A 131,840-nucleotide genomic window follows, 5' to 3' on the forward strand; every position below is an offset into this window, starting at 1 on the left:
ACAGCGTTCTGGGACAGGGGGGCGGGTGCACCCTTGCCAGGCCACCCTGGCCACATCTAAATCTAGATCTTGAGTGGATGACATAGCCGACTCCGTGTCCAAGCTTGTTCTTTGGAGAGGACTCATTGGTTCGGTCTTGATGTTGACGCAATCTAAATTGTGCTTGGTGCTGGACTTGGGACACAAGAGGCGCTCTGAAGTGAGTGTGATATCCGAATGTTGCCGCTAAAGCCAAAAGCGTGAGTCAATATAGTATCGATGGTGCATTTTAGCTCACCATTCGATTTGTGGATGCAGTGACCTACATTTCAATCCCACTCGTTTCAAAGTAAAAATAAGTAGAGGGCGAGTAGAGAAGGATCTGCACAATCGAAGCAAGGACACTTGATGTTGCTTGCCACTGACGGTGTGACGCAGAGATGCCTCACAAACAACAAACAGGCCATTCTGAAACTTTCAAAGTGGTTCCTTTCACGTTGCCTGCGAGGACATCACGCTGCTTTCACGGTAGGCCAAACATTAATGCGTTATATGTCAATTGCTACGGGATACACACACTGATACATTCTTATGGGTTTTTTTTTTTTTCTCCCTCCCTTTTGATTTCACAGCTCGGCTGTGCATGTTACAGTCAGCTGTGCCCTTTAGCATGACTTGTGCTTTTCTGCCTCCACAATGGGTCACTGTGTCTCTGCCTCTGGTTTCACCGATGCGTCATTGTGTGCTTATGCATAGTCCAGTGACATACACTGTTGGTAGGTGTGCACACACACACACACACACACACACAGATGCTCATTCAGACAGAATGTATAATACGAATGCAAAGACCTACACCTGCACACACACACACACACACACACACACAGACACACAGTGCGCTGCTCTTAAAAGCCCTGCCACACATTTAGATCTTCTGTGAATGTTGTTCACAAAATACCAATTTCACAAAGTTAGACAAAGATACAACTGTAATGTAACGCCATCTATGACTTGTACTTCTTACCACACACACACACACACACACACACACTGCTTCAGCCCGACACTGACAGTGTTAATTGCACAAATAAAGCCATAGCTGAAAAACCCCTTGCAAAGACAGTCCGGTTCTGTTCACTCCCCTTGCGAGGCAACAACCAGCCTTTTAAATCTTGTCCTTGCCGTCACAGAAACTAGCAATCATGAACATCGCACCCGCCACACAATCTGTATTTCACAAGTAGTCGAGTCTTACCCCCTAAACAGCAGCGTAACAGCAACCATCCAGGCTAAAGATCAGTCCCTTCACTGAGATAACTGTAAACTGCTGCTGGATGCTGCAGACTGCTACTGGCTGTCAAGCAGAGAGACTCCCATGGTGCAGCGTATACTACGCTATGACCTCCTCCTCCTCCTCCTCCTTCTCTTGTTGGTAAACACAGCAGCCTGGAGCAGCAGCAGTCCTGCCATGTGACTTTACACCACCCCCCCCCAGGTTTATTACATTTGTGAGAGCCGTCCACTGATTACAACCCCCGCCTTAATCTGAACCACCTCTACATGCTTAAATCCTAACTTGCACACTTTGAGAGCAGGAACGCAAAAAAAAAACAAAAAAAAAACTGAATGATAAAAATTGAAATGAGAGCTAGAATACAAAAAAAAAGCCCCAAAAAGCCCCACAGAGCTGAACTGCAGAGATGGTGATAATTCTGTGTGGGTTCATCACTGCCAGCAACACATGACGCATAGCAGTATAATCCAATATATATTGATTAATGCAGCTTTAATATCTGCCTCTACCTGCATTTCTAGGAAGGTTGGCAGAGATTGAAGATTGAAAATTAAAATTCTGTACAACTTTATTATCCATGTCGAAGCACAGGTACAAATTAAAAGCCAATGTCCCTTTGTGCTTTTAGCGAAATACAAAAAAAAATTAAGGCCCACAGAACAGGTAGTGCATTGAGAAGGAATGGGATGTCCAGAGACAGGTTGGAGTCATGTGTAGTGCTGCTGCAGACAGATGTTACATCAACCTTGGGTCCAGACAGCTGGTCGGACGGCTTAAGCAGATGGCCCCTGAGTTTATGACTGTGTGTGTGTGTGTGTGTGTGTGTGTGTGTGTGAGTGTGTGTGTGTGTGAGAGAGAGAGAGAGAGAGTTCACAGCCACACATATGTCCTGTATCATCAGTGAGCGCATTACCTCCACAGCCTGGTTAGTGGGTCCGGTTGATCCCACCTACTGTACCTCATTAGCTTCTAATCATTGGAGGCGAGTAAGAATCAAGTGATGCGTCCGTCTCTTTCTTCTCCCCCGTCACCAGCTCAGCAAACCATTTTCAATACGCGCTCATATAAGATGAACGCATTAGCAGCACGGCCCCGGGGGGGCTGCGTTGTGTTGTTCACCTAATACGCTAATATGCATCCCTCTGGCGGGACACAAGCAGCCAGATACACCCCATAGATGTGTTAAGACGACTGGATATGAGCACTTACAGTCCTGTCCAGCACAGACGCTTGAGACCATGCGTGTTACTATGACTTTACTGATGCAGCTCTTTTAGAAATATTATTGGACCTACCATGGCGGATCAAATTGTCATAAATAAGTATTACAAACAGTTTTTTTTAAATCACATAATCCCGCAATACTAAATGTGGCCACTACATCAGAATTGCCTCACAGCCTAGCGTTGTTCCTAGGGGTTTGGTACACCTGCTGTTTGTTTTTTGTTTTTGTTTTTTTTGTATTTTTAGGGTTAAAATATGAATGAATGAATCACTACATAATAGAGATGAAAGATTATTTTAATTAATCCATTAGTCAATTGACGGACAAAATGCTTAATGCTAAACATTTGCAAATCAGAGGATTTCCCGCTGTTCTCCGTTTTCAAACGGTCGTAAACTAATTCTCTTTAGGTTTTGGACTGCTGGTCGGACTGACGCGACCAATTTCAAAGGCGCCGCCTTGGACTGTACGTCTCTTCACTTTTTATGTGAGGGGGGGCTACTTCCTAACTCGAAGTTCTAACGAAATATATTTCCGCAATCTCTTTGCAAAACAGATATACGCCCGATGAGATACTCATCATCTACTTGCACCCAGCAAAACAAAGATCAGTTTCCCTTAGGACTCCGTCGCCGTAGGATTTTGATCTATTCTACACTCACTCGTCCCTCTGAAGGGCAATGAGCGACAGGCTGATATATACACCGATGTACAATTACCTCCTCTTCATCCGAGGTCACTTGTTTTTACGGAACACTCCACATAACGTTCACATTTATAATGCACTCATTTAAAACACAAACCTCAGCACCGGATGGACAGGACGAGTGGACTGCCTCGCATTATTACCAAAGCAATGAAAAGACTTGTTAAAAAGATAAGAAAAAATTGCAACTAAAATTCATAAAACACACGTTTCTTTTTTTATTTACTGCTTAAATAAAGCTGCCATGATAAACAACTCCTGCTCCAGCCTATTCAATTCAAGAACCCCGGGGCTATGAAAGCAAGCAGGAATCTCTCCATTTGGTTAGATGAGATGATGGTCTGTCTATAAGGGGTCAATATGGGAAGTGGTGGCCTCATGTAGTGGGGGAGCTGCCATTATGGGATGTATTTGAGCCCATTTACAATGCCTTAAAAAAAGAAATTCTTAGTTACTGATCATCTCCAGATGTTTGAATGTGACTTTCTTACTTTACAGCCCCTTGGCTTCCATTTATTTCAGCGTGATATGCTTCAACTTGTAAATACTTGAAAAACCGTCAGAGTTAGGTAATCCGTCACAGTGCACATTGTCTGCTTCTGTTGTTGGTGAAGTTACAACTGTGTGTTAATGCAGTGCAGACTCTCCAGTTCACACCTTTAACTGCAGGCAGCAAGTCCTCTGAACTAAACAACAAAGTAGGTAATTCACTACTGCCTTCCAAAACCACCTGTATGAGTGTCTTCTGGTGCGACAGCCTTTTCGGCAGAACCTTTTTAGTGCCTTTCGAAACCGTTAAAAGTGACTGTTACAACTGGTTTCTGATGTGTCATCTCAATGGTTAAGGGTTGATTAATCTGGGCAGACACTGTACGAATTAAGCGCGATTTTAACCGTGAATTGGTCGCCCCCGACCTAAACTGGATTCAGTCAGACATTCTGCCAGATCGGTTCCCGTTTGACGTGCGTTTTGACGTCACAGCTTCCCCATTAACCACCTGAGCGATCGACGATCTGACCTGATCTGTTTTTTTCTGGATTTCTGGCATGTCGGAAATTTTCAGTTTGAGCAGTTCCAAAGAGGCTGCCATCAAAAGGTGCATCATAAACTGTACTGCTGCTTGTTTTTAATATTTTTGGAGTAGTATTTTATGAGTTGTTGCAACTGCTGTGATATAAAACTTTGCTGTAGAACCGATAGATCAGAGCTCCATAGTTTTTCTTCTTACTTTCCTTTCATAGTAGAGTTGCACAAAGCAATGTTGCCCCTCTCTTTGTCAACACTGTTGAGGACGGGCGCGCCTGGTTTAAATAAACCTTATTGGAACGGTCATTGGACAGCATAAAAGTTGCAGGTTCTAGCCACGCAGAAAGGCAGATTAAAACGTTTAGTGCGAGGTATCATAGCCTTTAGGCAACTACTTGGTTAGGGTTCGGAGAAAGATCTTGGTCAAGGTCAAACAACTCTATAGTCAGACGTATCCAAAGCAAACATTTTTAAAATTCAGTTCAGGTATGACTAAGGTTTTGGCGAACGATAGTTCTGTGACAGGACGTGAACTCCCATCTACCACCCCAACCTCCCCTCACTTTCCACCACGCTTCATAAAAAGGACACTACTACTTCCTGCATTGGCAATGGACACACTGTAACGTGCGTACTGGGCTGGGTTAAAAGAACCCCCCCCCCCCCCCCCACCCCAACTGCCTCCCGGGAATTTTGCTGCATTGAAACAATATATGGTACACATCTGATACCATTATTAGAGACAACAATCATTATTTACTTGAATGCAAGAGGTCCGTGTCAAGAAAATGTAAATGGGTGGCTCAGTATTTTTTCATAACTTCATGGAGGGCAATAGGTGTCAGCCACAGTTAGCCCATAACACCGACCGGTTAGCAGTGACATTAACCTACCTTTTCCACTTTCCACTTTTTAACATGACATGTTTTATGTTTTTAACATGACAGGCCTAGTTTGTGGAGAAAGATAAAGTGTGGGAAATTGTCTTCCTGCAGCAGCCAGTGGGGGTTATTCATTAAGCCCAGAGGTAACTGCGCTCCGGACAAACTGTAGCCAGGTAAAGGTTAGAAATCAATAAATTGAATTTAAAGTTTATAAATGGATAGGGGCAGGGGCAGATTACCATCAGTCTATTTGGGGTCTATTGGGTTGAAAACACAGCAGAGCAAGGTGGGACCGAGGTTTCCCTACAGTAGGTTCGCACCAAAGCTGTGTTAACCTGTAAGACCCAGTCACACTTTTATAGAGTGTAAAGTTTGTCCTGAGGCCTCAGATGAATTACATTCAAACGGATAGCGAGGGGAGCATGAATGCACTCAGCAAATGTCTTGGCAATTAGGTGATCAGTATGCTCATGTGATCTCTCCTTGTATATACCGTATATATAAATCACCCCCCCCCCCACCCTGCCCTATTCCCCAACCTACATACATGAAATACTACATGCTAACTACAACACTTACTACATAGCCAACGAAACTACACAGTTGTTGTACTGTTGAACGCTGAAAGGCAGAGACAACTTGCTTGCATCAAGCGTATGCAAATATATCAGTTTACATATCTCACGGTTATAAATAACCACCAGCAGCCATGATGCAATCACCGGTGCAAGCCCAAAACGAATGTTGCTGTAAAGGCATGGTGGTTTGTGATATGCTTATGAATACCAGACAATAATAATAATAACAAGCTAATAGTAAAGAATAGTAAGAAACAGAGGCGTGTTTGACAATGAATAGACGCTCAAATTGAGGGTGATATGAGGTAAGTAAGTGACTTTTAGGCAACAAGCTGTCATAGAATACACTATACATGCTGCCATGCACAGTGCAAGTAGTAGTTTGAGTTACTGCACCAATGACAAAGACTGTGATTGGTGTATTTATAATCGTGTGTTTTTATCAAACGCGTGCAGCTATAATCAAAAGGTACATCTCCCTTGTGTCCATGAGCAAGACACTGAGCCCTAAGCTGCTCCCGATGGAGGCCGGCACCTTGCAGGGCAGCTCGGTCGCCATCGGTGAGTGAATGGCTGAGTGAGACCTGACCCGTGAAGCGCTTTGGGAACCGCTACGGCTGAAAATCGCTATATAAAGTGAAGACCATTTACAAAGACAACCATTCCACTAAATCTTCACACCATCAATACCTATCCAATTCGGCTCAAAACGGTCACAACATGCCATTAGAGCACATTCAAATTCACATTCGCAGCTGGTGCAAGAAAGATATTTTAGGTCCTAATTTTGCAAAGCAACTCAGGTGGTCGCTATGGAGGGCAACATCGTCTTCTAATGTCATTGAAGGTTTCCATTCAAACATTTAGGCGACCACATAAGCACCCTTACCTCATCTGAGACTTTCAAAATCAGCCGAGATCTACCAGCAGACCACATGGATCCACCTTTTAAACGTGGCCATGCATAGATCCACCGTTTTTTTGCTCAAATCCACATCAAAATCCAAAATCCAGCTGGATCCACAAGGCTCCTGCTAAACCCAGCATAGCTCTCGAAAGCTCCCAGCTCTCTCTTCAGATGGCCCTCTATCATTCTAGAGCCCTTTGTCCGTCCTAGCCACATAACAGTGCTGCTGCGTATTCCAGCCAGCGCTGATCCCAGTGACTGAGTTGTTTGTCTAAATGGCCACTAGACTTCCTTCAATTCTTTCCCAACTTAGTTTTCCTGCCTGTGTTGGTTGGTTTCCCTGGGCCGAGCTAAATATAGGGACCACACAAGGTAAAGTGGAAAAAAAAAAAGAGGCAGAACAGGAAATGTATCACAATATGCTTGTGCGCACATTAGTGTTTGTTTCTGCGTGTATTCCTGTCTTAAACCCCGCCAACACTGATGATATATTTGCCCAGTAAATGCCCACCAGTGAAGTATGTGGTTGCAAGTTAGGTTAGATTTCTCGAGCATTTCTGAGAGTGATATTCTACCTAGCCTCTTCACAAGTAGTGTGTGTATGTGTGTGTGTGTGTGTGTGTGCCTACATTGTTGCTCTGTATGAGAGGGTCAACCCATCCCATCCCATATTCCCCCTCTAATGACGTACATATTGTTTTGTCTCTCTGGGCTTCTAAAAATGTCTGCCTAAACAAAAAACACTGACTGCACATCCTGCTGCCCCAGCTGGACAAAAAGAACTGAACTCCAACCTTGATTGTGTCTCACACACACACACACACATTTTTACAACAAGGTGCTGCAAGACAGCTACATATGGAGCCGAGATAATCCCAGCACCCTGACATATTTAGCGGAAAACGTCGGGCTGAAGATGGTGGAATGAAGTTTAGTCCCAATGTCAGACTTGCGAAAGACTTCCTACAGTTTTAAAAAAGGATAGGTTGACATTTTTTTCCCCCCAAGTGTATCTATGGTCACATTTAACAGTTAATACGAGGCCTCGGCAGTCTGAGTTAGCCAAACTAAGTGGATTTCTTCCAGTCATTTTAGTAAAAAAACAAATCCCTAAAGCATAAAATTGCCTTCATACAGTATACAGCCAGCAGACACTTGGGCCTTTCTCAACACGGACTAGGTCAAAATTCAGACTTGTTTCCCCGAGGGCGGGACGACGCGCCACGCTCAATTTGCAATCGGGACAGCAGCGGTTCTCAATGACATCACCGGCTCAGCTCGTCTCTGATGGTTACACCTCAACTCTACCCTGCTTACCTCACTGTAAAAAAAAAATGATCTCAGCCAATCCGAACTGCTTTACCTCTGCTCATTTAGATCTGTACACATAGGCCCGCAGACACAGCGCTGTTGTATTATCCAATACGAACTGCGCTTCACCCTCAGACTTACTAGCGTCGCAGCAAACAAATATTTGATTTCTGACCTGACCTGAGGCCAAAATGTATGTTTCCAAAAAGGGATTATATCATAAATGCTACAGAGACTTCAAAGCCAGTGGTTAAGTGCCAAAGGGCCCGCCGAGACAAGACTGTTCTCCCCAGGATGATGAGGGACCGTTGACCGGGGCGAGTCATCTTGGGAATCCGTCGGAGCAAATCTCCAAATAGGCATTATTTGGATCGTTTGCATTTTGGGATCAGATGTAACAAGTTAAAAAGGGCGATGTGACGGAAATCGCAAAGTTGCATTTAACAGAGCAAAAGTTATGACCTTTTCCGCCACCAATCATCGGGTTGGATGTTTGTACACCTAATTTGTTCAGTTAAATTCAGTAAATCTTTATTGTCGCCGGTGGGCAATTCCAGTTATCTGCCATCTAACAGCAAACATCAAGTTTACAAAGTGCAATGAGTAAAAAGTGCAGCAATAGGTCTGTTGCTTCAATGGTAAACCCACAGCGATGGGTTTTTTTTGGGGGGGGGGGGGTTATATGCTTGTCACTATCAAACAAAGACAAGCTTCATCCACAGAAAAATCCAACAGGTCACACAGTACAGTTTGGCCACCGACTGCTGGGGAAGTGCAGCGTAGGAACGCACCAAGTGTCCCACAGTGTCACCTGCTTTGTAGCAAAGACTGTGGCAAAATATGTGATGTGATAAATCCCAAACTGAAGGCTACCTCCTCCATACACCTGCTGTAATTGATAGCTGGATATATTTGAGTTTTGCAGTTCAAAGCTGACATAATGTTCTGCTCTCCCCAGACACACACACACACACACACACACCACTGTTAAAAAGGATCCACTAACCTCGCTATGATCCAGACCAACATTACTGCCAGGTGACCTCTCGTAATCACAGTCCCGTGATACCGGTGCTCACCAGGATTGCAAGTGATGCACACAAACTTACTTTAAAATGCCGCAGGTTAACTCCGTCTCTCCAACAACCACCACAAACACTCTCCCTCTCTTTTTTCACTCACACACGGTCTATAAATAGATCCTGAGTTTACTGGAAACAAAGGTTGGTGTGCAGGACAGCTCTGCAAATATCACCGAGTAGCCTTGTTGCAGATCCAGAGACAAGGGGGGAGGGAGCAGACATAGCCAGGAGACAGACAGAATCTAATCCAGATGGACAATGAACATCTTCTGCAACTGATTCGACTCACTCCCATAAGAACATAACATTGAGTACAGGCAATGGATAGATAAAGAGTTAAAGAATGCAGGTTTGCAGCAGTATACAACAATGTCACGCTACTTCCAAGACACAAAAGTCATCATTCACCTTGGCCCCAAGACATCCTTGTCAGGTAAATAAAAAAATAAAAAATAAAAAAAAAGGTACAGATTAAAAGTTTATTCTTGACCCTGGAAACAGGAGTTGACAGAACAAACTCGCCACAAGGTCAGTTTAGTAGCTGCTACGAATCTTTTAATCGCATCAACTTGATTTTCCTCAACAGATGGGAGTTTAAGCCAACATGTGTCCTTAAAGTGCTACAATTCCATGGCAACTGGGACACTCCAGAGCGGCTACTAACTGGAGCTGGTGGTGTGGCTGCCAGGGACGGCAATGTCGGTTGGTCCCACTTGACCGGACTGAAATCGCAACAACCACTGAATGGATCGCCATTATGTTTTCGTCTTTTCACAGACATTCATGGTTTCGAGGGGGATGTATCCTACTGACTTTGGTGAACCTCTCATTTTTTCCATCTAGTGCCACCAGCAGGTCAAATGTTTCACTTACCCAGTAAAATGTCTCCACAACTACTTGGCGCAACATTTTGTACAGACACTCATGGTGCCCAGAGGATGCATCCTACCGACTTTGGTGGTCCCCTGACCTTTCCTAGTGACATTTTTTTGTTGGATGGATTGCCATGAAATTTGACATGTCTCAGGACATGTCAAGGACATGACCCAATAAAACCAAACAAGACGAATGCTAATAACTTAACCCCCTAAGTTTTAATCGAGCACCATCATCAGGTCTTTGGTTTATGGCCAAATATCTACAAAGCTAATGACATTCCCATCAGCCTCAGCTCCACGTTGTGTTTAGGGCTATTAGCAAATGTAGCATGCTAATATGCAAAACTAAGATGGTGAACGTGGTAAACTTTATACCTGCTACACATCAGCACGTTAACAGTGTGATTAAGAGCATGTTCGCATGCTGACATTAGCATGTAGCTCAAAGCACCATTGTGCCTCATACAGCCTCACAGAGCTGCTCGAGGGGCTGCAGACCCCCGGGCTGCATTCAGACCAAATCCGGCGTTGCGGCGAAAACGCAGGTCCTCCCATTCATTTTGAGCGTGGGTGGTCGGTTTAGGCTGCGGCGGTGAATGCACTTCGACTATTGGAGAAACGCATCCCAACGTAGGAGCTCCAGAGCTCCCACACCGCATTAATCGCCGCAACCGCCGGATGTGGTCTGAATGCGGCCTTAGTCTTGTTTTAATATATGTTGTTTTAGGCATTTGAACGAAATGCTGTCGTTCTTCTCTTCTTGGGGGACAGTCTCGGAGGAATTGTGTTGGTAGATTTCTGTGAATGTGGCCGACACCTCATAGTGTTAGTACCTTACTTTTCACTTTCAAAGAAAAAGGCATAAATAATCATTAAACACAATTTTTTGGTTAAGCACGTTCATTTTTATTCTGGTCTACGTTATTGACATCATGATTCCAATTTGAGTGTACACATTTTGGTTTACAGTCGATGGTCGTGGGTTTATCAGAGTGGTTTGGAATTTGTTGATATAGTTTACCTAGTTTCTCTTTGTTTCTCCACATGCTGCTGTTGCTGCTGAGTTGTCCGCCCAAAAGATGAGCTGAAGGTTGAGGCAGCCTTATATGCTAAAAACAGGAAGTGGAAGAAGCCAACTTCCTGTGCTGAGCAGGGGGGAGCTCGGGACTACACATTCTTAAAAAAAATGGCAGCATGTGGATATTTCTTTTGGGTTTTGTTGGGATTTTCAGTATATACAATTACTGTTAGTTTTATTGGTACTTTGCCATTATTGGTTGTTGGGTTTATTTTGGGTTTGGAGTTATGTAACACTCCACCCCCCCCCCACCCCACCCCCCCTGTTTGTGTAGGCTAGCCTATGGGTATATTTATCCTTCTTTTTCTGTCATTTGTTAGGTCAGGTTGGTTCAGTTCAGACTTCCGGGGCATTATTGTTCTGTTGACCTCAGTTCACTGAAAGGGTCCAGATTTAGTAGTATTTTTTGATACAACTTTTCTTCGCTTATGTGTTTCAAACATTTGCAACTTTGTTTTTCCAGTGATTGAATGTTTGATTTTTTATCCTTGTGCCCCTGCCTATACTGCATGGTCCCCGACAGTGAGTCAAATTAAGAGCAGAACGAAGTGAATCGACACACGGGGAAGTATTCTGCTTGCTTGCTCGAAAGCATCTCACAGTGCGTTCAGTCAGCTTTTCCATTTGGCCAAAAGGCTTTAACCGTATGAGACATGAGCCCAGCAGCCAGATGTAGGCACAAAAAGTGCCCTCTCACATTATCAAGCGCTCTTTCAAAACAGCTGAAGGGGAATGGGCCGCAGATTTCAAACCGAACATTCAGGTTTGTGTTCTCAAACTGAGCATGCGTCCCTAAAATCTAGCACAGCCATTACAGCTTTCATTTATTTTGTGGTCACTAATGAACTAGCATACTATTAATAGCCTTGTGCATAGAGAGAGGAGTGATGATAAGCCTGGCATGTGACCTTGTGAATAGGGCATGTGTCTGCAAACACAAAACCAGCACCCTCGACCAAAAACCTACCGCGAACTGCAGGTCTAGACCCTTTCCTTTTTCCTCTTGTACGTTCATAAAGTGGCGCTTTAGCGCGGAATTTCCGCTCGAGTTGAATCCATTTGGGCAAACATCTTTTCACGCACACTCCATTGACTTAGTACGCAATCAGACCACTTTGCATTCAGTCTGAAATGTACTTTGTCTTTTCCATCTGAACACACCTTGTGGGAGCTCAAATGTGCCCAGTGTGGCTCTCTAGCTGTGAGTGACAGCTAACTGAGCCACAGTGACAGGATCCATTGTGCCTCCGTTTTAGTGTGCCTTCGGCGTTACATCAACGTCCATTCCTCTCGTTTTTTTTTAATCATTATAAATCTTGGGTCTACCTGTTGTCGAGGTTTCATGGCTGTTTTGCTGGCGTGCTTGCATTGTTTACTTTTCAGTAAATTAAGTAAATCAATTGTTGTTTTTTATTCCAAGAACAAGAACCTAGGTACTTACTATTACTGGTACTGACACACTGGGACAAAAGATGCGTCTTGTAAATCATCTTAGGTACTTCAGGTACTGTATGTAGCTTCAGGTACAAAGGCAACAAATGCAGACTGGGCAGGTGATCTTGTGAAGCTACATGTAGCCTACATTAAAAACAAACAAACAACTAAAATCCTTCCCTACCGTTGATCGTAGTGTCAAGTTGTGCAATCTTGTCCTGTGAAATTGGAAGTGAAGCAGTTCCACTCGTGTGTGAAATCTTCCCCGGAATGTTCCTCGGCGTGACCTCAAGTCGGTCGCCTGTACTTTGGCTTGTTTAAAAGCCACTGCCAATGAAAACAGACAACACTGGGCACCGCAAAGCCACACTGGCACCTTCCTCAAGGTTTTGTAAAGGTCATACAAAATACATAATACAGCGACACTCCTGTGAGGAAAAACATAACGTCTATCATTTGATGGCGTGGCTGCAGTTACCACTGCGGACAAGGTCATGTCCCAAGGAAACCTTGAAACCTCTTGTAGTGGAGTGTTTTTTTCCCACATAGAATTTTCCTACTTTTTCTCTTAATGTATGAACGCATTCACAATAGCATAATCACACCCCTGGAAGGATCTCAGTCATTTATGTCAAAAATCTACCAGTTAAACTAGATTTAAGTCATAAATGTATGAGAAAAAAAAAGTCGGAAGTGTTTTATTTTCGTCAAAAGGAACCACATCGATCCACCTTGGTGTGTTTACCGGGGACGCTACAGCGCACAATATCACCACCTGAAAGCACAACCAGAGCTACACATATTACAACCTCTATGACTTAAACTGTTTACTTTTATAGTCGTTCAGAATTAACTTCTCCCCATTCTCAACACCAGACACCCGGCCGAACGTTCAGTTTTGTAAAGAGCACGCTGGCTAGCTAATTCCTGTCTCATTTGCAGTCAGCGATGTCAGCGCCCCCATGTGGCCGTTTTTCCCGAGCCACCGTAGCTATTGTATTTCGCTGGACCTGAATGAGCGCGGGTTCCATGGAAATGCAGCCGTCGCGGCTTTCATCACATGGCAGTAGATCCAACTTTGCAAAGTGAAGCGCGGTGGTTCCTTGACAAAAAAAAACAACACTTTTTTCAAATAAATTCACGACTTTCTAATCTAATATTATACTCCCCTACACAATATCTCCTGATCTCTGCGTCAAGTTTAAACAAAAAGTTCCTTAGGTGGCGTGAAAACAGAAGTTGCATGCGTTTAGTAGCTAAATGGAGGATGTAAAGGCTTAAAGTCTGTAACCTTCGTAATGACAACCTTCGTCACATCTTGTTTGAATGGAGGAATGCAAGCACAGTGAAGAACAGAAAAAGAATAGTAAAAAACTGACAGGCCAGCCGACGTAAATATAACAATTTGTGGTTTATTACCAAGGGGTTTAATGTACACTGTGATATGAATCCATAAAAAAAAAAAAAAAGCTATTCATTCATGTACAAATTACAAATACATCAGCTGTTTTCTCCACTCCTTTGTTTAAATGTACACAAGTTTCTTTCTCTCCCATCGCTGTCCCGTAGCAGCTTTGCAACCTGGCAAGACTTTGCAGTGAAATGCAGATAAGAGAAGTATGAAAAATTAAAAAAAAAATAATAATTCAGTCATCTCAACACATACAGAGGGTGGGGGGGGGGGGATACCAGGAAACAACAACAAAAATAAGAATCGTTTAGCTCTTTGTAAGAAACGTGGAACTTGGCATTGTCTTATGTCCCCCAAGTAGTTTTACTGTACGACTGCGTTTTTACCATTCTTACAAAACAAGGACAAGATCCCATGAAAAGCTTATTCCAAAGGCTTTACATTAGCAACTTTCTTTAGTACAGCAACATGTGCATATTAATGATTTGGTGACGCTGCAGCGTAGAAACAAGCTTTTTCTTTATGGCGGACAGGGAGGGATGGTGATGGAGGAAGAGAGAGGGAGCAGGCAGCTGGCCTCTTCACAGAATTAAATATCCACAATCAGTTTGACTGGGTAGAAAATAACAACGTGATCCCCCAGCACAAGTCCATAGGGTTTGTCGGTACGTTAAATGAGCAAAATGGCCTCGTATAACACAGATAAAAACTCCACTTAAAAACAAAATAAGAAACAAACTTAGAAAAGCAACAGACAAAACATACATTTTATACAATTCTGTGTTTCTATCCCCCACATAGGCACCACGTAGTAGATTAAGTTGAATCTTCATCTCAAGTAAATTACTGTTTGTTTCATTTAGTGTGTATCTTAAACAGTGCAGAGTATATGGGCGTTGATTAAAGAATGTAATGTAAGTGTCTGTGTGTGTGTGTGCTTGTATTTCTATACTTATTTCTATAAGGACCAAATGTCCCCTCAGGGATAAAAAAAACCCCCAAAAAACGTGACTTAAAATGACTCATCAGGGGCTCCATCAAATGTTGAGCCAAGTAAAAAGTTATTATTTATTCTGACAATACATCATAAGTGCAGGGAAGTGATAGGTTAGTTACTCAGGCAGCATAATAAATACAAAGGTAGAACGTTTCTAAGGATTCGTCGAAGCAGTGGTTCCCAAGCATATATGCTAGCGGCGGGGCTCTAGGGGGTGGCAGTGTTGGTTGGTCAGTCCACCACTTTGACCCTGTGACTTTTCATCCAGCACCATCACCAGGTCAAAATCATAATTTGTCCAATACTTTAGTGCTAAACATGAATCGCAGCCGAGACTGAAGGCACTGAGTCACAAACTAATCAGCAAATTCTAGAATGCTAAGACGCTAAACTAAGAAAGTAAACCTGGGGAACACTGCACCTGCTAAACATCAGCACGTGGCTGTAGACTCATTAGCTATGTCCAAAATCACTCCCTGTTTACCAGCTGGTGCGCTACATTTACTCTCTGCCATTTTTCATCACAATAGAACATTTTGAGGGCACTATATATAATATTCATACATCCGCATAAAATGGCTTCCATTGCATACGCCCTGTGTTTTGCTAAAGATTTCCCATGGATGTATTAAAAGATCTGATACGGCTCAGCCTCGCGGCCAATTTGTCTCAATGGCCACTGCAATGACAAAATCCCCTGGGGCTCAAAAAGTACTTTCCCCATAGACCACCATTATAAAAGAGAGTCTATGAGCTTTTAATTCAACAAGGGTTTATATTTGTAAAACTGTCCCACAGCCAAAAAAAAGCTATTTTTATGTCTATGAGGAAGCTAGAAAACCTTTTTTTTTTTTTTTTTTTTGCCTCATACGCTCAGAAAACTATTGCCATTTAAATGAATGGGAACCATCTTGTCCAGTTCTTATAAAACATCCATGGTATTCCCAGAATGCAATGCATTCAGTTTTATGCGAAAATTATGATTCATAGGTGTCTAACTTCTCAACGTACAAGTCACTATAGAGTAAACTGGAGTGTGTTACGTAGGGAACGCTGAATGAGTGATTTCAGACACAGCTTTAGTCTCAATCGGCCAGGTTTGGAAGCCGACAGAATTTTAGAATAAGAGACAGTATACACAGCAGACATCTTGACTTGTCATAGCAGTAAAAGCACAGGTGTAACATCGTTGCAACAGTATTTGCAATGCAATGTGATAGCAAGGCTCAAATGACGATAAAACACCCAGCCTCGGCACATGTTATTGGCTACTTGCCCCACTCTGATTCAACAATGCATTCAATGCAATTCTTTTGATTTCTGCACGTTGTCCTCCAAACTAACTTTTTTTTAAACAAATAATTAGGACCCGTCTTCTGTCAATCACTACTCATTCAAGCTAAAGGAATGGTTCAACATTTTGGGAAAATACATTTGTTGACTTTCTTTCCAAGAGGAAGTTGCCTCCTGTCTTCCTGCTAGGATAATCACCTCCCGGCCCCACCTTTGTACACAGGAACTATTCCTTTAACCACAGAAACCAGAGAGCAAGGTACAGTGTTAACAGTGCAGTCTGTGAAGATTCATTTTAAAGAATGATACTTTTTTTGCTTTTTAAAAAAAATGAGGCCTTAACATTGGGAGTACTTTATAATATTTAGGAAGGGTTTATTTAAAAATGTTTCCACATTGGAAAACCACTAAAATGAAGAAAATATAACAAATATAATACAACAGGAATACTGAAAAACAATCCATAGTGTTGCAGAAGAGAAGTGAGTAAAAAAAGACACTGATAAACGGTAGATCCGGATTTAGATTGTTTTTTAAATTAGAGCGAGGATTAGGCTTATTCAAAGGCGTGACTTAAAGTTTAGCTTCTGGAGGTTTGATTTAGATTATAAATAGATTTATGTTGAAAACGCACCCTGATTTGGTTATATGACCCCCCAAACCTTTTCCTCCAGGTCACTGCTGAACCAAACCAGGGAGTTCAACTTTAAGGTTAGTGTTGAAGTTAGTGGACGTCCACAAGTATAGTAATACAAGCTTGTGCGTGTGGTTTTAATGTCTTTTGTCGCCCCCTAGTGTCTGTCCGTGCTCACTGTGTGTGTGTTGACGTTTGGTGCGTTGCTGCCTCCACACAGTAGTTAGGCTTGTCAGAGGCAGTGAAGCCCGGCAGACACACACACCGATAGGAGCCCACTGTGTTGATGCACTTTGCATTTTTACACAACGACATCCGATTGTTTAGTTCTGAACACTCGTTCACATCTGTGGACAGAGGAGCAAATAGCATGAAAACATGACATGATGTTTTAAAGCTGTGTTTTGTTTTTTTTCTTTGTTTTTAGTTGTGTGTGACTGCCATCCTACCAATGCAGGCCATGCGGGACAGGTCCAGGGTGTATCCATCGAAGCAGTCGCAGGTGTAACCCTCCTGGACCCGGACACACCGGCCGTTCTCGCAGCCGTTCAGTATCCCACACTCCTCTGCTTGCAAACCCTCAAATGCCCTGTACGGATCTGCAGCACAAAAAGGCAACAAAGCGTATCATTCTGAAATCAATAGGTGATCAATTTAAGATGTTAGTAGGATTAACATTGAAAAAAAACAACACATACACGTCTTTCGATCCAGTGTAACTTACACTTTGGGAAGATATCAATACACCTGCTTAGAAATGGTACTTTCTTCAGTATCAAAGTCATCCAGTGACAGTTGGCTTGAATACCCTTGCTCTACAGATGTTTCCTTTGGGGAGGAGGTGTAAATTGGGCTAGACTTCAGTCCTTCATAGGTTGGTGACACACACAGAGGTTTTCTCCGATAGCAGGTGGTGGAAGACTAAAAGGCCAGTGGAACATTGTCTTACATGTTTGTCTTTCCCAGCTAAGACAACAACAGGGTTCAAGACATTAAAAGTTAAACCCACAATAACACCGGCCCGAGGTAGACGTTTCTAATGTTGTCCTCAGTGTCTGATTTGTTTTTGTTTTTTTACCATACATATATCCAAGCAAATTTCGAGTACACCGATACAAACACATGGTTTGCACGAGTGGCTCTCAATTTCTATCGTTTCCCCACTGTGAGCCATCCGAGGTCTTCTTTCCAGCCGAGGGATTCAGCTACTGCAGGACTGGACTCAGGACTCATCCCATTTAAAGTTTCTCATAGTAACATATTGTTAGTTCTACTGTCACAAGATGGCAGCAAAGCGCCATGAAATGAGAACCGAAGTCGGCGTTCGTCATCTGAGGAGCTGAAATCTGCATATTTATGTTATAATACCCAATAATGAAGAGCTCTGCAGTCCACGGTGCTGTTTTAGAGAAGTGCTGATTCAACATTATGATCATTTCAGAAGTTGCAGTTTGTGCTGTTGTTGAATGATACTGTGTTTTACTGAGAGGTCATTTCCAATATTTTGTCTAAACCATTTATATCGATGAAGGTAGATTCCTTTTTAACTCCTCCCAGATTGCAGATCCTGCCGTCCCTGGTTTTAAATACAAATTCTTAGTAATAAATAAATAAAAGTGTACTTATACCATAGAGCCATAGAGGACAATAAGATGTCTATAATCAAATGTACCAAGTCTCATGAAATCACAGACACAGGGTTAAGGGACAAGTAATAATGTAAAATCCATTTACATTTTGTTTACTCGAGCAGACAAAATGTTCCTCTAATGGCACTCAAAGTAATACAGCACACCTTCTGGCACAGCCTGTGTGTCAAATACAGACACCCAATCAGTGGAAAAACACGTAAGAATGGGCCCAAACAGCTGTATAAAATCTTGATGTATTTTTTAAACACGCAACAACGAAGCGCTGCGCCGATCAGCTGTCTCCGGTGTTCACGGACATCTTCAACACCTCACTGGAGACGTGCCACGTGCCAGCCTGCTTCAAGGCCTCCACCATCATCCCCGTCCCCAAAAAACCAGGGCCCACAGGATTAAATGACTACAGACCCGTCGCCCTGACCTCTGTGGTCATGAAATCATTTGAACGCCTGGTCCTGTCCCACCTCAAATCCATCACAGACTCTCTGCTGGACCCCCTGCAGTTCGCCTACAGAGCCAACAGGTCTGTAGACGACGCCGTCAACCTGGCTCTACACTTCATCCTCCAGCACCTGGACTCCGCAGGATCCTATGCCAGGATCCTGTTTGTGGACTTCAGCTCTGCCTTCAACACGATCGTCCCGGCTCTTCTTCAGGACAAGCTCTCCCAGCTCAACGTGCCTGATCCCACCTGCAGGTGGATCACAGATTTCCTGTCTGACAGGAAGCAGCACGTGAAGCTGGGGAAACACGTCTCAGATTTGCGGACGATCAGCACCGGCTCCCCTCAAGGCTGCGTTCTTTCTCCTCTACTCTTCTCCCTGTACACCAACAGCTGCACCTCCAGTCACTAGTCTGTCAAGCTCCTGAAGTTCGCGGACGACACCACCCTCATCGGACTCATCTCTGGAGAGGATGAGTCTGCCTACAGGTGGGAGATTGACCACCTGGTGACCTGGTGCAACAGCAACAACCTGGAGCTTAACGCTTCAAAGACAGTGGAGATGGTTGTTGACTTTAGGAAGAGCGCAGCCCCACCCGCCCCCATCACCCTGTGTGACTCTCCAGTGGACACTGTGGAGTCCTTCCGTTTCCTGGGCTCCATCATCAGCCAGGACCTCCGGTGGGAGCTGAACATCAGCTCCCTCATCAAGAAAGCCCAACAGAGGACGTACTTCCTGAGGCAGCTGAGGAAGTTTAACCTGCCACAAAAAATGCTGGTTCACTTCTACACTGCCATCATAGAGTCCATCCTCACCTCCTCCATCACCGTCTGGTACGCTGCTGCCTCCACCAAGGACAGACGCAGACTGCAGCGTATCATCCGCTCTGCAGAGAGGGTGATCGGCTGCAACCTTCCATCTCTTCAGGACCTGTACTCCTCCAGGACCCTGAGGAGAGCAGGGAAGATCGCTGCCGACCCCTCCCACCCCGGACACCATCTGTTCGACCCCCTCCCCTCTGGCAGGAGGCTGCGGTCCAAAACCTCCCGCCACAAAAACAGTTTCTTCCCCTCTGCAGTCAACACTGACCCCCCCCCCCCCCCCCCCCCCCCCCCCCCCCCCCCAGAACACAAACACAAGTTATACGTTATATTAACGTACATCACCCCTGTCCCCACTGCGTTACATTAACGCACCCACCCCCTACTGGACACTTTATCTGGACACTTCACTTTATTCTGGTCACTGCACTGTTGTTACTTATCTTATCTTATTTTTATTTTTATTCTTATTCTTATTTTAGCTTTTATATTCTACTTATTTGTTATCAAAACAATAGCACCTTCAGACCACAGCAAATTCCTTGTAATGTATGTTACTTGGCAATAAACAGTTTCTGATTCTGATTCTGAAAAAAAAGGGTTAAAAAAAAAATCCACAATTTGGTCAAAATGACTTCCAGTGGGAATATTACGTTTTAGCTTAACTTGGAAAATTGTTGCAAACAGGTCTTAGGTCATCCTGTTTCACCAAGCTTTCATCCAAGCCCATGAAAGTCAGTCCAAATGGCAACAACAGTAACCAATCCTCTTATAGACTTACAGCCATTAAAAACAGTGTCGACTTCATTCAGCATTCTAGACAAACGGAATGATCACAAGAGCTTGTTAATCAACATCACACTATTTCATGATGAAAGCTTTCACAGTTTGAGTTGCATGAAGCAGCGATATCAATGAGCCACATGCACTCCAGGAATTGTTGGTACCTCATTCTCCACTGTGTTCTCCCTTGTTCGGCATGGTGTTAACTGCTAAATACCTTAGACCAGTGGATTTTTCAGACTTCAATGTTTCCTTTTCCCTCCTTTTCTCATCAGGCCTTGTGATCATTCAGATAAAACAACCAATGACAAGGACACAAGTAGACCTTGCTTCATTTCGTCACAAGCCAAAAAGGTTGGGAGCCACTTCCTTTGCCTACTACCTGGGTAAACTCTATATGTTTACTTTCGCCACATCACAAGCAAGAACTCATGTTCTTTGTAAATACCCGATTCAAATCAAGTTGTACGAAACACAAATACTCACGCTCCTCGTTCTCGTAAAAAGGTAGGACAGCCCGCTGCTCAGGTGATGGCGAATAGTCTGGGCTCACTTCATATTCATGGACCGGGCCGGCAATGAGGGCGTCACGGCCGTACGGCCGCCGCCCGTCACCGAGAGGAAGGTTGCACATGGACGCATAATCCTCTGAGAGACAGAGAAGACATACATCATTGAATGAGAAATGTCAGGAGCTGCCATTTGCTGTAATAATAATAATAAGAAGTAGAAGAAGAAGAAGAAGAAAAAGAAGAAGAATTAATAGGTCTGTAGCCGTAGATGGTGAAGTGTGTGAAGATACTTGTGGACAGGGTTTATTGAAATGAAATCAATTAATAAAATTGAAATTTAATTTGCCATTGTTGTGTTTTCATTTTAATATTAGCAGTAATGATGTAAATGAAATTGATTTAAAAATCTAAATCATAGTCATATATCATGTGCAACCAAATGGCACTTTGATTAAATAATTTCTTTTTGTAATATTGGCAGCATTGAGCTTCCAGAGGAAAAGAAAATACAAAAGACTAGTTTTAGTCCTTTACCTTAGCTAAACCCACAGACTATATTGTTAAATCTAATTTTAAATTACAACTTTATCTTTTTCTTTTTAAAAAAAAAAAAAGATAAAGCAAGCTGAGATGTGAGATAAAGCAAGATCTCACATCTCAGCAAGATTCATTTTGATGTTTCGTCGATTCAAAGACAAACATTGACATGGGAAATGAATGTTTTGCGTTTGCAGCGAATCATCTGGCAGTTATTTTGTGTTTGTTGCCTCACAATCATCTCTGGGCTGTGAACTGCATTTACAATTCAACTCTAACTTGACAACTTGCCCACTGAAATCGCAAATTGCTCAGCAAATACTCGACGGCCAGTTTACAGGAGTCACTTTCTATGTGCCGGTTCTGGCAAACGCTGCTCATCAAACACAACAGCATGTGAGACGCGGGCGTACATTATCTGAGCCTTCCCTTTACGCTACATATGAGAGCAGCAGTGGTGTGTACCGGTGTTTCTGAGCGGACACAGAGCACAGTCCATGCCCCAGGCCTCCCCATACAGACAGCAGCACTCTGTGTATGTGGTCTTCCTGTTGGGACCCAGCGGCCGCGTACACGACATGCTCTCTGTCACCGTCTGCCAGCAGATACCCTGGTAGTCTATCTGCTCCGACTCGTGTTGTTCTGCACACACACACACACACACACACACACACACACACACACAGCATTACTACTTAACACATAACACAATAATGTGTGTTATAAGTTATATATATTATTTATACCAAACACAAATAAATGAAGTCCATAATCGGGCTTAAGTACATAAACCGAATCAATCTTTCAACATTTCCATCGGTATTGGTTAGAAAGGTACGGAAGGCAAAAGTGGCCGTGATAGCTAGTTTTTGTTTTTTTGCAACAGATAATGATTGCAGACAAAAGAAGAAACAAACAACAAAAAGGCAATTGCTTCCCACAAAACGGTACAGTAGAAAATAATATGGCATAGCAGAAATGTTTTCTACAGACTGAAAAGGTGTAGCCAGAAGCTACAGCTTATTGCTTCTACACCACAAAGAAACATCAGAGCATTAAAACTTAATAATAGACTATCCCTTAGATACTAAAGCTGCCATTCAGATCATATATCTCTAGGTTTCTTTGTTTCATTATTTTTGAATTTATGATAAACTTACAAAGTGTACTACATATTTTCATTTCCTCACTATAGCTGTTCCATGAATTCACCCCTTTAAATGAAGTCCAATAATCTTTTACTTCAGTCCTGAGTCTTTGCGTTATCTCATTTTCAAGTTACAAGATACTTTCAGGTTGTAATTTGTTTTGATTTAATTCTTGATAGCAATTTTGTTTACAGACTTTATAGCCATCTTTGAAAGTATGGAAATGTATGTTTTCTTTGTTTTAAATGTATTTCCCCCAGTTTTACTATAGTCTTTTTTTGTATTTATTATTTATTATCACTCTTTCTTTCAATTCTAACATTATTTTAGTCACAATGACCAAATTATGTCATGTGGTCATAAAATAAACATTATGTTTTCACATACTAACACCATTGTGAAACCCACTTCGATAGAAAATGACCTACAGACATCTATTATCCGGAGGTAATGAGTCCCGATCATGAGAAAACAGTGTGTTGTGTATCTGAAGATAATGTTGTAATTAAAGTATTTTTGATTTACTATACTTAAAAAAAAAATGGCTTTGTTTTTTGTTTTTTTTACAAACTTGCTGCAGTCTATCAGAAAGGTCAACATGTTTGAGGGACATTTTTGGTTTGTACTTTTGGGCTATGTGGCTGTGCTCCCAATCAACCTCAGTTCAATCTGTGTGCATGGGAGATTAAAAAAAAAAAAAAAAAGGCCCTTCTTACCGGCTACCTCGGGAACAAAGACACAGCGGTTATTGTTGGGGTCCAGCACCATGGGATGTGTACAGAAACACATGTATGAGCCGTCTGTGTTGAAACACTGTCCGCCAACACACGCCGACTCATCTAGACACTCATTGATGTCTACAGGAAAGAAAAGCAAACAGAGAGTTTTAATGGAAAAATAGCCAAGTCAGAGGACTTTCTTCAAGTCAGCTGCACGTCCCCCCCCCCCCCCCCCCCCCCTACATTACCATGGACCAATGCACACACAAATGAACTGTTTGGCTATAAATAACTCTTTACTCGAAAACCCACTCTTACCGAACCAATTCAACCTCCAATTGCTCCTACAACTGTTTTATATTGCTGAAAACAGCATCAGCACACTAAAATAAAATATATATATAATATATGAAATATAAGCCAATGAACATTTTTTTTCCCCATTTACTTTAACAAAACCTATTAAAGTCTACTGTATGTCTGCTGAGTAAAGAAAGACTGCGGCGTTCACATGGCCGCAGATCTCCAGCTGGCTCGTCATGAAAAGTTGAATATCATAGAAAGACGCTCCGGAATGAGATTTGTTCCCATTTTCCATGAATGTAAATTTCATGAACGACTGCAAGTAATTCATTTCTCATGAATTTGCACTTATAAAGCACAAATCTGGACTCGTTTTCTGACTCTTCAGGCCAGGCATAAAACATGGTGTAAAAGAAAACAAACCTGGCCAATAACCAAACCTGTACCCTCTCTACCTGGTCCTTTCCTCTCCTGCTGCTTTGTTGCATAAAACTGTCCTCTATTTCGTCCTTTCCATTGAGATTGGATGTTAATCATCCATCCATTTACATCCTAGTTGTTCCATGCAGGGTTGTGGGACCTGATGATTAGATACATATAAATGTGAAGTTGACAATAATGAGACGTTTTGCTTTAAATTGCTCGGGGGTGAAAAGGTTTTGTAGTCTCTGTAAGTTTAATGTCCTTAATGCTTAAAATTTCTGTAGTGTTAGGCAGTAACTGCTTTTATGTTTACCAATGTTCACGCTAACTAGGCAGGTCTTCTCTTAATTTGCAGGATTTTTCCCAAGAAAGACCGTCCTGACAGGTGTTCAGAGTGAAATCACGATTGAGTTGATTGAAGACAGTCCACTTACTAGCTTTTTCCGAAGCTTTCAGCCGCATCTCACGGTCTTCGCAACCAGTTTTTTTCCAGAGCGTTTTTAGGGATTTAATGTCCACTTACTGGTTTAAAATTTGAGCATGAAACTTAATTCTTGACCATGAAAATAGTAGTTTAACAAAATAATCTGAACTCTGAGCTTAGCTTTTGTCTGGAGCAGGTGATATACCGTCAACGACGAAACTACGCTTAGTTTATTCATTGTTGATGGAAACGCACTTAAGTCGCATTTCTTTTAAGCAACATTACAAACATTTTGCTCAAAGGTCGCTCGACAATTCCATGGAAGCACGGCTATAGGCGAGAGGTCCTAAAAGTGCTCAGGAGAGTTGTATAAGACGCAGATGAAAAGCTCTGGAAAAAGCCAGTAAGTGGACCTTGAGTTTGAGAAGACTACTGTTGCTAAGGTTGAGACAGATTTTTTACGCCCACACTAAACTGGATCTAGAATGTTAATGCCTCAAGTCCTTTAATGTACATGAACCTTTTTCAGGTCCTCCGCTAACCTTGGTGTACAGCCTTCTTCAGACATGCAGAAACGCGCCGCGAGAACATTCTAGAAATTCACGCAGCTGCCACAGAAACGTTGTGCGGTTGCAGCCTGAATCCTGTTTAAAGCATTACATGTGGATGTGCATGTTCCTCCTGGTTCAGCCACCAGTCCACCCTGTGGTCGCTCTCCTGCTGCAGCTGCTGTGCTCCGGACTCTGCCCTGCCTGATGTATGTGTTGCTAATGTAACAGATCAGCACAGTGCTGCTCCGGTTTTGTCCTGGTCTGGTCATGGATGTTTAATGTGGCGTTTCTAAACCGCTGCAAGGAGAGCAGCGTGGTGTGTAAAATGCAAAGGAGGACATTTTTAACATCTTTAACACACACACAGTCGTTCTCTTTGCTGTGCATCACCCTGACCTCTGCACTCCAGGTTGGCAGGGTCGTAGTCTTGTCCGGTCTTGCAGTAACACTCGTAGCTGCCCACGGTATCCAAACAGAAGCCACCTTTACACACCTCCTGGCCAAACAGTGTGCATTCATCTGCGTCTGCAAACAGGCAGAGTCGGCATCACATGTTACATGTTCACAAAGTTCAGGGGTGAGGCACATGGTAGCAGGGTAGCAGTAACATGAATATATTTATAATTACAATCTGCATGTAGCATTCATCATCAGCTGTGCTCCAGGAAACAGACACACCATATGTATTTCCATGGAAAACAATGCCAGCAATACCACAAGGTCATAACTTTTCACACGGATCACGTTTCACGTGTTTGAATTGAAAGTGATGATCAGCGCGCTGTTTCGAGCAGCTCATCCCTTTCATTAAAGCTGAAAACAGAGTTACGTCAAGTCACATCGCGATGCTCTCAGGCTGTTTCCCAAAGCTTCTGATCAGGCAATAATGTGTAATACATTTGAAGGAAAGCATTAGATGTGGTTGAGGCTCAAAAGGCTGCAGTTTATCCCTTTGTTTTTGTGCATTATTTCTGGAGTTTTTTTCTTTTTTGACACTTGTGAATCATCATCATTTTGTGTCATCACTGACAGGTGTAGAGATGCACAATGCTCATTTTCCCCATCTATAAAATGTGATGAATTACATTTGTTCCATTGTGGGAATTTTTGAGGGCAAAGTGTACAAAATTCTAACTCGGAATTCGGACTATAGCCCGACAGACAGGCCGATACTGAACATTTGGGAGTTTGAAAAAGCCTGATAACAATATATCAGCTGATAGTAATTACTATACTACATAGTACTTTACAGTAGTTCTATGTACTGTATAGTAGTACTATAGTACTACAGTCTGTAGTATGGTAAAACCAACAATCTTGATATGGATCCCTTAGATTTCATTTTTTAAGAATTGGGACCAAGATTGTCTCTGGTGGACACATTCTGTTCTGGAGACACTGTTACTAAAACGACCTCAAACCTTGTTGGTGTTTCTTGTTACTTATTGGCCAACATAGCCTGGTACAGATACACAGTATCTGCAATAAGCTAACATCTGCCGATATATCAAACTGGACCATTAATCGGTTTAACTCTAATTTGGACAATCCTTTCTTTTCTTTTTTACACACTGGCTAAAAGCTACTAGCAAAAGCTATCAGAAAACAGTTCTACCGATCCTATAATGCACAACAAGACACTTGAAACTGCAAAAAGACACAGGGGAGCACCAATGTGATGCAAACCGGTGTAATAACTCAAGGGAACTGCAGTTCACTCACAGCAGTTTGGAACTTTTGGAACTATGTAAGGGAGAACCGCAAATCTGCACTAGCAGTGCCGTTACCAGAGGTGTTCTATAAAACACTATGTCATGTAGAAGTCACGTAGTCTTACCTTTGTAGCTGTCAGCTGTGGGTACTCCATACAACAAGTCTCCATTGGGAATAAAACCTCTTCCAGACGGACACATCTGATTGAACTGGTCTGGAAGGGGACAGACATGGAGGTATGGGGGGGTTTGGAGGTTAAGCGTCCATCGTGCACTGAGGCGTGTTTGTGTGTTTGCATACCTACAGTATTTACTGTGAGAAAACACTATTAGATACACTTCACAGCTTCCTGTCATTGTGACACTAGAATGCCTGTTTGCCAAGACATGTGTAATGAATAACCCCCAGCCAACCGTAGCGACCGAGTAGGCTACAGGAACTAGGAGTATGGCGGAGACTATGCCAGAAAAAGAAACGTCCAAGGAAAGTTTCTGATGCTCCAGATAAAAAAAAAGAAACTCGCGCTCAGAGGAAGGACTGCAGTCACAAAAATGAAAGCGATCGGCAGCAAGCGCATGCACAGGCAACCACTGGTGCAGCTTATCCTTGTTGGAGGGCGCTGAAAGAAGGGAAGGGACTGAGGGCACGTTACTGCTCTAGGGTAGGGTGGTAGGCTATGTAGCTATTACATTTACTCTGCCTAAATAATGGATTAGTATCTTGGAACTGTGGAACTGTAGGCATACGTCACAAGCAAGCGTCGACGGTTTATCAAGGTATTACAAGGTATTATCATCATACTGAAATGCAGCCCAAGGTGTGTCTGATACTGAGTGTGTTATTGTCCCTCCTCTACCTCACCTGTGCCATTGACCGGGCAGGGGTGCACCTCGCAGTTGTCACCCCAGCCGGCTCCCAGCGTGCAGCAGCACTCCTGCAGGGTGACGTGGCTGGTGAGCACGCTCTCGCACAGGTTCTCGTTGTTCAGGCGGTAGTAGCACTCCTTGCGCTCCACTGATGACACTGCGAGATGATTGGAGGAAGAGAAGGAGAGACGAATGAACATACAGCGCGGAAGCGAATAAAATGGGTGCGGCTCAGTGGCGTCAAATAGTGAGCGCGTAGGCGTCGTTTTAGGCCGCCTGAAAACCTTAAGAAATCCAACCTGATCCAAAGGTGACTGCCACGGAGAAAAAGGCCAAACTTTCAACAGCTGCATTGCACACAATAGGAGTTTTGAATGTACCAGTGGAGCCAATTCATCGCTCAACTGGTCTGAAGCTAAACAAAGTGATCCCATCGCCAGTTGCCGTTATTTTTTATTGTTATGGAAGGTCCATCTCAAATTTGGGTAATATAGTCATGCTCCGTTTTCAGGTCAGCTACAAATTGCTTGACCTGTGCGGTACAAGCTGCAGATTCAACACTCCAGCAACCTAGCTTATTAAACTAAGAACTGTGTGAAGATGAGGATGGTTGAGAATCACTAGGACCAATCTATGTGTCCCAATCTACTGTATGAAGTTTGTGCTCCTTTTACAGACTTGTGTGATGAAACCAGTCAGACACCCTGATGCCTGATGCCATGCTCTTTTACTCATTTGTGTGAAAGCCTAGGGTCGGGTCACCTGTGGGAACGGCCTCACACTTGGCAATCATGACGTTGTAGTCCTGGCCGCTGGGGCACACGCAGAGGAGGGAGCCCTCGACGTTCACACACTCGGCCTCTCCGCACACGCTGCTCAGCAGGTCGCACTCATTCACGTCTGTGGAGAAGGAACAGAAGTACATGGTTGATGAATGTTATTTTTAATTAGGCTGCTCAATGGCCTCTCAACAATCATGACTGAGCATCATCAAGCATCATGCATCGCCGCTCACTAGCGCACACGTTAGACAGGTCAGTTATATCTTTATCATTCCGTCTATTCGTGCGGGAGATGTCAGATCACAGGGGCTCTTTTCCAACTTTTCTAGCGTTTTATGTCTTATTGGTGAAATGCATTCTAATGCACTGCAAGAGCAGGCATTATAGTGTTGGATTGGTCCGGTAATGCCAACGAACTCAATTTGTTTGGATTATTCATTTCCACTCGTAACACATAAACTCAACTGCAAAAGCCACGATCTGCCTCTGGCTGCAGATTTGTGGTGTTTGGCGTTCAGACCAAAAGATGAATAATTTAACACTAAATTAAACAGATGGTGTTTTTGAATGAACATCATTCGCTTGTCGTTTTGCTTCTTAATAACTCAAAACCACGAGGAAATTCATGTAAATATGAAGGAACTATTGTTAAAACTATTGGAACTTTGGAAAATATTCGATCTGCATCTTGGGATCTGCAAGGAAATACCCACGTTGATAGGCTTTTTAAGTTGTGTTCATGCTCACGTGAGACTTATATCACCGTGACGTCAAGAGCTTTGCAAACCATCTCTGTGACAGAGAGCAGAATCACTGCTTCAACCCACAGCAAGGGGAAAAACTATCGTAGTTGGGTTCCATCTTGGAAATAGTGCAGAAGGACAAAGAGAGGACCCCCTACTGAACTGTCTTTATTTGATAAAATCAAATGATGTGAGTCAAAGCCAACTGAGCCATGTGCGGTTTTTCAGAAATGAAGGCGTGTGTCATTGAATAACTGTTGCCTTTGTCTCAATATCTCTTCCTCCAGGCCAAATAATTAGCATTTCTCCAATGGACCTTCGGAATGGAGCAAGACCGCTATCTGTCTTCCAAAGAGAGTAGGCAAAAGTTGCTCAAGTGACATAATACACTAGCTTGCGTGGGATATTTTGCAATACCCTCTCGCCATCTTAGCTGAGGGATGGGACTAACTGCAAAACGGAAGGTAAGCACTTCTACCTCTACCTTCATATAAATCTGTGAGTCATCAGCCAAATCTTTGGGCTTCAACGTATTGTTGAGTTTGCTAAACCCAATTAGAACGATGTCAAACTTTGGCAACATTGCTACAAAGCCTCCTTGGGGGGAAAATGAGGAGATAAAGGTGAAGATTCAAATCTCAGAGGCAAGAAGGGGAAACCACAGGAGAAGACAAGAGAGGATGGTGCAGTGTAAAAGCAAGGAACAGGAGAGAGGAAACCAGAGAAAGTTGGCTGATAAGAGGAGAGGAATAGATTTAGGGGAAGGAAGACAGAGAGACGACACACATTCTAAATGGTTAGTGGTACACCACCACTGTTGGTTTTCAAGGATTATGTGTGTCTGTGTGTGTGTGTGTGTGTGTGTGTGTGTGTGTGTAAGTGAGTCCATCTGTGCTAGCCACAGTACAGTGATGGTTTGGCAGTTAGGTGGAGGCAGCTGGCTGGACTGAACTTGGGTGGGACCCAGCAGCACTGCCAAAGGACAGATGGGAAGTGTGTGTAAGTGTGTATAAAGCACATACTGTATTGAGATATGTGAAGAGTGCGCTGGTAGTTCTGGTGCTGTATTTTATGAGTCTGTGTGTGTGTGTGTGTGTGTGTGTGTGTGTGTGTGAGAGAGAGAGAGTTTTTGGTGGGGTTGGTCACTGGGAGAGTGTAAGTGGGGGAAGTTTTCTATCAGGGTTAAGCAGGGGGAAGTCTGCCCTGACAGTCCTTCCTGCTGGAGGAAATTGGACTAGATGGGAGCTGCAGGGGCCCAGTTAGCCTGGGGAAACACCACCACCCATCAGATCACACTCATTCCAAACCAAACTTGAGGAAAACCGCTGATTTTCAACATTAGTTTCATGTATTCCTCTTTGGGATGGTGTGTCCGCAATACCTGGCAATGTTGCTTTCAGAAGAAGAAACAACTAAGGCCAAAGGTAACAGGGAGGCTAATACCCTAAATGTTGGGGCTTTCATTTATCTCAGCTAAAGAGAAAACCAGGCCTTTATTTGAGACATTTTTTATTATTAGACTAGAAAATTCCAAATTGTCTGAAGAAAATGCACGCGTCCACACAAGTTCAGTAATTGCTGTTAAATGTTTCAAAATCTTTACATGTTGATACTTCCACTATGTGGAAATGCTACATGAAGCTGTGCTACATGAAGTGTCGCCTTAAGTGTAAGCAGCAGGCAAAGTTACGGTACCAGTTGAAGTGAAAGCACTGTAAGGAGTTGAGGTGTTTGTTGAAGTGTAAGCATAAAGAGTACTGAATTCCCCCTGTGGCCTGTAAGCCAACCCTGAATCCAGTGGCAGGCCCGCTTTACTGAAATATTTTTTTTTTCAAACAATACTCCATTAATTCCAGGAAATTGTGAAATTAAAACACCTTTTGGTATCCACATGTGTATTTATTTTGTTTGCAGAGGAAAAAGCAAAAAAGACGAAATCCTCGCTTATTCTACGCATAAAAAAAAAAAACGGCCTGGACAATATTATTGGCACGTTTTTAGAAATTGCTTGAACTCACCTGTGGTTAGTCATAGGCGCAATCTAATAATCACTCATTCCACCAGTTTAAATGGAGCAAAGAACTCATTCTACTGTTTTGCAGCCCCTTTTGAAGGCATCGATATCTCAGGTGTTTCCATCCAACAGGGACGTGCCGCTTCATTAGTGCAAAATCAGGGGTGGAAACTGCTTTATCACCGTATTTTGCAAATGAAGATGTCGTGATAAATGCACGGCTGGCGTGGAGTGTATTGTTGTAGTTTGCTGCTTGTTTGCTAGAAATATATTGACGTAATTCCCCAGTTTTCTGTCTGTTATTTGCAAATTATTACACAGTGCAAGACCTTGACTGTAAGCATATGATTTGAAATGTATGTGGGTTCTGGAACACTTACCCACGCAGCCTTGGCCATCCTGGGACTCCTGGTAGCCCTGGTCACAGAGGCATCGGAAGGAGCCCAGTCTGTTCTCACAGAAGCCGTGAGGGCCGCACATCGTCTCATTGAGCCCACACTCATCAATATCTGGACAAACAAACAAACAAACAAACAAACAAAGCCAAGAAATGTCAAATGCTTTTTTTTCCTTCAATGATTTGTTCCATCCTCTCCTCTCTAACACTCATTACAAGCCTCCGTATTTGTGTGTTTCTCCAGCGTCTTGTTTTCCTTGTTGATGATTTCATTGTGAAACACTTTAAATTGCACTGTGGTGGATGAACATCTGCTGAACAAATACATGCCGATTTGTTTGCAGACTGAAAGACACACACACACACACACACACACACACACACACACACACACACACACACACACACAGTGATTGAAGCAGCTGGTGTAAAAAGTTACAAAAAAAAAATAAAAAAAAGACAAGCATTAACTGGTTTCATAAAGGTAGACACACACACACACACACACACACACACACACACACACACACACACACACACACACACTTGAGTCTGAGCCCCCTGCATAAATCATGAGGCACAGAGCAACAAATATCCCTCCTTGTCTAGACAGCCAGCTCAAAGGCTTCCGTCTGTTTCTTTTCCTCTAATTTTTTTTTTTCTCTTTTCTCTCTGTTTTTTCTAAGGCAGGAAAGGGCATTAAAAAAAAAAAAAAAGCTCTGGCACAGAGGCCAAGACTCTCGGCATGGTGGAGAGAATAGGAGCAGCATATATGTGAAAGAAATTGAGGATTTCGTTCATGTCTTTCTTTCTTGTTTAAAAGGCAGTGACGAAGAGCGATAGAGAGGGTGGGAATGGAGACATGGACGTGAGACATGTTCCTTGATCACCATGAACACACACTGCAGTTTATTTGGACTCAATCCCACATACACCGTCCTGCTGCCCCAAAATACTCACAAGAGCGCCAAATCCGCAGCTGAAAATAGTCCCCAACAAATACACTATTTCCTCCCGTTTGAATGACGTTTGCTAAAAACTACAGTGTAAAAACACAAAATGATGTACATTTGTAAAATAAATATGCTCATGGATGATTTTTGAATAAGATGTATTTGGAAATTTAAGAATCATGTCAGGCATATATATGTTTGTTTCAAAAGCAAGTTTGAGTGACACTTTGAGTGCGTGTTTCTTTCCTTCGAAGTCGCGTCTTACCGTCGCAGGAGGGTGTGTCCAGGTTGGCAGTGAATCCGCTCTCGCACACACACAGATAGGACCCCTCTGTGTTGAGACACTCGCCATGAGGGGAACAGAGCTCTGGTTCATCCACACACTCGTCAACATCTGGGAGGGCAGAGACAGAAATCCACTGAGGCGTATGTGTGTGTGTGTGTGTGCGTGTCCGTCCATCCAAGCAGGCCTAAATCTAAATCCCGGATGAGAGAATTGCAACCCTGCCCCAGCGCTCACCTCTGCAGCTGGTGCCGTTGACCTGTCGGTATCCCCGTGGACAGGTGCAGGTGTAGGAGCCCATGTTGTTCACACACTCCCCGACAGCCTCACAAGGCCTGGCGTCTTCTAAACACTCATCCACATCTGGAACATACAAACATCAGTCCTGTGAGAGGGTGTTTTTTTTTAAGGTTGAAACAGATATTTCGAGAAATAATGAAATTCTTTAAGAGATGGATGTCATTCCTCACATAACCAAAAAAGTACGTTCTGATTATGTTAACAAATGAAATCTTAAATAGTTAGCACCAAATTATGCAAATGTATTCATGGGTATTCATTCTAAGTACATGTGTGCAAGTGATACGTCGATTTATATTTCCTTTGAGGTCGTTATGTAACAGGAACTTTTTCATTTACCTTTATTTTGACACTTTATATGGAGGACCACAAATGTCATGGAAATGGTTATGAAGCGATCCTAATATAATAATATCTAATTGGAAAATGGAAATGCAAATGGAAAAAAAAATGCCAGATTAAAACCTCTCTTAATTCAGTGTGTAAATTATTTATTTGATCTATTCATTCATTAACCTATTGATTGTTTTATGTTGTTTCTAATTTGACCTATGGATGGGTTACTATATACATTTGTCATTTTTTGAATATTCTTATTTTTATTGTCCATTTAAATGTCAATCGATGAAATACTTTTATCAATTCATTTGTTTTTATTTGTCCAATTAGATATGAATTAATTTATATGTCAATGACCATTTCCAAGACCTTTTTTAGCATATTTTGTTGGATTCATCGCACATGAATTAAGCTACATCTCAATGATCTGTTTTTCTGTGCATGATGATGACTCTATATAAATGTCGTTGTCTTGAGTAAAACACGTTTGGTGACAATAAAGTTATCAGTTTGCACACTCTAGAACTCATAATATAACTATTATCTATATTTGCACACAAAAACAATGACGTCTGAAGACAGTAAAATCCTCTGCAGTACTGTGTGCAGTGATTTATGTCTATGACACTGTGTCCTTGGTAAATTAAAATCCATGTCTGCCATCAGCAACGAAATGGAGCCATAAAACAGACATATATCACGGACATGTTTTCCTGTTTAACATCTGCGACAAACCATGACATCAAAAGGGCAGCGATAAGAGACAAAAAGGGGGAGGGAGGTTCCTATTTACAAGTTAGTAACCAGAAAGAGTTTTAAACGTATTAGACTTAAGGGCAATAATGTCCATCCCTCTTTTATATGAAAATAATAAGATAATAATGCAAAACCAAAAAGTTTTTTCAAAAGTGTACTGGGATCAGCAGTTTGCAGAGCATGCCGAACATGTGGAGTTTATCTATTTGAATCATACATTTTGAGTTCTTTTACACCCGTAATATTAACTTAACCATTGTTTAAGTTTAAGCCCTATTGGTGCATTCAGGTGCTTCTGAGAAGCTGCAACAATGACATTTGGATTCTCATGGTATGTTTCTAAAAAGAAAAAAAATCTAACATGCAAGACAAATTATGAGCAACAATGGACACTGTGTGCAGCATAATGTAATTTCAGTAGCTTCTTCAATTAAAAAATATCGCTAACTGCTTTATCACACAATGATCATGTATATTTTACGATATGACACTTTATTTTATCCCTTTTTCGTTTATCTAAATTTTTTTTTTATCATATTCACCCTTGCTTTATTGCAAATGTCATTATTAGTTAGATTTGATCTAAAGCAATTTGTGCCGAATGCGGCACAGAAATAAAATTAAATAAAGTGTCACATTAATAATAATAAATATTGTTGTTGATCATGTTCACTGTGATGGATTACATGAAATGAAAACAAAATGATTGCCTGGAAGGTAGAAAAATGGAACTGATTCATCAATGAAAAACGCGAGGTCCTGTGTTTTAGAAAATGGTCAGTAGTAAACTATAAGCCATATGCATTTTCCCGTTTAGAACCGTTCGTTTAGGGCTGGGTTGAAACCTGTCAGTCCAATTCTGGTGCAGACTTAACAACCGGACTGGGACTGTCTGAAAAGGAGGGTCTTGGTCTGCTCCGGAGGTTCGTTGCGTGTGTTGTGAAAGCAAGCTCGAAAAGAAGTAGTTTGTACTGCACAACGATGTTGTCCGACCACATCTGAAGGCAACAGTGTTTATACCGGTCTCTCTTGGAAGACATTCATAGTGTTGCACTTGGTTGTTCATGTGAAAAAGTCACAGAGATACTTGTGTCAAGAATGGAAAAAAAGAGAGCTGAGAGAGAAGTTTAGTGGCCACTTTGGGAGGTGGTTTCTAAAGCTATTACAGGGGACGTATTATGCTCGTTTCAGCTATATATTTTTGTTCTGGGTCTCCGCTAGAGTAGCTTTGCGCGACTCACAGTTTAAAAAAAGCCGTTTGAGCTCCTGTCTCTTTAAGGCCCCCCCCTCCCTAAAAGCCCACTTTCTTCTGATTGGCCCACATCCCAACTGCTGCTAACTGTATCTGCCGTTAGCTCAGTTAGCTCGGAGCACCAGGGGAGTGTTGGTGTTTACACCGCCGGGAGGAGGCAGTGTTTGGGCCCGGGCTCCGAGAGTCAACTAGCTAAAGAGGACCGCTAGCTGCACAGCTAGCTAGCTCACGGCAGCTACAGTTAGCAGTAGTTAGCGATTCCTTTAGCAACAAGTAAAGCCATCCAGCCTAACCAACTTTCCTTCACTTGTTTTGAAAAGTACCCAATAAATAGTAGTTTATTATTATTACTAAAATTATAGTACGGGCCTTAACACGTGTATGCAGTACTGATAGGACTACATGTCCTACCATCACAATGGTCTCCAGCTGGGGACACTCTGAAGCCAAGCCCACACTGACAGATAAAGGAGCCTTCGGTGTTCTGGCAGTGGCCTCTGGTGCAGACCCGCTGATCCTGGCACTCGTCTATATCTGAAACGACACAAACAATGGAACAACTCCCACCACATAAGCACAATGCGAGGGTTCAAGCAATGGATTCCTCTCACATTACTGACCGGCACTGCAGTCGCTGAACGGCAGGCTGACAATGTGCAGGAAATTCTCTTAAATAAAACGACGAATTCATACGTCCGTTATCTGCTATAAAGACCGTTTGTATGTCCCCTCACTTTGATGTATAGTCCGAGTGCTAATTAAATGCCGGAGGGCTTAACACTTCAGGTAAACACAGGCGTAGTAACAGGAGTGGCATATTATAGTTGGTCGATATTATATCGGTCTTTAATAATTAAACTTCAATAATTAGACTTTGTTTATGTGGCAACAAAATCAACTGTAGAGTAAATGGTGAAAGTCCATCATTTGCTGATCCAAAGCCATGAGCTCCAACATGTCCCCTGGTGTCGTGTGAGGCCTGAAAGATTTAGAAACACGGAAAAACAGACTTTGCCCCTCACTGGCGGGGGGGTGAGGGGTGGGGGTGGGGGTTGTGGAAATAACGTTGGTCCTACTTTATCATTCAGCAAATATCAACTAAATGAACTGAGAATTCATGACTGACTGAACACGGTGGAGAATTCAACTGGTGGAGAATTCTCCACCGTGTTCAGTCAGTCATTCCTGTTAACAACTGTATCGCTGAGTTACCACGTGTTTGGATACGTCAGTGCCTGTAGTATCAAAAATAGAGAGAGCGGTTGAAATATTTGATAAGGGACGCGTTGGCCGCGGAGCTCGACAAATCCGGGTATTTCACCGGCTCCAAAATGGATATCGACTATCGGAAAAAAAACCATCCCTAGATAGACCCTGATGACAGTTACGAGCTAGAGTGGGAAGCACATCCTGAGGAAGACGTTGAGGCGGACATAACGTTAGATAATGACTTCACACCGGCAGTGTGTTGATCAGTGGTGGTGGGAGTATTCAGATCCTGAAAGCAGCAATACTGCAAATCCAAATAAGTAAAAGCTGTGTATTGAAAAATACAGCAAAATGTACGGTATCCATGTGAGTGTTACACTATCATATATTATATTATTGGATTATTATAACTGATACATTCATCTGGAGGCAGCATTTTGCTATTGTAGCATCTTTGGTGATGTGGCACTGTTCTGACATCCAAGCAGTAACTTTTGTGCATGTTAAACCTATTAGTGTTATCATAACTGAGAGACCTGATGGCCACACAAATAAAAACCCAAATTCTGAATAAACAACAACAAAAATGGAACACGGACTGAAAAGTTGACCGTCTTGGCAAATGGCTCCAAAAAAGAAAATGGACGCCTCCATTGCCTGAGCAAGAAAAGAAGCCCCTGCACTGTCGGTGGTGCATTTCCATTGATCCCCGTTCTTCAGTGTGAACTGGATTATTGGTTTTCCTGGTGTTATGAAAAGGCTTGGATCAAGCTTTTTCTGTATTTACCTTGGCAAACATTTCGACAGGAAATAAACCCACTTATTTAGAATGAGCAGTAAAAAAAAAAAAAAAAGAGTCAATAAAAACACAGCGTGTGTCTAAGTAGCTAAGACACACACACACACACACACACACACACACACACACGTACAGTCTAGGAGATGTGACATTTCCCTCAGTTTGGCAGTGTCATGTAAACATCTGTGAGCTGGGTTATTACCTTCTATAAAGGACTCTATTGCATGGCCTAATTATTTCCTCTCGCCGCCACCACCACTCACTGCCACCCCACTGTGGCTTGGCTTGCCCTGCATGGTGTGTGAACAGTCAAAACCTCACAGCTAACCCCCACGTCACATGGGATACGGGAGCGGCAAGCTACTGAAAGAGGAGAGATGGGCACACCTTTGGTTTCCAGGAAAACGCCGGCCCATGCTGTGTGCTTTGGAGCGGTCCGCTGGTTTTATTGCTTGATTGGTGCGGTATTTTATCCTGTGCGCGTTTCCTGGGCTGATTTCTGTACGTATTGATGGCTAGACATTACGCACCGTGAGGTTAGGATGGAATCTAACTACTACCAGAAACGGTACATTCAACTCAAAGTCCAAATAACTGGAGGATGCTCCCAGAACTGAGGTGTCAGGAATACACAGTGACGCTGACAGTACACACTGACAGTAAGGCAAAGCCGCCGACTGTGCAATCTGTATCTGTGGACGCCACGAAAATATCTGTAGTCGGATCTGTGCCAGGAGTGGGCGTGGCTTGTACCAGAAGTTGTTAGAACAACAGCAAAATAGAATAATACTGTTATGAATAACGTGTTACATGTAAGTGAATGCATCAAATAATAAAACTGTTAATGGTTTCGGTGGAAGTCAATTGTTAAAATAGAACACTAGGTTGGTGGAAAGCCAGAACGGGTCCTATTGCATGATTTTGTTAAAAAAATTGGGAAAATTGGAGGTTATCTAAAGTGTCTATGAGCTCATGAGGCCCTATTGCGATTTGTTTTGTTTTGTTTTGGGTTTTTTTGAAAGGTGGTCATGCACGCAGGATGGGGTCCAAAATAAATGAAAACAAAGTTTGTTTGAAATGAGAAACAAGAAACTCCCTTGAACCATTTTCATTTTCATGCTCTTTTGAGACTGTCCCTAACGTCAGCTCCTCTGTATGTCAAAAATCGCGCACAGTGTCAGGCTTACAATACCTGACCGAGAGTTAAAAGTAACAGCTGTGGAGCGCGGCGAATCTGTTTATCATTATATATGTGTTTACACCCCTCACGCAGTTTCTTGCATGTTAGCCCAACTTACGTTTAAGACACAGTAATGGGTAATAGCAGCATTGCAATAAGGTTCCAGACACACACACACACACACACACACACACACACACAGTCTTAGACCTACCTACACACTGGCCTCCCTGTCCCAAGAAACCATTAGGACATGAGCCACAGCTGTAGCCCCCCGGCACGTTGAAGCAGATACCAGACGGACACACTGTCCTGTTTGAACATTCATCGATATCTGTGAAAAAAAACCCAACCAAAAAACATATATATAACATATATAAAGCTGTCAAATACAATACTATGATACATAGCCAGGTCTTGATGATGGCCATCCCGCCCCCCAAATGTTACTGCAGGTTTAAGGAAGAGATACAACATCTTCATGATAGTCTCATTAAGGTTTTTGATGACTACAATCCAGACCGCATGATATGCAGCAGTATGTCTAAGCTTCCTATCAACGTATGACTGGAGTGAATCTTTTTTATCTCCAGCCGATTCGTTGCAGCTGACAAACCCGCAGCTTTGACCGAATGGTGGCAGTCAACCTTTTAAAATGAAGTACTTCGACTCTATACAATAATAGCGCCAGTGCAGACAGGTTTCACGAGTCAAATATGTATGGCAGGAAAGTCTTAACTTTGCGCCACAGCTTAACGACTCCTTTTTAGGATTCCAAAATGTGTTTAAGAACTCTTGAGGTTGTTTTCGTATTGATCTTATTAATAGATAGCTCGGCTGCACGTCCACATCCACATAAACCCCCTCAAAGAAGTCATAATCTGACCCCTCATCCTCCCGCAGCTGAGGAGAAGACATTTTATTGCAGTTCTGGGGAAATGAGCATAAGGACTGTTTGCCCTCACAGCCCTAATTCAGTATCATTTTGGTGGGTGGGGAAAGCTGCATTGAAATGGCAGGAAACCACGTAATGACAGACTGCCTCATATTTATATCCCAATAAGGGGGCTGAAGCAGGGAGGAGGGTGGTGCAGACGCTGGTAACAGTGTGGTCACTGGCCTCGTCCAAAATTCCACTGACTTCTAATTCTATTAGTATGCACTTGTTAGTGTGCAGAGCTCATGTTTGACCGAGTGTTGGCCAGCGCCAGAGGCTGTGGTTGTGCATAGCATACTTGTCCTAATGCTTGATGCTGCACTTTTTGTTTTGTGTGCACTGATATGACATTTTAACGCCCCTCTAGCATACAACCATCAAACACTCTGGTCCAGAAAGTGGTACAGTGTCTTGACAACGAGTGCCCGATTGCCAAATGTGGATCTGGAGGTTCAGGTTGTGATCCCCAGAGGATGATTCATAAGGATTTTGTTCTGTTAGGCACCACTGTAAGATCAGAATGTATTGAAAACTAATAGCCCTTTTCCCATGAAATCCACTGTGGATATTCATGGGTGAATCCAAAAACGTTCCAAGTCCAGTGGTCAAATTTGCTTGAATAACGCAAGAAACTAAACACACCTTAAACCTTTATTTTAATGACCCAAAGATATTTCCTTTAGTACCAATAACTATCTTCATTAAGCTATATTCATTTTCTCTCTCTCCAACCCAACCGGTCAAAGCAGATGACCCCCCACCTAGAGTCCTGGTTCTGCTCGAGGTTTCTGCCTCTTAAAAGGAAGTTTTTCCTTGCCACTGTCATCAAAGGTCTTGCTCATGGTGGGAACTGTTGGGTCTCTGTAATAACATTATAAAGAGTCGGTCTAGACCTGCTCTATTTGTAAAGTGTCATGAGTTGACTTTTGTTGTGATTTGGCGCTATATAAATAAAATTGAATTGCTGCTGTTGCTAGGTGACTATTTGTATCAATATGGTTCACAGGTTGACAGCAGAGATGTGCCTGGATCTGGCGATTTATCTTCTATTTCCTTATTTCTTCGGACTCAATTAAAAAGGGTTTTCACGCAAACGATAAAGAATAATATGGCAACGGAACATTTTTTTGTTCCAGCCACAACTTTCCTGGTAAGAGTGTAAACGAACAATGCAGGCGGTTGGGACACTCGTGTGATTCACTGTTGTAGGTGAGGGATATGAATTACGCTGGTGGACTTGATATCGGTTTTCATTTCCAAGCTCCAAGGTAATTGGCAAAGTGGTGGAATGAAGAAAAGTTTTCAGGCCGGAACAAAAGCTAAAGACAACCCTCAAAACAGATATTCATAGTTCCGTCACGTAACTCGTGATGACGTGTCCTCTTCAGAGGGAAGAGAAAGATGAGTATCGCTACCAAATTCTGGGCTCATTACGTCGGTTTTGTTGCACACAGCATGAGTAAAACAGAAATAAACAGCGTGCATGTATCAGAGTCGGAATAGTTGTCGGCACTTACCGCCACAGCTGGTTCCCTCTTCGTCGATGAGGAATCCCCGCGGGCACACGCACAGGAAACTGCCCTCTGTGTTCTGGCAGCGACCGCCAAAGCACAGAGATGGGCTTTCCGAACACTCATCTATATCTGGACACACACACACACACACCGGAGCACACGGCACAGGACCACGTCAGTTTACAATTGGACGGAACCCAAGACCCTTCATGTAGCTGAAGTTGCTAACACGCATGGTTGTCATTTTGTTGGACGGGTGCATTGAGTGAACCGGACGCTGCGTTCCAAGGCGGCACCCAGTTTGTTCAAATGAAAGTTGCTCACTGGGAGCGTACGCATTTCTGGGGCCTCTGGCTGAGCTGACTTCCTGTCGGCTCCCTCCCAGAGTTCCCGATTGTTACCGGACCTTATGCATCAAATTCGGATCCTACAAAAAGTCATTTCAGGGGAGACATTCTCTTTTTAATCATTTTCCACAGGGGGAGTCTTAGGGCCAGTGATGTGATCCTGCCATTCTCCAGTGGTGGAGGAAGCATTCAGATCCTTTAAGTATAATCAGGAAAATGTACTTAAAGTATTAAAAGTAAAAGTACTCAGTGTAGTAAAATGTCCCCTGTGATTGTTATACTATTATGTATTATATCATTAGATTATAATTAGTCATGTATTAATGTAAAAGCATGGATTTTACTGCTGTAGTTGGTTGAGGTGGAGCTCATTTTGACCTAATTTGTATCGGACCGCAACTCGACGATTATTGTCATTCTGGATTCATCTGCTGATTCTTTTTCTCCATTAATTGATTGATTGTTTGGTTTGTAAAAAAAAAAATCTGAAAATGGTGAGAAATGCCCGGAGTGACACCTTCACAAGGCTTGTTTGGTCCGACCAACAGTCCAGCTTGTGAAAAGAAATGTTTTGGGGGGGGTTTTTTGCCTGAAAAATTACAAAATGATTATCAGAATAGCCGCCAATTTATTTTCTGTCGACTAACTGATTAACTGATTAATTAAGCTGTACTTTTCAGCTGTACTTGTATAGACTGTTGGGTAGTTTAATTCATTAAAAAACTAGTAACCAAAGCTGTCTGATAATTGTAGTGAATTAAAAGGAGATCCAGTGCAGTAGAAGTAGGAAGTGGCATGAAAAGAAAATTTCCCATATCTGTTGTATCTGAACACAACTTGCTAGTAGGGCAGGCTATTGCCTTAGCATGATAAAGAACACTTAGCAACGGACGTGCGCACGACCTTTGACCTTTGACCTCAATAACCAGCTTTGACCACTTGACTCCCTCACCTACACAGGTGGTTTGGGCGTCGTCCAGGCGGTATCCCTCATCACAGTGGCAGGTGTAACCCTCAGCTGTGTTGTAACAAATCCCCTGGCCACAAATGTACGGGTTGATCTGGCACTCATCCACCTCTGGGCCAGAAGAGAGAGAGAGAGAGGGAGAGGGAGAGAGAGAGAGAGAGAGAGAGGGAGAGAGAGAACAAGAGAGTATTAATACAGCAGCAGTTTTAGAACTAATAATGGGTCCCACAAAATACTATAAAGAGCCATGAGGAAGCACAACATAGCCTTAATGCACCACAAGTTAACTGCTTAATATAAAAGCACCACAAGTTCCCAACATGTGCCACAGAGCAGCCTCAAGCAGTTGACTGCAGGGAGGCTGACTGCAATGCAATCAACTGAACAGAGTTGAATCAAATTCATACGATTCATCCGTTTATTGACATTTTAATAAAGCCAACCAGTTGCCCTGTTTTCCTTCATTTGAACTGGCTTCTCCACAGCGACCCAAAGAAAATCTCTCAAATGAATAGCTCATCCTGTCCTATTGATACTGTACAAGTTATGTGTCTCATTGTTTCAGCTCTTAATAAAAAACATAAAAGGTCCACTGGCCACGTTCCCCCTTGAGTTAAGCATATCTCTGGCCCAGCTGCAGCTTCAAGTAATACACGCATCCCTCCAGTCTGAAACGGGATCGCCACAATCTCACGGTTCAACCTCAACAGTGTTGACAGTCTGAGCTCTGAGGGAAATGTGTGGATGGATTCCACCGTGCTTGAGAAATCTCCATCCACTGATGAAGACCATGAGATGTGGGTGAAAGTCCCAAAAATAGCTAGTAAATGAACATTTAGATTGTTTTTTTTGCTAAGAATGAAATTCAGAATTCAGAAAAAAACGAATGAACTGTTGCGCTCAAGATCAATATCAAGTCATCCAGCACAGAGATGAGTCCGAACCGCATATGACCTAGCTTAGCACCAAGAGTGGAGACAGGAGGAAACGGCTAGCATGGCCCAGCTAGAGGAAATATGGCTCCCCAATCTTGGCAAACCCACAGCCTTGTTCAATAAGGCTTTGGGTTTGCCAAGATGAAGGCTACGTTTTTCCCTTTTAAAAGGCCCAATACTGCTAAAAATATCAGCGCTGAAAACATTCCCCACAGCAGAGGAGACAAAGGACCCACTAAGGACACCGCCAGGAGACCACCAAAGGTCAAAATCTGTGCAATGCATTTGGTAAATCTGTGCAATGCATTTGTTGGCGAGTGACCTGTCAATAATTTACTTTTAGGATTCAGGACATACCAAGGGGAAGGGGTGAAGGACAGGTCTATTAGCAACCAGCAACCTGTCAGCTGTGCTTCACCTGTTCACTAACTGGGGAATGGAAACTCTAACAACAGACAAGAATAGGCCGCGACGGATGAGGCAAAAAAAACACATACACGCACACACACAAAAAAAAAAAACAGACGAGAAAAGAATGTTTTAGTCTTACCAGCCGACTGGGTGGGAGCGATGTCCTGGCCTGCATTAGATGGGAGGATCTCCACTGGTGCAGGTGGAGAGCTCCTCTCAACAACCTCTACCCAATCAAAAAAAAAAAAAAACAACACACAGTTATAATTCCATCCAGTTGACATTTAAATACTTCTACCACCGAACACGGTACTTTGATGATTAAATCACAGTATACATTTTCACTGTTATGTAGGCAATACCCAGATTTATTTACCAATTGCGCCTTAAATACACTGACAGCTTGGCTTCTCCTGAAAGCTGCCCCGGAAACAGTAAGTGTTTTTTTTTTACCCCGTATTACTTTTTAAAACTAGAGACCTAAGGGTATAACACAGCCCCCGTTTTTAAAGTCATTCCATGCTTTCATCTCGTCACTTTATCTTTTCAATTATCCTTGCACAGTTTTGTTACCTGTGAATGCAATACCGTCTTCAGCCGGTTAACTCATCTCTTGCACAGTCTACTTTCTGCTGTGACGATCAGTTCTCACCTCGCGAGGGATTGGGGATGCCTTTTTTTTTTTTTTCTGATTGAATGTGCCGAACAAAAAGCCAGGGGCTCGCCCGAAGTAAACAGACAGATGACGACCAAACTGACGTCTCCATCTTCAGGGCTTTGCTGACAGAGCGTGGCGGGATTCATTCGATCGGCAGCAGTTTTTTTGTGGATGAAAATGCACCGGTAATGATAACGAGGTCAGAGGAGAAGGACCAGGCTCCTTCAACCTAACAGGAAGGCTACAGATATGCAAACATTTGACAAATTCAGCCCGTTAAAACCTCTAAGTGGTAAGAGCTACAACAGTGGATGACTGTCCTCGGAGCAGCTATCTGGAGCAATACGGTCAGAGATGCTGACGAGGGGGTTAGACTTTTGGCATAAACAGCATGAATACAAGGATTCAACTTGGGGTTTGTGTTAAAGAGACATGCCTGTGGTGCTGGACTAACAGTATGGGAGTGGGGGTTTTTTTTTTTCTTGGCACAGAACAGACCTTTAATACCAGCTGATCGTCATTTGAGTAGTCCATTGGCCTTATCTGTTTCCACATCTCAATCTCCGAGGGGAGCGCTTTTAGGATGAGGTTTAACAAAAGATGGGGTCATGAACATACACGGCTGAGAAATCGACAACGACGACAACTGCATGTTGTCCTGGAGACAAACGGGGATTGTGTTTAGTAGCAGGCAGGTACATCTAATGAGATGCCCGATGAGTGTTTATCACTGTGCACCATTATATAACTGCAAGCTAATAGGAAAATAAATCAGCAACCCATGAATGTTGTCTGTCCAACCCAACCGGTCAAAGCAAATGACCCCCCCCACCTATCATGTCGCCAAAGTGCTTGCTCATGGTGGGAACTGTTGGGTCTCTGTAATAACATTATAAAGAGTTCAGTCTAGACCTGCTCTATTTTATAAAGTGTCATGAGGTGACTTTTTGCTGTGATTTGGCGCTGTATAAATAAAATTGAACTGAATTGAATTGAAATTGAATACTCGGAGGAAAACGGGAATTTTGAGCCACATCTCATCTTGCATATCAGGCGTTAACATATATACGCTGGCACAAGTCGCATCCTGTCCCATAAACTGTCCCCATATTACTTCGTACGATGGTTGTTACTTTGCTACCATGCTTTTTTTTAAACCTGTGATCATATAAATATCAATCTGGCTTTATTGAACACTGAGGACCAGTTGAAATGATAAAACACTACAAGAAGATAGACAAATGGAATGAATAAATAAAGAAATGAAATGAATGAATATATATATCGCTTCCTCTAATGCTAGTGTAAAAAGATCACAGTACGGTGGCCTTTTCAGGACAACAGACTCGGCTGTGCTTTCAGCAGTCTGAGCAGCACTTTGTCATTCTTCATCCTTTCGGCGCTATATTAGCATGCATCATTTGCCTTTCTCACATTTCTGCTAAAATTATATTTGTGTTATATTTGTACATTATACTGTATCAATTACAGCACAACTGGACCTATGGTGGAAGTACAGCTGCTCTGAGCTTGACAAGCGGCGTCTGACATGTCCTAAACTGCCCACCGTACCACAGGGTTTAAAGGGGAGTGAAGCAGAAACCTGGGTAGGCTGCCTCGATCTTGACAGTGGATACACCCGGAGATAGCTGCGGCAGGATAGGTTCAACTACTGGCCTATTACTAACCACGGGAACTACCAGCTCCTTCAACGACAAGACACACACACAGTAATACAAAGGGACATGGTCAACAGAGCACCATATGCATTTCTTTCAGTCCAAGGGTAATCATTTCAGCTTTGCACGCTGCTTCTGTCATGCAATACAGGTGATGTGCTGGGAAGCAGATTAGCGTTCAGCTTGCACGGCAACTGACTGCGGTTTAAAAAAAAACAAAACAGCATAATGAGCATAAATGAACAGCTCGGCGAGCAAGCCAGGAAGCAAAGAATGCCACTTCTGCTTAAGACTTCCGTCGGGATTCTTTTGGGACAGCGTCAAGGATTTCTATCTATTTTTTGGTACATATTACACATTGAAGATGTACACACTGACTCACTCACTAGCTTAGTGCTGAACTGGCTCAAAGTCATGCAGCAACGTTGCTGACTTCATGCAAAGGTGATTCTGCAGCTCCTCAGCGGCCGAGAGGAGTGTCTCTGTGTGCATGCAAACTGGCTGCGACATTTCCGCTCTTTAAAGCGCCCAACCTACCTGGTCTGGTGCAGTTGTTGCTACTGACCACAGACAAAAAAAGAAACAAATCGTTTTTAATGTAAGTTCGGGAACATAATGTAGTGTATGTAACTATCTCGGGTAGTTAAATACAGTATCTCATGTATATATTCACAGACCCTGGTTTCCATGTTGTGAAAAGGTCATAAACATTGCAGACCACATTCATAGGTCTAAAATATAACAACACTAAGGATATATAAAAGCATGGTTTTCTGTACTGCCAAAATGCCAATGTGCACAGCTGCCAGGCGCCACATTACTATCTGGTGGTATCCAAACACTAATCTACACAGGTTTTGCGTGGTGAATTTCTGTCCAATTGTTTTCGAGGCCTGCCCTGTGTGCCTGGAAAACTCTGCTCCAGAGAAGCTTAGCAGTAATTTGGACTCATCGTCTGGCTTTGGCTACGATGTTGCAAAGTTTCTCCTTCCCTCTGTGGCTGCCAAACATGTCCTGAATAATAACAGGAGAGGGTGAAGCTCCTCTGCCTCTCTCAGCCAGGTTTATCTCCCCCGCTCGCTCCCTCTTCTGAAGGGCTGTGGGCTGGGCTGCCTTTGAAGGAGTGTGAGCCAAAGCACTTTAATCCTTCCATCCTCAAACAAACAAATGTCACGTGAGGGACGCTTCTTTCCAGATCTGGGCTCCTAATCGCATGCAAGAGGTATCACACGTCAGGGTCTCCAGTGTTGCTTTGGAACTGTAATTTGCAAAAGTGAGATAACTGTTCATCCCCCAGTGTAGTACGGCGGCCCTGAGAGCTCTTAGCAAATAGATAAAAACAGTCATGACAGACATTAGTTTTATCTTAAATGTCTTTGGGTGTTGCTGGTCAGACAAATCAAGCTATTTGAAAACATCTAATTGGACTGTCCCAATTGTGATTTCCACAATACTTCCCATTTTATAGACTGAATGATTGATGCTTTTTTTGATTCAGCAGATTGATCAATAATGAAAAGGGTCATTAGTCGGTCCTCTACTTTGTTGCCTCTTTGTGTTGAACTGAAGTACGGGAGCTCAATCTCATCTTGTATGTAGAATTTTCATGCATCAGGGGAAAGCAATTTTTTTGTACTCAAGTGTCTATGAGCATGTAGTACCTTTCATTGGGTTCTTGTTGAACTATTGACCTTATGAGTTTCAGTAACAGGAAAGTGCTCCAACTCCGTTATGTTATTTTGTTTAACTTCCTGTCTACACCCGACGTGGGGCAATGTGTCACGCTGTGTGGTCATCTGCTGCTTGTGATCATCCTGTGCCTGCATATCAGCAAATATCTGAGCAGTTTTACAAAATAACACACAGCATGAAAGACTGAAAGAGCTGGAGGCTTTTTTTTCTACAGCAGTCTGACACCCACCAGGCGCTATTTACACAGCAGTGCTAATTACATCAGCTCTCCTGAACCGATCAGGACTGGGACTTTTGACTTGTGTGCAGAAGTTCAGAGACAGAACAGGAAACGGAACAAACAAAAAAATGGGAAGGCATAAGGTCAATAAGGTCAAATGTTGCTCTGCTCTGAATTGTTTTGCTCGAATTTAAAGTGAGCTACTAAACCAAATCCCCCATCATCCCCCATCATCATATTAAAACAGGAAAGCGAACCCAGTCTTTCTATTGGCAGCTCACCGCTTGCAGCATTGATGGTGAAATCTTATTATGAGTTGGCCTCAAAGGATGTTTACGTTTTAACATTCCAGATATACCGGAAAAGTTCTAGTGCCAGTTCCAAAAGTCTAGACTGAAGACCAAAGGACACAGAGCGTTTGCAGTGTGGTACCCCAAGTAATATAATGGCCTACCTTAAATAATTAGAAAGAATACCTCTGCCAAGTGGAGCGGTAGACGTGATGAACCAATAGATGTGGTTCGGGAAACTGCCACCTTACTTTATAAATGTTTTGGGCATGACAGACTTGTGGGAGAGACCTTGGTGCACACTGGAGGGACTACATTACCCAACTGGACTAGGAATGATTGGGGATACCTGGGAGAAGCTGGAAGAAGGGACTATGTTAAAGACGTTGGGCTGTTTGGCTCACCCTGTTGCCATCGTGACCCTGGGACTAGGATAAGTATCTGGATGAATGGATAAATATAGGTCTGCCATTTTACTTCATTAAGCTGTACTCTTAACACTTGACAGTTAGCAAGCATCTAGCTCGTGCTAAGATAGTTTTCACCTGTGCTACAGACATCAAATTAAACTAAACCAACTGAACATACACTGGTGATGTTACATGCTAGAGACTCACCTGGTATAATCTCTTCTGGTCTGCCAAAAGCCTCCACTGGTCTCTCCGGTGTTGGCAGGGGTTGTGGGGGTAGCGGATCAATGGGCTCCTGGTAAACGGTGACTGGCTTATTGACAGGTGGATTTGGTAGAACAGTGTAGCCCATTCCACCAGGACAGATCTCTTTGAACTTAGCTACGTAATAAAAAAAATACAAGGGCTTGTTATACAAGTGAAAATAAGAGGTGCAAAAACATCATTCTTTTCAATTGTACATGCATGTTGATGATGTTAATTGATGAACGTTAATTGTATATCTATTACAAATACGTTTGGAGTGACAATAAAGGGTTCTGACAATCCTAGGTGTAACTAGTAAATAATGAAAAATAAAACATTTATTTCAAAAAGTCAAAAAGTACTAGAACAAAACCTCCTCTTGTGGAACACTATCACACAGTAATATTCTCTAAATGTTCTAATTTAGTGGCTCAAATTAGAGACTAAGATGAGGACACAGTCTTGTCTCCATGAGTGCACTCAACATTTTAAATAGACCTGGCAAAAAAAGCTACAGAGTGCTGTATCGTTTCCGCCTATCTATTCTTACACCAATATATTTTAGAGGTAAATGTATCTGCCTCATCTAAACAGGAGATTAAGAATGCAATGACTCAATACAATAAAACAGTCAATTCCCATGGAGAGATGATGAAGAACTGTATAACAGTCCTTAAGGTTTCCAGTCCACTTTCTGGAAAAGGCAGAACAACAGTGTCAAGCATCCTCCCTCAAACTTCAGCTGCACCACATCTGTTCACTTAAAATGATTCACACTGAACATTCGGGCAGGGCTGCCTATTGATCCCTCTGACGTATTCCATTGTTCTACAACCTCTCACGGAAACATCATGGGATGTGCGAAGTAGATTGCGACTGGGTTTTCCTAAAATAAAATCAACCTATATGCTGATGATGTTCCTCTGTTTTCGACATCAACTTCAGTATGTTCAAGCCCTTTCTGTATAAACATTTTGCATTAAGTATTGGCCGCACTGAATGGCTTTTACATTGTAGCAGCTGTAGGTATGTGTTCATTAAAGAGTAACTTGACACCCTGTTTTAGCTTGGACACGCCCCCTTCACAAATGAAAAAAAAACGCATTGGAACCCTAACACACACCACCACCACAACGCTGCCCACTACCCCCTCACACTTATGTCAGATTGCTCTGGTATTCCTCTATCTCTACCCCTGTCTAAACCGATATGTTTCAGCCATTTTCAGACATTTCAATGCCAACATATAATATCTGACATTCACACAGAATTTATAGAACTGTACATACAGTGTGTAACTCCCATTGAAGTGTTTATACTGGCTGGAATTTAAATGAGTGACATCAACTTTAGTTGTCCATGTTCACTGACGGCCAAGACTGTGGTTCAGAGCTGTCTAAACTGCTAGCTTAATGTTAACTTAGCAAGGCTTCAACAGATGCAGTCATCAGTCAGTGGAGAGCGACAGAAAAGAAAGTTTCAGGTTTCAGGGTGGGTTGGGGTCATATTGTTGCGCAAAGCTTCAGAATTGATGGGGTTGGGGTTTGGTTAGCTATGTAATATATGGGTTTGGGTCTCAGTTAAAGAGCCATGCAGGCATTAACTCAATGCTGGCTTTAAGTTTGTTTAAATGTAGGAATTGACTGGCATTTCTGCAATGCTGCTGAGAATCATTTTTGACCTGATCAATAACTTGAATGAACTACGTAGCACTTGCAGTCATAATGACCTACTTTACTGTACCATACTGGCAACTCTCTGAGAGCTGGCACGATAGGGAACCTGGAGGATCTAAAAAAACAATCATTTGCACTTCAAGTATCTCTAAAGGCATCCAAGAATGTGTTATGTAGTAATGCAGAGAGTTCAGGCTTTGACAGAGACTTATGCTTGTTCCAAGACTAAATGCCCTTGCGTAATGGAATGCTTGGCTTGTTTTCATCAACACACAATGGTACAATATTTTTTGTGTAACTGTAAACATGAGGAAGCAGCAAACCCCTTCTGTACTGAGTGTTGAAAACAATGTGCAGTTCATTCAAGCTATTGTAAACAACTGGTGTTAACACTGGTGACCATGGCTAAGATATACACTAATTTGCAAGCTATCTAACTAGCTCTATTTAGATAACCTGATGTAAGTGAGAGGATGACATTGATGATCGTGGCAAGAGAGCACACGTCTGAATTGCTTGTAGGAGAACAGCAAAATTCTGACTGACAGCAAGCAATTTCAACTGTAAGACACCACTTATTTCTCTCCAAGCACTGTAATCTGCTTCTTTAACAATGACATAATGCATCAGCACAGCCAAAGTCAAACTGTATACTATATACTCCACCTAAACCCTCATGCACATTGTCACAAAATATATTGCTGACAAAACATGAGGTTTAAAGGTGACGTGCGTGCCACAACCAAACCATTGAAAATACATTAATATGCACAGGCATCTTAGGGATACAATCAACTGCAACTGCCCAAAACTAGCGATAACTGCCGCAGTAAACACTGCACTGACACAATGAGTTGTGTGGAAATCAAATAAACAGAAAGGTAGCAAAAGTGGGTGTGATAACAGCTACTGCAAAAGGCTTTGCTAATATAAGCTAAGAACTCTAAAAGCCACTACTTAGCCAAGCTGTGAAACCCATGCAGACAGAAAATATCAGGGATAAAAGAAAGGGACACACATAGGATCTTTTTTTCCCTTCATTTTTTGGAATTTCCTGTCTTTTATTCAAGTTCACAACCCTGAAAGATGAAGTTAAATTGTTGTTGTAATAAATAGAATAAACAGAATGGTTTCAGTTTACAAGAAAGAACTAATGTAGCTCAATACCTGACTTTTTAATACCTTTTGATAATGTATTTCACTAAGAGGGCTCTCTGGATTTCTACATCCCATGTTTCAAGTATATTCTTACATATTACTGTCTTAGTTTAAGTAATGTTACACTAAAAGTTCAGCAGGTTTCAAACAGTTTTTCATGGATACTTCAGCCTGACTTTAAAAGGAGCTGTGAGTTGTCATTATGAGAGACGCCACGCCCTATAGTGAAACCCTTCTTTTTTCTGAAAGTAACTTTCTCTCTACTGTGCCTTTCTATTATTCCAATCAAATTCGCATTCAATCTAAAATAACAGTCCTTAGAGAATTGTTTGTAGAATATTTACTTACAGTCTCTGTCATTAATTACGACAGTATAAGCCCAGAGACAGCATTTCCCACATGAAGGAATCATCATACCAAAACTTATTCACATAAACAGCAATTTCATGTGGCCTTGCTTATCAATAAATGTATCTATGTCATCATTGCAGGTCACTCTATAGTCTTCTACATTAAAAAAAACCTACAAACCTCAATGTTTACAGCTGGTTTTTCTAGTTTAGGAAGTCTCAATTAGTCACAATTGAGCACTGGCAGTTTAGAGACTGGCAGGGCTACTAACCAACCAAACTCTGCCAGAGGATAACCTAAGTGATTGCTATTCATCCTGAGGGGAACAAGAATGTTTGTGCCAAATTTGACGGCAATCCATCCAATTGCTGCTGAGATATTTCAATCTGGATCAAAGTGGTGGACAGACCGACGTTGCCATCTCTGGAGGCACGAACTTCATGTTCTAGACACGTGGTAACTCAGTTCCTCTACTCTTGTGGCCTGTTAACAAGGAGGAGCAGAGTGTTGCAGGACACTGGCAGAGTTGCATAGAAGTATAAACCTTTGCTGATTTGCAAGGCCAAACTGAACTGCAAGATTATTAAATGGTGTTTGGCATGATATTCTCTTCATACAAGTGAGAAATGAAAGCTTTGGGCAGAAAGTTTTGGGTCTTTAGTTCTCACTGAGACAGGATAAATGTCTGGCATGGCTGGGGGGCCTTACCTGTTCCTGGAGGGGGGCATTTGTCGCAACGAGGGCCCCAGGCTTTGCCCACACTGCAGCAGCAGAGCTGTTTGCTCAGCTGGGCAGACACTGGGTGCAAACACTGCCTCCCTGAGCTGACCAAACGGAAGCAAGCCCCCTTCTCCTCTTGGACGGCAGGCGTGTTGGCTGAAGAGGAGCGCAGGAGGAGGACAAAGAGGAGGAGGGGGGAGGTGTAGGAAGTGGTGCACCAGATTGTAGGAGACACATAAATGGGGGAAAGAGAGGACAGAGTGGAGAAATAAAGAGGTCCCCTTCACCAAAGCAACCTTCCCTTCTCACCTGAACAAACTTCTGCCACAAACACAGCCTAAACACATTTCTAAAACAACACCAGTGCATAAAGACAAAAAAAAATAAATACACATTTTACAGTGAGAAGTCGAGCAAACCACATTTTGCGTTGGCACACATAACTACATTTAAACAATCAAAGCCAAACACAGAAACACATTCTGAAAGGCTGCGTCAGACTACAGGAGTTTTAAAAACCAAACCAATTTTGAAATTGGGCTGCATCACGCACATAAGGAGAAACTTCACAGATGTTCTTCTCTCTAATCTCAAACATGCACATACTACAAGATTTGAAAATAATGGCACATCACACATGCAGGATAACATTAAGATTACCGTGCCAGAGGGAGCAAGAGACTGACGTGGTGCAACAACTTGCAGTAGTGATGCTTTGCAGTGAGAAAAAAAACAAAAGCAGAAGGCTAAATGAGTTTGGATGAGAAAATGGTTTGAGGAGACGCGGCCAACGCGTTGGCTGTTGCTTAGCAACACCGCCAGCTGCTCCGGGACTAACATTAGCATGTAAAACTTAATGGCTATTGTGGTCCAGCTCGGAAAATACTAACGTAATCATACAGATTTTAACTCCTAAATATCTGGATCTGCAAACCCCTCACATTAGCAGATAATAGGGGCCAAGCATCTGTACCAACCAAGGTCCCAGACCGGATTTCTCCTTCGATTGTCGGTAGGGGTGAATCAGGGGATAAATTGTCCCAAAACTCCTGTAGTCTGAGACCGGCATAACACAACAAAGCACAGACAACATGTCATAGTAAAAATACAAAAATTGTTTTCATGCCAATGCTTCATGCACTATCGAAGTCAAGCGCTGGCTCAGGTGAAAGCGTGCAGAAGAGTTTGGCTCAAGCTTGTGTTTTTCAAGTCTTGTGGTGGATCTAATGTCTTCACGAAATGCCAAGTGGAAACTGTTCAAAGTGGAACACGGACAAAATAATGACCTCCAAGGGGAACCAAGAATGTTCAGTTCAAGTTTTCCTTTTTGCCAGAAACATTACCTACAGTACAATCATTCAAATTACTGGTTAAATATTTTTCGAAAAACAAATTATCAGATTTCAAAACATCTGGAATGACTGTTGTAAAAGGTTGGTCGAGGCTGAGGCTTTAATTAAGCTAAGATGTAACCAGGTAGGTAGTTTAAGTGCTGCATCAATGCTAACAAAACAGTCAGAACGGATTCTCAAGTCCCTTCATTATATAAGAAGTTAAGCAAATGGGTACACACTCAAACACACATACACAGGTTATGTGAAGTTCTCAGGCGTTGTTATAACATTTCGTACATTTTATTGAATATGTATTAACATTTATTTTACCGGTGTCATATCTATGGAGTTGGGCCTGGGGGCAGGAGCAAACAGCTGGCCTAGCCCTCTCTGAACGAAATAAAGCTATTTCATGTGTGTGTTAATGTTATCATGCTGATGTTGTAGGTAGGTAGGAATGTTAACCATGTTCACCATTCTATTTTTAACATATTAGTATGCTAACATGTGCTAATTAGCACTGGACACAGTACAACTGAGGTAGCTTATATGTTTCCGTCTGGATCAAAGTGGTGAACTGTCAACTGACTGACCGGCCAACCAGCTGTGCCATTCCTTGTGGTATTAGAGGGGTTACGTGCTGGAACTATATATCCACCCAGTACATCTGTGCAGCGTCTCCCGTCACAGTCAGTGAGCACAGGCTTTGGTCTCTGTACAAGCAAAATGGCACCAAACCTGGCAACCTCACTGTGGCAACACTGTGACTTCGAGTCAAGTCACTTGGCCAGTTGTTGTTCACCAAGAAATAGTTGAAGCACGTTAACGTCCCCTTAAAAAAAGCGATTGTAGTTTTCACATTTCTCTGTGAGCTTTATAGATGTTGGTAGGAGTATACTGGACTTTGGATACAGCCAGTCCAGCTGTTTCCAGTCCTTATGCTAAGCCAGGTTAATTGCCTACGGACTACAGTTCCATACATGAGATTTTTATCCATCTTTTCATCTTACATCTTACTAAAGAAAGCAAATAAACATATATTCCCAAAACTATTCCTTTAATGCTTCAGATTCCTTTGATCATCCTTGAGGTGCCACCATACATGACTACAGGCCACTTTGATTTAGAAAGCCATATGTCCATATCAATCATATAATACCTATATAATGTCCCACAGTGTATGTCAGATCAATGACAAGTCAAAGAAACTTGACGTAGACCTCCAGAAAGGAATTGTGTAAAGGCTTAGTCCAAGGGGAAAGTATAAAAAAGCTTCAACATTTAAAGTTCCCAGGAGCAAAGTAAACTCCATTATTGTGAAATAAAAGAAGTCTGAAACCCTTCCTTACAGTAGGCCATCTGGCCAAAATGAGTAAATAGGCAAGGAGGGCCTTGGTCAGGCTGGTAACCAAGAAATCAATGGCCTCTCTCTGCAGGGTTCGTCTGCAGAAATGGGACAACCTGCCAGAAGGAAAACTATCCCTACAGCACTCTGCCAGTCTGGCCTTTATGGCAGAGTGAGTAGATGGAGCAACTCCCGAGTAAAAAGCAGACGACAGCCAACCTGGAGTTTGCCAAACTGCACTTAAAGGACTGTGAGAGCATGAGGAAAATGTTTCTGTGGTTTGATGAGACAAATTTTTTTACTCTTTGGTCTTAATGCTGTGCGCTACGCTGTGCCAAGAAACAACATGGTGGTTGCAGCGTCATGCTATGCTTTTCATCATGAGGGAGTCAGCGTCTGATCAGGATTTAGGTAAACAAGGACAAAGCTGAAATACAGTCGTCAAAGAAAACTACGTCAGACTTAGGGCCTCAGTATGCTCCAAACAAAGTGCTTGTCAGCTCCTATAACATCTGAAACCCTCCCCGAACCCCTTTCCAACGTCGAATTCAGGGCACATCTGACAATTTTTTCAACTTTCCAAAGCTGAAAATCTGACAATCACAATCCCATTTATCATCTGTACAACATGGAGTGCTACACCTTGAACGCCTTCGAGGAGAGACTGTCCCAACGTTTGCTCTGTTATCCCCATTTGCACCATTCATTCGCGTTGAGACAACAAAGACATGCAGAAAAACCAGAACTGCTACATAGTTGAGGAAAGTTACCTTGCTTTTTCAGTTTTCAGCATAGGCCCTGTTCAGACGTGGTATTAACATCCGCCCTGGGTGATCCGATCACAAGTGGACGACTCTAATAGCAGGTGTGAATGCACCCAGGACGCATTGAGGACACACTGAGATCCGTGATGTCCTCCAGCTGCTTTGCCTCAACTCTCTCGCAATTTACGTTTCCCGAACGACAGATCGCTTTACTTCTTGTTAATGTAACCGCTAACAGCTGCTGGCGCTAGCTGCCATCAGCTACATCGGCTAATTAGCTAACGGCAGCTACAGTTATCGGTTACTTAGCAACAAGTAAAGCTACCTGTCCTTCAGGAAACTCAGTATATCACAGGGAGCTGAGGCAGAGCAGCCAAAGGACATCAAAGGGAAAACAGGAAATATTTTCTCCATAAAATACGCAAGTGGTCCCTGGAGAAGCATGTTAACGCCAGGTCTGCACACACGCACTTGGAGCTGATCGGATCACCCAGGACGCCTGTTAATACCAGGTAGGAACAGGGCCATAGAGGGCGGATGTTCACACTGAGCTGAGCCATCAGCAACTGTGACCATTCAAGTCGTGCTTCCACAGCAAGAAACGTTATCCAGCGGACAACATGGTCAAGGTAAAAGGTTTTGTTTCCCTTGGTGACACGTTGGAGGTGGAGGAGCTTGTAGCTCGCAGATCCTTATCTTACATCTCACTGTGGCTGTTTCTTCTTGTACTATTTCTCTGCAATATTTAAGACTGATCTGCTGACCAAATACAGAATTCTTACTTAAATGCAGTGACGGCAACAGTTCCACTAACTCTGTGAAAAATGTACTGCACTGCTTCAGAATAAAAGCCCCCTGATGGGTTGCAAGAAGAAACGTGAACCAGTCTGCGTAAGGCTAATATCTGAGAGTACAAACAGGGACATGAGAGTTACACAAAACTCTAAACTAAAGAGATTAGATCAGTTACAAGTCTCAAGGGTACTGAGACCCACGCTTTGGTTGGAGGGAGATGACAACCCCAGGTTAGACCAGTTGAGCCGGCTACCGAGCAGGACCACAATCGTGTAGGTCAGCGGTGTTAGCCCCTGCTTGTGAGGCCATGTCTGGTCACACCAGAATATGGCACAGCAAAATTCATCCATGTGTCCTGGTTTAAAAAAAAAAAGGATGGTGCTGGATACTTGGTGACAAACTACTGGCAGGGCTGGTTGGTGAACTACTGTAGCTGGTAAACTAACAACTGACACACTAGCCATCTAGGAGCATGCTATCGCCACAGTCATGGTCACAAGCTAGCTTGCTTCAGAGAGAAGTATCTGTATCATCTACTGTGTCTCATGACTGCCTCCAAACCACGCCTCTTTGTGGAGCAGTTCATTTACATTCATAAATAAAAATAGATGGTGCAAGACAGACAATAGGCTATGATAGCTTCCTCCATTTTGGACCTTTTCTTAAAGGTCAGCACTGTCAAGACCGTTTGCTATTGGTCACCGACACAAATTCATACGTCAAAGTTGACCAAAGTCAAACTCCTGGCACAATATTTGGGCGGATTTACTGTACTCCCATTAATGAATACACTCATCACAGCAATCAACTGAAATTAATAGATTTTTCCAAGCGCTTGCCATTTTAAATGCTGGTCTGACTGAGCCTATGGACTGCTTCCACCACGACCGGGACAAGTGGCAGAAAATGTACGGACACCTGAAGCACAGACCATCATCATTAGCAAAAGTCACAAGGACTAGAATTAGACTTGTTTTGTGACAACTTCAGCCATAATCCTGTCCAGCAACGTCTGGTCGTGGTACATATAAAGATACAATACAAGGGGTATGAGATACAAGGAAATCACTGGAGTTTTCAATCGCGGGCGAGCCGTCTGTGTGTGCGTTTGCAGAGCTGTGGGAAGCCCGCGGTAACAATAATGAATTTTTCAGTCTCCTCTGCTGAGCCCTTCGGATTAAACAGCGATGGTGATGAATGGACACTTGTCTGTCATTAGCTGTGAGATAAAAGAGAACCACGACACAACCCCATCCCCCTTATACTTTATGTCACACACACACACACAGACAAACCCATGCGCATACACGGGAACTTGCAGCGACGCAAAACCAGTGGAACACATGCTCACAACATGTCAGGACTAAGGGAAATTGATCGTCAACACCGTTGCTGTTCAGTCATGTTCAAGATTGTTTCACTTTGTCACTTGTGTGTGAGCAGCTGCTTAACTACCTACATCTTCTCTCTCTCTCTCTCTCTCTCTCTCTCTCTCTCTCTCTCCCCCCTCATCCTCTCCATCCTGCTCCTTTTATATGAGAGACATGAGATATGTTGGGTGTGGCTATATGGTGGGCCTTGCGGTACATGCTTGAGGGGAAACCTGATTATACACTAAACACCATGCTTTCATCCATGCACTGTATTCATATGAATGTTCTCAAACACACACTTCAGCGCATTCCTAGCAGCCCTTGCTATGCTTGTAATTTGGAGCGGGTGGCAGAGGGAAATATTGAAACTTATATTCCACCACGTCTTCTGTGGTCATAAAGTGATGGGAAGTGTCAAACTCACACAGGAAAGCTTTTGTATGCACAAATCTGCATATCAGAGACCAGCATGCAAATGTAATGCATTCAATTTAGTCAATTTGAGGTTTTTGCTCAGTCTGACACTGTGCTGTTGGATGCTCTGGGTTTGGATGATAATCAACGAGAAAGTGATGAGAGAAAGAAACTGAAATAGACGATGCGAGACTGGAGGACTTACATATGCACGTGGTGAGCGTGGGGTCAGGGACATAGCCGGGTTTACACATGCACCTGTAGCTGCCCACGGTGTTCAGACAGTTTCCATTGGGACAAACACCCTGTAGCTGGCACTCATCTAAATCTGTGAATCAACAAAAATGAAAACACAATCAATCCAGGCATTTTTGTTGACATTGCAAGATGAGACAGACATTTTCACTACTTTCTCAATACTTTAGTTAAATGACAAAAGTCTGGCACATTCCAGATTCCTGATTCTGAATCGTCTTTCACTGCAGGTTAAACATTTCTTATCATTCACTATTATTAAACAACAAAATTTGTGAGTGTTGCGTGCCTTGGCAGAGGCGTGTGTTCTCTGAGTCCTTTGTAGCTTCGTCTCGGATTCCTGCCAACCATTGTTATCTCTCCTTTGCTTCAGTTATCGCTTTCATCAGTTAAAATGACAAACTTCACCAGTGGCAGGTCACATCAGCTGTTGCTGATTAATATTAATTCAGTGAGTACATTTATGGCAGGCCAAAATAAAATGGACCAAATTTAGAAGGCTACAGTTGTTATTTCAATGTATCACATACCTATTTAATCAACATTTATGTAAATATAGGCCAAGTATTGGATCGTACTCCGTATTGACAGGGGCCCAATATTAAAGGACTCGGATCGGAAACAGGGCCAAAAAGACTTGATTGGGACACATCCCCATCAAAGACCCTAATGTACTGGAAGTCACGTTTGACACCACACTTTAAGTCAGCAACTGATATCAGGGAATTTGGACATTAGGACCTCGATAAATTATATCACAATGTTGTTTTGGCCATTTAAGTACATTTTCCTTCTCAGTGTAAGGGAATATACAATTATTCGTCAGGAGCGTTGGCTCAGCTCGGGCCCTCTGTCGCATACAGGCCACGAATCCGCCTGAGCATTTCCAGCTATATAGTGTAGTGCAGGTATTCAAGCTACGCCGCTGTAATGGCAACAAACTCGAGGGACACTGAATTTGGGAAGAATTTTATTTGTCGTTTCTCCGTTCCTGTACCAAGCCTTTTGTGCGTTAGCTGTATCCCTGCTATCGAAGCAAGGGACATCGCTCACCTAGAGACGCTAGGACCTCAAGACATCAGAGGGTTGCAACACAATATGCAAAACACTACCTATTTCTTTTTCAAGTGCCATCTCTTTTAAAAATCGAACTTTCAAGTCTGAATGCATTAGAGTAACTCAACAAGGATTTACATTTGAAAGGCCCCTCCAGTCTTATTTTTCCCAGATTGAGAAGACAAAAGGTTGATCTTTTAAGCCAACATGGTCATAAAGTCCTAACAGTGCATCAATTCTGAGCCTTTTAGGACTACTTGTCTACTTTTAGGATTGCAGAGGTTTAAACATCTACACTTCCATGACAAATGAGCAAACTCCATCTGCTGATGAATTCCGTGTGATATAGCCACAGGCAAGTCAATTTTATGTAGCCCAAAAACACAAAGGTCACATTTGTATCGCAGGGCTTTACAGGCTGTACAACATGCTCTTTCCTTAGGTCCTCTGACCAAGCAAGTAAGTAGACCTGGAGTGGAGAGAAGAAATCCTAACAGGGCTCAGAAACAAGTAAACTTTTAACATCTAAAGTTCATGGCATGACAACAGAACCAGCTTGTGTTGGCAACCAAGGTATTTAACATACACTATATTGCCAAAAGTATTCACTCACCCATCCAAATAATTGAAATCAGGTGTTCCAATCACTTCCATGGCCACAGGTGTATAAAATCATGCACCAAGGCATGCAGACTGTTCCTACAAACATTTGTGAAAGAATGGGTCGCTCTCAGGAGCTCAGTGAATTCCAGCGTGGGACTGTGATAGGATGCCACCTGTTCAACAAGTCCAGTCGTGAAATTTCCTCGGTCCTTAATATTCCACAGTCGACTGTCAGTGGTATTATAACAAAGTGGAAGCGATTGGGAATGACAGCAACTCAGCCACGAAGTGGTAGGCCACGTAAAATGACAGAGCGGGGTCAGCGGATGCTGAGGCGCATAGTGCGCAGAGGTCGCCAACTTTCTGCAGAGTCAATCGCTACAGACCTCTAAACTTCATGTGGCCTTCAGATTAGCTCAAGAACAGTGCGTAGAGAGCTTCATGGAATGGGTTTCCATGGCCGAGCAGCAGCATCCAAGCCGTACATCACCAAGTGCAATGCAAAGCGTTGGATGCAGTGGTGTAAAGCACGCCGCCACTGGACTCTAGAGCAGTGGAGACGCGTTCTCTGGAGTGACGAATCGCGCTTCACCATCTGGCGATCTGATGGACGAGTCTGGGTTTGGCGGTTGCCAGGAGAACGGTACTTGTCTGACTGCATTGTGCCAAGTGTAAAGTTTGGTGGAGGGGGGATTATGGTGTGGGGTTGTTTTTCAGGAGCTGGGCTTGGCCCCTTAGTTCCAGTGAAAGGAACTCTGAATGCTTCAGCATACCAAGAGATTTTGGACAATTCCATGCTCCCAACTTTGTGGGAACAGTTTGGGGATGGCCCCTTCCTGTTCCAACATGACTGTGCACCAGTGCACAAAGCAAGGTCCATAAAGACATGGATGAGAGAGTTTGGTGTGGATGAACTTGACTGGCCTGAACAGAGTCCTGACCTCAACCCGATAGAACACCTTTGGGATGAATTAGAGCGGAGACTGAGAGCCAGGCCTTCTCGTCCAACATCAGTGTGTGACCTCACAAATGCGCTTCTGGAAGAATGGTCAAAAATTCCCATAAACACACTCCTAAACCTTGTGGAAAGCCTTCCCAGAAGAGTTGAAGCTGTTATAGCTGCAAAGGGTGGGCCAACGTCATATTAAACCCTATGGATTAAGAATGGGATGTCACTTAAGTTCATATGCGAGTCAAGGCAGGTGAGCCAATACTTTTGGCAATATAGTGTATATGGTGCCTGTCAGTAGCTTGTAATTAAATCCCCTAACCTTACGCGCCAGATGGTTCGTTACACAGAAGGAGCTAATGTTGGGATAATGTTTACCAAGTTCACCATCTTTATCAACATTAGCTAATACAACTGAGGCTGATGGGAATGTCATTAGTTTTACAGTTATTTGGTCGTAAACCAAAGTATTGGACGATTCAAATTTGGACCTTAAGTTATTCACATTCAACGTTTGAGCTTCATGGATATCTACACCAAATTGCATGGCAATCCGTCCAATAGTTGTCAAGACATTTCAATAAAAAACAAAAATGTCAACCTCATGGTGGCACTACAGGAAAAGCCACCAAAGTAGGATTCACCTTCTGGGGATCATGAATGTCTGAACAAAATTTCATGACAATCCATCCAATAGCTGTTGAGATATTTCAGTCTGAGCAAAAGAGGTGGATCAACCGACAGAATGGCATTGCCATCCCTACAGCCATGTCACTAGCATGTCACATGTTGCAGAATTGTTTCATTGTCCCATCCCAGCTCTCTGTTGATGTTTTGAAACTCCACTGTGAAATGTGTCAAGCTTTAGCGAGTCAGATTCCTTCGGTGAGAGCACACTTGGCCCATATCACAGACTGTGACTCATGTCTGTATCCCACCATGACATCCAGTTTATAGGTGAAAGGGAGCACAAGCTTTTCAGCCAGCATGTTTTAATAGGCTGTTGACAGCCTACTTGGTTGGTCTTTTATTGGTAAGGTCCTCCGTTGTTATTCTGTTACTAAAATCCATGAAGATTTTATTGCCACGCAAGCTTTTGTAAGATTACAGCATAGGGCAGGAAAAATGCTGGGTACACAAAATGAGTGAGTGGGATGTGCATCAGACGGTGTGTCACGTGATGTCCTCTTTGGACAGCCAGTTATTGCTCATTCGGCATCAACCCTTTTCTTTAAAACAACCCACATTACACACACATTGGACCATGGTAGGTCAACAAGACAGAAGTGGGGTACCTGAAGGATAGCTTTTGCTGAAGCACACATATGCAAGTTGAAACTTGTCTTTCATATTTTGGTAAACTACTCTTTTTCCTTTTTCTACTGAGTAAACAAGCTGAGAAAATTGACCCATTAGAGTTCACCTCCCCTGGGTAGTGGAAGTGAGTGGGGGGCTGCAGCCAGGGGAAGTGAAAAAGTCAAGTCACACAGTTGCCCTGATTAACACAGAAAGTCAGAAAAATTAGATCAAGGCCTCTAGTCTCATGCATACTTTGGGTTTTTTTTGGCTTTGAACATAACTACTAAGGTTTTGAATAAACCTTTAAGGGCACGGTCTAGACCTACTCTATATGAAATGTGCCCTGGGATAACTTCTCTTAAGATTTGGTGGTATATAAATAAAATAGAATTGAAAGTGGAATTCAACTACATTTTTCAGTTTCATTATCCTTGACTGGATAAACAGGCATACCGTTACACCCCCAATTATATATCATTTATATATATATATATATGTATATATATATATATATACCACTAGACAAACAAAAGCTTATACAGCATCAGAGACAATCACAGACATCAATCAGATTTGAAGCTGATAGTTTAAATCAGCCAATGGGACGAGACATTCAGGTTTTAAAATCCTCTGTAATTCATTCCATTTATAAAAGGAGCAAAGTAGTGGAAGGCAGTCTGACCAAGTTCAATATTTACGCGAGTTGTAACGAGAGTTAAACAGGCCTGAGATCTGGTCTGGTGAGCAGTGGTTTTGAATTGAGAAGAGAAGTGATATACAGAGGCAGCTATTGCTGGAGACATTTAATAAAAAGACATTTTAGCAAAGCCTAATGACATACTACTAAGGTAGAGCGAGCAGCATGACCACAAAGGATATCTCCATAGTCAAGCACAGACTGACTGTACCGTCATTTACCTGTCCTCAAGACAGAAACATGCTTTATTCTAACATAAGAAACCCATTTTTATCCTTAGTTTCTCTGCTAGTTGCTTCACATGCTCTTTGTTTTATATGCTATGTTATATTCACGAGATTGGACAAATTCAATATCAGTGCCATTAAGTGTATGGGCAGGCAGGGAGATGAGAATAAAACACATTTTGTCTCATCACCATTCAGCGCAAGCAAATTGATATGTAAAGAGGCTCAATCAGTTTCTTACAACAGCAGCCATAAGCTGATGCAGTTTAACATTATTCACAGAAGCTACTTCACACCAGACTAGAGACTAAAATGTGTCCAGGATGCAAAACAGAGACAGGGACCCTTTAAACGTATGTTCTGGGAGTGTGTTAAAACTATACCACTACTGGGGATTTATTAGAGACACAATAAAGAACATCACATGATAGCACTGCCTCGGGACATGCGGCTTAAAGCACCAGATCCATTCAAATGTCCTTAACTGCTGCCAAAAAATGTATTGCTATGACATGGAAGAATGATGACCTAGTGGAGGGACTTTAGGAAATGTCTGTCAAACTCCCAAGGTTGTTTTGAGACCATCAGCACAGGTCGCCTGTGTTCTATCAGACAAATAACCATGAAACCAGTTCTGCGCAAAGCCATCCAAACATCCAAACCAAGACAGTGTAGTTTGTTCAAATAAAACACAGTTGTCACCAGATTTCGTCCAGGATCTTCAGCTACTCCCTGGGTACCTTAGCCAATCTTGGTTGCTCCCTGGTGTAAACAAAGGAGCTCGACCCTCCACGGCAGGCTCTCACTTAGCTAGACGGGGATAAAAAGTGTCCCAAACACCAGGAGCGCAAGAAGAACTTGCAGAAATTCTTCCGTTAAAATAAATGATCAAATAATCAAAGGTAGAAGACCAGATATGCGCTGCTCTGGATGGGTTTTCAAAAATGTATATAAAATCTTGATCTCAAGAAATAGTACCCATCGGCTGAATGAGCTGCACAATTAGATGTATATATGATGTTTGTAGCATGCTGGGCAAAGGCCAGTACTCACGAAAATAAATAAGAAGAAAAGGATGTGGTGGATTATAGTGAGTCCCAGCATCTCCTGAGGGATAGCAAAGTCTAAGACTACACACACACACACAGGGTCTGGCAGAAGTCTGAATCGGCAACAGGCCCTCTCTTTCTCCTGTCAGAGCCCTTCTGCTTCCAGCCACTGAGCTGGCAAAACACTGTGGATAACATGCCACCATTACAAGTGGTAATGGTGAATCCAGTGCACTCTATTGGTGCTATAAAGAACCACAAATTATCGTGGGGAATGACTTTCCCGGACAGAACAGCATGATGTGCCCATATGAACACTGAAACAGGTTTTCAGTCAATCCTGTTCATGCTGTCCAGAGATCCCTTCCTAAAGCGCTTTCAAGTAATGAGGGGACGCAATTCACAGTCCTCATCCTGTGTCAAAAGGCATTTTTAAGTCTCTCTCTGTGCGGCGAGGATGTTTGAAGAAGAATACCATGGTATACTCTTACAACTGAACATATCTGCAATTTACTGTGGACCAATCTACGCTCATTTAGTCACAGGCGGTCCATTTTAACTGAACTTGGCTTTCAAAGCTTCTATTGCAGTATGTCTGCACTGGCCTTTCGGTGCACTGACTTCAGTGAATAATGATGATAATAAAGTCAAAGTGAGAGACTGGCAAATTAGTTTTTAATGCTTAACTTTAGCCTATTATCAATATTAACTATGTACCTATATGCTGTATACACAGGCTTATGCACGGCCAAATTGGTATTGGTAGTGATAGTCGTGCGGCTGGGAACCGGGTACCTTGGCACAAGCTTGTGGACGAAATCTTTAAACCCAGATCCCCGTGAGATGTTAACCGGTCTCATATCTTTGCAGATGAACCGTGTCAATTTGTCTGTAATCACCTTTTAGCGGGCAGATGGTAAGCCCTGTGATAAGAAGGAGGGAGGCAATGGGTAAAAAAAGGTCATTCTTGCCCGTTTTAGCGGCGGTTCCCTGGACTCCAGATCGCCTAGCTTGCCAAGATGTAGTGTTATCAGGTGTGCCCTCAGGTTGCTCAGTATCGCGTGATATTTTCAATTTGAACCTGACATTTTCTGCAGATTACAATATCTTTATTTCTTGTTTTTCCCGTTTGTTGGCGGGAATCCAAACACTTTCCACACATCGCTTCTTAAATGGCCAGGAGTGGTGATCTCCGTGGGTGCATCTCTCCCTGCCATTTCTGATGTTGTGATTCAGAAAACTTTATTGTTCATCAGACGTGACATGAGCATTTCATTTTCACCTGCGAGTAGGCCAAGGCGACGTTAGCCAAATAAATGAAGAAATAAATACACATTTTTTTACTATTGATTTCTATTCGACTCTTCAAATTCGTTCCGACAGCCCCACTGCACACCACATCAGATGCCACTGACTGACTCCTCAAGTCCAACCATGGCTGAACAGGAAGGAGCACCATGTTCTGGCCAGCCAACCTGAACAGTCTGTTGGGTAAGGCTCAACCTCTCCTTTGTGCTTTCTTGGCGAAGAGTTGGAGCTGCCATGCCCCGGGAAGATTCATATATGGCCAGACCGCCATCGGTCGAGAAGATTGACACTTAAACTGGAATTATGCTTCTGCAGAGATACGCGTAAAATGTCCTTGCAAACCTACGCAGCAGGAACCAAATGATGATGATGATGGCGCTTGGATGAAAAGTCAGAGGATCACCAAAGCGATTACAAATAATTCGGAGGTGGACATAATTGTGTGCCAAATTTCATGGCAATAGTTGGTGAGATATTTAAAACCACAAATGTTCTTACCTTGGCAATGAGAGCTGTTGATTCTCTTGTAACCCTGAGGACAATCTATCAGGGGGATGGCTGTGGAGAAGGGAGGGAGCAAACATGTTAGTCATTGCATTCAGGCATTTCATGAATGGTGAAACCACCATAAATAAATGTTTTCAGGTTCGATGTAGCCATTCCCCATATTATAGTACCCTCCACACGCCATCGTCTGTGACATTTCCCTTGCAGTGTGAGCTTCCGTCATCAGATATCAAGTCAAGAGTGTCACTTAAAACCTTTTTGAAATGTTTGTCAGTGTTTTTGCCACAACTGATCCCTAAAGCAGAACACATTTAAAATATTTTTTAATTGTGGAATATGTAGCTTGTCAGCACGAGCCTCTCAGATCAGTTTTTCCAGCTTTTTTTCATTTACAAGCAAGGATCAATTCTGAGACTATTCTACATATACTGTACAGTAGATTGTCTTCACAGACGTCCTGTATCTCAAACCTATCCAATCAATGTTTGTTATTGTTTCATTGTGTAATCAGATCCCAGCACGATAATTAGCCATACACAGTAAGATGTGCCAAACATTGGGTGAGCATTCCTACGGAAGCTCAGTATTCATATTAAATGGCTGCTTTGACCTATCATTAGGCCCTGCAGTGGGTATCAGGCTGTGCCGTCATAAATCTACATAGGTTAAAATAACCTTTGTTGTATTTGAATATTCTGCTCTGGAAATGTCGAGTGAGTTATGTAGAGTCAATAAAGCTTGTTGAAAAAAAACAAAAACATTGTGTTTTAACAGACATGCCAACATTTATATCTGAACTGAATTAAGGTAGAAGGCAAGAAAAAAAAAAAGAAAAACAACACACTGGAATTCCCATTATAATGTATACAGAGGACGAGCTGAAAACCTGTCCTTTAAATACTTAAAATCTGATGTTAAAACAGAAAATGGTTCATCATCATGCATCATGGAGCATTTTCTATCCAAGTAAATGAAGTTATTGCATGAACATTATTTTAACTCATGCCCTCCTACAGAGCTGAAAAGATACTAAACTGACTCATACAGAAGCAGATGAGGAATGGATGAATGGCAGAGATAGAGATAGATGGATACATGGATAGAATGTAAGGAGTTAACATGAGACAGACGTGGAAAGACTCGGGGGAAGGAGCTTGAGGCTAAAGAGCTGAAAGCTGCTCAGACAGCCAGTAGCTCACAATAAACCACAGACTCGAGTCAAACTGGAGGTTAGAGCCCTGGGCCCTGCTGTAAGGGTGGACAAAGGCACCAGCGGGGAGGTGGTACCCAAATACCTGAAAGCAGATTGATATTTTGCTCAACGGGGGAAACAACAAGGCGATGTTTGTTTCACCAGCTACCAGTTTCTCCGCAGCACAATGGACTGTTTCACACTTCACACGGTAAAGCGGGAATAAAAAAAACACAAAAACAAATCTAAAGTCAAGCCCCTGCCATTCTCTGAGGAGCACAGAGGGACGTGACTCCCACAGAAATATGTGTAATAGTAAGGCTGAAGTGTCCTTCTCACGGTGTGCGAACTAGCTCCAAATCGTCTCCGAATCACACCTTTTACCGATCCACCAAAGCCTCTGTCTCTGTCCCGCTCTCTACGCAAGTATAACCGCTGCGTTATGGGTGTAAACCGCATAAAGCCGCATCAGTGAGTTTCCCGACCTATGGAGAAGCAATAATAAAGCACTATTACATCACTCAGAATGAGCTAATGATATTGGCTTTATGTCAAGGCCATCAGTTTTCATTTCTCAAACTTTGTACCCTACAGTACGGCATGGCGGATCGCCCTAAATTCTATAATATCAGTAAGCCTCAGCTCAACCAACCAAAAATTGGTCCAGAATCTGAGAAGGAACTTATTTCAGCTTAGTTTATTGTTTGCTCAGCGCTTGGATGTTCCTTACCAAAATGCACCTCAGGAGTCATAATGAACTTTTCTCCTCATGTTTTATGGATCTTTAACTTTTTATCAAACCAGACATTGACTGACATTGTTCAGTTTTGTTCATTGCTCCAATAACCAGTTATTTACCACCATTTCTAACATCAGAAATATGTGTATTTTGGGTTATATACAGCAGCATACCCCCCCCCCCCCCCTTCAGTTGAATTGGGGGTATTGTAGAGAACTGTAGCTCTTACAGCATGTCTTCTCATGCTCTACATCCAATAGCTTTGGCTTCAAAGAGAGGTTCCATAGTTCTATAAAGGGAGTACGGGTTGAATAGCCAGCTACTACATAAAAAGCACAGCCACATTCAGGCTGGCAACCCCCTCCCTAACTCCCCCACACACCCACACACATAAAGTTTAGCTGGGTAACAACCTCTCTAAAAAAGACCTGTAGAGCAGGGGCCGGCACCGCATGCCACCAAGGCATTTAGTGCTTTTCCTCTCTGGAAATAACTGCCTGGGTGACCGTCACCTGTCTTTTAATACCCAGACCAGCCCAGGGGTCATATAGTGTTTCCTAATTGCTCTGGTTCAGCATCTTTATTTTGCCCGTTGCTAGCTGGAGCGAAAGACTGCGGGAGACACTCACTGCGCTGTGTAAAAAGATATTTTGGGGTTGGTTTTCCAGCCCGAAATTTATTTGTAGAATAAATGATATTTAAAGCATCAATTCCTTTCAGCAGTTGTAGCTTTTCAGTCGTGTTTTAAGCTTAAGGACTGTTAAGACACTTGCAACAAAAACACACAAACAAAATGGTGTGAAACAAGTGATTTAAAGCTGCATAGAACATTCCTAACTGAGCCCTGAGGCCGTGTTTTTTTAACCTCATATCACCTCACCCATGCAGAGAAACTGAACACTGTCAGTGAAGATCTTATTCTGACTACTGCCAAAGACATTGTGCGGGAAATAATAGGCGATGAGGCCGCTCGGAAAGTTGATACAAGACTGTTGCCTGCTGCAGTGAGGTGCTCCTCGGGTTATTTTCTCAGACTCGTCAAAGTATTTACCAGTAAACTGATCTCAATGTATAAAATTTGGGGAGAATGACTTCGGCATTTACTGTCTAAACTAGGTGTCTTTCAACACTTTCATGTGAACAAATGCTGACTGAACTCACACTGGGCCACGGATCCCGAGGAATTTAGATTTAGTTTCAAGGACCAACTTGGGGAGATTGCTGATCGACAGGTCTTTTAATAAGCGGACAGAATTATACAACAACTATTTCTTAATGTTTCCTGATGCCGTTAAAGGTGCGTTTACCCAGTGATATGTATAATAAACACAGAAGTAAAACAAGCCAGTCATTTCAATTATGATCGGACAACAAAATGCTGATTTTTCATTATCAAGACACACTCCTCAATGATGAGAAATGGGATTTAGCGGAGGCCTTTAACAGCTGTTGAAAATGTTGTTGGTATATAGGTTGATGTTGAACCTCGAGGACAGGTAGAAACTGCTCACCTGACATAATGTTGAAGGGGAATGCAGAAGTCTCTAAGAGAAATGTATCAATCAGGTGTCCACAAAGACAAAAAGCCAGAACAACATCTGGGAAAAACAGCTGTACTTACATGGTTTCTGTGGACACTTCTGGCATTTGTGGAAACCCCAGGACGTCCCAATGGTCCCACAGCACTGTTCCTGCTTAGTGAGACCGGGCAGAGCCTTCCCACACTGAAACCACATACAGATAATAAGGAAGGCCGTACAGAGTGGAAGAGAAAGAATCATTATTTTTGTATTATGTCCTCTGTATGTCTCATCCCCAGGTGTCAAACGCAAACGCACATAAACACCTCGTCCGCCCTCAATCACATGACCACACAGATAAGAACACATTCCTCTCCAGCCCTCCATCGCTGACAGCCCCTTATCTTCATGGCAACACCTGCTCTGCAGAATGTGACCTGGTGATGGACTGACTCATAATTCATGTCCTTCACTTAAACTCGACATTGTGCATTTTTACAGTGAGACAATAACTCTGGTCTTCATTTTACATTCCTCTTCTTCAGGACTCAGATATCAAGGGTGGTTTCTTTGTTTTCACTGTGTGTCAATTTAACTAGCCTATCCCAGTCTGTGTGCTTTCAAGCGCTGCACTAATTTCCACTGCGCCAGACACATGTTGAAAAAGAGGACAAGGAGTCTACGGTCATGCTCTTTATGATGTTGTACGTAGGCACAGCAGTGCTTTGAGCTAAATGCTAACACCAGCATGCTAATGTGCTCTCAATGACAACGCTAACATGTTGATGTTTAGCAGGCATAATGTTTACCATGTTCACCACCTTAGTTTACCATGTTAGCATGCTAACATTTCCTAATTTGCACTAAACACAAAGTACATCTGAGGCTGATAGGAATGTCATTTTGCATTTTGTAGTTTTGCAGGTATTTTGGTCATAAACCAAAAGTACTGGACATATTCAAATTTTGACTGGATGATAGTGCTGGATAAAAGGTCTGTCAGCTATTCCGATGCCAATGATTCTTTAGATTTTTTCTGCGGATACAAAATGAGTTCCTTGTGTCCGGCTGTGTCTGTAAAATCGGCAGCGCAACGTTCATATGTTGAATCCCAGTTAGTCTCTGTTCTTACAAATTTTGAGACAATCTCTAGCAAAACATTGTCAAAGCTGGTGCTAACTTCTAAACCAACCACCTGCCTCCTTGACCCTCTTACAAGCTAAACAAAATCACAGCTAATCAATTTGGCGTCTCTGGCCTGGCCCTCTTGTGGTTATAGTGAGAGAACATGGTGTCTAATAATAATTCTACATCAACATTTTCTGATGTGAAATAGTACCTCAGGGCTCTGTTCTTGGCCCTCTGCTTTTCTCTCTTTGTATTTCCCCTCTTGGCCAAATTGTACGCAGTCATGAAATTCATTTCCACTGCTACGCTGATGATACTCAGCTGTATGTGCCTGTAAAGGCAGGTGGTTATTCCAAAATTATCAAATTAGAGGTTTACTTGTCTGCTGTGAAAAACTGAATGTCACGAAATATCCTACTTCTAAATTCTGATAAAACTGACATACTGGTCATTGGCCCTATCGACACAGATCCTAATTCACGTCTTTGTTGACGTCATTATTGTAACTTTTTGTTGTCAGGTCTATCACGTGTTAGTACTAAAAGGCTTCAAATGGTTCAGCTTCAGTTAGCTGCTTATTTTTTGATACCTTGTACCTGTTACCATTATCCTTCCGGTGGGTCGGTCTCAGTCTCAATTAATCTCTTAAGCCTACTACTTATAGTCCATGTTGTCCTGCCAAGGAGAACATTGTTAACATTGAGTTAACAGTAAGAGTTCTTCCAGGCGGAGAGGAGGTCCTGTGGCTCAGGTCCTAACATCCTCCCGGAACCATTTTTCATATATGTTACAATCTATTTATAATTTTGTCATCATGATTGTCCATACTACTAATTTTATTATGTTGGTCTGTTCTGTACACGACATCTATTGCATGTCTGTCCGTCCTGGGAGAGGGATCCCTCCTCTGTTGCGCTTCCTGAGGTTTCTTGCATTTTTCCTCATCCAAATCGAGGGTCTAAGGACTGAGGGTATGCTGATATTAGGCTACAGAAATAAAACTGACCTGGCTTGACTTGACCTGAGCAGTATGAACATCACATACATGTATGTCCCTTATTTTAGGGGGGTGGACACAAGCCTCATTTAATAATGGATTCGCAACAAAAGAATGAATTACCCACTGCATTGCTTATTGGCCCTACTGTGCTCCAGTAAAGTCCAATATGGAATACTTTATACGTTTATAACTGACTAGTTGACATTAGGGGTGGGTGATATGATATCATGATATTGTACAGTATATTTGTGATAATTGTAGGAATCAATTGCAATCATGTAATATCAGCTGTGACACTGATCAGCAAGTTCTGATGTAAACAAACCTGTACTGTGCCCGAGTCAGCTGAGTCCAGCTGATCAATACCCAACTTTGAACTAACTTCAATTGACAGTGGACCGTGTTGGGAAAAACATGTGTCCAGCAGGTGGATGTCAAACTACCTTCAGCCTACTGTTCTACCAGCTTCGGTCTGCTCTCCTCTGCTTGTTCTGTGACTTTTTCCTCACACATCCCCTCCTGACTGTAACTGACTGCACTGAGATATGAGAAATTTATATCACATTAAAATATTATCGTGATTGATGTGATATGGCACGCCCCTAGTTTACATATTTTCCCCTCCTATTGAGAGGCTCGATTGATTGTTTTACACTATTTGCTAAGATGCTGCAAGTTTTAACTTTGTTAAACTAATTTAAAATGAACATTTTTGGTTGCACAAATCTTACTCATTCCATCGGATGTTCTTCAGCGGTATTGAGCTAAAATACAGTAGACATCGCTGACAGCGTACCTGAATCCCTGCGGTCTCTTGGAAGCAGCGACCCAGCATGTTCTTGGAGCTGACGGGCTGGTACTGGGGGACCTGGTAGCCATGCTGGCTGGGATAAACTACATTGTAGCCGTGGTGCTGGATCTTCTGGCTGCTCTCTCTGTGGTGGTATCTATAGCTGGTGGATGACGAGGAGCCTGACTGGGTACCTTTCAGCTGGTGCCCGTTGTTGTGGTAGTTGTCCAGCTGAGACACCTGGTGGACCTGGACGGAGGCCTCTGGAGGATGTTTGATGTGGATGTTGACGATGCTGGGGTTGTACACTGGAGGTACATGGGACAACACGAGCAAGACAAGTATTACAGTGCGTTATCACCATAAAATAAGGAATTGGCTGGAAGGAATGCGCAATATTGTCGGGGACACTCCACAGACTTCACAAATTAAGATTGGGTCACCCATCATGAGCCGGTGGTTGGTGGCTCTGGAGGAGCTTTGTCAAGTCTGATGGCGTATTCACATAATCGCGGGAAAACAGCTGTTGTGCACACGGCCCCCACTATTGTGAGTGTGGTGTTCTGGGACGGCTCTGTTCCATTGTCCGCAGTGCACCGAGCAGAGCGGCGCAACAACAAATTGGCCTGCTAAGACCAGACCAAATCAGATATCAGCGGAATATCAGCACGCAGATGCAGCTACCGGGTGTGTGTTTCAAAAACAATGTTTCGACGTACGTAGCGACCTACTGCTAGCAACATTAGCATTGTGGCTAAGGTGGCGACCGTCCTGTTTTTCCACTGTAATGTGAATATGCCTCGATAAAAACAACCCTGATTATGTCGTAGTGATGTCTTCGGGGCTTAGAGATTACATATTTATACAAGAAAAATGTGCGTTACAAATTAGGGGCTTAGCATTAGAAAGATGTGGGCCTCCTGTGTTGCATTATGGGAATTGTAGTATCCTGCATTTTGGACTTTCTTTGGGTTGGACCAATCTTTTTTTTTTTTTTGTTTTAATTCTTACATATGTTTCACAGACGATCACTATCGACTATCAGAAATTGAAGAGACCATCGCCAATCCCTTTACCTTCCAGTCATACCAGGTATTGGCAACTGAGCTAATATACAAGCCTGCTCACACAATCCCACCAACTTCATGCAAGTCCAATACTAAATCACTGGATTACCTCTTTTACAACCAAAAATATATAAGCTTTTAGGGGGCCTGTACATCTACTGCAGAAGTAACACGTCTAATTGCCTGCTCTTGCACTAACATTTTAAATGCTTGTTCTAACACTGCACCAGAACCGGCTGAAGAGAAAATCTTTTAACATTCAGAAACCCTCATGCAAGAACACACTGACTGAGTGCAATGCTCTCGTCATTTTTTTTTTATGAAAGGCTCGCGTGATTTGTAACTTTTAAATGACCCATTTAAGATTTCTTGGGAGCGTATCATTTTCCTGTTCAATCACTGGCCAGAAAACAGTTCTATTGTAGGCCACGGGGGTTATGTTACTCGCTTGAAAGTACACGCAAGTGTTTATTCATGTTTTAGCCCATTGACTACAAATAACCTCCACTTTCCTGCTGACCACCCTCCTGAGCTGCAGCCTTTCACATTTGTGAATTGGGCTTTTCACCACCTTCCATGCAACCTTTGCAATGCGTGACTTGCCGTAAATGGGCTGAAACATGCATCCTTTAGAGGAAGTTGGCTGATAAGGAATAGGAAAGTGTTGCTGCTCTACTTTTTCCGCCCACGTTCTTTCCATCTGGGTCACAAAACCACTTGTTTAGCCTTTGGCTGTACCACTGGCATCACAGTTGTGCCTCGTTACTCACCAGGACTCTGGCCGTTGCTGTAGGTCAGCGGCAGCGTATGTGTGGAGTGGACCTGAGTTTGGCTGTAGCCGCCCGACGTCTGCTGGTGCCCGCTCTGAACTGGCATTTGGCAGAACTTCCCAGTAAAGTTGGGAGGGCACTGACACTTGTCCCTGGCGCTGCACTTGCCGCCATTTATACACGGCAGGTGACACACCACTGTGAAGAGAAAAAAAGAACAAGCAGATCATGCCGATGCGCTCACGCTCCCGCACACAAACGCACCTCTGAGCGCATTTGGATTCACATTTGTGAGACTTTTCAACATCATCTGTCAATAATTAGGCCTAAGCACGTCATAGTCGGATTGGGCCGCATCTAGAAGCTAAGCCCCAGGACTCATAAACACAGATGGGGAAAAAGTGGAAGGCAGGTTGCTCTGTGTCTGTGTGGCTTTGTGTGATGCATTGAGTGCTGATGCAAAACTCAGGGAATCTAAAATGCGCATGTCAGCCTATTCACAAGATCTGCTGTCAGATATCGATCATTAAAAAAATAAACACTAAGCAAACATGCATGTTATCAAAAAGACAATGTCATTGTTTTTTACCGAGGCCCACTGAGTATTATTGATTCTGACTGGCTGGAAGGTGTGGATGAACTTTTAGTAACTGGACAGTATAACCGGACGTCTATAAGTGTGTTTCCATCCACCTGTTTTTATGCACATTTTCAATCTGGAGTGAAAATAAAGTGAAAATGCCAATTGAAATATTGCAAAAGTTGGTGAGTAAGTAAAAAGCAAAATGTGCAACAGCAAAAGACTTAGAAAGGACGAATAAATCCAGATGTACACAAGGCGTGACTTTAATGTGTACTGGACGATGAGGAGACAACGTTCCTCAAATATATACATAAAACAGAAATGCCACATTTTCATCATTATATCCGCTGGGAATACCGTTTTGATAACACTGTGAAGTAGAATGAAGCATTATTGAGAACATAGCATATAGAGAACAATAGCCCCGGCTAGCAAGTTGAACAGCAGGAACTCTGAGGACCAGGAACTGAGGTTGTTGGTAATTAAAGAAGAAATTAGTTGAGTGATTGATGATAGAATGACTGATATTTGTAATGAATTCCATGATCGCAATGGATGATGTGGGGGGGGGGGGCTAAGGACCACCCGGTGCTGCCCCCACAGAGCAACTCGTCAGGTCTCCCAAAAAAACTAAATTTTCTCTGTATTAAGTTGAAACGGACTATCAAGTATATGGTATCCATCAGTCTTTATTTCACACTGAATATAAATGAAACTTTGCTTTCAATTCACAATTTAACTTAAAAATTGCATTGCCAAAAATATTGGTACCCTTAAATTAATGCTTTGTAATACAGCCTTTGGAGGGCCATAACTGTAAGCAAGCGCTTTCTGTAACTCTGAATAAGGTTTCTACGCTTCTCCACTGGTAGTTTGGCCCACTCTACTTGAGCACACTGCTCCAGTTCTCTCAGATTTGATGGGTGCCGTCTCCTAACTGCAAGTTTTAGCTTTTTCCCTAGATGTTCGATGGGATTCAGTTTAGGACTCATAGCAGACCACTTCAGAACGTTCCCAATGTTTTCTTCTCAACCATTTCTTGGGAGCTTTTTGATGTATGTTCGGGGTCATTATCCTGCTGGAAGACCCATGAACCACACTTGTATGTTTCGCTCCAAAATGCCTCGACAGCCTTCTGATTTTATTGTTCCCTGCACAGATTCAAGGCACCCAGCGCCTGAGGCGACCCCATAACCTCACTGAGCCTCCTCCATGTTTCACGATACGCGCTTTTCTTTTCTTCGTTTTTTTTTCTTACCAAAAAGCTCTAATTTTGTGTCATCTGTCCAAAGCACACTCTCCCAGAAGGACTGTCGCTTGTCAACATGCATTTTGGCATTTCTTCTACCATGGAGCCCATTTTTATTCAGACAGCGGGCGGCTGGTGCGACTTGAAACTACGGTACCTTAAACTTGAAGATCAGCTTGGATCTGTAATCAAGTTTTCCTCGGTTCTTTTCTCGACCATTCGAGCAATGCTTCTGTTCAATCCCGGGCCAGTTTTCCTCTTGTGACCACGTCCAGACATGTTGGCTATAGTCCCATGAGTCTGAGTTAATAATATTGGCAACAGTGGTCACAGGAACATCAAGCTCTTGGAGACGGTCTTGTAACCTTTACGTTGCCCATGATTGGCTATTTCCTTTTATCTAATCTCTCTTCAGACCACTCTCTGCTTTTCCTTCTGTTTTCCATGTTCAATGCGATGCACACTGTGGCACAAAACAGCAGATTGAGTAAGTTTCTTTTAAACCGGCTGTACGAGTGATTATAAGATTGAAAACACCTTCTAACTTCTAAAGAGTACCAATAATTTTGTCCAAGCTATTTCAGAATGTCTTTGTAGAATAAGCATGAATTTCCACAACTTTTTAGCTTTGTTCCACTGTAAACCGAACATAAACATCTACTGATAATAAAATATCTTTTAAAATCAACACTGTTCAGTGCAAATGCTGCTTTATTATAATAGGTACCAATATTTCCAGCCACGTCTGTCCGTATGTATGTACCATACTCAGTTCAATATGGTCCATAAGATTGGCGCAACAGTGAAAAAAGCACTAGAAACTGGAATCTGGGCACTTACAAACACATCTAAGCTCCGTTCCATTGCCTGTTTGAACTCTGTAATGAATTCTGAGTTAACAGCAAGATCCCAGACACACAGACAAAACAAGATTCGTGGTTCAAGGCTTTATTTGACTTCTCTCCCATCTTGTGCTGATGCATTTCGACTGTCTTCGTATCTTTCCCTTCCAAAGAAACTCAAACCTCAAAAAGTCTGATGAGAAATGACACAAGTCTGTGAACAGGAAAGTGATTTTGTGATTTATATGCAACAACAAAAAAAACCTCCTCCAATGGAAGCCATTACTCACATCGCCCTACAGACATCTGCAACGGGTTGCCACGTCATTACATATTTAGCTTACTGCCCAAACCGTCTACCCCCCCCCCCCCCCCGCCACCATTTTATCACCATGGGGTCAGAATTAACCAACGTTGAACTCAAGGCAAAACATTTCTACATTTCAACATACTTCACTCCCGGGAATCCACCAGTCACTGTGATTCCCCTGACTTGGTAATTTAAGACTGTAGTCCATGTCAAGACAATTCTCATTGAATTAACAACAATATGAAAGACTTCAAAATGTTCACTCAGCGCTTCAACACACAGCCGTGGTGGTAACCACTTGGCCTTCTCACCTAATCTAACCATCGCCAAAGATCTGATTTTCTGGCTTCAAGCCACTGAAACAATTGACTGAGTGGAAATGTGCAAAATGTCCATGTCCAGGAAGGAAGAAAAATGTCTTTGGGGGAATATCAGAAAAGCGCCTTTTCGTCTCAGCTGGGTGGTCTGCATGTCATGTCATGAAGAGCAAGGACCACAGCAGCATCTAACCAGGCTGAAGCGACATTTGCAGGTACTGCCTGAGACAGAACGCTGTCATTACTGCTTCATGCGAGATTTGACTTGGCTGTATCAAAATAAGGGGTGTAAACTAGGGGGTGCCGAAACCTAAATATACATTTCTTCCTTTCGGTTTGGATTTTTCTTTTCTAAAAGAACAGAGCAGATATGTGTACTGTAGCAGACCAAAAAAAAAAAAGCTATTTAATTTCAGTTTGACTTGAAATTGTTGGAATGACCACATTCAAGACGGCAATTGCGAGGTCAGATATGACCTATCAGTGTCATAAGCCTCTTTCAAAACACAACGAGGAGTAAAGGAGTTTTTGCCAAAAGTCCGCAAGCTGAGGCAAGAGCAATATTATTATAAATAACAACATATGCAATTGGTTATTGTGCTCTCCATGATAATAGTTAACTGTGCTTTCCATCCATAATAATGGTAGTCAAACAAAACTATAGGAAGTCTATGTATGCTAGATTAATAACGCACCAGCTAGTTGAAATCATATTTGAAAAGAGACCTGAAACTCAATGAGTATGCCTTATCTTTCAATTCTAGCATCATTGTCGGAGAATAATACAATCATACAGTGTCAACTACACGTTAAAAAAGAAAGTCGTTTCTGCAAAAAGCTCCACATCGGATGGTTCGAGCAGCCTGTGTGTAGCCTCAACCCAGCGTGACAAAAAGCTAAGCCAGCCACTTCTGCGCAGTATCCCGGCCTTGCCATTCGCAAAACACCCCATTTCACCTCCCACACCAAAATCTGTTTGTTTTAATCCAACTGCAAATGGCTCGATATTGTCTGGACTGCAGCTGACACAAATGAGCTGGCAGCTACAGGCGTCTTTAATAAAAGGAAGCACGAGCAGAGGGCCAGAAAGCTCTCAGCACTTGGCGAGCCGCTGCACTCACCTAGGAGAAAATATGCCAGAGGATCTGGAAAAACACCACTTAAATCCACTCTCCAGGGGCTGCGGCGGGCCAAATGGGATACACATACAACAGGCCGAATCATTCAGATTTGAAAAGTAATCCTCATAAGGGGTATCAAGTCATTCCCTGAATATTTCCCGCTATCACCAAACTATCATCAGTTGGCCAAGTAGTTTTCACTCCGCCTTTGCCATGAACTAGATTTTCTCCACCATCTGCGATCTATTTTTTATGTGGTGAGAGGGAAACAAAAAGGAAGCAAACTCTTTACACATGTATGTGACAAGAAACATTTTTCCAATACCCCTCATTGTCAAATATGGTGCAAGGTGTTGTTTTTCAAGAAAAGACAAAACAGGAAGTAGAACAGGGTCAAATAATCTGGGGAAAATGTATGCACTTCATCAGCGGATGAAATTTCAATTTCAATTCAATTTCAATGTTATTTATATAACGCCAAATCACAACAGTTCCCACCATGAGCAAGCACTTTGGCAACAGTGGCAAGGAAAAACTTGTTAAACTGGTGCCCCCCCCCCCCCCCCCCAACGGTTTGGTTTCTTTTCACACAGGACAAAAAAAATGTCTGCACCAACCGTGGTACGGTGCAAGAGGAAACGTCAGAGGATCACCAAAGCCATTAGGCTTCATCCTCTGGGGACCACGAATGTCTGCAAAATTTGATGGCAATGGCCGACCAACATTGCCTGACGATACTTAGCTTTTGTGCGGCTAAAAAAGCACCAGGAAAACATCAAGCTTGTTGCAGGAGAGGAGTGAATGCCAGAAAAAAACTATGCTTTTCAGCAATGGAGCTAGTAACTACAAGATATTTGCAGTCTCGTACATTGAAAAACTCAAGATAAGTACCAGTCCTGAAAGTACAGTAAAACATTGGGTGACTTTAAACGTCAGTAGCATACAAAGTTTTCTTTTAGTTTACCATTATATAACTAGAAACAGTGTGACAGAAACAGAGACATGAAAAACAGAGATACAGCCAGTCAGGCTTAGAGACAATCAGACAGATGGATGAAGAACTGGGCTGGTGTCCCAGGGAGCATTTTTCTGCTGATTAGCTGGTGAAAAGCCCTGAGGCATCTATCTAACGTATAACCAGACTACATTTGGTTGAAGAGAACGTTTATTTTACTGCGATATGCTCATTATTCCAAGTAAGTGATAAATACTCCACAATACAAGATCCATCTAAAATTACAAAACATTTTCATACTTTCTACCGTCCCGTCTGGACTACAAATAAGCTTTCGGCTCCCCAGTTCCTTGGCTCGGGTCCGCACCCCGTCACACAGGCGGAGAAAGACGGAGGAAGGAGGGGGAGAAAGGCTGAGGGCAGGGGAGGAGTGAAGCAAGCCCGGACAGGCACATGAGACTGAAGCTGTATTTCTCCAGCGTCAGTCGGATCCAGGTGAATCGGCTACATTCTGTGCTGCCTGACGCAGCCAACAGTCGAACCCGACAAACGAGCCACCATCACTGCCGTGGCACCTCCCATGTAAACACGCATGTAACACTGCAATGTCAATTATCCCCAACCTCAGAACTTTTGCCAACAAATCTACCAAACAGATTTTTCATAGTCATCAACTGCCATTAAAATTATAATCTAAAAAAAACGTAAACTTTATAAAATTGAGTCCAGTTTTGGTGGAGAGGAAGACATATTTTCTGTTCCGTGCTGGTGGTGTCAGCTGCTCCAACAACACAGCTTAACTTTAAAAAAAAACGCAATGTGTTTACTCCATGAATGATTTCTTTCCTTTATAAATTTCCTTTAAATCGCAACATTTACAGTCCAACTTTTAAGTGTAAATGTGTTCAGTTCCACTTTTGTTGACAACAAGTGATTTACTTTCCATTTTGTTTTTTATTTGACATTCAGTGCTAGTGCTAAGCCACAAACGGAAAGAGTGCTACCAACAGAAAGTGACGCTCCATCAACAGAGAATCCAAGGTGAAGAAGTATTCTCTGAAAAGTGCAATACAGATACATCATTGCGCAGATTGTGGTAAAAAAATATATTTTTTTAAATGAAATCAGGTTCAGAATTTTTTTTATAAACTCTGCAGTGAAGAGTTATTGTCATTGCGTTAAAACATATTCTGACTGCCTCAGAGCCCAGTCAATGATTGGCGAGATTGATTGTAAGATTTCTTTGGATGCTCACCTACCAACATAATTCACATTTATCTACATTTGTCAAAAACCCAAAGGAGAAATTTGATTGGGTGTGCTCCAAAGTTGCGCTTGCAGGTGGTGCATACAGTCTGCCATGGACCGTCCATCTGCGTGGACTCTCACTGGCATGGGCAGGTGACGAAGAAGTTCTTCTAAAAAGTTTTATGCTGTTTTTACTTGTTCCAAGTTTTAAAGCGTTACATGAAAGGACTTTTAATTGCCCTTGTGTATGAAATGTGCCACACAAATAAACGTGCCTTGCGTGCCTACATGGACGTTGAAAGTGTAGTATGTAAGATTTGTAAGACTTTCCCGGAGCCTAGAAAAGGGTGTGTGTGTGTGTGTGTGTGTGTGTGTGTGTGTGTGTCACCTCAATGTGGAGTCAATGGGATGAAGGGCAAGAGCAGGGAAAGAGACCCTATTGTGAAGCAAGCCTCGGAACACAAGCGCAAGGTCAGATATTAAAACGTTTTTATCCATGCTAGTGGCAGAGTGGGATGGCAATGTCAGTCGGTTTGGTTCAGACCGAAACATCTCAACAAAATCTCAACAGCTACTGGATGGATTATCGTGAAACTTTGGTGAACCCTTAATGTTTCATCTTGCACCTTCAGGCCAAAATTCTAATTTGTCCAATACCTTTTTTTTTTCTGACCAAATACTTCAAAACCAGCAACCACACGAACAACGTTTGGGCTATGTGCCTGTGAGCAACTTTAATTGGAAGGAATCTTGAAACAACAGTACCCGAGTCTGTTTCATGACTGATGGCAAACCATGCCAAAGGTATCTTTCACAGCTATTATTCAGCCGGAGAAAAAAGTAAATAAAACTGAATTATCAAGAGAATAGCTTGGTCCATTTTGGACCCTCTAGCGTGGCCACCTTCTCAGAGGTCATCGTGGTGAAGGCATTTGGTTATTGGTCCTCAAATTCTCATGTCGAAGCAAAGCTAAATTGATTTAACTGCCACGAGTGAACCCAGGTATCACTACACATCCATTCCAGTAAACAGAAGAAAACCATCCCTCCAGGTCATCCAGAGTTAACAGTCTGGTGGGGGAGGGTGTGTGGGGGGGGTTTCTGTTTGAGCTGGTGTTGCTCCAGTCATACTAATTTGTTCGACTGAGTCAAACAGGAATTCATCTTGTTCCGCTCTTCCCGTGTTTCTGCATGTGTCAGAGCCGGAGACACTGATCTGCTCCTTGTAAGGACTGAGACAGGTTCAGACACAGCTTGCCGAGTCTGTGCAACACATTAAAGAACACCCACGTCATGTGCTCACTTACACAGGAGCTGTTTCATCATATCCTGAGGTGGCAATCTTATTGTATACCCTCAATTCAAGTACATTTACACTACGCTTGTGAGTTGCTACCTGACACTTTAAACCAATCTAACCATGCTACAATTTTCTTCCAAACATACATACAATGCATCTTGAAACTGTAAAAGCTGTGATCCATCTTGATTGACAGGTATCAAGATGGATACATTGGCTAGTCAAACAGTGTGTACATATTGTACTCTGCCGACCATGAAGTCTACACGTTTGTTAGCCAAGAAAAATTCCCTGCGACTGAATTTGAACATTTCTATCCAACTTTTTATTTAACACCTTTGGGAATACACATCTCAATGGCGGAATTCGTCATCTCGTCAGTCTTACCCAAAGTCAGATGAGCATACCAATGTCAATTTACAGTAATGTCCATCTGTCCAGTACAGAGATAGGTCAGGTGAACATGGTTAGCCTATTTTAAATCAGACCCCAGGAAGCAGGGGGAAACCGCTAGCTTAATGGCATTAAAAGTGAGAAAGAAATACCTTCTAACAACTCCGTTCTGATTCACACTCCAATCCAGAAGGTGGAACCTTCTGCAGAAGTGATTGGCCAGTTAGCTGGCTAACCCTGATTGGATGTTTGATTCAGACCTGGTCCAGGTTTTCAAAAGACTAAATACAAAGGGGGGCGGGTGCTCACAGACACACTTTTTTTTATAAGGGAGCCCTTCAATTAGATATTGGTAGTGCAATGGTCAAAATTAGTTATTTCGACCGAAGTTATAAGTCAATAATATTGCCTACTGTAGCTTTAAAAGAAGCTAACACTCCATAGAGATGAGGGGAAATGCAGAATTGGGTGATAATTCTCTGTGGGTTCGTCACCACGAGTGACTCCTTTCCTTTTACACATAGTGATTAGATCCATTGTCAATGTGAAAATATTGACTCCTGCAGCTTTAAAGTTCTATGTGATAACTTGGTACACAAAAGGTCAGGTTGTCTATTGCACTTATACTGCAATGACGTTATACAATAAGTAAGCGTGGCCGCCTGGTTTTTGCCAGTCAACATTGTTATTTTTTTTAATTCAGCTCATTTTCAACAGCAGATCACTTGCTTTGTAGCACTAGAATTTTTGCACCAGTGTAGACCACAGGTTTTCTGCAAGGAGTTCATTTAAGCTAAATGCTTTGCTAGGGTTAACAGCTTTAATACCACAGCTGGCTAGAAGTGTGTGTGTGTGTGTGTGTGTGTGTGTGGACAAGTCAGTGCTGATTTGTCCTGAAACCAAGTAAGCAACAAAACTCCGGATCACTTACCTACTCTGAAGTTGGGTGCTGTCAGGGTGTCTGTAGCATGCCCGTTCTCACTGATTATGGTGGTGGTGTTTCCCAGTTCGCAGTTGTTGTGACATCTGCCTCCTATGCAGGTTAATTTGCAGATGGTTGGCGTGAAGACCACCTTGATCCTTCCTGTATGGTTGCCCACTGCCGCCGAAAACACGGCGCAAACCAAGAGGAGGGGGAGGGAGAGCACACGAACTTTGGTTAGTCTTTGATCCATTGAAAAATGTTAAATCACTTTCAAGTCCAAGCTCGTACAATCGGCTGGTGAGGCTTCAGTCAAAACGACCCAAGGAAAAAAAAGGAAAAAAATCTACTATGTAATTTTCAATTTTGAAAAACTTGTGATGTGTCTCCTCCCTGCACTTATACGCTGCCAACTACCCCTCTCTATCTGTTTCTCCTCCTCTTCCACTGCTCCTAAATCCAGTGGCGCCTCTGAAACGTGAGCAGGAATAAAGAAAAAAAATCTGGGAGAGAGAGAAGTCAGCAAACAAAACTCTGGGATATCTTCCAATCCTTCATTATAAGTCTCTGAGAGGTGGATATTGACATATGAGCACACCAAGCTTCATTCCAAAACAGACAAACAGCGGGCATGCCACCCTCAGCTCCTGTGCCTGCTCTCTGGTTTTCTCCTCATTCCCTCTTTCTCCCCGGTCTTTACTGTTGAGGTTTAGCAAACTACGCTTCGGAAGGTAAGCGCTTCAAATGACGCGAAAGAGCTCCAAATATCCTTTGCCACGGATTTGCACCGAGATCGGGAAGAAGTCGGGGTAGCCTTTAGAAGTACTGTAAGACAAAAGCTTATCTACCCATCTCCCCGTTCGCCGAGTACTTCCCCACCTTCTTACAACCCAGCCCTCAGTACAGACTGACAGGAAGAAGAGATGAGTGAAGAGCAAAAAGTTTGACAGAGATACTGCATCCCATGTATGTAAAAACTATTTCTTTTTACATGCATCTATTCAGGTACATTTAGCTTCTTCCTCGAATTCGTTCAACTTAATTCACTTCTCTCGATCTTTTAATATCTCTTCCCTGTGCGGTGGTTCTTGGCATCCCCATGTCAGGTCCAAACCCCTGTCTCCAGTGCTCAGTGCTTTGTCTGTGGCTGTCAGCTGTTCACACCAGAGAGTGCAGACGCATGGAGTAAAGCCAAGCAGCCGGAGGAATGTTTTCTAAACCTGAGAGGCAGGAAAAACCACTGGATAAGGCGTCCCGGGCTACCTAAACATTCGCTAATAGGTGCAAAAATGAACTATTAAAGAGGGACCTAATATGATGTAGCGGTTACCACCGAATGCCAATGGAAAGGTGGTTTTAGAAATGCCGCCAGCACCATATTTGGACGTCCAAGATTTGAAGTCTAAACATGGTTTGCCCGATTCCCTTTGGAAGATTATTTCCAAAAAGAAATAGGAAGGAAACTGCCCGCCCAAAAATATGAAGTTTCTGACAGGACAACATAGTTTGTCGGTGCCCTCCAATGCACATGTGACTGGTCTGCCACATCTATAGTAAAGGCATGCTTGAGTTTAGGTAACTGCTTAAAAATGCACACGAAGTTCAATGTACTTGTCATATTGAGTTGTATACAATCTTCTGTAGCTCCGATGTGAGCTTTCCAAAGTTTGAAAAAAAAAAAAAAAGAAAATAACCCTGATGGTGTCATTAGCCTCTTTCACACAGAGTTCCTGGAACGCAGAATAAAGAGCCGCAAGAGGCGTTCATGAGTCAGTTCACTGGTGGTGGGTGAGTGACCCAACCCGGGTTACTTACCGGTATTTTCCCTCAAATGCTACTAGGCCTGGACGGGGCTATTGACAGCACTATCAAGAAGTTGTCCAGCAGCATTATGGGAAATGTAGGACACTCTGTTTTTGGAGGTCGACCCATACTAAGCACTAAAAGTCAGGATATCCTCTGCTGCTTCAATTGTGACCTTTCTTATTTCTTTTTTGCTTCTGTCTCTTGTAAGTCCCACAACTATAAGGAGGTGACGTACTAAATCACTGGGGTACTCCTTTAAGGTCCAGGAAAAAACAACTCCGGTTGTTGGTAGTGTATGGAATGCAGACAGCAGTCTCAACAGTCATAAGTGCCACGGACACAAGGGGTCACACTTGTCAGGTAAAAGGAAACACAGATCATTCTATGTGTTTAATCCAATGAGCAATGTTGTTGTTTTTCTGGTGGGGGTGGGGGGGGGGTCTCAATTGAGCATGTTGTAATGGCGTCCATAAGCTTTTGCTCTTGGAAAAAATAAGAAAAACTGCTCCAAATGGGTAAAATCGCTGCCTCGCTGAGTTGAGAACAGCCAGTCAGACAGCCCCCCCCACCACCACCACCACCACCACCTGCTGAATGGTGTGAAAGAGCAGCTGCTGATAAGGGTTGATTCGATCCAAAAGGTGCTGGACAGACCACAAAAAGTATAGGGAACATACAGCCCAACGATGCATGGTGGCTAAAATGCCAGCTTGGTATGTCAGGGCCCTTTGGCATGCCACTGTCAATGTTCCACAGAATCCAGTCACTCACCAGTCAGTTTAAATGTGGACGCTGACAGATGGCATAGATACCGTATATGTATATGAATACGCCTCGAAAACCGCTTCAAATTCCCTTCGCACGGAAATTGTTGAGCAATGCGTTCCTTTTTTTTCCGACAGCTTTTCAAGCTGCTCCGCATTCTGCACAATCTGAACAACCACACCAAATCTTGGCACGTTGAAACTACTTCGACAAGCCTCTGAGCAGCAGGCCCTCTAGCCCTCGCAATGATAAAACATTTCTAAATGTCCCCTGAAACATCACCTCCTCTCCTCCGGCTTCACTTCCATGCCCCTGCGAGCGTGCACATGTTGCTGGCAGATTTCTTTGGTTTGCGTCGAGCATATGGCAAGGCAGTCAGGAGAGCCATCTCAGACACAACACAGACATCAATCAACTTGATTCATCCGGGCTGCAGAGAGGCTGGAGAGAGTGTAGCAGGCAGAAATGATAACGTAAATACTGAAGTCAGGGGGGTAATTACATTCTTTCTGATGTTTTCCATTGGGCCGCAAGGGGCTTTTGTGAGCCATGCAGTGCAAACACCTAAGTCAGGATTGACTAACAACGCATTTTAAGGGTAATTTGGTGTTTTCGCACTCATGGCTATGAGCTGCTTGCAGGGATTCAGGGCTCTTTAGTGTTCTCTGGTCTCGAGCAGAAGTTCCTCTCCCGTGTTTGCTTTGATTTTGTGGCAAAAAGTCTTTGATTGCATTTTATATATAGCAGTTTGTCTCAAATGCAGTTCAGCCTTTTTACAGAAAGGGTGTGTGTACTGTAGGAAGTTTACTGATTCATTTTCAAGCTATGCAAATTACTGTTACCACTATAAATATATGGCAATATTGGAACAATGAGTACCGAGAATGTATCATTATATCTTTTTCTGTCCCGGGAGGAGTGCTACTGCATATGTGAGAAAAGTTGTATGAAGCCTTTTGGCGTGAAGCCTGATAAATGTCCTCAACTAATGACGCTCAAAATACACACCCGGGTCACACACACATTCACACAGTGATGACCGCGACCGCGAGCTGCCATGCAAGGTGCCCATCGGGGGCAACTTTGGGTTCAGTGTCTTGCTCAAGGGCACTTTGACATGTGGACGGTGCTAGCCACTGCACCATGCGTGAAATGAGCACGTTTCAGTTTGTGGCCTACACCAAAGTCGTTGGCGTAGAAATGTTTAAGCCCAGCCAAAGAGGTGGCAATGTAAATTTTTCTCCGAACAAAAGAGAGAAGCTTTTTGGATTAGGACTTCTCAATCAATAAGTCTCTATTGTGGGGTTCTCTAACTTCTGGATGATCCTAATGAATGCAACAAGCCAAAATGTGTTGGTCCTAGAAGTCAAGTTGCACTTCATGCTGGAGTGTTGACATCTTCACACTTTGTCCCTTCTCCATGCACCTTGGAATTAAGTACAGTTGTGCCATGCGTGTCCATTCTCTGATTGCACGCCATCATGGCATTCTTATTTGCTCATTGCGGTGATGGTGAGGTGATCCTCTCTGCGCAAACCTTCCGTCAGGTCCAAGACTACTAACATTTGTCTGAGGGTGTTTTTGCACTGTGGGAGAGCTGAGGGATAGCTGTGGGAGACGGGGAATAACTTTCCCAGATGTGGCACCAAAGCCAGTTGCTGACAGGCTGTCTGTCGCGTGGGACAGGGCTGACAGAGAGGCTGTGGGCTTCCTGTTTTAGAAGAGCAAACACGTCTGCTACTTTCACAAAGTGCAGCGCTGACGGCACGCTGGGCTAAAACCAGCCCGTGGTAGTCCCATTAATTTAGGCTCAGAGGCCTTGAGTGCTATTTGTAGGTATGCGAATTAGATGTAAGTGGTACGCAGGTATTTCGGTTGGACACACAAACTGGCTACAGCGTCCAGAGAACAAACCGTGGCTGGGCAAGAATTCACCTGCTGAACTTTCAAAAACATTGTTACCATGTAGCTGTTATTAATGAACCTAAAGCCCCAATGTGTACAAATGTCATGTGATATCAGTGTGCATTGCTGTCGGCCCGTTTCTTTTTCCTTAAAATTGAATTGGGGGACGCCAAAATCAGAAATTCTTCAATCCCTTCGCATAGAGGGAAACATGCTGAGGAGTGTTTACTCTCTCACTAAATGTGAACTCACACCACATGCAGTATATCTAGAACTGGGGCTCCAATCCAGTTTACACTTGACAAAAATACCCAGATTTGCTGAGTTCTGACATTACAAATCTCTCTAATCAAACCATGTCTCTCTATGGTAAGTATTTCGCAGGCTTCTCACTCTAAGCTGGCGCTGACCATTGCTTTCACCTGTTGAAATAAAAAAATGGCGCAGGTGGCTAATTAAGGTTTATGCTAGGGCTGGACGACATACCATATTAATTCCACTGATTTGATGTTTTATGTAAATGTGTAAATCGTCAAAATCTGCACGTTTAATAAAATTGAAAGTTTATTTTCACTCTAAAAGTAATGTAGACGATACCAGGCTGATGTCCTTGCAATGCTTAATTGAAACATATGCAACTGACAGTCCATGCCTAGGATAACCTATACTTTCAGAATATGCATAACAACAACAGCCTTGCAGGTGGTGCAGCTTTTTTAATCATTCTTGCTTAACTGTCGTGGCGATGAAGACCTAAAAAATGTGATCCAACGCGATCTAAAGCACACTTTAGTATCCCTGCATTTTGAAGGGTATAAAAAAAATTTAAAAAAACATTCAAATTCATGAATCGCCCCCAAAACTTGAAAAATAACCTGGAGGTCAACTTTACAAGGCAAACAACTGCATCATTTCATCTGATCCTTTTCATGTGGAAACTACAACTTTGTAGCCACACTTGGTAGAAATTTGACACTATGAAGACAATCACTACAGGCCTGGGGTGTCATTTATAATTACACATCAAAAGCACAGTATTGGTCAGGAAAGTTCCAATTCCATCTTTTTGTCAGCTCTAGCCCGCATTATCCCAACATTCCATGTTTAGGTTTGATGCTTGTGAGGCCAGTGGCAGGTACTCGTGTTGACACTATGGCGAATCCTCTGGTGTCTCATTTGGAGAGTAGCACTGGTTCGATATATGAACCCTCAGACCATCTAAGGCCACAATCTGGTAGGCCATGAACAGTACTTCAAATACGGCAAGCATTGAATAAGACAAGGCTTACGCTTAACATTTATTTGGAAGCCATATATAAAAGTTACTTCTCTCCGGTTTCCCCACAAATGTATTGAATATGAATTATTGAGACATTTTGGTGGCTGCCTTCTCCCCTCTCTATATATGTGTCTGTGTCCCGTTTCCCTCTCTACCTTTGATGTCTGGCCATTTCTCTGGCATTTACAAACTGCTAGCTGAAATTAAACTGAGTAGAGGTGGTTATTTTGAAACGGGGTCTGGGTCTGCTCGAGTCTGCTCGAGTCTGCAGCGCTGCGAAGCCAAGCATCAACACTGTTCTGTCTGCTGACCTCCCCCGTTAATATCCCCAAGTCGGTCGGTCTGGCTGTGGCCAGAGGCACAACCACTCTAACTGCAGTCTACAGATCTCTGACAAAATATTGACTTATTCATAGATGCATACTGGCGAGTCTGACGTTGGAGTTCGGCCTTGAATTTATGACAAGCCACAATAACCAACCACGAGCTGGTGAATTATAGCTGTTGTTGATCTGTCAGATCCATAAGAGTTTGACTGCCAGCCAAAGTTGGACCAAAAAAACACGACGATTTTTTTTTTCTCTCTAAATGGTTTGGGCAGCTCCGAAACGAAAAGTGTCTCATAAAAATGTGAATGCCACAAGCCAATGCGACCCGTCATAGCAACCTAATATGGCCCATATAGCTGAAGGTGTGGGGAAATATGGTGTATTAGGCATTTAGTCTATAAATACATATAAAGCACAGGGAAATAATACATTGAAAGTCAGCCCATGGGTGTCTGGCAGTGGTCTATTCATGCTTTTGTGCGTCAACAGCCATTTAGCACTGGGTACCACTTTAAACTGTAAATGGGAGATAATGCGTCTTCTGGTGCAAGGCGGTAGATATCAGGTATTCAGAAACTCCGCTATAGACGGCCTCTCCCCATTCATATCCACCCAGGCACTTGTTGTTTCAGTAAATTGGGGCGGGGGGTTCTTCCCCAGATGACACAGTTACTTTATTCCACCTCTTCCATCCTAACTCTCACACTCCCTGCCTTTGTCTGAAATTGCCCTCAGAAAATGAGTCTAATAATTCATTTTCGACAGCCCCGAGCAGCAGGCAATGCTTAAGTCTTTATGCCATTACTGCTGGAGCTGCAATTTGGACAAATCCTGTTACTGCCCAACTGCAAGCTCCACATTCTCTCCACGTCCTCACAGAGCAGATGTGATGTGTTTGGATTTTTTTTGTGCATGTGTGTGGTATGTGTATATTTGTTTGTGCATTTTAAGATTCAATTCAATTCAATTCAATTTTATTTATATAGCGCCAAATCACAACAAAGTCATCTCATGACACTTTACAAAATAGAGCAGGTCTAGACCGAAGATGCGACACCTCTCACTTTTCCTGGAATTCCCAGCATTTCTTGCCATAAACAAAGTTTGACATTGAAAACAGAAGTACTGATAATCAATGATCAAATTAAATCCAAATTGTGTGACATTACTCTTTCATGTTTATTGATGATGTGGTAATATTTTAGTATGTGGTAATATTTTAGTAGAATCATATCTTCTTAAAGGAGTACTCCACCAATTTAGCATTGCACCCCTTTAACATTATCAGAAGAACAATGAACAGTTTAAAAAGGTATCAAAATGGATTCGGCAGAACCAGAGGCGCCATCTTCTTTATTGCACAAATTCGTCTTCCTTCTCAAAAAACCTGGCACCTCCGTGATCCACAATGCAACGGCCAATCAGCGGCCAACAGTTCCATCAGAAATATGGGTGTGTTATGCGTTTGCCATTCCGAGGCAGCGATGCTACATTAGCTTGGGTGAGCGAACAAGGCAGCCACCGGTGCACTGCCAAAGATTTTCCGGGTCCTGCGCTCTAGAATTAACGTTCCGTGCTTGTGAGTAGTGAACATGAATAGACTAATTTGACAGTAATTGTTTGGGTCACAGGGCAGACGGAAGGAAGTCGTATAACAAACCAAATGTCCTGCCCCGAACGGTTTGGGACGAATACACGTACCATTACACTCCTGCTGTATATATAAAAAGATCTGCTTGCTAAGACCTGAAACTTCATTCAGTCAGGTAAGCCATCATGGTGAACAACTTGTCTGACATTCATCAAATGACATTATGACATGAAGTGTCACTATGAAACCATCTGAAAGGCAGTGCCACGCATCCAAAAATCTTTTCCAAAGCAGCATTTTCCCTCTTCAAGAACATCATTAACATGCACAAATTAAAGTAATAAAAGGTGATCTGTAGGGAGGCTTACTCACCATGGATAGGGTTGTGTCCCACTGTTAGGGGGATCGGCCTCTCAGGTTGGGAGTGGACATGCGTCTGTGTGTGTGTGTGGTGTGTGTGGTAGTATTTCGGCTTTATAACATACTGCTGGCTCTGACCTGGGTGCATGGGCCGGATCCTGGAGGGAAAGGAGGACATCATCAGTTGTCAAATAGAACATAAAATACTCTTGAAAAAAGAAAAAAAAACACATACTTCTTCAAGAACATGACACACTACACATCAAAACCATTCATGTTTTCCAGGTAGATACTAACGGTAGCCAGGAACAAGTCTTCAGTACCGTTCAATATCTAAGTGCAGGCTCACTTTATTGCAGTACTTTATGGTTGACCAAAGGGACAATCTCCCATAAACTTGACGGCTGATCTGCTTTTATTGTTTTTCATAAGATAAATGTGCTAATCAGGGTCTGAAATCATTGCGATGACCTAACAGTGCTGCTAGAAAGTTGATGAACCCTTTAGAATTTTGGGTATTTCTGCATAGATGTGCTCTCAAATGTGAGCAGATCTTCATCCAAGTTGTAAAAATACAAGAAGAGGACCCAGTTAAACAATTAACACAAATAACATTACACTTTTTTTATTTATTTATTTTTTATTTGGAAAAATAATTGTTGGAAAAAGTATGGGAACCTTTGCTTTAAGTTCCTGGCGTGACCCCCTTGTGTAGCAATAACTTGAGGAATTTTGGCCCATACCTCCTTAAAAAACGCTTCAACTCAGTGATGTTGGTGGGCTTCCTTGAATGAACTGCTCGCTTCGGGTCTTTCCACAACCCTTTCCACTTCACTTTTGACAAACTGGACTTTGACTCGGCCCTCACAAAACGTGACATTTTTTCTGCTTCAACCATTCTTTAGTAGACAGACTTGTGTGTTTGGGGTCATTGTCATTACTGCATGACCCACCTTTTGTTGAGCTTCAGTTTACAAATGCATACATTGACATTGTCCTGTAGAGTTTGCTGGTACAATCCAGAATTCATAGTTCCGTCAATGATTGCAAGCCGCCCTGGTCCCAACACAGCAAAGCAGCCCCAAACCATGATACTGCCACCACCGTGCTTCACAGTTGGGATAAGCTTCTTATGCTGGAAGGCGGTGTTTGGTTTTCGCTTCTCATTTAAACCAAAAAGTTCTATTTTATCCTTCCACAGAGCATTTGATGGCAGTGATGTTCTTCTTGGAGAGTAGTGGCTTTCTCCTTGCTATTCTGCCATACACACAATTCTTCAGTGTTTGTCTAATGGTGGACTCATGAACACTAGCCAATGCAAGAGAAATCTGTCGATCCTCCTGTAGTAATACATGCCTTGGATGATCCTTTGATTGAGGCATGGCACTCTTCCACAAACTTGTGTGGTTAAGACCAGACTAAGTGGTGGCCAAGGTTTATATTCTTTCAATGGGGCAGGGACCGCTAAACTCTCACGTGAACTGTGACCCCAAAACCAAGGTACATACCTAACCTTGAATTTTGAGTACCTATAGTTGGATGGTAGTTGCCATGTCGCATTTCATGTGATAATGTTACACATTAACTTACAAGGGTTGTTGGACCAGCTAGCTAGTAATGTTCGCCTCAACACCAAACTGAACACACACTCAGTGCAAAGTGATGTATCGATAAATTGGCCAGCAAGCTAACACAACAGCTAACTAACGTTAGGTCTCTCCTGAGTTATTCATAAACCTTTGTTTGACTAGTGTATTACTGGACCTGGCCGCCACACGCCGCACCACCCGCCACCACAAGTAAATTCTCAATCTTCACAAGTTACTTTCCAAATGCCTCATCCAGTTCATGGAACTCACATCTGAGCTAAATACCAGAGTTGGACACCATAAGATCAACACTAGTAAAACATGATGCAATCCAAGACAGTTCTCCAGCAACAAATTCAACCTTTGTGAAACTTACAATTTTTCATTTCTGCTGAGACTGATTTAGAGAGATGTTGACTCAACTCTGTGGTCATTCTTGAGGTTTCCTTACTTTACAGACAGCAAATCATAAATCTTTCATTTCAGCTTCATTACACAGATGGCATGGAACAGAGAGTGAGGGAGTTGCATATAATACAGGTGCCTTGGCTGATTTTAAACCCAGGACTTAGAGAGCTGAGGGTACAGGTTGTAACCTTGTGAGGCAGCAGGATGCCCTTACACTGCTCATTCATCAGTGATTGAAGGTTGCAGTATGATAGCAGAAGGTATTTCTATGCTCTTACTCTCTCCCTGGTCTGCAGCTGCTGCTTCCTTAGGCAGTGAGTCATGCAGTGTTACTAGTATTCTCAACTGCAGAACCAAATGTGGCCTGAGAGGATTCTGCCATGTTGCAGCACCGTAGGAGAAAAGGGACACAGCCAAGCAAAAAGTATTCTAATAACACCTAAAATGGTGTAAATGATCTCACTTATATAGCGCTTTTCAACCTTCACGGTTCCCAAAGCGCTTTACAGCTAAGTCCCATTCACCCATTCACTCACACATTCACACACCGATGGCGACCGAGCTGCCATGCAAGGTGCTGGTCTCCATCGGGAGCAACTTGGGGTTCAGTGTCTTGCTCAAGGACACTTCGACATGACGGGGGCAGCCAGGGATCGAATCCCCAACCCACTCTAACCAGCTTTACCTCCCGTGCGACAGTGCTAACCACTGCGCCACCATGCCGCTTGTTGGCCCATACAGAGGCAGTGTATTCAGCCATATTTTGAATATGACTGTTTGAAACCATCGGTGCATACAGACGGAGACTGGAGAAATGGATTATGGCGGACGAGTGGTTTCCCCAACCGTAAAAACTTGTCAAGGTGGAGAGTCGAAGTGAAACTGTGATTTCTGTGCCAGAAGTAAGAAAATCTCATTCAAGATCCCATTCAAGATGACATTTGTAATAGTGTTGACTGGCAAATCCAACCTTGGAACATAGCCTTACTCAACAGTATGTTTAGATGATTACGTCATTAAAAAAAAAAAAATATATATATATATATTGTTTCCTATAAACCCTAGACACTTGCAGGTTAAACATCGTGGCTCGACAGAAGTCCATGGACGAGTAAGTTGAGACACCTCTCTACTAACAGCAGGACTGAAAAGTGCAAACGTTTTTTGACAGCAGAGATTACAGCTAAAAAAAAAGATTTTAGAACTTGAGTGAATATTATGGACAGTTGCGCCAGTAAATTTTGATGGGAGCTGGGATGATCGTTTTTTATGCTAAAATATTTCAACGTTGTAAAAAGATGGGACTGTTTACGTGTTTGTGTATTACTTTTGTGAGCATAGCAAAAATAGTAAGTCTATTTGAGCCCTCAGATCCTGGCATGGGCTGGTGTTAAAAATAAAAGTCAGCATGAAAATATCTATGTGTGCTCATCAGTGTTTGGTCAGCTGTTGTCGGAACCACCAGGCGTCTTCTACATCCTCTAATATTAAAAGTAATGGTGTGAATGTCCGCGGTCTGCTTGGAGATATACTGTGTTTATATCTTTTATCTCCTCAATTAGGTCAAATAAACTTGATAGCCAAACAAAGCATGTGCTCTGAATTGCGACCATGCAGTCTGACATTATTGGAGATGAGCAGCTTCTATCAGCTTAGTTAAAGAGATCTATTCCTCAACAACAGATAGAGGGAAAGGCTGTAGACATGAAGGGGGGGATTCTCTGGTGTTGTCTTGTCCACATGCACTCACCCATCAAGCAAAAAAGAGGAACCTGTCCATGTGCGAGAAAATCACCTTCAATGAATAGGGTCCTGTTCAATTGACACATGGTCTCAAGTCTGTGGGTCAATATGTCTTATACCTGAGTGGATCCAAGCAGACTTGTTTCTCTTGGCTTCTCTCTCTGTTTATCTACATAAATGGCCAGGTTGAACACTCCAAATTCTTGAGTCTAAGGGCCTTTCTCAACCCCCCCCCCCCCCCCCCCCCCCGACGTCGAGGGTCCCCCATATTGAGTGCCATCCCAAACCAATTACCGGGGAGTGGAAGTGGGTTATAATAACCCTCCAACAGCAAGTCTGCATCAATGCTGACTTACTGACGCCGTGTTGTATTCATCGTGAAAGACGTATGCAAATATGAGTCCCATGGAACGCAAACTGCTCAAACTAAGATAGACATTCATTGTCCTTTGGACATTTCATCCACTTGGGTGATATGTAGGCCTAAAGAAATCACGTTAATGCTTTGACAATCTTCACCTACAGCTACACAATTTAAATATTAGTCTACAGAGAGGGAAGTTCGTCCCGAAGCTTGTCGCTGTATTTACACCCTACACCTTCATGAAGCTGGGGGTCCGGTTTGAGAAAGGCCCTAACAATACCCTCTTCTTTAAGGTGGGAGGTCAATAGTACTGAAGAAAGCTCAGCAAAGACTTTGTCTTTTTAAGACAACTGAAAAGGTTTTCCGTATCACAGGAAGGTATGATGCAAAAGCTATTGTGCTGGGATCGAGAGCACCCTCACCTCTGGAATAACTGTGTGGTGCTGGAAACACCTCAGCACAAGACAGGAAACGGCTGAACAAAATGGTACGCAGGGCATCAAAAATCATAGACCCAAGAGCTACCACCCCTTGTTGAAATCTACAATCCATTAGACTACGGGACTCACTCTGCTGACCATCGTTTTAACTTCCTCCTTTCTTTAAAAAAAAAAAATAGGAAAAGTATCACAACAAGAACTAAACATGGAGTAAGAGCCATTTGTCAACCGGGCATACTTTCATCCCATTCATATGATAGGTCCCCAGCCATGGTATAAATAAACAGAAAGTGATAGCCTTGTAAATATCTCTGCTGTGCCCCTGTAATGTCGTAAATAGCTCTTCTGTTTAGGTTATGCAACTATGTACAGGGTATCTGAAACTGAAATGTGTATGTGTATATACAGTAATGGGGGGGGGGGGTCTATATTCAGGCAGGCAAAGGGAGCATGTATTTTCACATGGGATTCTGACTACATCATATTTATTAAAGGACTTGATAATGTTTTTCTTTTAAACCTGAAAGCCTCATTAAAAAAGGTACCTCGTGGAAATTTTGATCACGAGTAACGCCGTTGAGAAATGTTTTCTGTTTTTACAGCAAAGAATTACCTGTTGACATCCAGCAAACAAGCAAGCAACATTAGCATTTATTTGGAGTTGGGTTTTTGTCCACCTGACAAATAGCCCAAAATATAGCTTTCTAGCTGCTACAGTCAATGCTTCACCATTACACCAGCTAGTCACTATCTTTGTCTGTCTGGTACAGGTCAGGTAGCATAGAGGTTATCACCGCTTTCTGGCTGAACACAGCCGCTTTCTGCACTGAAAACTGCCACCTGCTCCGGCAAACTCTTCTCACCAAGAAATAGCTACAGCACGTCAACTCCCCCCTAGAACCACAAATGGCCTTTTTTACATTTCCGTTTATGAGCGAGGCTAGCTGCTTCCCCCAGGCTCCAGTTCTTCGCGCTTAGCTTGCCGGGCTGACCAAATCCTGACTCCAGCTCTGCACTTAAAAGAGTGCTCCACTGATTTAGCATTGCACTCTATAACACTGTGAGAGTTCAAAAGAAATGAACTAAATTGATGCAGCAGAACTCTAGAGCGCTACTCTTTTTTTTATTTTTTTTATTCCATTCTTCCTTCTTGTCAAAACCTGGGGCCTACATTTCCCACAATGTAACTTGACTGTGACAGCTTGGTTAGAGATTCGGGTGGGTTTTGCTGCCTCAAGACGCTAGACTCAAGCAGATATGAGGAGCTGGCTACAGGAGGTCTGGTAAGATCACTTCTTCCTACCTCCTCCACCCCCGGCGTTGCTGCTTAATTTCCAATGTTACATACTCAAAACGAGCATGTAGTATGGAGTTTGGACCCACCTTTTCTGTTCCTCTGTGATGAAGGGTGCAGATCAGCACCTGCCCCATCTCTACAACTCTTCCATCCTTTTACCGTTTCCTGCTGCTGAGACACAATTTCCTCGTGGGAATCAATAAGGTTTCACACTACGTATCTGCTGAAGCTGTCACTTTCCCCCCGTCTGTCTGCCTTACCTAGCTTACTGTCTACATGCATACATACATCTGTCAACATCTGGTAAAGGTCAACACCCACTATAGGTTCAGTCTGTATTTGACATCATCTAAGTGTAGGAAGTCCCATGTGGATACTGTGGGGTTGTTTCCGGGGTTGATCAGTGATCACGTCAGTCACGAAATGTTACAGTACCAGATTGTACCACTGCTTCTATACAAGCCTGCTCCTAAATACGGCAACAGCAAAGAGCTTCAAATCTGTGAGCTGCAAGACAGAGAGAACAGTGGTGGCGAGAGAGAGAGAGAGAGAAGTTCGAAACATCAGATTTTGCGGACTGGATTGGCAATGACTGAGCCATTAAATGAAAAGAAGCAAGTGAGTTTGGAGAGTGTCCAAGGAATGATCACAAGAGCCTGCTGGTCTTGAATATCAGAGGGGATATAGATTTTATTCATAAACAGATCGGTGAGTCAGGGTTGAGGGAGTGAGTGAGTTTATATGTGTGTGTGTGTGTGTGTGTGTGTGTGTGTGTGTGTGTGTGTGTGTGTGCGTGTTCAGTTTCGGGCTTCACTGCTCTGGCCGCATTCACAACCCACTACCGACCTCTACACTCCAGTCATCCCAGTCTTCTTCCCCACGAGAGCTGACATACTCGGGCCTACTGTAATGAACCCACTGAACCTCACCAGAGCCCTCTCGCACATTAGTAATATTGCAACTGAGGCGGGCAGGCTGCAGGGACGAATATCTCTTCACCGTATGTCAGTGCTTCGTTCTGGGTAACTGACAGGTGGACTGAAGGGATCAAAGAGACTCTTTCACGGTTCTGAAAGTGTGTAAGAACTTTTATTTGATTAGAACTTGTATTGTGTGTTCGAAAATTAGTACATTAGGTTTTGAAACTAAAATATGAGCATAATTCTCTCATCAGTTACGTCCTAAGTTGCAATCATCCATCCTTCCATTCATATATATTCGGAAACATCATCATGGTCCAGGTCGAGGTGGGAGGGGAGCCCAGACTAGCCACTTCCTCTAGGTCTTCCCGGGGACGGCTGAGGCGGGAATATGTAATCCCTCCTCCAGCGTGTTCCAGGTCTGCCCCGTGGTCTCCTTCCAGTTGGATGAGCCCGGGACATCTCCAAGGGGGAGGGCAACAGGAGGAATCCTGATCAGACGCCCAAAACCAGCTCAAACTAGCTCCTTGCAATGCAAAAGGGCAGCAGTTGCACCCTGTACCCTGTGAGCCCAGACACCATAAGCTACTGGGACTTCCACTCAGAACTATGTATGTAAATGACGCACTCAACTTATTTGGCTTGTGACAGGCCAGAGAGGGCCGGCTAAATATTCAGCATATACTGGTTGAGCCTCATCTAGTCATTTATAAACGAGAACATCGACTAAACATCTGATAAAGGATTCGTTGCAAGTACCGAGGGGGGAATCACTTTTTTCCTCATCTCAACTCCATGGTGTCCAAACCAGATCAACTTGAAAATGCTGCTTACGAGGTTCTCCATCTTTACTACAATTTCAGATCATTTTCTTAAGATTCTTTAAAAGGCAAAAAAGAAAAACTGGATAATTGCTGAGAAAATCCCAGAACCATCTCAACCTGAAACATGGATTGATGTAGAAAAGACCAGTTATAGTTTTTTACTCAATAAACCTGCTTGCTATCCAGACCGGAAAAAGAACTGTAAAAGGCAAATCTTATCCATAAGGTATGAGCGCCCAAATTAGATTAATGCTTTGAAATTACACTGTGATATCGGTGAAAGTCAAACTAATTTAGTGCAACACGGTTTTGACTGTTTACCAAGGGAATACTGCATATCTGAAACAGACAGAGGTTGGTGACTTGGCGCAGGTCTCTGTGCTAGAGAATGTGATGTTATAAAGTTGGGCACCAAAACACTGGATAATGTCACCAAGATCATCTAAAAACGGTTGGATTTGCACAGATTGTAGGCTGATTTGTGATTTCCCTCAGCTGCTTGTGCACACCAGACTGATCTGATGAGTAAGCGAGTTCCTTACCTGGGGATTATTGCCCTATTTTTTTTTTTTTTTTTTTTTTTTTTCACCGTATCAGATGACAAAACTGCTCCATAACCAATAGGAGACTGGCTCCTTGTGAGAGATAAATCCCCTCTGCAAATTGAGAGCAGCTTTCGAGGACACAGATCTGGTAGCAATTACTTGTGCCTGTGCAGTGCATCAAAGAAAAAATAAAAACCCTCTTACAGAACGCGTGTGAAGGCCCGGCGCAGAAAAAAAGGTCTTCATTAACATTTTAAATATCATTCATCAATAATCAGAAGTCTTGGTCTGACCTGGGCCAAGATTAGCTGCACGCTGTGCCAGGTGGGTCTGGATGTGTCCATCCACACTGAGCTGAAAAGCAGAGGTTTTCTACATTCACCAGTTGGACCTGTCAAGGCGCTGGGGCCATTTTTAACTGCACACGTTCTCCAGTCATGTGCTGTAGTGACAGGCAACACAAACTAACAGTTAGACACAGCAGAAGTTGGTGGCATTTCAGCTCCCCTTATGAAAGAGAGAGAAATCCTGCCTATTATTACACTGACGGACGGCGATAATAAGTGCGAGTCCTGGCCAGGCACACCAGAATAACACAGCCTTCACAGTGAGGGATTTGTGTTTATAAAAAAAAAAAAAAAAAGAATATTTCCGACGCTCGGATCAACAATTGTGTGGAGTTGGCTCGCAGGCTTGACGATGAGTCAGCGTGCTGCCAAACACGCTGCTTGTGTGATTGTCAACAGGCGAGGCCTCGTACCAGTTAGGGTCACGTCTGACAGAAACCGTACTGCTGGACTCCATCGGTAAACTCTGAGAAGGTGAGAAGTATAAACACATTCATATTCGAGTTGCCATGCTCGCTCAACGGAGACCATTAGCCATGAAGTGGAGGGCCAAGATGTTAAGAGATATGGGGAAATGTGTAAACACACATCCACAAGCTTGTTCCCAAAGCCTCAGAACATTTGCCACAAGAAAACAATATGCTAAATAGTATCTATTTAATGTTACAGGTGGTACACAACAACAAGTTAGTCATTTTGAACTGAAGTAGGTCATCATTATTAGGGATGCGCTGATCCAACTATTTCTCTTCTGATACTAATTCCAATACCTCTACTCAGGGTATCTGCATTTTTGATTGCCGGTCTGATATATATACAGTGCTTAACAAATGTATTAGACCCCCACCCAGTGTAAGGTGTTTGCCCCCGCTGCCCTAAATGAACAGTATTGCTGATGACCAAAATATTTGATGTTTCTGTAACGGTTAATCCACCAGTATGTGCAAGCCAAGCTCTTTAATCAAAATGATCTCTTTAATGCTAAAATATAATTATTGTTGTTATCCATGAATTCTCAAATTTACTGTTTTACAAAAAAAGTAAAGCACGTTATTATTTTTTGATTGAGATGCCAGATTACAGTTATTTACTTGCATTCCTGAACAGAAACATTTGTTTTGTGGTTGCAAGAATGCAAGCTGTTATCAGGGCCAAAGGAGGTCATACAGAATATTAAGATTTTTGGTTAATATATGTGAATAAGGACTATTTAGTTGTTCCAGTTTGTTAGTTGCCTAATAAATAACAATACAAGTTTTTGTCAGATTTCTAAAATATTTGTGTTTTCTCATTTTTATGACAGGTGGTCTAATAAATTTGTTAAGCACTGTATATATACATATATATATATATATACATATATATATATATCTTTTACCCAACATGCTGCCAGGGATTGGTATGGCACTGAAAATTGAGTCGGCATGAGTAAACAAGTGGTGGAAACGACAGTGGAAACAACTGAATTCTACATTGACATTGGCAAAGAAACTGTATCTAACGTGAATCAAGTCAAGTCGTGGCGGTTTTCCAAGTCTGCGTATTGAGTCGGTGCATCCCAGATTAGCATTCAAGGTGAGCCGCCCGTCGTTCCCTCCTCGACCTGGATGCGGTGCGTAGAATCCTGCTATCCGACAAGTCCCAGCACAGTATCGGGTTTCAGGCTGGGTTTGGGGCCATTTCATTAACAATTGACAGACAGCAACGTTTTTTGGCATCAACTGCATTTCTCTAACCCCCTACTGTTTCTGTGCCCTAAAAGCTGCCAAGCTGCCAAGCTGCGCAGGTCAGAGTGTCTAAGTGCAGAGGGTGTTGCATGCTGTACAGATTGTAAAGCCCCTTTGAAGCAAGTTGTGATTTGTAATATTGGGCTATAAAAATAAAACTGACTTGATTCTGGTTCTGTACTTGGCTCCAGATTTGCACGAAATACTTCTTGGGGAAAGGCTCGGTTCTTCAATATGATGGTACACTCTGTGATACAGGTGCTCCACATACATTTAGAAAACAACACGTTGTGCCTGCAGTTGGAGTTTGTTATATATCACAGTTATGTTAAGATTGGATGCATTTGGACATTTACGGCTCCATATTGTACCATATGTATTGTATATATTTATGTGGGCTTGTTTGACTTGTATTGTATATTAACACAGGATACTGAATTGCATTGGTATTATAGTAGATTTTGTAGACAGTCCTGACTAGGGCTGGCTCATCCATGAAACACTCATACACACGGATATTTGATCTCAACGTGTGTGTGTGTGTGCATACAAACAAATTTAGGACCTTTGTCGGATTCATCAGTGTTTCCTTATTTCCAAAATGTTCATGGGGAAGTGGTCAGGACCACTGGTAAACTGGGGTGTAGAGATTCTTATAATGGTTCGTGGTAAGTTCCAAGTCCTCAGAACTTGACATGACAAAATACGTCCTTTGTAGTTGCCTTCTTTTCTAAGGTTAGAGATAGATTGCGGTCAGTGTAGGAAGTCAGAAGAATAATCGTTTCCCTCTAAAGAATTCGTCCATTTACACAACTTTGGGAGCACTTTTAAAAAGTAGTAATTGCTGCATAAAGTTGCTGTTTTTAATGTGAAATGAGCCCACATTAAAACGCATACAGTCGTCACCACCAGCAGTTATTTTTCATGTGCGAGAAAGTCTTTCTAAAGCAAAGCATTTAACTTTGTCTTTGAAGGCGAAACAACAAAAAATACAGCCTAGGGATGGTTTGAGTCTTCTGCAGTACCAGGCAGGTTTGGTTTGGTTTGGTCGGGTCCGGCCTGAAAGGCGTGGGTAAGGGCCGGGTTCAGGTCTCACATATATAGGCCCGTGCAGAACTTTTAATCTGCATTGACGTGTCCTCCAATGCTGTAGGTGTCTGTTGGGAGAGCAACTTCTCCGACCAAATCAGTGGTCTGCACATATTTCATGACTAATCAGAGGGTTGTCTTGTTTTTCTCTTGTGCTTTTTTGCGAATAAATCCAAGAAAAAAAAACAGGACATTCGTGAGTGAGGCCCCATATTTTTGTTTTTGTTTTTAGGATGTGAGCGATCTGTCTTTTATCTTTTTGTAGTTGTGGTTAATGAACCCAGTTTCTCCATCTTGTGCTTTTTTTCTTCGATTTATTCGCAAAAAAGCACAAGAGAAAAACAAGACAACCCTCTGATTAGTCATGAAATATGTGCAGACCGCTGATTTGGTCTTGTGAATTACGGAGAAGTTGCTCTCCCAACAGACAGAAAGGTAATCTATCACTCTGCCATGCCAGCTCCAGTGGAGTTGCTCAGGGGTTATCAGCAAACCCAAACGGAATCTGCAAATTTGTTTTTACAGTTTTCAGCAGGGACAATCTGCAGAATGTTTTTTTTTTTTGTTGTTGTTTTTTTTTTTTTTACTTGTGCTCGCATGTGTGTTCACACTCAGCATCTCTAGTTGTTTAAAATACGCAGAAAAGGCCTGGTTATTAGTTGCTGAATTCAAGATTGTGAAAGACTGGTTCTAGTGACCTTCTCACAGAGTCAATTAGCAAAACTATATGGATGTATATGGGAATTTGAATTTTCTGTGAATTTTATATATATATATGAAGAGCATGGAGCTCAGCTGATTTTTTTTCCTGTACAAATAAAGGTTGAATCAAAGCATGGTACTTACTGCTGCTGGATGTGCTGTTGGATGTAATGCGGTCGTACAAGCTGGGGGGCCGGCTTGACGGTTAGTTTCATCTGGGCCACGTTGCTAGGCGGAGGTGGGGCGGAGGCATAACCATTGGGAGGCACTTGCTGAGGTATGGGCCGCTGGGGTACCCCATTGTGTCCATTATTGTGTCCATTTGTGTGACCAGTGGTGTGCCCATTGGCGGGTCCATTCCCGGGAAAGGGGTGTGTGGGCACCGTCTTCTGTTCGCATGCCTTCCCATTTGAGCCAGGATTGCAGACGCAGAGCTGAGGCCTGAGGCACATTCCTCCGTTCTGGCATTGAGGGATGCAATTGGCTACAACATAAAAACCAGACGGAGCAGAGAAGGAGGAGAGAGAAAGAAAGAGAGAGAGATAGGAGAATGAAAACGAGTGATGACGGGTAGAGGTCACACATATGGATAAACTGGACTTTTCAAGATTTAAAATGGACATTGCACCTCATTCATGTATGCATTACCATCAAATATCATCACATAATCAGGGGTTACATTGGGATTTGTGTGGAGAGGGAGCCCTTGTCCAGTGAGGTTAGGGGGTTGGGTATAGGTGAGGTGGTTTCCACAGATCACAGTTATGGGGACTATTTCTTCAGTAGAAAGTAGTTCCAGTGAAAAGTGTAGACATTGTGTAATAATGGCCAGATACCACTAAGGATAAGCATTAACATTTTCATTTGTATTCCATTTTATTTATTGGTAATTTTTGCGAGGCCGACCCTTTAAATTAATTTGAGGTCATGAACTCTGAAGTCCCCAAAGAACAATAAAAACACCACATAAAGCCCAACGGAGCGGTGGGTCTTTATCGAAATAAATGATCTAGCTAATCGCCTCGCATGAGGACGAGAGAATATTCATGCGTCAACCAAATAAGAGCTAAAAGAGCAGCCGACATTTTGACATAAAGCAGTCAAGCGTCTGCAGTGTTGGTGCAGACGTCTCAATTGGCAGGGTTGTCCCAAATTTCTGTCAAAATTTCGAGCACATTACGTCGTCGTTTCATGTTATTCGGCCACTTGGGAGAAGCGGAGACAACACCGGCGTTATGTGATTATTCTGGGCACAAGCGAATAAAACTAGACCACAAACGCCCGCCTGAGGTTTCAAATTGTAAATGACATTGAAATGCGGGCAGAAACATTGCAATTTTCAGCCCCAATCAACAAAAATCGAGAAAAGTACGTTACAAAATTAGAAAAGGGTACATTACCGCTAGCTGTCAACCATAAACAAAGACCTTTAATGAGTAAAGCTGTTGAGTTATTTTGCAAATGACTTATTGACTCGTCCAGCTATAAAATACCAATTCATTGGATGCAATTCTGAAATTTTGAGCATGTGTGCATTTGTGTGTGTGTGACTCAGAAAGAGGCCGGCCCCCTCTCATTCTCCCCAGGGTCCCTGAGGGTGTGTCACCTCCACCACTAAGCTTGTTAGTCTGATTAGTGGCTTTGAGATTTGCGAAAATGATTAATGAAGGGGGGGGGGGGGGGGGGTCAGGGACTGAATGGCTGATGAAAGACATCTGTCTTTCAACACGGGAACCTGCCCCCTTTACAAGTTCTCCAATGGCTCCTTCATTCTGGGATGTGTACAGAGGTTTGACAGAGAGATTAGTCTTGTGTTGCAATAAAAGCCACTTGATGCTCAATATCAACACAACCAATAGGTTGGTCTCTGTTGGAGCGAACCACCTTTTCAGCCAGCCACTGTGTTGCCAGTTCGTAAAAGCTTTCCTCAGGTTTGACCCAAAGTTGGTTGCACTTCCTGTACCTTTCCAATGCCACTTAGCACATCTGATCAGGCCAGGTTACATTAGATGTCACCTTATGTTTAACCGCATTTATAGAGGAAGTAGTCCATTCCGATAGATATTTCCTACCTAACAGAATGCACTACCCAGTGCCTGAATTGGAACAAAAAGTACCAGTACCCTAATCCAGCAGTTGCATGACATGATCATCACGTGTCTTGCATATATTCATATTTATACGCACATCTTGGTAATATGTCCCGCTTCAATTTTATTTTTGCGTGCATTTCGTTACATACGGCATATATTTCCAGTTTGTACATACATTTGGTTAATAAAAAACCTTTTATGTAGCTATTGATACAAATCAAAACGGTACACAATATTGCATAGGCTATACGCTAGAATAAAACAAACTAAATATATGATATATAATGGCCTAAAGATTAAATTGGATAATGAGAAGGAATGCCTTCTACATATACAAATATTTACACAAACAAAGACTGTATGATGAAGTCACCCCCCCCCCCCCCCCCCCCCAATAATGGCATATACATAGCATGAGAGAACAAAGAGGGAGAAAAGACATTAGTATTTAGCTTACTTACATTGTTGCATTGGCTCAGGCCTGAAAACATGCAGGCCTTCAATGCTTTGTTGTCATACTTTTTTTTGGACATTCAAAACTGCTCCTTGTCTTTTGGCGTTAATCCATTTTAACAAGGACGTCTTCGGTGCTGTTTTCTCCCCGGTGGGGGGAAAAAATAAGCGTTGCGCAGTTGTTTTAGGGTGCATGCCTATGCTCACCAGGAGGTGGCTGTCAGGTGTGTACGCTCACAGAATGAAAAATGAAATTCCCAGTTGCCCTGGCTTTCACCCGTATTCGAGTCTAGATACGTGTGGATATGAGATTTTAAAAGCATTGTAAAATGCGCATTGTGGTTAATCTATGTCAGCCTAAGCGTCCAATCAAAACCAGAAAGTTGCGCTGCGAAATTAATTTGTCCTGGAAGTTTAGAAAGTAGTGCTCTCGTTAAGTCACTATCTACTGTATCCCCTCCGTAGCAGCAACAGAAAAGGTTATGGTGATGGACTGTTTCGGGAGGGGGCATAATCTCCAAAATATGTAACCTTCTGGTGGGAGAGTCCTCAGAAGTCATCTGTAAAGAGGCTAGAAGCATGGAAAGAGGACCTACATGAAGGCATCACCACTGAGGATTGTGAAAGGGCATGTACCAAAGCCCAATCTCAAGCTAAATAAATACAATCATTCTATACCTGATATTTGTATCAAACGTGAAAACACGTTTTCACTGTTTGTGGCAGTGCAGTCAAATAAAAAAGTTCTGGGAAGCATGTGAGAGCGTGTATCCGGGACAGGTTTATATGATTTTGTTTACGCGTCTTGTATTCTTGAGCATTAAGTTGTTAAATTCAATAAACTCCGGTTATCTCAAAGGTCGTGAATGAGAAAGGAGTTCTCTCAAGGCTTTTACGTGGTTAGCACTGTCAAAATGTTTTTTCTCACTGTTTGCAATTTGCCAAAATCTAGTGGCCGATTCTACCGAAATGAATAGATTTTGGTCTGTAACGTTGCTGTTACAATCGGGCTCTAAACTATATTTGTTGCTGCCTCCAACTCCCTCCCAACTGAGAACCTGAAACTAAAGGATAACTTGTTCTACCACATTGGAGGTGCGAGTGAAACAGTGCATCATAGAATAGTCCAAAACATGTGTGTCCCTACTTTCAACATCTAATATCGGTTGAGTTACACCCCTCTTCCAAAGAGTGATTACCTCAAAGATGACATCATTGCTGTCATCCCCCCCCGGAGCTAAGTTATGTTAGCGTTTTGAAACAACCCCACAGTTAATTTTCCACTTTGGGCGAAGCTTTTTTGCTTTCTTTTCCGACTAGCATAAATAGTTTTCATTTCCCCCACCCCTCTCTGGCCTGGAGCTGAGGCTGCCATCTGTTCTGCGAATAGTTCTCTCTCTCTCTACCTCTCTCCCTCCCTCCCTCCCTCCCTCTTAGACTGAAGTCAGCTACATAAGAGCTCCATTCTGTGACGAGGGTGACGGACTAAGTGATGGTAATTTACTTGTTAGCTGGGGACAGGAAATAGATCAGTCATGCTGATGTCCTTGCCCTTTTGATCAAACCATGCCGGGCCTGGCGCTCAGGGAGCCCCCCCCACCCCACCCCACCCCCACCCACACTGAGGTCTGCGAGGTGTCTGCAAGAGTAACAAATATTTTGTGTGTGAGTGAGTGTGCGGCTGTGTTCATGGGGTAGTGAGAAGCAGAAACTGGGAGGCATAATGATTTTCTTTGTGTCACTGTCTTGATGCAAGACCTTAAAATTCCACAGCGAAGGAAAGAAAATTGCTCAGACTTTATGGGTAACTGCAACAGCCTGTTTAACCTTCCATGTGGCCGGGACAGATGTTCACTGAATCCAGAAGTAGGTAGCGGTGGAAAAGATATGACATCGATATATTAGGTATTGAATTCCACATCATCTGAGTCACCGCTGGCCCTCAAGAGTTCAGATTAGCTCTGATAAGACGAGTCTGTCGAGAATCTGTGGGCCTCACTAATCCTCTGGTGGAGTGATCCACTTATCTTTCCCCCTGGCCAGCAATGACGCTATAGAAACCCTATCATATTAAACATCCTGCTTGTTCGCAATAACGCACTGAATCCACTTTGACTTGACTGCGATGATGTATTCCTCAACACTTACACATTACAAAAGCCAATTCTAACCTACCAAGGAGGACATGACAGTTTGGTGAATGTTGTTTGGAGTCTTGGGGGGGGAAAATATCGATAAAGCAGTAGTATCGTGATATTTTGTGTCGTTCTTTAATCAAATTCTGATTAATATTGCAAATACAAGGTTGCATAACTTTTTGTACAAGTTGTGTTGTTCAAAATACCTGAAACAGTACAGCAGTCAGCACACGCTTGCGTTCAGTTAAGTTGGACGTTGTAGGCGGTAATACAAGCGGTTTATGACAGTGTTGGCCAGTCGGACGATCCCATTTTGCGGCAATGAAAATGAATGATGCGAGATGAACAGACTGAAAACAGATGTTGACAAAGTTTTCCTTTGGGGACATAATCTGCAGTTGACGAAAGGTAATGAATCGCAATATATGTTATTGCAAAACTGTTTAAAATCACATGGGGCCTCTGCTGGTTCTCACCCCAACCATCTTACGCAGAGCACATGGCCAGTTTAACCTGCTGGGGGGGTCCCCAGAGCAAAATGTTGCTTTTGGGCCCCAACTGACCCCCTCCCATGCCATCTCCCACCTACTGGCTTCCCATTAAAGGAAAATTACAGTTCATTGCACCTTGGTTTTTATGGATGCTTACAGTGGACAATGTGGGTTTGTCCTTGTTCTCTTCCACACAGGTTTGACGAACCTGGGAGTCCGTTTGCAACCCGGTCTGAATATCTGCCTGCTCATGTCTGTTGCCATCGTTGCCTTCCAAAATGACAGCAATTACTAGCTAGTTAGCTCCACAGCGACATGCAGGAAAAGTGGCAACATAGAAATGGTCTTAAAAAGGTTGTTGTGGGTCAACTTACAGAAACAACAACTCTTAAATCAGCGTATTTCTTTGAGGGTTGGTAAAAAAAAACAAAACAACAACAGCGAGTTCCGTGTCCACGGAGATGACGCTGACGGGACACGTCACTCACTACTGATTGGTTAAACCAAAAGAAAAACAATCTCAGCGTTCCAAACAGGAATCGGGCCGACATGAACACGAGGTCAGGCTGAGTGAATGAATGAATGAAGTGAAACGAAATGGCAATTAGTCACAATTCTGACACTTCTTCACTCAAATTGGCTTCTTTTCAGGATAGCTTATTTCACGCCGCAATGCCACCCATCTCCTGTCGACCTGACATGTTTTTTGCATTTCCCTGGTATGTCGTGGCCTCCGGGTGCGTGTTAACTCTCTGGCTCAGCTGCCTTCGACACATGCATTCTTTGCATTTCTCTGTAAAAGCAGCTTTTTCCTATCTTCAAAGCCAGTCTGCGCTTTCATTTCCAAAATGGAAAGCCATTAAAATGAAAGTGAGGAAACCAAACAATACAGATCTTATCAAGGAAAATCTGTCCCTCCTGTTGACAATGAGGCCGACGAATAATGAGTGACGTTACTACCTGCCGTGGGCCGTTAGCGCAATAACTGATTCAGGAGAGCTCAATCTGCAGTGGCGGTTAAGTGTGGTGAGTGCGGACATCATCCCAGCACAATACCAGCGGCGGTCACGTCTTAATCGACTTGACTCCCCCCATTGCCCCTTGAACTGGGTCGTCGGGCGCGTTGCGGAACATTTACTGTGCCTCCCCCTTTCGCTATATAACACCTGCATTCAGCACCCAGCCCTCCAGCGTCAGTGCTGCTGATGGACACAATAATGAGCTGTAATGGGCTTGGCCACTGGGCAAATGAGCAGCAAACCACTTGAGTCAGCAAGTTGCCAGGTGTCCTGCTAGCCAACCCACATGGAGAAGAGATGTTTTTTTGGGGGGACGGGGGAGTGGGCGCGGTTGCAGCCGTCTCTTTTTTTGTGGTAAGACAGTATAGTATTTTCTATTAGTATTCTATGTGGACATTCAAATGGATAGGGGCGGGTGAAAAAAATTCCTTAGTTAATAGCATTATGTTAACTTAAAGCTACAGTAGGCATACTATTGAATCATAATTTCAATAATGTCAGCCGGCTAAAGATGAGAAACCGTTGAACTGAATATTTTGTACTAGCGTAGCGAACCTGTGTCTCGGAATTCAGAGACAAGCTCACACCAGCGCGCTCAAATAACATTTCACATTCTCTAATTCTCTCTGGCACATGCAGTTAAATGCCGCACTGAAGTTCTGTGCAACGGCAGAGAAGAGCTGCAACACACAGCGGGCTGAAGGGGACGAAACCCAGCAGAGTGCAGTGTAGGAGAGGATCTGCGTTTGTAAATATGCCCGATATGATCCTGGTCTTGTAGGGAGGGCAATTATTATACCCATTTATACAGGAAGCTGCAGTCCTTATGCCAGTTGTTTCCCCTCACATTTTGGCTGCCTTCTTACAGGAAAGCAAACTGAGCAGTTCCACAAAGTTACAAAGATGTTTTGTTTGCGAGGTAACCATGATGTCCTCACTTCAGGCGGATTCCACAGGGCGCTATTCTGCCCTGCAATTCAGTAATCCACCGACATTTTGACCTCATCCAGTCCGGAGGAGGAGCTGGAATGTCTCCTGATCATTTCTCCTGAATCGGACGGGTTTCGTGTGCAAATGAATCACATGTTGTCAGCGATGGCTGCCAAGAGAGAAGAAGCAAACAAACACAATCTGTGCTCTAGAGCAGTAAGACAACATCCAACGTCCAATCTGTGCCCACATCTGTCTTATTCATGGTTCACTCTTCATGTCTACATAAGGAAGGTTGTTCTTTTTGTTTTTTTATTGATCTAATATTGTCGTTTGCTCAGTATTTCTGATTTTAGCGGCCATTACGGGCGTTCCTTAATTTCCCACAAGCCCAAGACCATTGTGATAACATATCCTGCGCACTGTCACACTGGCAAAACTTCACTGGAGCTGCATGCTAATGAATCAATTTAACTTTGTTAAAATTGGTTCAAATCCTAATAGTAATTGCTGCAGCTGATACCCCTTTATCTTGGAAAACGGATGGTAAATCCAAGGAACATGCCACTTTTAATGGGAAAAAAAAAAAGCCCAAGCGTGACATCTGTTTTTCTATGTGGACGCAGAAATGAATGGGTGGAATCCGAGTGTGAAAGAAGAAAATGCTTGGAATAAACAGGAATTGTAAAGGCAAAAAAATAGTAGAGTGCACACAATACAAGCAATACAAGACTATTATCTCATCCATGCAATTGCTATGGATTTATAAAAACTGTGGCTGTCAAAAACACAGTAAAACAACAAAACAAATCGGACCACTTACTCTTAAAACACATAAAATAACTCAAATATATACCACTCAGAGGGAGAGACGAACAGTTTAACTACTCATTAGTTTTCTCTTTAGGGGAAGGCACATGAATCCAAAAAGAAACGACTGCTTTGTTCACAATATACATTAAATACCTTCAACTTAAGCATCTGGCTGGAGAGCATAGATAACACAGACTGTCAAAGCCTAACAAGCGGAGGAATTTCCCCTATTGGTCAATGTCCAGGGGGTTTGCACAGTGTTTCCTGTGCCCGTGTAAACAAAACAAAAAAAGGAGTCTACCCACCCACACTGCGATTCTTCAAGCGTTCAGCTGATATGGGCTCCTGAAGGCTGTAAACCCAAACAGCAGTCACTGCCAGGGCAATTAAAAGCATTCAAATCGTTAGGATTCGTCCTCTGAGGACCATGATCATCCACAGCTGACTTCATGGGAAACACAGCTATGGCTTTTTCCACAATACCTCATCAACGAAAGCTTTGAACGAATGAACGAATGGGAATTATGACATCCAGAAAAGGCGGGGTAGCCTCAAGCTGATTCGAATTTATCTCCTAGGGACCGTTCACGTCCTCTTCATAGCCGTCCACCATAAAGACTGACCAAAAAGTCTTCAATCTCAAAGCACACTTACTAGCTTTTTCAACTGTTTTGTCCCAGTATCTGGGTATGGGTCCCTGTGGCGGGAGGCCAAATGGCTAGTCAGTGTCCTGTTAGCAATCAAGCCAACTAGCTTGTTAAATGACAAGTTTAGACAGCTAGCTAGCCCAGAGAGCTATTGCAAGTGATGCTACTGGCTGGCTGGCGTGTCGTCACAAAACTTGACAAAGCACCACACCGCAGTTTCTTTTGGAACCACTGCTGTAGAACACACCGCGCTAAAAGGTGACGTACCTCCTATAGGATCATTTGAAAGGTCAGAGAGTAGCAGATCCAGGTCCTGTGTGTATTAAGACACAGAAACAACAGGGGGGGGGGGGGGTTCCCTGTTGCGCTCCGGAGAACTCGAGCAGTCTCTCCCCGCAGAAACTCCCAACAGACGGGCACAGCGCTGGAGGCAAGCTGTTTACCTCTTATAATAACAACACGTTGGCAAGACGCCGCGAATGCGAACGTGATCTGGCCAATGGGTCCGGGCCAAGAGGTATAATCCATTTCAAACTTGTTTCTCTTTCACTCCGAGACACGCGCTCTTGCCAGCCGGACGATATAATAACAGTCTTCTCATGACTCGGCAAGCAGCGATTGAAAAAGAAAAAAAAAAAAAAAAAACAACTGTCCAGACACTGGGCCTCATTCATGAAATGCACGTTTGCACACGTTCGAGCCTGACTGGCGCGTGTGCGCACACTAACAACGACCCGGCAATATTTTCTTGATTGTGAATTTCTTTTTATGTAAGAACAAAGGCTCTATGAAATACAACATATCAAATAAGGAAAGAAATCAGGGATATATTTGTACACAGACCTGGGACCTGTCTTCCAACGGCGATCTTAAAGAGTGTTTCTAGGGATATTCAAAGTTTTGGTTCTGGTTTTAGACAGTTAAGAGCAAGTGCACACTTTTGAGAGCTTTAGAGCCGGTTCATGTCAGCTACCTGCGGTGCTGAAGTGGACGATGAGAAGATTTCAAAGTACAGTAACATGGTGTATTTTTAACGCTCAGCGAGCAATGTTAGAACTACATAAACAACTGAGCAGAAATTTAGAAAATAACGGGAAAATTGCGTTGATAATAATGCTAGAGCAAACCCGTTTTGAAATAGAAGTAAAACCGGCCTTTTTTTGGGCAATTTTTGTAATTTTATTTTGTTAATTTAATGGTCTGCCTCCTCAAGAATTCAACAAGCGGATGTCAGAAGATAAAGTGACATTGGCCGGTTTTAACACATCGCCCAAGTACGGGAAACACTGGATTGTATACTGACAGAATGCTTAAATTCTTCATTCTCATTTCCCTTTCAGCCTATTCTACATTCACGCCATGCATTTTCAAAAGACTCCACAAGAAAGAGACATCAGAGACTACAGTGAGAGTGTGTAATGTCTAGGAGAAGTCTCAAAGCTGCAGCCGGGCTTTGGAATGAACGTGGTTTGGGTGCCGGTGGTGTTTACGTGCCGACTTGGAGTGGCTGCGTTAACGTTGCGCTGAAAGGAGTTTACAGTACACTTACGCTTCGTGCACCGCTGCGACCCCTGAGCTTTACTCCATCCGTGACAGCACTGTCCTCCGCAGACGTTCACCCTGCAAACAGAAAACAAGCAGAGGCAGGTGAAACAACAACACCACACACACACACACATATACACACACACACACACACACACACACACACTCAGATACAGGCATGAAGGGAACACGAGCTGATCGAAGGAGGGCTTTCTCTCCCTCCCCCCCTGTTTTTCTACTTCTGGCATCAAGAGCTGAGCTGTATTTCAAGATCCCAGCACAATTGCAAGGCCAGTCCCAAACTTTCACCTTGCTCTGAACTAAACTTTTTACCTTTTGCCTTTGAGGAGATGTTATTTCAGTGTTATTTTATAAGATTACTGACCGTTACCTCTTTTACAGGAGCCCTTTCTACACCCGACTGGACAAACACACCACTAACTGGGCTCAAATACATTTGAGGTCTGTGACATTTAGCTGGAAAAAAAACAAAACATATTGTCCATAAGGTTCGGGGGGGGGGGGTTTGAGACACGTCATCATCTCCATGGGTTCCACCGCAATTATCAGATTTGTGGCACAAATCTGCCGGGCTCCACCGATTCTCACGGATGTTTTTTGTTTTGTTTTTGTTTGTTTTTTCCCCGACTTGAACGCCGTCCCAAGCGCAGGGCTCCGTGAGACGTGATCTGGACCTGTGAGTACTGAGTATGACTGGAAAGCGAAGAATTTCCTATGACACAGCAGTTACTAAGACGTAGTGTTTATTGTGGTAGGTCTGCAAAGCCAACCTGATATGTCACAAGCTTAAGTTTTACTACTAAACTCTGGTTTGGAAAAAAAAAAGGTCTGCAGAGACTTGATTGAATCAGGCTGTTGGGAGTTGGACCAACCTGGGAACTCACGAATCACACAGTCATCACAGAGAGAGAGAGGCTGGCTCAGATGATGGCGAGTCACCGACCTGTTGAACCTTTTGAGGCTTTTGAAGACACAAAATGAAGCTGAATTCCGCAACGGCATAGGCGGAAACTGATACCCCTGTCAATGATGTCCAGCGTGCACCTCGCATTGTCCAAAAAGGACAGTCTGGGGCTGACAATCGGCGTCATATCATCAACCTACTGGCTGCCACGTCACGCATATGTAACCAGGTACTTTACGTTCAACGCAAACATGATAATATGATCCAAACCGGGATAAGTCAGAACCGGGATATGGATAATACTGAATGCACGCAGTTGTGTCCTCGACTAAAGTCACGTAGTGGTCAGTGAGTTCAACAAAAGATAGCCTATAATAATACACCCTTAAATTAAAGTGAGGCGATGACCCGAGCGGAGCAAATCCAGCGTGCTGCCCATGAATGTAGATTCTTGCTCCTGTAAATGCCAACTTAACCTAGAATAGTCGGCAAACCACGCCGGCGTGATCGAGGCTTCAAAGACGTCCCACAGCATCAAAACGGAGTCAAGTCGAGCGTCGCGGTGCTAGTTCTTGTTCGATGTTGATAGACCAAGTCAAAAACGGAGACAGGACGATACACCTGCTTTTTGTTGTCAGTAGTTCCATATTGCTTGATATGATCTCAATTTTCTCAATTTGACCTTTCACATGTTGTGTTGTTTGCAGCCTGTGTTTACATGTGCAACCTTTAAAATGCGTCATTGAGCATGTTTGTGGTTAATTTTTCAAATCTGATTTGTATGTGTTTTGTGTGTTTTTGGGCCCAAAGTGAAAAAACATACAAGGTCATAGTCAAGTGATGTTGTGCTTAAGACAAAGGTGTATAAAGGCAAGATCCAAAGTATTCAAAAACGGCCAAAATAGCCTGAGACCTCTATTAAACAGCGCAGTTAAATCCCCCCGCTCTTGTATGGGGGAGCGTTGTTCATGTGCTGGTGAGAAGCTCCGACTCTTGACACAGCGCTGCATGTGCGAGTTACCAATGAACTCAAGAAACTTTAGGTGGACGCCTCAAAGTAGCTGCCATGTTTGTGTTGAATCACCACACATTCAGCTATGACACAGTGAAAAGATAAAGGTGCATGAAAACAGTAGTTTTCAAGGAAAACTCATGGCGGGGGGCCATGAAACTCAAAGCAGCAGTGCTTACAGATAGAGTTACATCCATTTCTATTAGGAGCAGCATTACAAGCAGCATCTGCTGCACCGCCACCAACCAAAAGACATACTTATGTACCAAAAGGACAAGAAAACAAGTTATACACACACACACACACACACACACACACACAATACCTTATCCTTTCAGGCCTGTGTAACCTGGCAATGATTCTGATAAGAGTCATTTACTTTCATGGGGAGGGGGGGGGCACATCAAAACATTCTGATGGGCCCACAAGCTGAGCAGCTGAGGTCAAGCTGCCAGACCACACAGCCTGGTGGCCTCTCGCTCTTCGACTGGTTCTTTTCCCCTCTTCTTATTCTGACTAAAAAAAAACGTCTTGAATGAAACACAATTGGTCCCACCGGCCAACAAACCGGTCAAACGGGCCAGAACTCCATAGGACAGACTGACTGACCTACAGCAATGGTTGTTTAAACCTTTCTAGAGTTCCCGCTGAAGTAGGCCCTCGTGGACGGATTGTATTGGGTTGGAACACGCAAGTCTAAAGTTGGTCCTTCCAACACTCCTGTATCGGTTCCCGCCAATCCTTGTTTTTTTTTTTTCATTTCATGCCGTCTCCCTTCGCCATTTTGTCTATCCATTGATTTATATTTTGATCTGTCTCTTGCAAACTAATTTTACGTAAGTGCAGTGGAGGCTACCCTTCAGTAAGACAGCTCATTGATAATTTATAGCAAAGGGTTATACTGTTAGATTTGTCACTCATCATTTCCTACACTGAAGACGGGGACTACATTCGTCATACTTTGACATATGTTAACTGTCACTGTGTCCCAGTAGACAAACAGGTACTAGGGGGCTGATCTGGAGGGGGGCAGGTCTCAAAGCCCTAAACATAAAAGGAAATAATAGGTCCGTTTTAGACAGGATCTTCATGAAAACATAAAATGCTGTTGTTTATGCTAAATTAGCCACGGCAGTCAACCATTAAAAAGGCCGTCAGTCACAGCACAGATCAGTCGACAAAGAACACCCAAGTTTTATCCAGACACGGAATGATAACAACATGAGAGACATGTCAATGGACCAGTACCAAAACCCAAGATGTTCAATGAAGTAAAGGGAAATCTGCTTTATTATCATTTAGTAGGGGTGTAACGAATCACCCATGCGAATCAGAATCCGGGTTTAACGATAAAGATGCGACTACACCGATGCACGGACCCCCGGATCAATCTAAATGAACCACGAACTGCTCGGTGGCCCGATTCTGAAGTTACAAATCGGGTCGACTGAAGCTTTGATGCTACTTGGTTTATTGCACGCCACCATCTTTGCCGGTTGTCTCAAACCACAAACTCTAAATGTAGGCGTCAAGGTGGCGCTAAAGAGCAACATGGCTGAGTTTGACCAGCTTGAGTCTCCGCAAAACAGACATAAAAACACAAAAATATAATTTCTTTGTAGGTCTCACATGTCTGGAGTATACACTAATCTGTATAAATCTATCCATCCATCCATTTTTTGCAGTGTAGTATATTTATTAGACTAGGTTATTGAAATGTTGGGTTAAATAAAAACATTTGAGGAAACATTTATATATATCTGAGCTGTCCAAGTGTAGCCTACATGTGGGGGGAAAGACATTTCAGTGTATTCTACATTATTATTGTTTGGCCGACGCCATTTCTGTCTTTTAGCGTGGCCCCTAGGCACAGTTTTATGAATGAGGCCCCCAGATATTGTGCATGCCAGATCACAGTCAGTGGTTTACTGGGACACTTGTATAGAACAGAGCAATCATTAATGTTATTAGTGACACGTGAGCTTTTCCTGCTGTGACAGGTCAAAATGTCTGCCGGGATGAAAAGGCTCCCGGTTGGATCTATGTGGGGCTCTGATGGGATTACGTCGAGGTCACCGCCCTCATTGAACCAATGAGAAAAGAAAAAACGGTGCGATTTCTCCGCCCTGGCAGCAAAGTAACAGGAGTGTCTGGGAGATGTCAATCAAGTAGAGCCTGTACACACCAACACAGTCCTCACTCCAGACCTGGAATAACCTTACTTCAGACCTAGACTAGAAGAAAATCTGGTGCTTGCCTTCTAAATATCTGATTATAAATAAGATTAAAGGTCCCATATTCTGCTCATTACAGCTCTATATTTTTATTCTGGGACTACGATTCACAGTTCAAAAAAAGTCCTTATTTATCTTCTGCAGCCCCTCAGCCCCCCCTCCCCCCCTGTCTGAAACAAGCTGTTTTAGACAAACTGAACAACCTCCAAACACTTTAAGAGTACTCCCGAGGAGAGCAGTCCAATAACTTAGACAGACTGAGCGGGCGGGTGAGCGTCCCTGTACTTGGTGGGTGGTGCTGTGATTGGAGCAGATGACCTGCTGGGGGGGGCCTGGCTGAGTGCGGTGACTGTATAGTTGTGACATCACAAACTTACAGACATCCTGAGGGCTCCGTTTAAAGGTGCAGTGTCTGAATACGGGCTGTGATTCATTTCTCCGTTTTGATACTTTCCCAGTATTTATACAGCACCCAGACCTGCTTTATAATCAAACAAGACATGGAGAGCTCACTTTCTACAATATGGAACCTCTAAGGAAGAAGGAAGTTTAGTTTTTTTTGGCAAGATGTCTGTACATTTATTTCCCAATACACTGACTCAGACTTTTCCCCTTTCCAATGAAAACGCATTGTTGTGAATAACTTTTACTCACTCTTCCACCAAAGGAAACCAATGCGATATCATAAATTTGATTTTATGACTCGCAAAAAAGAAAAAAAAGTTTTCCAACAAGGAACCTTCTTTGTGTTCTAGTGTTTGAAAACGATTTCAAGCGACACGTTGCACATCAGTCCTACATTCTCAAAAACAGGAAAGCTATTAAAACCTTGAATCTATGTAACATTTTCTTGGGCGAGCCCAACTGTGATTTCTGCGTCATCTGTTTATGTACGCCAAGATGTTTGTTAATAAAAAACATTTTTTTTTTTTTTTTTTAAAGTCCTCAGGAGAGGTCTAATTAGGCCAAATTAATGGAGACACCTGTGTGGGTATACCAGGACTGTGCGGGGCCTTTACAACTGTTAGCCAAGTTGTTGTGGGACTTTGCAGTATACCCATTCCTACCTTCACACTGGAACCAGTGGTTTACACATGAAACCACAAGAGACCTTAGAACGTCTTGGGGCCAAGTACCCCGCTCACTGTGAGACAGAGCCAGGGGATTCAGTGCCCTTTCACATGCATCTGCCTTTGAGTCATGTCCACCTAATGCAGTCAGACAACATCATCCAACACCAGCCGTGCACCGAGCAGGTCAGGTCAGCAATGGGACATGTTTAGGCCATGAAGATGAGATGAGGCTGTCAGAGGATGGCTTGTCCCATTCACCAGCTGCTGGGGTGTCATTTTAAGACACTTTCCTGAAAGTTTAACCTGAGTCATTAAGTTCACCCCCCCCCCCCCCCCCCCCTCTCTCCAAACTTTCTTACCCGGACAACTTCATGAGCTGCTTCGGCTGGCTCTGCTCCTGCCCGCTATGCTGCTGCTGCTGCTGCTGCTGGCTCCCCATCCTGCGGGTCCGGACCTGGCCGCCGAAGTTGGCGGTGAGCTCCACGTTGTACGTGTGCGGCCGCCCCGCCGCGCCGCGACGCGTCGAGATGGAGCTGACCCGCACCCCGCCGTCCGCTCCGACCGGCCCCGGCCCCGGGCCCGGGCCGGGCTGGAGCACGTACAGCCTCCTGAAGCCGCTCTGGCTCTGCTGCTGCTGCTGCTGCTGCTGCTCCGCTGACACACATACCGGGGAGAAAAACAACCCGAACGAAAATAAAAGGCCCCATCTAATCCAAGACATATCCATGCCGAATGCGAAGTGAGGGTTGGGGGGGGGGGGGGGGGTTTGAGGGGAAAAGAGGTCCAAAAAATTCCTTCCACTTCTTACGAGTGAGAGAAAGTTATGTATTCCTGAGCATACTCCTGAAGGTGGACCTCCAGCCCGACGTGGGAATGTAACTTCACGGGCTAACGTTACCCGAGGAAGAAACGCCGCCTTTCACTTTGACAAGTCTTCAATAAAAGCGGGGCATGTAACGTGGGAATGTTCCTCGGCTGCCGAAGTGGATATAGCCCCGCTGTCCGTCCGTCCGTCCGTCTCCCCGCGGCATGGAGGGCCTCCCGAGCTGCTGCTGCTGCTGCTGCGGCTGCTGCGGCTTCCTCTGAGCGGGGTTTCACTTGGATCCGCCGTCAGGAGAGCCCGAGAACTCCAGGAAAGTTTCTCTGTTGGAGGTGAACGGTGTCAGCAGCGCGAGCAGCCAGCCTCCAGACGTGACGTCAGGGGTGGGGGGGGGGGGGGGGGCTACACACTAACCCCAAGACCGTTAGCTGAGAGAGAGAGAGAGAGAGAGAGAGAGAGAGATTCTTGGGCCCCAAGGATGTCCGGGGACCCAAACTAAAGCCCCCACACACACACACACACACACACACACACACACACACTGACTGACTGACCCCCCCCCCCCCCCCCCCCCCCCCCCACACACACACACACACACACACACACACACACACACGAGTAAACTCTACAATATAAGCAGACTGGCTTTAGTTCCCTGAATCTCTCACACAGCAAGCACGTCGGCTGACTCCTCTCTTAGCAGGTGGTAGTGATCACTGCAGCTATGGCGGCCCCAAGCAGAACACATTCATTTATTGTTATTAGCCTATTAACTCTGAGGTCACTCAATTAATGATCCCCTCGTGGTTATCTCATGTTCACCACATCATTATTTTACTCGGGATAACTTTTAAGGTCATTCTCTATTTTTTTTTCTTTGTGGAAAAATCTATTTCCACTCACCGTGTGGTTTACGAAATGTAAAAAAAGAAATGCCTCCCCCCCAAAAAAAACTTTGGGGGGGGCAGAGCATGTTGGTCTATCAGTTGGTCGCTAAGTCCACCACAACAGGGCACTGCAGGGAGGATGTATTTTTGCAGGCTAACCAGGAAGTTAGCATGGCCCCTGGTTCCCTCCACACACAGGCAACGGGATTTTTTTTCCCACGTGATTTTGGATCATTGCAGACAAAAGTTTATGACACGCACACGTTTTGTTCGGTGAGACAATCTTCGCTAATGAACGCCACTTTTATGAGTTTTGGAAGCGTCAATGGAATCGCCAGAAGTAAAAAAGCTAACGTTAGGCTATAGAGGAACTACACCACGGTCGCATCACTTAAACGTCACCACCGCTGAGCTTCACTTTGAAGAGAATATAGATAGATATACACTATATTGCCAAAAGTATTGGCTCACCTGCCTTGACTCGCATATGAATTTAAGTGACGTCCCATTCTTAATCCATAGGGTTTAATATGACGTCGGTCCACCCTTTGCAGCTATAACAGCTTCAACTCTTCTGGGAAGGCTTTCCACAAGGTTTCGGAGTGTTTATGGCAATTTTTGACCATTCTTCCAGAAGCGCATTTGTGAGGTCACACGCTGATGTTAGCCATCATCAGGTCAAAAATGTTACCTTGTCCAATACTTTTGGTTTATAGCCAAATGCCTCAGTACTGTATGTACATCTCAAGTCAGGGGTGAAGAACATACAGTATATTGCGTGAGCACAAGCAGCAACACCTCTGAATCCAATCGAAAAGGAATAAAACACAGCAGCAAACACTTAGACAGTGTACAGGGGGTAACACATAAGCACAACAAAACCGGGGTTTGTAACAAAACCCTAGTGGACTAAATAGATCTCAGTTTTGTAATGCCTTTCTTTAACTTTGGGTTGACAGGCAAAGCTAAATAGGGAGTAAAGGCGCTTTTCAGATATGAGGAATCAAACTGAAAAAGATGAGCCTGAATTTGAGCCCCACTGTCTCCAAAAACGTACCTCTCGATAACTGTCTGTTATCAGTGTTTCCGTGGAACGAATCCAGCTCCTCGACCCTAAGGCGTGTTCTGTATTAGAGGGAGAGGGAAGGCTCTACAGACCTTGATATAATCTCGTTCTTCACAATGTATCTAACAATTGATTATATGATAATAAAAAAAAAACAATTTACATCCAGTAAGAGTGTGGTCGGACGGGGGAATTCTAGAGGCAGTGCGATTGCACGCAAAGTCAACGGAAAGACGTGAGTGGATGCAAATTTGCCTGGGGCGAAGCGGATTGACGCCAAAACGTGTCCACTTGGGTTGAAAAAATTGAGCTTATGTCGGGGCTCTATGAATCTGCTTCGAGAGACTGGAGGGAAATAAGTTCCTCCATACCCACAGTGAGTGCCTACGTTGCTAACTAGCTCACAGCTAACGTCTGGACAGCCCAGTACATTGTCTCCGGTATCCATTCCAGTGGACAAATTGGCAAGAATGACACAAGGCTAAAATGATCCTCACTTTCTGTCTGAACACAGCGTTATAGGACCAGTCTGATTCGAATATTGAACTCAGAGTTCCACAAAGTGGAGTTGTGAGGAGAGAAATTAAGGGGACAATTCCATTTTGGAATGAACGTAGACGAAGTTAGACGTAGCGTTCGTGAGTGAAAGTCACGCTCAAGCACCGACCTCCAGATCGGGAAAAGTGAAGCCAAATGCGGGAGTGCCTAAAACCTGCTTTCTTTCTGACGGCCAGCAGGGGGCGACTCCACTGGTTGCAAAAAGAAGTCACATTGTACAGAAGTCTATGAGAAAATGACCCTAACTTCGCACTTTTCCTATTGAGTTTATGGTCTCAACCGCTAGATTCAAGTCTTCTGCAATACACGGTGTTCATTTTGTAATTTATGGTCCGATTTAGAGTAAAAAAATAAGGCGATAAAGCAGAGTGTGCTTTAGGTCCCGGCTACCTTGTGATTGACAAGTCAGGATAGTCAGGCTTAGCAATACGCATCCATGACACTGTGTACGTTTAAGGAGCCATGAACTTGTTTTTGGGCGCCGTCCGTGTTTTTGTCTTCGAACTTTGACCCCTTTCAACATTTTGGTCGCCTGAAAATGTCTTGTTCAGCGTTCTGTTGTACTCAAAGGAGTGAGTTTCTTCCAGGAATTACATTTGCAAGCTAACTTTGTCAGCGGCGACTACGCACGGCATAGCCATGGGGCCAGGAGCCAGCCTCTCGTCCAAATACGGTCACTTCTGGCTCCAAAAAAAAAAACAAGTTCCAAGCCCAAGTGCCAAACTCGAGGCTCCAAAACGGTCCACTAACCAATGGGTGAAAAATAAATGGTAAACATATTGCAGGCATGTTCATTTTTAGACATTAGCTTTCATCCCAAAACAATGCCGTGCCCAAGCACAGCCTGTATTCACTCTTGCTTGTACACGGAGGGACAAGATGCTAATTTAGGTCAGACTTATTTAAATCACTACAGTAAGCCTGGTTTAACTGGTAGTGCTGCTTTATGAAACCACCAACTGGTGGCGGATTCTGCTTCTCTCACCCCACAGCTTTTTTTTTTTTTTGTGAAACTAATATAAAACAAATACAAGACTATATCTGAAAAGCAAAGAAGCCTGTGCTGAAGTTTAAATGTGACAAGAAGATGTAACTCACTGAGAGACACTGTTCGGTGTCGGCAGAGGTTAACATCATTGTTGAGGTCTGGCCAGCAGACGGCAGAAATCTGGCACTGGCCGTCCTCAGGCGTGTTATTCAAGCTGAGCTGCTGTCTGTAGCCTCAGGGAAACATGTCATGTCTTCTATGAAGCCCGTCTCTACCTTCGACGCCAAATTGGCTCATTTACAGTATTTTGTGTCTGAAGTGGTTTATCTAACAAACCTCGTTCTCTTGTCCACATGAAATGGACATTTACTGTGAAATTCATTCCGACTATTAAGCTATGAGAGCACGAGTAAGTGGCTATATCAAACAGGCTGAAGGCTTTACAACATGACCAATGTCCACTCGCTTAATTAAAATCCCGAGGGTGGCCTCGGAGCAAACACAGGGAGCCATTTTTGCTCCGCACCGTCAACAGTTGAGAAAACGATGGTTGTAGAAACTGTCACGGACAGTTGCACCAGACTTAACGCAGCTCACGGTGCATCAAGCAAATGGACACGTTCCAAGGAAGAGAAGTGAATTTCAAGCAGACACATCTGTTTTGGAGAAACTCCATGCACGTAGCAGTCTGACAGGTGCGCTGGGGGTGAATCCAGATGTATGTCTGAATTCCAGCTCTCACGTTTTTTGTTTTTTTTTTGTGCAGGGGCTCCTTACATGCACTTTGCAGTATCGCAGTAATCTGAGCGCGGTAATCTGACGGTGGCGTGTGAGTCAGAAACGCTGGCACTGGGACATAGTTGCAGGGCTTCAATGACATTTTTTACATGTCCATTTGAAACTCTTGAAACGTGTGATCAACTGTTTGAGCATTGTTTGCTGTCTGAAACACAATGAGCTCCAGGCATGCCTGGAATATAAAGAGCGGAGGAACAAATGTGTAGATTTTTCAAAAAAGTCAAGCTAACCTGACACTTTTTTGTGGTTATTGTTCCTTTACAAATCGGATTCATTCGACTTAAGTTCCACTCCACGTCACTTTTTTTCCCCAGTCATGTGGGATCCCAGACCTATTTCCGCACCTTGCAGAAAGGTCTGGCTCAACTCATTATCATTCTGGGACAGGGGGCTTTTGTATTTCTTTAAACCAATCACAATCGTCTGGGGTGACGTTAAGTCCAGGATGCGGCAACGGTGCCCTTGCACCTGTACATCGCAGAAGGGGATAAAATAAAAATGCTGAATTGAAATTTTGACCTGACGGGTTGGATGAAAGTCATTAGAGTTCCAATCTTCTGGGGAACGCGGAATTGCGTACCAAATTTCATGGCGGCCCATCCAATAGATGTAGAGATATTTCACTGTGAGCCAAAAATGCCAACCTCATGGTGGCACAAGAGGAAAGTCAGGGGCTCACCGAAGTCATTGGGATTCATCCTGTGGGAACCTCGAATATCTGTACCAAACTTACCAAACTCGGTAATCCACCTCAATAGGTGTCAAGATATATCACTCAAAATCAAAAATGTCCGCTTCACGGTGGCACCATAGAGGTGTTAAAGTGGAGTACCAGTGGGCATCTCACTAGCAGACCTATTGTAGGAGCATCACAGAGGTCATGACGGACTGTGTCAACTACATACATGTTGACTTTAATGGCTATCTACACCCTGAAGTGTGTGGTTTTCTCTCGCCTGCATACAACTGAGGTGACATGCCTAGTTGAAAATCTACGTTAAGTTATTTCTCTCTTAAAACTACAGCCAGACCAATTTGCCAATGCAACTAAGTCTCGAACCGCGAACCAGACCAAGATACCTGTGGACGCAATTAGACAGACGTGAGTAACGAAACGTGCGGCGTAGCATCCTGTTGGGAGGGGCGGCAAACACAACTGTCTCATCAACAAAAGCTTTAAGTGCAGTTGTTGCTCTTCTTTTACAGAAAACACACCGTCCGGTTCGTTTAATACTGATGCGACAGCAGGTTCAACAGGATGGTCGACATCAGCGGCAGCCATCTTGGTTGTTTTTCGAAAAATGCCCCCAACGGCAAGCTCCTCTGTCACTCATTGTATCAAACCCGTCCCATATTAGATAAACGGTTGTGATTGCGCCGACCTGGGTCTGGTCGGCTGGAAATCTGTCCGAACGGGAGGGGGCAGCCAAATAAAAAGTGAGCTCGCAAGGTTCGCCTAGTCCCCTGGCTAACAATGATATTAGATACCAAAGACCAGTTCGTCTTTGTCAAACGCACTTCTGAGGACAAATTCCAGGGGCTGGTGCACACTAGTCTGAAGTATGTTGAGGATCATACATTCTTTATATTCCTTTATAAAACTTGAATGCGTGGGAAAATGGCGCATACCCATTAATTCATCTGGTCCCTGGAGTGGTTTTTAACAGATACCTACGGCTTGGGACCTGTGATCCCACCACATGCTTCCTCTGCAACCAAAATGTCGACTTCTCCTCTTGCAAACTTCTGCGCCTCAGATCTTTTGCCACCACAGGCACAACGGTGAGTGCACCGTGGCCAAACAACGAATTGATTCCACGCGAGTCTCATTTTACCACCTCTGCCGATTCTCTCACATCTACTAAATCTGATCAGTGACGTGACGTGGGTCGCATGAGAAAGTTTCACACATTTAACCAAAAGTGAGTCCTCTCTCTCTCTCTCTCTCTCTCTCTCTCTCTCTCTCTCTTCATCTCTCTTCTCTCTCTCTCTCTCTCTCTCTCTCTCTCCTCTCTCTCTCCGTCTCTCTCTCTCTCTCTCTCTCTCTCTCCTCTCTCCTCTTCTCTCTCTCTCTCTCTCTCATCTCTCTCTCTCTCTCTCTCTCTCTCTCTCTCTCTTCTCTCTCTCTCTCATCCTCCTCTCTCTCTCTCTCTCTCTTCTCTCCTCTCTCTCTCTCTCTCTCTCTCTCTCTCTCTCACACACACACACAACACACACACACACACACACACAAACTGAAAGGAAAGTGTTTGATGTTTGTTTGATGGTTACGTACGTGTGAGACAGATCTGGGGCGGTGACCCGCCACAGAATTTGGACCCATGAAGGGTGATGGTAAGCAGAACCCAGAGAGAGAGAGAGAGAGACTGTTGTAACAGATTGCTTGGGAAACAGGGTGGAGGCTGGAGCCCTTTGCCAAACTTGTGGGGAGAGACATGGCAAGGCGCTGGGGAGGGCTGCAGCCCGCGATGTGTAATCGCAGATGATGCAATGTTTTAAAATCCGGGCAGAGAGTTCATTCGTTCAGTCCGCCTGGTCTGGGTCATCCGCACAGAGGCTGCTTTCATCAAGGACAAACGCGTTCGAAACATGGCGTGGGAAGGAGGTTTTTGGGTTTCTTTTGACCCCGACGTGGGGTTAATACTCGTTTGTGGAATGAGCCTCATAACCAGTCAGCAACATGACCCATAAGTGTCAGCATTAAGAGCAAAAGGCGCTGCCGCTGCAGAGACCAGGGTTCAATTCACAGCTGCAGCGGTGGCGACTCCTCCTGGACTCAGCAAATCCTCCAAACTAAATGACTAAAGATATTCTCATTTGTAATTCCCCCCACCCCCCAAGAGCAGCACTTAAAATGGTTTTTCTGATCTCACGCCACGGCAGGACGGCATCATACCGGCACCAAACACAACTGAGGTTAAGGTCTTGCTAGTTCTGAGCACCATAGCAACTTTAACAGGGTTGGGGGTTTGATCCCTAGATAGAACCTCCAAGAGAAGCTCCTCGCCATCAGGTGCAAAGAAGCAGAAGAATGTCCGATGTCTTTCTTCTGTAGTCCTGTTTTAACATTTGAACTCCTGAACTGTGCTGAAGTGAAAGTCAGTCGAGTTGAACTTGAATTCGAGAAGTTTCTCTGCTTATACCTTGAGTCTTCTTCAATACTTTTAAAGCGGCACTCATCGTTTTTATACTAACAACGGGGCAAATGCGTGAGTTAAGGGACTCGCTGGCGGACACAGCGGAGCATTTAGCAGCGAAAGGGCCGGACGCTTTCCCCAGGAGGAAAGTTCACCATATCGGCTTAAAAGGTGACGACGTGTCAATGTCGCGCTCACCACGACTTCTTTCTGCCGCCCCCAAGTGGCCGAATAATTACTGCAGGTTTCATATGTGACGAGAAAAGAGACCGTCAGGTAGCAATTACAGGTTTTTGGAATGACTTATTGTACATCGTACATTGTGGCCTGATTTTGAAGCTACTTTCAAGAAAGTCCTTTTTTGCTCGTTTAATTAACTTGACTTTTTTCTAGTGGTTGGTACAAGTAATTGTATGCACATGACACAATGTTTTGCTTGGATTTCGTACAGTGCGCCCAATCTGAAAGCCTGCTAACATAGAGAGCCATGCACAGATAAGTTATCTCAGCACCTACTGCGACAAACTGGACAGTTGGGATGCTGGCGCGCCCGATGTTTCAGCCGTACATAATGATATTGAGTGAGAAGAGGGAACTCTGACCAACAGAATCTTGTCGACGTGCTCCTGTTTAATTGTGATCATCTAGGGTCAGCGTTTGGAAAACAAAAAAAAAAAAAATGAAAACCAGCCACAGCTCTTTTAAAAGATGCAGCTTCATCAGTGAACCTCGACAAATTGATCCGAACTACCAAAGCCTGAGAGCATTCTAACGTCCCAGATCTGGAGTTCTTCCTCCACGGAAACGAATTCCTCATTCCCACCCGGCTTCGCGACGATCAACCCCTACGTGAGAATCTGTCCAAACAAAGGCGGCCTGTCTCCCCAAGCTCACTACGAACGTGATGCAATGGGAGCTCTGCCAGCGGTGACATCATGGCAGGAATCCTGGGAGAGCGAGTCCGAGGGCAGAGCGCTGTCCTCCGGGGCGATGACAGGACCGCAGCAAATCACTCTTATGTGGTTTATCTAGAAATAGCATTATGGGAAATTTCACAGTCCCATTAAGAAGATTAGTCACCACTGCTGACTGACCCTGTGTCTGCGAGTGTGATATAATCCGGTGATGAATAAATGATACAGAGCCTGAAATGGGTCATTATTTCATGCCATTCAAAAAAAAAAAAAAAAAAATGACTGGTGTGTGTGTGTGTGTGGCTGGAAATGTGGGTTTAATGCCCCCCTAACCTGAGTGTCAGCTCATGTAGTTTGCAATGAGAAGAAAAGTACAAAAACACCCACCCATGTTGTCATGACAGCCACGTCGTCCATGAACGGCAGCTTTCATAAATACCGTCAACCCTAACCCTACGCAGGACGAGACGCACGTAGATACATCGGTGTGATTATTTACTAAAAGCTGTTTATCTACTTTAATTAATGGCTCTATTAACTATCAATCATAATGCAGCTGATGATTAAATGCTTCTATGATGTCACCAACTAAAACAACTGAATTCCATTTGGTTTCACTCGTCTATTTTCTTTTTTTTACTACTCAATCGATGGAACTAGGATAATAACAGGCCTATTAATAATCATAGGCTAATTTTAGTCCATTAGTCACCTTGTTTTAGCTGTATTGTCATTCATGTGGGGCCAGATCCTGCACCTTTAAATGTTAACTAAATCAGGGGGTGAGGATGTGCAGCGCTGCCGATAGTACTGAAGAAGGGAGGGAGGAAGGAAGGGAGGGAGGGGGGGCAGACGATTTAACAGCAGCACCAGGGCCTTGTCCAGTGTACTCCAGGCTCTTTATGGATCTTTGATGCGCCCCGTGACCCGCCGGACCAGCACCCTCTCCGTGATCCTGGTTTACACAAAATATAAAGCACCGGCCTAGGTGCTGGTCCCGATCTGGGGAAGTCCCGGATATTGCCCGTATAATAAATTAAATATTAGTTTCAAAAAGCTAATCCTGATTACCCTGATTGGTTGTTTGATTCAGAGCTGGTCCAGCTTTTAAAAAAAAAAGACTGCATACAAAGGGGGGCAGGTGCTCACAGACATTTTTTTAAAAGGAGCCCTTCAGTTAGATATTGTTAGAGACACGCAATGATCAAAATGAGTCAACCAAAATTAGCATTCAGTAATATTGCCGACTGTAGCTTTAACTCCGATTCATTTTCAATACTGTAACCAGTTGCAACACACAGCTCTGTAATAACACGCTTCCTGTGTTGAATTTATGAGGATCCAAATATGTGTTTTTCTTATGAAACAGAGAAGAAAAAAAAAGAAAAAAAAAAAACATTCAGATTTTTCAATATTTTACTGTTTGATGCCTTACAGTCATTGTTTACATTCCAATGTGGATTATAGAGGTATAAAAACATTCTGATTGCTGAGCGAGTCCGTTTCTGATTCCATCTGTTCTTATTCTCACTCGTCACATGTAAAACGCTCGATTTAATATACAGGGCCGATGACTGCAGCTGCAGAGTGTCCGTCCGTCCGTCCAGGAGAGCCTGCGTTCGGTCACTGTGATTGGTTGCGCAGCGTCCCGCTCAGCTCCTGCAGCTTGGCGATGAGTCGCTCCAGAGCAGCGACGCCGTCCTGCAGCTCGGCGTGGACCTGACCCGAGGCCACGTCTGTGTGCTCTTGCTGTAACGGATTAATGAAGGGGGGGAGGGGGGTGGAAAATGACGACGTTATGCACTGAAGGATCGTTATTTTACTCACTTTACTTACTTACTTTTAGTTTATGCTGCATTTTAACACTCACTCGGGCAACTAATCATCTGGAGGACACAAGGAAGCCCAGTACCAGTGGGACGACACGTGACTGTAATGTAGCTCTTATCACTGAATGCGAGTCTGGTTTTCGAGATACAGATTAAAATATCAATGTCTCTGAAGTCGACTTCCAGTGACACACTGTTTAAACTCTTTGTCAGAGGCACAGTTACACCCTCGTGGAGCAAAACACTGGGTAGGGTTTTTAACTTGAAATGCTCAAAAAGAATTCCTGAACACGGATCACGTGGCAACATTCCACCCCTGAAGGACCCTGGGCGCCGTATGCTTGTGACTCTTCCACCTGTCCATCGCTTGTCTTTATGGACTGGTGGACCCGGAACCCGTTCGAACGCACCAAGTGTGACGATGGTGTTTGGTTTGTGTCAGCCTCACCTTCGCTCTGGTGGCCAGACTCCTGAGGCTGAGGCGGGTGGAGGAGAGCATCTGAAGAGCTTCTGTTGGATTACTCTTCTTCTTACTGCAGCTGATGGTCACTGAGACACAGAGAGAGAGCGGATCAGGCCGGTTGGACCAGTTGCTTTTGTGTCTCTTGTTTGTTGTGTTTTGTCCTGGACTTGAACTAACTAAGACACTATTCATCTGTATTAATAGTACTGTACTCTCCAAAAATGAAACTGTAAATCTCAATTGACAAAACAACAGAACTCTCAACTGTGAGCAGAATGTGATACCGCCCCCCGGTGGTAGAATCAAAAAAGCAGGCGAAAAGTGCATTTACTTTTACGTTACACTTCCGAGCTACTTCAGTATTTCCATTGCATGGCCCTCATACTTTGACTGCACTAGAGGGAAATGTTGCACAGCATTAAATAGTTATGTAGATTGAAGGTTCTTTGCAGATTAAGATGTTATACATACGAGTTCAATACCCATATTGATATTTGATAAACTGATAACGATATACAAGATCATTTTAGTATTTAACAAACATAGCAGTTTTAACGCGGATCTCTTCATTTGGTTCGGATTAAACATTTGGGACCGAGACATGTGCCGGATGGGACATTTTACAGTGTGAAAATGTAAAATTTGCTGATAACTTGGTTGAGCTGTTCTATAAAACATGATGCACTGTTAAAAGATTAAACTACCCAAAAGGAGTTAAAACTAGC

At 43.2% G+C, this 131,840-nt stretch overlaps 2 protein-coding genes across 2 annotated transcripts in view; both read right to left on the reverse strand.

Annotated features, from left to right (window-relative positions):
* Nucleotides 1-16,727: 16,727 nt before the first annotated feature.
* Nucleotides 16,728-120,399, reverse strand: ltbp1 (latent transforming growth factor beta binding protein 1). The gene is made up of 31 exons (XM_070916585.1): nt 120,015-120,399; nt 114,416-114,486; nt 104,427-104,766; nt 92,300-92,445; nt 84,262-84,429; nt 75,013-75,210; nt 73,182-73,483; nt 70,359-70,461; nt 66,798-66,857; nt 59,062-59,184; nt 52,820-52,987; nt 48,888-49,061; nt 46,606-46,628; nt 45,993-46,095; nt 43,871-43,957; nt 42,371-42,496; nt 41,075-41,200; nt 38,835-38,954; nt 35,844-35,966; nt 33,023-33,148; nt 32,768-32,896; nt 31,533-31,661; nt 28,376-28,513; nt 27,609-27,770; nt 26,872-26,961; nt 25,431-25,559; nt 23,331-23,471; nt 21,932-22,108; nt 20,904-21,065; nt 17,171-17,320; nt 16,728-17,068 (listed from the first exon to the last, which is right to left on the reverse strand). Exons 1-31 carry the CDS (start codon nt 120,380-120,382, stop codon nt 16,896-16,898), a joined length of 4,635 nt encoding a protein of 1,544 aa, XP_070772686.1. The 5' UTR covers nt 120,383-120,399; the 3' UTR covers nt 16,728-16,895.
* Nucleotides 120,400-130,221: 9,822 nt separating this feature from the next.
* Nucleotides 130,222-131,840, reverse strand: part of ttc27 (tetratricopeptide repeat domain 27) — a 60,898-nt gene continuing 59,279 nt past the window's right edge. The window contains exons 17-18 of the mRNA XM_070916556.1: nt 131,101-131,342; nt 130,222-130,572 (exon numbers count right to left, since the gene is read on the reverse strand). Of these exons, the coding sequence (XP_070772657.1) occupies nt 130,447-130,572; nt 131,101-131,342 (368 nt within the window). The 3' untranslated portion in view covers nt 130,222-130,446. The remainder of the gene's footprint in view (nt 130,573-131,100; nt 131,343-131,840) is intronic.

Source organism: Enoplosus armatus, chromosome 12 (genome assembly GCF_043641665.1).
Source record: "Enoplosus armatus isolate fEnoArm2 chromosome 12, fEnoArm2.hap1, whole genome shotgun sequence".
NCBI classification, from domain to species: domain Eukaryota; kingdom Metazoa; phylum Chordata; class Actinopteri; order Centrarchiformes; family Enoplosidae; genus Enoplosus; species Enoplosus armatus.

Excerpts from the sequence above, each read along its gene's own strand:
- ltbp1 (XM_070916585.1), bottom strand. The coding sequence starts at position 120,382 with ATGGATATGTCTTGGATTAGATGGGGCCTTTTATTTTCGTTCGGGTTG. Across the intron at positions 104,767-114,415 it reads GTCGCAGCGGTGCACGAAGC|CCAATTGCATCCCTCAATGC; the intron begins GTAAGTGTACTG and ends TTTATGTTGTAG. Across the intron at positions 33,149-35,843 it reads AGCTGGAGACCATTGTGATG|ATGTGGATGAGTGTTTAGAA; the intron begins GTAGGACATGTA and ends TGTATGTTCCAG.